General features: G+C 41.5%; 1 protein-coding gene across 1 annotated transcript; it reads right to left on the bottom strand.

Annotated features, from left to right (window-relative positions):
- Nucleotides 1-20,414: 20,414 nt before the first annotated feature.
- Nucleotides 20,415-128,900, bottom strand: GPC4 (glypican 4). The gene is made up of 9 exons (XM_004437266.3): nt 128,226-128,900; nt 55,144-55,302; nt 41,352-41,743; nt 29,919-30,084; nt 24,695-24,825; nt 24,456-24,602; nt 23,443-23,579; nt 22,583-22,758; nt 20,415-22,488 (listed from the first exon to the last, which is right to left on the bottom strand). Exons 1-9 carry the CDS (start codon nt 128,383-128,385, stop codon nt 22,286-22,288), a joined length of 1,671 nt encoding a protein of 556 aa, XP_004437323.1. The 5' UTR covers nt 128,386-128,900; the 3' UTR covers nt 20,415-22,285.
- Between the last annotated feature and the right edge of the window lie 1,967 nt (nt 128,901-130,867).

Raw genomic sequence — 130,867 nt, 5'->3', positions numbered from 1 at the left:
AAGGAGCAATAATTTGCCTATGTCACAGCAAGTTCGTGGCACAGGCAGGGTGAGAATCCAGCTCTCCCAGCTCAGCGCATACTTTAGAGCACTTACTATGTGCCTCATGCTGTTCCTAGGCATTGGGGAGACAACAGCAAATAAGGTAGACGTGGTCTCTGCTCTCTGGAAGCTTCCCATCTATCTTTTACAGCTTTGAAATGGAGCATATACTAATTCCATCAAGCCTGGCAGAATATTCGGAGCCCTAGTTCCACCAGCAGGTGGGAACTAAAATTAGTCCCGCTGCTCCTTGGTTTGGACCAGTCCCTGAGCACAGACACGCTTGTCAAGCTGCAGCCTTCCCCTTCCACTTCCCGCCACTCATTCATCAACAAATAGTTCTTTTTTAACATTTTAAAATAATTTGTTCAAACTAGGCTCAAACTCAAATTCATTCATTGTAACCAGTCAACCAATTTCTTAAGTCTTTTAAAATCTATAAGGTCCCTCTTTCCTCTCTCTCTTTCTTTTTTTCCTCTTGGCATTTGTCTCGTCCAGTTTCCCACAGTCTGGATTTTACTAATTGCAATATACTCCTTTGTTCCCTAGATTTCCTGTCAATTAGAAGTTAGAATTAGAGGCTTGATCAGGTTCAGGATCGATTATTCTGGCCGGACTCCTTCACAGGTGGGGCCGTGTAGGTCATCAGGAAGCACGAATTGCCTGCTTGTCACTCTTCTTATGATGCTAATGCGATTGATGATCAGCATCTAGACCCATTGATTTCTTAGTGGATGCAAAATGATGACGCCCCAATCCTGTCAGTTTCTCTTCATTTATTAGCTGGAATGCTTTCTAGAAAACAAATCTTCCCCTCAGAATATATTTGGTTCCCCTGGCATATGGGTTATGTAGGAAAGGAGGATAAATGATTGATTCTTTTTATTCACCACTTTTCAAATGAGGTAGTTACCTAACATCTTCAAAGGAGCCCAATGAGTTTATTAATTTTTTTGATCTTTAAGCAACATTATGATATTTATTGTCATACATTTAAACAAACAAACAATTCCTGATCTCCTACTCTGTGTCAGGCATTGTTCTAGGCACGGGGACTACAATCATGAACAAGACAGACACAGGCCACTCCCTCATGGAGTTTACAATCCAGTGCTCCCTCCACACTCGCCTACGCTGCCACTTAAAGAGGGGATGCTGCACCAGATCTAACATATGACTCTCCATACAGAGCTCAGTAAACAAGCTGAGAATTCTTTTGTCATGGGGCTGTCCTCAGGCCCTTCTCACCACACTCCCTTGCCCCTGAAGGCTCACCTTTTGTGACATCCCCTCTCCCTACTAATCTGCCCTGGATATTCATTTTCAGCAGATTTTATGGAGGAAATTATTGAATAAGTGGAATCTACAGTGTAATTTCCTCCCCCTTCTGGATCTCCCAGGAATAGCCCCTGTCACAAATCTCTGTCCCACTCAAGCTGCTAGAGGGTTGGGCTTTTCTAGAATGCTGTGGCCCAGGCATCTGTAACCAGTCCCCATCCTCCAGCCTGCACCCCTCCCCGAGTGGATGGGGCCCTCCTGTGCACCTGGAGGGGAGGAGTTCTGTTGAGGGGTATGATGGTGCTCAGGGCAAGCTGCCCCAGGAAGCACCACACCACTCTGGTTTGCGGATTATTTCGAGCTGAAGACAATAAGGACATTTGACCTCCCCCACTAACTGCCTAAAGAATCTGACATGGTGGCTCATTCCTGGAACAGATCTTCTATCATGATGGCTATAAAGATAACGTAAAATAGATGTTACAATGGGAGGGGCACCAAGCCCCTTTTATCAAAAAAACTCTCTCTCTCCCTGACCAAATTATCAATAGATGACCCTGAAAAGAATTGTCCTTCTGCCCTCTGAAGTCCCAGGCCACTACCCACCCCCAACACGTTCCTTCGCCTTTAGCTGCAATACTTAAGCAAGCAGCTTAGACAGAGGGACGAGTTGCTCATTTCTGAGTTTCTCCCATGTATACATGTTATTAAACTTGGTATTATTTTCTCCTGCTGACCTGTCTTGTTGATTATTTGGCCAGCCAGAAGAACCTTAAGGGAAAGGGCGGAGGGAGATTCTCCCTCTTCCCCCGACAGGTCAAAACCCAAGCTGCAGCATACCCAAAAGCCATTGGCTAACTTGCTGCCCATCAGATCTTCAGGAGAGGAGCTGTTCGTCTCTCTAGTGTGGGAGATTAAGATTTGGCCACCCTGAAATATATCTCTTTACCTTGATTGTTTTCTCTGTAGGACATTTGACCTCCCCCACTAACTGCCTAAAGAATTTGACGTAGTAACTCCTTCCTGGAACAGATCTTCTGTCTGATGGCTGTAATATAATGTAAAATAGATGTTACGATAGGAAAGGCACCAACAAGCCCATCTTATCGGAAGTTCTGTCTCTCTGGCCACATTCTCTGGATGGCCCTGCGAGGAGTTGCCAGACAAGCATTTACATTTATAAGGGAAATCTCCATTTGTAAAGGTATCTCCCTCTCTGTATTGGGAAGAGGGGGGGATGGCCTCATTTCTAGAGGCTTATCAATGTGGAAAGTGAGGCCTTAAATCTGCATAATAACTTTACTCTTGTTTACTGTACTTTAGTGGTAATCTCCTGTACCTGACTCCCCCCACCCCCAACATCCTCCTTTGTCTTTAGCTGAACATGGTATTTAAGACGAGAATTTCTGCTATTGTGTTGAGAAACGCAGTGTCCCTGCTTTCTCCCATGTATACGTGTTATTAAACTTGGTATTTTCTCCTGCTAACCTGTCTTGTTAATTATTTAGTCAGCCATAAGAACCTTAAGGGAAAGGGTGGAGGGGGATTCTCCCTCTTCCCCCACACTAGTATGCCTGGCTTGGGTCCCCACCATAGCTGAAATGAAATAGAATGAAAAGGTTGCTGACTGAGTGAACAGGTGATCTTTTAATTATTTATTTTGGGTCCCATGCATGCTTAGAACTTCCCTGCAAGGTCAAAGGAACAGCCCACACAAAAGTTGGCTAAACATGTAAGAGATGGAAAATGTTGATGGTGGCAACTAAATATAGACACACATGTGGGTGGATTCCGGAAACTGCAAAGCAGTAAACCTGACACTGAGCCCCAGCAATATTCTGGACCACATTATCAAACAGGTGGCTTTTGCATATCTAGAAAAGAATGTGAAGCCCACACACTATTGGGCTTGAAATGGTTAAAGAGGAAACCTCTGAACTGTTCCAGTCAAGGAGAGATGTTTGATGATGGGAAGCAGAAAGGGCCATAATGTTCTTGTTTCTATAACAACACCTGGAGGAGGTTTTCAATACAGGACATCATGAAGATAATGAAAAGCACTGAGAATGACTGAACCTACAGCATAGATTATATTTTGCAACAGTATACTTAAACAGAAATACAAATGACAACCTAGAATAGCTTATAGTGAGTTTCTGATAATGACCTCTAATTCCTTCCTCCCTTACCAAACAGTGAAGCCCCTTCTCCAGATTTTCTGGTCCAATAAGTACCTTTCTTTCCCCGCAGGTTCTAAGTTTTGCTGATCTTCTGTGTGTTCTAAACTGCGTTGCCTTCGATGATAGTCTCATCAATAAAATGAGAAATGTGGGCTGGGTGATAACGTTTTAAGGAGGTTTGCACCTAGCAGACTAACTCTACCCAGGGAATTGATTAATGGTGGCGTGAGGCTGGAGGGAAGGGCGGGGCATCCACAACTCCAGCCCTGTGCTGATGAACACTCTTTGTCAAGGAAAGATGCAAGCAAAGAGTCTCTTGATCAAATTTGTGCATGACCTCAAGCTGAGAGAGCTAGCTTGTCCAATTCTATACATGTAAATACACACAAATTCCTAACCCAAACCCTTAAGAGCTGGAAGAACTGACCTGCTCACATCCTGCTCTGAAGGGGAGTCCCTACTGGTTGAAGATCCCTCACTCTTATCTGCTTGATCTCTCCTCCAAAGAAAGAGAGGAGCACACACTTCTATAGCCCCTCTGTTCTCCTTCCAGGTAAGCCCTGGGAGGAAACAATAGCGGATAAGTATCCATTTCATTCAGAGATCCTGGGAAAATGAAATTCTTCTTAGAGATCATTTCATGTCAAAGCTATACATACCATACTCACTTTAGGTCTGAAGGAAGTCGGTGCAACAAAATACAATTTGAGCACAAATCTTAACATTCTTACTATAATTATTTGTTCAATAACAAGGCATAGCTCTCAGGAAATTCTTTAGGTCAATCCTGTCATTGACAAATCCATTACCGAGAAGGTAGGCAAAGGAGGACAAAGGAACGGTGACTGTAAAATGCTGGCTTCTCACTACAGCCTCACCTTCAGCTGCCTTCCAGCCCAAATGCACTAGGTTTATACAATTTAGATATTACATCCCTCCTTTGTTGTAGAAGCTACTTCAATGACTAATAAGTCTCCCTGAAGCTTTGGCCTACTCAACACTTTTCAAAGAACATTCAAGCAATTCATTCACTTTGCTTTTGCAAACTAGTCCATGAACAATGCCCATCCAAACCAAGGAGCACTGCCAGTGCTTGGTTGTGACCTCTTGCTAAGAAAGCAGCAAACTTGATGAATACATCGAATGGGACTCACCCACTTTTCTCTTAGTAACATAGGTCATTTGGACTAGGAATGTCCTTGAGTTGAGAACACAGGAACAAACACATTCTCCTCCCTTCTCTCTTCCCTCTGAAACTCCTTATTGAATAGGTGTTTATATTTTTATTCCTGTATCTTATCAGCACCTTATTTGCCATGGAATGAAGAAGGCATTTGTTCAAACAATTTTGTATATACTGATCAGTTACAAGGAAAGTTGTGTCTTAAAATACTCTGCCTGGAAAATACTGTCTAAGTTCAGGAAGATGAAGTTGGGCTCAATTTAAATTCTAGCTTACAGTTGGGAAGAAGAAACGCAGCTTATCCTGTTCTGAAATCAGAAAACCTAATAAACTTGGTAAATGCTAAACTTCATTTCTCTTTTCAAAGTCTCAGGGAAAAAAATTTGAAACACATGTACTGTGCCTGTACCTTATCTTTTTCTACCTTTTCCCTTTATTCTTTATTTCTCAAAATTTTCACCTACAAATATGACTAATGTCTCCTGGATTTAAAAATAAAGGCCTAATTATAGGGAGATTTCAACAAAGCATAAAGAAACCAGAAAAGGTCTCAAATGGTCTCTATTTTGTTCATTATTTAGGTTACTTTGGTGAGTTGATGCTAGGGAAGGCAAATGCACAATGTATATTTTTACACACACATATTTGCAGAAAGAAATCTTCCCAAAAGGTATATGAAGCACCTCCCACTCCATTTTTCCTCCCTCTGGTCACATACAACGTAGACTATCTATCTTCAGACTTTCAGTCCTCCCTTAACAAAGAGGTGTCCTCCAGGAACCAGTTTGAGTGGGCTTCATAGGAGAATCCACTGAAAGATTCATGACAGTGATCAAAATACCCTCCTCCACCAAGTCACTGATGAGGAGCAGGACTTAGTTGTTTACCAGATATCAGAGAACATGGCCAAAGAATGGTCCCCTAGGGGACACCGTGGATAGCACCTTTACAGGATTCAAGTGAGAAAATCAAGTACAGTCCTCAAGAAACATAAACAAGAGAATGAGTCTCCAGCCAGAAGCAATTACCCCACTAATTCAGCAACAAAATTAAAAAGACTCACTCAGTTTCATGAGGGTTTAAGACCCCAAAATGGTCATAAACTAAATGGCCTCCAATCTCAGATCCCCTTTGGCCACACAGCTATGCTGTCCAACTTCAGGCTCAGTCTCACATACTGTAGAGAGGCGGAAAGGCTGCAGGGCATTTTGATGGGAACCAGAAAGCCACACCAAGTTTGCCCCTATTTTTACATGAAACAAAGTGCTGGGGTTGAACTACCCAGTTTTGGAACTGAATACAGAGAATTGCTTCGCTCACTGCTGGACACCCAGAAAACACTCAGCTGCAAATTAGTCAGGATTTGTACATGTCAATGATTCTGTATTCATTGCATTCCAGTAAGCATTTGAGACCAATATGTGAAATATTGCAGGTAATTTTCCTTGTAATTCCATTCATCCCAACAGATAGCCAAATGTGGTCCACACACTGGAAAATCCCACAGTAAATTTATTTTCTTCATTTTATTCAAAGCCTTTTAATATAAGCCACAATCAGAAGTGATGCTAACAATAAGGGCTTCTCTTAAGCCCCTGGCTACCCTCCTTCAACTGTGTAGAACTAATGTGGTCCATTGAGTTGTCTTCAAATCACTGAAATTCAGAGCAGGTAAAAAGTTTAGAAATCATATTCAAACACCCAAGCATTACCTAAACATGATGGTCCTTTTGATCCAAATGAAGCTTCCAGAGTGGGCTAGTGGGGGTGGGAGTCCCACCACTACCTCTTTTCAACCTGTCTGAGCCCTACCTCCACATCCATGAAACCAGCACATCAACTGCACCAGCCCACAACAAGTCCAATTAAGCCCTCCACTGACCAGTTGTAACCAATATACAATGGTGAGTGTTGTTTCTTTAAAAAAAGCATAACATATTTAAAAATTAGGTCACTTAGGCTAGCAGAGGGTATTGTGGTTTATTGGGCATACAAATGGAATAAACTTTCTGTTTATAGGTAGGTAGCAACACTTGGACAGATCACTTTCTGACTTATTCCTGATTGCACTTGGAAAGAAACACTCTACAGGGTGAAGATGAGAGTATGGTTTGCAGGGGTGGGCCCGGTGGCGCAAGCGGTTGGGTGTGCACGCTCCACTGCGGCGGCCCAGGGTTCGCTGGTTCGGATCCCAGGCGTGCACTGACGCACCGCTTGTCAAGCCATGCTGTGGTGGCGTCCCATGTAAAGTGGAGGACGATGGGCATGGATGTTAGCCCGGGGCCAGTCTTCCTCAGCAAAAAAAAAAAAAAGAGGAGGATTGGCAGATGTTAGCTCAGGGCCGATCTTCCTCACAAGAGAGTATGGTTTGCAGAGAAAAAAGGAAGGAAATGCATTATTTAAATAATAACCAGCATTCACTTTTTTACAAAACCCCACATTCTTACCTGGTTGACCTCTCCTTCCATGGAAGAAGAGTTTATGGAATGAATGAATAAATGCATTAAGGAATGTACAAACGAATCAATTCTACTTATAAAACACCCCCATTGCACTACAGCAAGCTTCTCGAGAACAGTGTGGAAAATCCTACTTGGTACCATTTCGTTGGTAGTTGTGTTATCAATTTCTGTACATCTTAGTTCTTGCATTAACATGTAAGCCCCAGCTTTATCTCTCCCACATGCCTACACAGTGCCTGGCATATAGTTGGGGCTCAAAGTAATTTTTGCAGCTGCTTAGTAACTTGCCCCCAGCAAGCTCTGGGCACACGTGTTGACCAACAGGACAGAACTTGAGCCTCCTGCTGCTCATACAGGCAGCCCCCACTTCTTTTCCTGCCCTTCACCATTAGGCAAGTTCTGCAACTCAACAACAACCCCATATTCTTATGACCTTCAAGGAGCCCCTTTCAGAATGGAAGTTCAAGTAGTCCTTGTCCTTAGTGGAGATCCCAACTCACAGCAGGCTGAGACTTTGGGGCCAGAAAAGCATTTGAGGGCCTCAGACGATCCATTTTAGAGAGTAGGCAAAAGCCCAAACACCATCTGTTTTTGTTTTTTTTTTTTTTTAATTTTATTTATTCATTTTTTTTTTCCCCCCAAAGCCCCAGTAGATAGTTGTATGTCATAGCCGCACATCCCTCTAGCTGCTGTATGTGGGACGCGGCCTCAGCATGGCCGGACAAGCGGTGCGCCGGTGCGCGCCCGGGATCCGAACCCTGGCCGCCAGCAGCGGAGCGCACGCACTTCACCGCTGAGCCACGGGGCCGGCCCACCACCTGTTTTTAATATGAGCGTCTCCATACATTTTTACTTAGGCCTCAAATTAGGTCGAACGCTGAACCAGCCTCCAATTCCCCACCAGCCCAGCCCTCTCCAGAACAGGGATCCACCTGTATAATCAGCTCGCCTGGGCTGTGGTGGTCTGGCTGGAATCCACTCACGGTGCCCTCAACCCTGAGTGCTCACTCAGCTTATCTGCTATCCACATAGCCACCCGACAAGTCTGGCCACGTCACCAGACAGGCTCCTGCCTGTTATTAAAGCAGTGAATGGGACGAGCCATGCCTTCTCCCAGGGGAACAGCCAAAAGTATAGACTAAACGGACACCATCTTCCTTTTGGCCAATTATGACAAGGTTCTGGAGACCATCTTGGTGGCATGTTCTCTTGACGATGTGAGACATTCCAGCAGCTGATGTTTTTTGGAGGTAATGAGTGATTTGGGAAACTTGGAAGCAGCCTCCCATGCCCTGCCCTTCCTCCCCGCCCTTGCCTCAGATCCCTAAATGACATTGTCATTGCTTAGGCTGAAAACTTTGCTCCCTGTCAAAATGCAGATGCTCCAGGAGGGAAAGCAGACCATCAGAGCCTCTGGGGTTTGGGGGTGGGTGGTAGGAAGAGGCTGATATCTGGGAGGCTGAGGGGGCCTGGGACAAACCTGGCTTTCCTCACATTTTTTTTCCCAGAGTTGCAGAATCTGTCAGTGAGAGATTACACAGATGACGGCTCTGATTGGTCTGAGTATGCCAGCGGTGACTGCCAGAAAAGTATGTCATAGGTGACAAGATGATAGAGACCGACAAGGAATCTGGAAAAGAGCTAATAATGAGGCTTGCCACCAAGCTGATGGGACTTCTTGATGCAGCCCCGCATCAGCCACTATGTGTCCTATACAGTCACGAAACCAATGACTTTTTTAAAAAAAGCAGAACTCGCACTTCCAAGGAATGCTGGCTCCTTCCAAGTACAGAGGTTCCTGGGAGGCCATCGACTAGCCCGAGCCATGGTGTCACACTCATGTGACTTGAAGCACTGCTTTGAGACCTGCCTTCAGAACCCATTTCTCAGCCAAGTGAGAAAATCTTTCTCCTTTCATAGTCACTTCTCATTTCGGAGTAAAATGACTTACCTTGAGGCTGAGGGACCCCATGAGAACTTGGCTTCCTCGGCACCTAGGTTACACACAAAAGGATCTGGTTGGTGACAGAACCCTTCAGCCAGTGCTTCAAGACTTGGCCTTTACTAACTTCTGGCTATTTGAAAAAATTATATCCCTCATCAAAAGCAGGAAGATGCCCCAAAGCGGAGGTAACTCCAAGTGTCCCACAGGCTGGGAAGGCATTCCCTGCAGAGTTGCGGGAGCAGTGGGTAACCTCTTGAGGGAACAACCTAAACAGACACCACTGGAAAAATGAGGGCACATCTGTCAAAGGAGGAGAAAGGACAAGCATGACTATTAGGAAGTGGGAGCAATTTTCTGAAGGGTGATGCTCTTGGCCACTGTGAGAGAAGTATGAATCTGCATTAACCATATTTTGATGAAGCCAAAACCAAATCCAAAGCCCATGTCTGAACATGGGGTGGCCAGGCCCAAAGAAGGGGGGAGGGGGGGCGTGTAGGACTGCTGTAAGGACAGTGGCTTCAGAGTTGGTGGTGGAGGAAGGGAACACAAATCAGGAGGGCGGTGAAAAGAGGGGATGACATTATAGATGGAATCAACTTTGAAATAAAGAATAATATCATGTCTCTGACAATGCAGAAAATGCTCTGACGATGCAGGCATACTTAAGGGTACTCTTCCCAGCTAGAAACAGAAAAAATCTTTCCATAGCATCATACTGAGATTTGAAAGCAATTGACTCGAATCCACAACTCTGGTGAACCTGGGCAACTCCCTTTGGTCTGGTCAGGGAGTAGTGATCCATGTAGCCAGAGAAGAACAGAGTCACTGGGGCACAAATGGTCCCTTGATCTCTACCCTAGGCCCTTCCTGGGACACTGCTCCCGACCTCCACCCACTTCAGCACAGCAGTCAATGCTACGAAGCCCCTGAACTGTCTTGGCCAGGGCAGGAGCCATTGTTATTCCCCATCCTTCTGGATTCATGTGAACACACCAAATACACCATCCTACTCTCGTTGTGTGAGGTGACACCTCCTCCCACAGGGACAACCAGGAATTCAGCTAGGCTTCTCCAATCGGCCTGGGGAAGAAGCAATGTGGGGCCCACATATGGTGACTACTTTCAAAGCTAATACCACAAGGCATTTCCTTAAAACATTTTCCCCCAAAATGTTAGTTATTAGATTATGCTATGGTCTAATCTCTTGTTAAAATTTAAACCATTCAAAGCAAAAATGGGTTTGAATTGTGAAAAATATCTAAAGATCTCAATGCAGACAAGCCAAAATTTGCCCAAAATTATTTGGTTGTTTAGTTTTTTAAGTATCTCTTGGCAACACATATGAATCTGCAAGGAAATTTTAGTTAGAAACATCTGAAAACTTCCATTTCCAGTGGAAACACTGACAGCAACTTCAAAGGCTCTGCCACCTAATCACTGAGCAAACAGTACGTGTGTGTGTACACTTTGGAGTCAGCAGAAAGCCGTTTCTAATATTTGGAGCTTTCTGGAGATAGAACACCATCATAAGTAGTGAGATCCCTGTCACTGGAGGTGTTCAAGCAGTGGTTGTGCAATCACCTGCCAGGACTGTTGTAGAGGACAGTCAATCATCAAGGATTCAAGATTGACCTGGACAACATTTAAGGGACCATGGGAATTGAGTTGAGCTGGTATATGTCTAAAAGGTAATGAATTGATTTCTGTGTAGCTCTACATTTCGGTAGTACACAGGTGTAGCCAACCCACTTGTTTGCCTACCCAATAGCCATTCCTCCCTTCTTCCTTGTTAACCATCCCCTAATTTTTTCAGTGTCCATCCTCCTCTCTGAAGCTGCATCTTTCAGGTAGGACTAGCCTCAGCCCAGGGCATGAATCTTGGTTAGCCTTTATACTCAACAGCTTAGGGCATGTGAGCTGATTCTAGGCAATGAGAGGTGAGGAGATGTTTGCTGGAAGAGGGTACCTCCTAGGAAAGATTTCTTAGCTCTTCAAGAGACTTGAGGGGAAAAAAATAGTCACCTATTGTTACTAACAGAAAGTGGTGTGTGAAGATGTATTATTACTACAACTATTACAGCCATCTTTTTTTTCCAGCTTTATTGAGGTTTTACAGCCATCTTTCAACCATGAGGGAAGCTATCCAACATGCTGAAGTTGGCAGAGTTGAAAGATGGAAAGAATCTGGACTCTTGATAACCACATTGAGAAATAACCATCCCTGGAGCTTCCCTACATTGTGGCTTCTTGTTAGATGAGATAAGTCCCTTACTGTTTAAATCATTTTGAGTTGGATTTACCCTTACTTATAGCCAAGAGCGTCTTAACTAATACCACAGTCTTTGATGGGATCTTGTTCTCTCAACATGTTACAGAGATGTGATGAAACCACTCTTTTATTCCATGTGGTCTGGGCCAGAAGATTACAGGACAGACAGACCAGAGGAGTACTCAGAATCACCCTTTCCCTCCAACACTGGTCTATAAGCAGCCCCATACCAGCATCCTTCCTCGAGCTTCCCTTGTGGTGTGATCATGCTCAGGTAACTCCTTGATGCCTTATAAAATGAGACCTCTACTGGGTCCACCTCACTGACTCTCCACACTTGCCTGGCCTTTTCTGGAGTCTGGGGTATGGTGGACAGAGCTTGGGCTCCATACTACAGCCTAACCTGTCAGTGTGGCAAGATGATTGTAGTCTAAGGCAATTTACTTCATTCCTTTCTTTGCAGTATTTCTGTAGAGGTGCCTCTGACTGACTGCCCAGCAGGGCTGTGTGTCCTGCATCGAGGGCCAGGCTCAAAATCCCTTTGCTTAAGGCCAATGGTTCTCAAAGTGTGGTCTCCAGACCAGCAGCATCAGGATCACCTGGGGACTTGGTAGAAATGCAAATTCTCGGCCCACCTCAAATCTGCTGAATCAGAAACTCTGAGGGTGGAGCCCGGCCATCTGTGGCTTAATCAATCCCTCCAGGAGATTCTGACACACTCAAGTTGGAGAACCGCTGCCTTAGACTTGGCTACTGCCATGAGTGGTAACTGGGGGTGCTGGGGCTTCCCAGGGCTCTAACTTTATTTTACACTGTGAGGGCCCCATCTCACTCTGTAATTATACTTTCATTGCTGTGACTATTTGTCTATCTCCCTCATTAGTGGGGAGCTCCATTAGAAGGGACACTGAGTCTATTTTATTGTATCACCAGTGCCTAGAACAATGCCTGGCACATAGTATGTGCTCCATCTGTTTGTGGAAGGGGTGAAGAAGGGCCCTCATGGGCCACATCAAATGGCATATTTTGCTCCCTCCTAACTCAGCAAATTCCTAAGGTAATTATCTAGTTAAGATATTCAAATTGTACAATGTTTTCTCTCTAAGCTGGGTACAATTGATAAATTGACTCTCATGTTTTCTCAACTTGAAGTCAACAATGAAGACAACTTCAAATTACCCCAGAGTGTGACTTCCACTCAGCAATCTGTCATGCTAAAGAGCCTTGGGTATTGCCTACTTCCCATTACAGGATGTGTCTTGAAGTACACTTTCCTTTATTGTTTTCACCAAAGCTTTCACTCTGCAGAACACTAAAAACCCCAGGGCCAGTCTAAGAGGAAAGAGGCAAAGTGCCTAAAAGGCCCAAGAGGGCCGTTTTTTGGCACCAGACCACCCCTACTCACTCCCTGCCCTTCCAAGACCACTTTGAATTCTTTGGGGAAATACCAATGGGAATTTGACACTGGGAAACACTTCTGCATAGCTTTCTGCCTTCTCCCTGTCAACTCTGGAACCAGAGGAGCTGGTTCAGCTTCACTATGTGACCGGGAGAGAAGAGCTTTAATTTACAGAGGAGATGGCAACTCCCCAGGAATTCAGAGTCTGGTGGGAAACTGGGGAGAGAGATGTGGTAGGTGGGGTGGGGGGATGGGCAATCAAGAGGATGGAGAGGTGCTCACCTGAGTGGCCTGCCTGCCTCCTAGGAAAGAGTTTAGTGTGTGGAATTCTCCCCTAGCGGCAATGGCAGAGGAGTAGAAAGAGGTGTGTTTTAGGGATGGAGGATAGTGAAAGGGCAGGGTAAAGGGACCATTTGGAGCTTCTCCTGTTTTGAACCCTTAAATCAGAATATGTCATTACTAGAGACTTAGAATCTTTTCTTGCCATGAAGAACCAGGCTTTAACCCATAAGGCTTTGATCTAAATGCAGCCTTCCTGCTATCACTTGGCAATGCGGGTATACAGTGACATCCCCTTTGCAGACCAGCTCCATTCTAAATGGGTACAGTGCATAGCCCACAGAGAGGGCGCCAGAGTGAAGATGGGGCCAGGGTCCATCTCAGAGTCCCTGCAGCTGGAGCTCCTTCCTGCCCAGGCTCCAACCTGTGCCCACTGCCAGAGGTGGGGCTCAGCGGCCAGGCCTCAGAAATGCAGTCATCCCTCATCCAGGAGCCTAAGTGGCCATGGAACCTGGTGAGCAAGGCATTGTAAAATAGCCAGCCACTGCTCTGGGCAAAGCCCTGTGATGGAGCAGCTCCTGGCACCCTAGTACCCTAGAAAGGCACTCTCTACCTTGGAACACAATTGTGTTTTCCACCTCCCAAAGTCCCGGTGTGTGCATCTTCCCAGGATTTCCTCATAAACACCCTGTGTAGTAGACAGGGCAGGGCATCTCATTTAAGAGAAAAGCCCAGAAAGAAGTCAAGCAGCTGCTTTGTCGTTTTCAAACTGTGATCTAAGTCACCCAAGAGGTAACATGACATAAGCCACCTGGGATGACAGGTGGAAAGCAGGTAGGGCTCTGCCCCTCCCACCCCCCTCATCAGAGTGGATCCTCCTTAACCTGATATATATTTGGCCCACTCGTCCCACTAGCTAGCTGCCTAATGCTTGAAGAGGTTTTCCAACTCCCCTGCAGTCCCAGGTCCCTGTAGGATGGTGTCTAGGGAACCAGACTCCAGGGATCCTTGTCTGAGCTTTTCTACAGAGCCAGGAGGCCAGAGCAGAATGGAGTGGCATAAGATGCCCGAGAGCCTGGAATGCCTGTGGGGGCAGGGCTGTGCCGTTGAGCTGGAAGCAATGCTTGACAAAACGGAGAAGACATGTGCATATGGCTGGCCAGAACTCAAGGGTCTGATGGGGTGGGGGAGGCTGGAAGGGCCACTTTTAACGTGTCTCACTGCATTCTGAGCCTTACGGCCAAAAGGTACCCCTTGTGTGAAACTGAGTTGTCTTCACCAGAAAGCTCCAAATCAAGATAGTCTGGGGGAGGCTACAGCATATGGGGTGTGAAGGGAGCTGAAACCCTTTGGGTTGCACAGCACAGTGCTGAGCAAACGGTCCAGTCCAAGGACAACCCCATACAACCCATGCCACATACTTCTTAGTTCATCTTCTTTATACACCCTAGGCATCACGCCAAGTCCTATTCAAGAATTTGCATTAGATCATGCCCACTTGAATTTTAAATTGCCTGGCTTGCCTGGGTTTTGAGGGCTTCATACTCAGATCCCGCCCTTCCCTAGTCCTCTACTAGCAAACTCATTGCCTCTGTTTTTCAGACACATGTCCTTACTGCCCCCTCACTACCCACACTTATCTCACTATCATCCCCAGACCACATTTCATCCCAGCTCCTGGCCCTTACTCCTGGAATTTCAAACCAGCCAGTACTTTACTGAGTGTGTGAGGCAACCTATAGAACCCAAAGAGTACTAAGAACCAATGTTGGGCCCTGCCCACTAGGAGCTCACAAGAGATTTCCCTCTCCTCCCCTTCCGTTAAACCCAGCTAGAGCCCGGCATCCCCCAGGAAGTCACCCTACCATTGCAGTGTGCACTGCTCTCCCTTGACCTGCTAAACATCTAAGATCTTATCTATTCACTGGCATGTTTCCTGGGTGAGCCTTGTCTCCCCAGTGGAATTAGGAGCTTCCTGAGGATGAGGTCCTTATCTTACTTACATCCTTCCTCTTTTCCTCCCATGCAGAGCCCAAGGTCAGATCTGTCATAAATCATATTACTGCCTCAAATTTCATGTGGTTTTGAAGGCCCGCACATCTAGAGCCAGAGTGACTGCCATTAGAGATCTCTGCTAACCAAGGACTGGCCTCTCTAGGTACTTCATCTTTGGAGTCTGTTTCAATCCGGAAAGGACCTTCAAATTCTTTGGATGGACATAAATTATAGTCTCCAAAAGGGAACTTGTTTAAATTATGCAATGTGGGGCATACAAGGGTCCATCCTGCCCCGACTTGTGTGTGGACCAATGTCCAAGGGGCAGTTGAAGAGTAATACCAACCTCTGACAGCCACCTCAGATGCTGCCTCCCTCTCCCATATCACTCTGCTCCACCTCTTGAGTCCACAGATTTTGTTCATCATCAGCCGGTCACCATCAGCCTACAGCATCTTTGGTTTAACCAATTACCTGAGTCACTACTCACTGAGTAGGGCAGAACTCTTCTTTGTTCAAAACGCATCATTTGCTCATTCTAAGGGGGCAGTTTGCCTTTAGTTCTAGGAATTCACCCTTCCCACAGCCCCTGATTCCATAGGTTTGTTACATTGCCTCTCAGCTCCTCTCTTTGTGGACTAGTGAGGCATCACTTGGCTTTCATTTGGAGGCCAAGCCCTCAGTCCCTGCTGATCTTAGCTGTTTCTCTACGGACCTTATATCAAGGTTAAGGTCAAACACTAGAGTCTGAGTGCTCCTAGTTCAGGACTTTTCCATTTTTTTTTCCAGCATGTACTGTCTCATGGGCATGCTGCAACATATGTTGAGAAAACAACCAATGAAAGCTCCCAGGTTCCTTCACTGGCTAGGAAATGGCAAGTCAAAATCTCTTGTCCCTAAAGCACAGGTTGTCTTTAGATGTTGTCTTTTCTTATGTGCATCAAGACCAGTCCAGCAGGAAAAACCTATTGTTATACTCCCCATCTTGAGCGGTGCCTGTTATCTTGTTTCTGCGTGTCCAATCTCCGACCCTCGTATAATTTTTAAGGTAGAATGTTGTCGAGGACTCTTTAAGAAGCCCAGATCAGGAGCTGGCCCGGTGGCGCAAGCGGTTAAGCGCGCGTGCTCCGCTGCAGCAGCCCAGGGTTCACCAGTTCGGATCCCGGGCGCGCACTGACGTGCCGCTTGGCAAGCCATGCTGTGGCGGCATCCCATATAAAGTAGAGGAAGATGGGCATGGATGTTAGCCCAGGGCCAGTCTTCCTCAGCAAAAAAAAAAACAAACAAAAAAAAGGATTGGCAGATGTTAGCTCAGGGCCGATCTTCCTCACAGAAAAAAAAAAAGAAACCCAGATTATATTCACTGGGCCCCATTTATCCCAAGATGCATTTACTTCCTCATAAAGTTCTAGCTGATTAAGCAAGTATGAATTCTCCCTAGGTAAACCATGGTACTTTTCTCAACAGATTGTGTTTGCTTAAGTGTTCAGCTAGTTGACCCTTCCCAACAACGCAGCTGCCAGGGCAACCCCAGAGCCCTTTCACACAAGATCATATAAGGCTGTCCTGGAGAGGATGGACAGGACCACGTGACTTAATGTCGGTTCTTCCAGAACTAGAACATAGAGGCCACATGAACCCTACGCATTATCATCCAAGCTCTTTCTGCTTTAAAGTTCACTGAGAAAGGAGCCACTGTTGTGAGGTTAGAAAATCTTTCATCATCAAGATTTTGTCTCCGGGTGGTCTTTGACTCCTTCACCTGTACTTCAGTCAGCCAAGCCACTGGTGTCTGTCATGACTTTTAAAAAACCTGGTCCTTCTGCAGGGCCAGGACAGCTCTATTTGTAGCAAGCCTGACAAGGCCCATCCCTTCCTGATGATTCAGACGACGTTTGGGAAAAAGGATAATCAAAGGACAAGTAGCACTTGAAATAGACAGGCTCTGGTGGCAGACCAACTTCGGTTCCAAATCTGTTTCTTGCATTTCTTCCCTGTCACCCCTATGGACAAGTTACCTAACCTCTCTGAGTCCTTTCACACATCTGCAAAATGGAGCAACTTCGACCCTGCAGGATTGTGTGACATAACCAACATGGCCTAGCCTTAGTGCCAGGCACACAGGTTGGTCCCGCCTCACTGCTCAGTTGGGATATTACAGGTGAATAAACAGCAAATAACGACTTTCTTTTCACAGTAAATATGTCCAAATAACTGTTCACTGCTGCCACCAGAGCTTGTTGCAAAGTATTCAGAACTGAAATAGCAGAGTAACAATTTTTTATGACATTTTAAAAAAGAAGTGAGAGCAGGGGCACTAAAGACCTTTAAAGGCAAAAGCAGTGAAAGAGGGTTGAGATCCTAATGCGTGTTCAGGGAATCACCCACTGACCAGATTCTTTCTTTGTGGCCAACCTGGCACCAACTGCCCCATGCAGTGAGTGCATTACCAAGAACAGCGGGCTACAGTCAGCTTCAGGTTAGCAATGGTGATGCAGAAAGGCAAATCCCAGGCAGCGGGTAAATCTCAGAAATGCTATCTGGAATGCATTTTATATGTGCGTGTATTTTTTTTTCTTGGCAGGAGACTTACCTTCCTAATTATGTCTCCCTTAGGCTATTGTTAAATTAAGTCTGCATTTCCCAAGCCCACACCACTGACAGCAGGGGGAAGGCAGTCCATAGCGGCAGAGTAAGGTCTACTTGGGATTAAGCGTTTGAAAATACACAAATCTGTGTGTAGGTATGATCGTGTGTATACACACACACACACTCACACACACACGTCTTCAAACTCTATCATCTAAGAAACACAATAACACGGAGCAGCAAGACAGGTGTTGCAAAACTTCCCCAAAGCCCAGAGAACAAGACCATAAAACCCTTTTGAAAAGCATCTTGGGTCATCACACATGTGCTTTATCTTTAGTCTTTAACCCTGTCACCTTTCATTAGCTTTTACCTGGTAGGACTGATGCATGAAAATCTTTTTTTTCTTTCCAACAATCCTGTGCTTTTTTCCAGAATTCCTAACATTTCTTTAAGAAATGTCAAAAGTAGAGTAAAACGTGCATTTAATTCCACATGTGGACACTTGTGCAGAGAAATGGATTTCTGTAGATTTTGCTGATTAATGCTGAATTTAGAAGTCTCTTCAAACATTGATGACTAAAAATTCAACCTTACATGAACACTGAACTTGGACAACTATTTACATATTCTAATGACTTCTTGACCAATGGGCAGATAATTCATACAGTAACCAAGATCTAGTTATATATTTTCCTAATACTCTCATCTCTATCCTGTGTGGTGGTTGATGCTGCTTCAAGGCATTTGGGCTTCAGAAAATATTAAGAGTTCTTTATTCTAATAGAATATGAGCAAATTCCAGGGCACATTTCCTTTGAACCATTCCCAAGCATTAACAGTGGTACTCATGTGCTGTGTTCTAAGACGATCTTCCCAGCTGCTTTGGCCAATGTCTTCTTCACTAGCGATGATATGGAAACAAACTACCAAAAATGAACCTCAACACGAACAGAGAGCATCTTAATTGTGCATTCAGGATTACAGCACCATAATGCCAAACTGTTCCTCGTTCAATTCAATGTTTGGTTTTTAAAAAATTACCTAGATTAATCTTGGCCAAAATGCAGTAAAAATCCAAAATGAGATACCACTAGAAGCCATGCCTTTAGAATAGGAATCTGTATCTTTAGGGACACCTCCTCTCAATACTTTTTAAATTAACCTAAAAAAATAGGACACTATAGGGCATAATATGTAAATATGCAAACAAAGGTAAATATGTATTTACCTTTCATGTAAAAAAAGGGAAAAAGAAAAATCTCTATTCCTATTTGCTTGTATATGTATAAAGAAACTTTGGAGGAAGATATATATACATATAACTGATAAGTATACCTAGTGTGTGGGGGTAACTAGGCAGATGGCTACAGGAATGGGAGAGAAACTCACTCTATATATGTTTTGCTTTTTAAACCTTGTCAATATATTACCTAATTAAAAACTAAATTAGGCAAGTAAATATTACATGGTATTTGACTTACTGATGGACTTGAATTCTTATATTACCATGTCATCTTTCAGATATTTTTCACATATATAAAAGAGATTTTTAGCTGAAAATAATTGGTAGTTTAAAAGTAAAAATTGAATTTGTGAAGTGTATCACAGAATGCCGAGTTATATTTTTCCCACTAAGTTCTAAGTTGAAAGAATTTTCTCAGTGCTTCTTTTCTTATTTCAAAAAAGACAGTCGTATTTGGCAGTTTGGCATTTTCTTGAGTGAGAAGACACACCCAGGCCTCCTGTAGTAGATGTAGTTATTAACTTACTAACCTTTAGCTGCGCAAATAGACAGATTCTGCCAACACAGAAGTAGAAGTAGAATTTTGTGTAGCACCATCTACATCTATTTTTATTTTGGTTCTGTAATCACAAAGGATAAATTTTATTTCATGTAAACCGTTAGGTTTCTAACACTCAGAAACTCAAGTTTAAAAATTCAAGTTACTTCTTTGTACTTTTTCTTTTATCAAAATAATAGGTGCTAATTACTGGCTATTTTTGAAATAAAATATAAATCTAAGAGTCGTAAAATGTTTTTTCTTAAGGTACAAAGTGGGTGAAGTGTTTGAAAGAAAAATAGTTTATAAATGACTTTGTAAAACACGAACCCTTCACATGCTATTAACTGAATCTTTGGAAAAGTTAGGTTTCCCAAAAAAGCTTTTATTCTACCTCATACTCTGAACTCTTAAGGTTTTAAAATATTCAACTTGCCTTTATTTTCTTTTTAGGGAGGTGGGGGGGGGGTGTGTGTGAGTCTGCCAGCTGATTAGAAGCCAAGAGTTATCCAGTCAGATTTGAAAGGAAAAATCTATGATTTGTTTATTTCGTAGTTCAAGTTCAAAAGCAAGAGACAATTTAAATAATAAAAGGGTAACAGGAAAAAATTCAAAGAAAGAAAACAAATCAGTAAGAGTCCAGAAGAACCTTCGAGAATATTTAATTCGGAAAATGTTATTGGTTTAGAGAACTTGACTGAAAGAAAACAGCTGGGCAGAGTTCAAGGTTCTAAATTAAAAACAATCTAACAAGGTCTATGGGGATAACTCTTTGAGCCACATTTTGGAGACCAGATTCATTTCTACCAAGTCAAAGTAATAGCAGTCTAAGCTAAAAAGGAAATTCCTCACAACTGAGGTAGTTACTAAGTATCAGCACATTTTCCAAATTCTCACAAGGCAGCTTAGCTATTTACAATCCATTTTTCCTCATACATAAATGGAGCGCCTTTTCAATTTTATGTCCCCTGATTTGTTTTTTTAAAAAAAAAACCACTTATACACATCAGCCAGAATATGCCTATTTTATTAACATCATGCTTTAATAAATAACTGGCTACTTCTAATAAAATTAAGCCTCTGTTTACAACAGCCCCCGATATTCCATTTTGACCATACTGCAGAATTTGGTGTAAAAAGTTGAATGAAATGTAGACCCTGAGCTATCAAGTACTTATGTTTCAATATAAAAATAGAGAATTACTCTTACAACTGAAGATTGAACAATAACACAAACAACCTCTCTGTGGGTTTTAGCTTCTGTAGAATTGGGATCTTAATGGCTGTCTAAAGCAGGAAGAGACTTGCAGAATTATTCTTTCTGAAGACTGTTGAGAACTCCTTTGAAAGTGACCTGTTACATTCTCATAGTTTTATGAGCTGTCATTTGGTAAGGACACAAGGAAGGGGTTCCTAAGGGGCCAAGGCAGTTGTTAGTCTTTGGCCTGGGACAACAGATATGGCTTTTGCCAGTTCACCCATGTGGCTAAGGGTCACTGCTAAAATGTAGCCTTCTCAGCTCTACCTACCTCCCCCCAAAACAACAACAACAACACACGAAAAAACTCTGGACACCCAGATCTCCCCAAGTGGGCTTCTTGGCTGATAGGGTAGCTAGCACACAGCTGCACCACTGCAAGTCCTTTGCCTTTCTGATCAGAGGGGGCTGGGCAAGAAAAAGACTCAAATAAGACACTTCAGAATTGCTTTAAAACAACTGGGATCCCAAAACAAACGTAAATACACATGCACAGACAAAAACTTTGCTTGAGTGTTGACAGCTACTCCCTGAGCCCAGGCTCTACCCCAGTTCTGGCTAGCCTCCAGATAGCTCCCTCTCTATGGCTGGGTTTGAAATCTGGAACATTGTAACAAGGGGGACCAAATGACATTGTTGGTCACTTATTTCTGACATTGGGATACCAATTGAAAGAGGGTCAGCGTGGACACGAAGACCAGCACACATTGGCTTGCTAACTTGCCGGGATAAAAACAAAAAAAAAAACCCGCCCCCAAAACTAAGTATGAACATGTGATAACTGGGACATTCTGAATGCCTTATATCTTTCTAGGGAGAATGTATCAAGAATCTTCTTCTAAATGGGTTACATTTTAAGTATAAGCAGGCTCAAGGAATGGACCCATATATGATCTTAGTTTATGCAATTCAACTCGACCAAAATGGGTAGTCTGCAGTCTCTTCCAGTCAGCAGCTCTAAAGGAAGCATAACTTGCTTCTTGTATTGATGCTTCCGTACAACCTGACAAGTGGCTCAGAAGCCCCCCGTGCCTTCACATTCTGCCCTAACTTAATAATAATAATAATAAAAAAAAAAATTACCTCCACTTCTCTCCAGATAAGGCAACTAAAACAACAGGTATAAATGGAAATTTTACTGCTTGTCGGGCTTTTTCTTTTAATAAGATAACATGATAAATAAAACCTGCTTCTGTACAGCTATTTAATATTTCAGAAATACGTACACGTTACATGCCAAGAAAAGACCCTGGTTTTCTTGTAAGAAACAAGGTGAGCTCATAATTGAAGGAAAAAACCCCCACAAAGAAACAAACAAACAAACAAACAAGAGAGTGATAAAATCACAAATGCACAACTAACTACAGTTCTGTACCTACACTGTTAGCCACGTGTAACACGAGTCTGGGGGAGCAGGAACTGACTTTACGTACAAGCCCCTTTTTCCCGCAAAACTGAATGAAAACACAAAGTCAGTATTTTTTAAACCAGTGGCCACATAGTAAAAACTGTACATCGTTGTCCATTCATTTAAAAAGCAAAGTCACTAGGATGGTATAAAAGTGATAACCGGTGCCTTTTTAACTTTTTGATGATGAACACTTTTTCTCTAAGATTGAGAATTATCTCCACTCTCTCTGCATAACCAGGAACAAGATGCAGAAGACAGTGAGGAGGTAGGGCTGTGCCCCAGTATGGGCACCAGCGCTGCCGGCTTTATCATTGGCATTCTTCCCAGAGTGGTCAGTGGCGTTATACTCAAACTCCGAAGGGCACTGCTGATACTCACATCCGCTTCCACTTCCTTCTCCACTGCTTTCATCACCTATTTTCAAAGAAATGGAATAGAGATTTCATTCTGCTTGTTCTTGTCACAAGGCACACAGAACAATTTGTCCTTCAGAACCACAAATGCTTACTGATATCAAAGAAGTCCACATCATTCCCATTGTATGCATTCTTCATTTTACTGGTCATAACTCTTAGAGCCATGATTTGACGAAGGATCAGTATGTCTGGTTTGCTGGTGTCAACCTGGACCTCCGGATTATTGCCCTGGTTGGCTAATCCATTTCCTGTCACTGCAAACAGGTATCTGAAATGAGAAATGACCCCCACTAAGATTATCAGTAAAAGAAAAAGCTACAGAGGATCATCAAACATTTCTGCCTAGATTCTAGTATTTGCACTGAGTGCAATTAACTGGAAGTTCTTCCATTTCTAGTGAACCCTAATTTCTCCTTTTCCTGGGTATACATCTTGTTTCTTCAATTTGACTGTGACCTTTTGGAAAGCTACCCCTTTTGCAGAGGGTCAGAGTAAAGTGCCGATAGAGTGGGTACTTATCTAAGTTACTGAGTGTGAGTGGGGGGGGTGGGGGGAGGGAGGGGAGGGGACAGGGCATCATCAAATAAGAGAACGAGACCTTTTGAGAAATGGCGCTTTATGAGGCCAGGCCATTAGGCAAAGAACCAGAGGTATTAAATTATTTTAAAAATGACACTATTGGAACAGCTTGATCCCTGGTTGCAGCTTTAATTCCAGAACATAACTATTATCACAAACTTTTGCCCCAGTACTCTTTACAAGTAGCTAGCTGCCTTCTTAATACTTCTACAGCAAACCCCATTCCTAAGAATGTCTAGAAGCCTCCCATGTTGTTGCTACCTACCGGGAATTGCTTCATGATGCCTCAATTGACACCTCAGCAAACCCTCCCTGAAAGGTCCTCAGGCATGTGGGAAGGGCGGGATTGCACGTCCACTCAGGGGAGGCTAACCTGCTTTTGCCTTTTCCATTCCAGCAGTCATCCTCGTTGCCATTTCCTGCAGCCATCCTCTCATCATTGCAAACGTTGCTAGGAAGAGAGGACCAGAACTTCTTGGCCTGCTTCAGTTTCTCCTTGACGTCAGTAACCTAATTAAAAGAAAAAAAAAAGGAGACCTCTGTAAAACAACACAAAACTACCTTATAGATGCGCCTTTTGCTCATTTCTGAAGTATCTCCAGAGTGATATGCAATTCATTTTCCACTTTAGTCACAAGAGAAAAATGCAGATCAAATTTATACTTAGAAATAGAAAACCACTCAAATGAATTACTAGTTGAAATGCTCTGAAGGAGCTGGCTAGATCCATTGTCCACTCTACCCTTCATTATAACTACCATCTCAGGCCCACCAGGGTCCGTGCCCTAGAGATACAATGATGTGAGACACAGTCTCTTCTTGCAAGGCTTTTATACTGATGAGGATCAAGCTTATATATCATCCACTCTGAAACCTGCCTGTCATTGCGCTCCCTCCCCACCCACCCCTGCCACCTCAGGCTCCCTCTTCTATGTTGCTCCTCCCACTGTATTTGGCACGTTGCTGTGTATAAAGCAGTTCGCTTCTATTTTCTTCTCCTCCTCCCATCCTACCATTTACTAGACACCACCTTAGTCAGTAGGCCGGGACGTCTGCTTCTCTCTCTTTGTTGGGGCTTTTTGACAACAAGGACCTGTCTTATTCCTCTGAGCCTTCCTGTAACTAGCAGTGACGCTTAGTAAATACATGGTGAAACAAAAGGGAGGTTTTGAGATCACACTGACTGCATCACATTTCCTAGACTACATACGAACTTTCTGAGCTAGAAGATGAGAAAGGCAGATTTACTGACTTCCACATGCAATTTGCTCGAAAAGTTTCACCTGAAAGACCCATACTTGTAAGCGCTCCAACTAGAAATGCATTTTGAGCAAATGTTTTCAGTTCTTTGTCATTAAACTTGGCCATTCCTGCCAAAGTGCTCACCAGTCGGTCCAAACTAGTGCCAGCCGCTGTGGTCGGGCGTTCCTCGGGGTGATATGGTCTGAAGCGAGCACTGAAGGCACTTTCGGAGATGGAACGGGAAATTCGTCCAGCTGGGAGGGGCTTGGGGGGTCCACATCCTTGGAAAACCTGCATTGGAGCAAGCGTGGTCATGTTAGGGAAGTCACATCACAAGCTGAAGGGGGTTCCAGCTCTCCTTTCCAGTATCCTGCCTTCATTACCTTCTGAGACACTTGCACACTATTTTCCTGCATGTTCATAATAGCGTCAGAAATCTTCACATCGATGGGATCCATGACTGATTCAATGTTGAAAGGACCCTCTAGCCTCTCCGCCACCATCAGCATAGCATCTAACATGAGGTTTGGGGAAGAACAATACAGCACAAAAAGTAAACCATTAGTTCAGCCTTAGGTAATCAGTCTGATTATTTTACTGTCTTCGTTTCCTGTGGGGGGTAGGGGGGATGGCACGCATCATAATTAATTCATGTTTTTGTGTCTATTTCTATTACACCAAACTGCATTTAGTCACTAAGTATTGTGAGCTCTCTAAAGTGTGAAGTGACCAGGTGAATGCTTTATTCCACAGCAAGGAAACCCAATCAGGAATCTTCTATTACACTGATTCTTCCTTCGTATGTCAGTGGCTGTAACTGTAAGGCTCTGAGCCAGCTCCCAGCTGACAAACTTAAGGCTGGAGGCAGAATAACATGCCAGTTCTCCCAGACTTCCTGGGATCTTTTCATTTCAGGTTCCATTTACAAGAGTCAAAAACATAAATCAATTAAAATCCTGGCATACCAATTCTCTTCTTTCATTTTTTAATGAAACCCTTTCAGATCCTTGAGTGCACAGTTGGAAAATACAAATGAAAGTGTGTTCCTAGGAATTCTAATGACTTTTCAAATAATGAAATTTTGAAAAGTGCAATTTTTGCATTAAGATAAACTTCCTACTTCAAATATAAGGGCCTTGATTTATTTTAAAAGCAAAGCATGGACCTCTTTATCCTAGTGAAAAGACAACACAAGACACAGTACATAGAAACCATGTGCTCACAGTGTGTGTATCGTCATTGATTACTCTGCAAGTCACTTTTACATTGTGGAGGAGTCTAGAGTTTTTTAGTACACATTGAATCTCTTAAAATATGCTTTACTTGTTTTCTTACCATACATATTTGTTGGGATTATGAGATTCAGCATTTTTGCCTGATACTTATTGTGCAAAATTAGAAGAAACTGGAAATGTAATCTCCAAATGAGAAAAAGGATGCTTCATTCATGACAAGCAGGGAGCTTTTCAACTTGTCCTCTCCCCTTTACACTACAGTGCTTAAAGCATGGCAGGAAAATGACAGTTAGGCCCACATTATCCACAGCCCTCAGGAAGTTCAAGGACAGCTGCTAGAACAAAGGGCTAGTTTCCAGAAGATGGTGTGTCCTTCTCAAAGAAGGCTGCAGGCCACAGCAGAACTTCTACCTAAGCTTTCTAGTGGAAAGGAATCGCAGCATCAGCATATCAATGAAATCAAATGTGGTCATCAACCTTTCACCTTCCACCTAGAACAAATGCAACACAATATTTTCAAGCATGAGGTCATTTCTCTAAACTACAATTCCGATGTCACAAACCACAAATAGATTTCCATGAAATGCAATTTTTTAAAAAAGTAATAGCAAATGAAGTTTCAGATTGCATTGTGGTAAGCGCCAATAAAGTGACGCTTCCAACCTCTAAGTAAAGGCTGCCAGCATGAATATACCATTGTACTGGAGGAGAGGAAAAATGCTTTTGATGTGTTAGCAAAAGGAGACTTTTGTAAACAAGCGGAGCAAAACTTAAATGTGTTCATCGTTGTCAAAGCATCAGGGCTGCCACGTACAGAAAGCACATTCCTTCACAGCTGAGAAGTCATAGCATGCTCCAAATAAAAATATTATGAATAGACAGATAATAAACATCCAAAACGCAGAGGTTTAAACAAACAAACAAACAAAAAACCCCAGCACATTTTGTAACTACTTATTCCCCTAGTGGCGAGGAAAGGCCAGATCACTAATGTGTTTGTGAAAGACTGAAAGGAAACATAAACCCCAATTCTTCTAGCTTTTGGGCGTCTTTGTAAACTCTGAGCCAGCGGCTGGCATACACAAGGGCCTGGGAATGGAGAAGGAAGCCGGGCCTTTGTTGGGGCCGGTGCCATGGCGTTGTGTGTTGCACGGCTGAAGAATGCGAATGAGGCCGCATTCCGCCTGTAGCCTGCAGCCTAGGAGCCCAAGCTGCCTCTGACCCCTGGAGGAAGGCATGATTGACTATCAGTTGAGTTCTTGCGTAAAAGCAGCCAGCCCTGATTAGAAGCCCCAAGAGAAATCCAAAGATGGTTGGTTTGGTGTTTGGTTTTCTTCTGGTTGATCTAGGCCACAGGTCTCTTGTTCACTGGATATCTGACCGGCTCCTGCCTCCTGTCAGGAACTGGCTGGTGTCCCTGCAAGCAATCCCAATACTCCAATACTAAATTCCTGCTGTCAGCAACATGTGACATTAATAAGGTTGGCTATGAGTCAAATGAATGTTTAACACAATTACAGTCTGGGATGGAGAATAAGTTGCACCTAAGCATAATTTATGATTCTTCAGAAACTGACTTTCGGGGGGTGGTGGTGTTTGGTTTATTTTTCAAACTGAAGGTTTCATGTAACTAACCTCTTACAAAACCAAGTCCAAGGTGTTCCAACTATTTGGATCTACCTTGATGATAAAGGTTGATAACACTTTAATAGATGCAGTTAAAGAGAGGAAAGGGAGGGCATGGCAGCAAGAAGGCAGATTTGGAAAACTCATCCTTAGTCTCTCTGTTTATTTTCTTTTTTAATTATTCTTTCTTTTTGCTGAGGAAGACTGACCCTGGGCTAAGATCCATCCCCATCTTCCTCCACTTTATATGGGACGCCACCACAGCATGGCTTGCCAAGCGGCACATCAGTGCACGCCCGGGATCCGAACCGGCGAACCCTGGGCCGCTGCAGCGGAGCGCGCGCACTTAACCACTTGCGCCACCAGGCCGGCCCCATCCTTAGTTTCTTAAAGGGTCTAGTCCAACTGCAGGATTTCAGTGCTCAAGATATTAGCATTGAGCCCCTACCCCCACCCCAGGAACAAAGGATCTCCTTCTCACTAGGGAAAGTGATTCCTTTTGTACTGTGCCGCCAATAATCAGAAACCCACATCGTCAGACTCACAATCTGACTGGAAGAACAAAAGGCAGTTTCCCGACTTAACCTCAAGATCTGATTTAAAGAAGTGTGGGACGGGGGGAGCCCATGACCGTTCATTAACTGCAGTCATTTAAAGGAGAAAGAAAAATTCCTTGCTAAGAAAAAAAAAAAAAACTTATAGCAGAGGCATGTAAATTAGGACTGAATTCTACAACCACAGAGCAAATTAATTAAACCCTTGTGAAAATTCATGAAAAAGCACGGGAGATTAACAATGTCTATTACTCTTGGCCTCTTATATCAGATTGTTAGAAATAAAAATATAACACCCATTAAAAATGAAGTTTAGATACAATTATATGCCTCATCCCTCCAAAAAGCATCACTTAAAATAACAGGAAAACTGATTCAGAAATCCTATCAATTTCCACTTCGGTTTAATTTTGTTTCTTGAAAGATAACAAATGTAATTTTTAAAACACATAATATGAATAATAACAGCAACTTAAGTTTTCCTTGTTTTAGAGTACCTGGTTGAAAACATTAATTAAGCAAGCCAGAGTATGGTTTTAATTTAATATGGACTTGCAAACTCTTGGAAAAATATGTAGAAGAATTTGTATTTTAGTACAAGGATATGAGCTACAGTTTCTGCCAGACACGTTAGAATAACAGAATAGTGCAAGGGACATGCCCCTCGGTACTTGATTCCTGATGCGTCTGCAGAAAAGTTAGCAAAGCTAGATCACTGTCATCACACATTTTTTGTGCTGTGTGGCCTTTGTCCAGAGAACTAGTGCGTTAGATGTTAGAGGGTAAAGTGAAAAGGCTAAGCAGCTTTATTTTTAAATGAATTTAGCAAAAGTGAATTACAAACTTGACATTTGGGTGTCGGGTTGAGAGTGGGATTAAAAAAAGAGAGAAAGAAAAAACATCAACTTTAGATCTCAAAATGCCATGAGCTTTTATTTCCATGGGAAATATTTTAAAGCAACAATTTCTCCCATGGCTTCATTCTGGGCATGATGTGCCATTTGCGCGTGTGTGTCTTTGCTCTTCTTACGCCTTCCCTTCCATGGGATTCTGCTTTTCTGTGTTTAGAAGATTTTTTCAGGTCTTCTAGCTTTGAGCCATTTAGGCTACAATTGTGCTGAGGTGCTTAATATTCACATCTTTTTTTCTTCCTGTGTCAGTGTTCTCAAGAATCTGTTGGAGCCAATTTATTGATGCACTTTCAAACAGAGTTAATACGGTAATTAGCTCTCATGCAGACTAAAAAGCATTCCCCAACTCCAATCCCCCAATCAAAAAAAAAGCCAGCAAATTGCATACATGTTCCCATGATGCAAACGAATAACTGAAAAACAGGTGCTTATATTATAAAGACACTCAAATTCTGCAATTATGCAAATGTGAGTGGGGGATAGTAAAAAAATCTGAGTTTGTTTTTGTGAGCTGTTGTTATGTGTGCGTGGCCCCGCTAGCACTCAGCATCAGGAGATCTAACACTGTCACTGATGTTTCAGGACTAACATATGCATTAAGGAGACATCAAAGGAGTTGATCATTGGACATTTAAATTATCCATAATTTGTCTTGTCCCACAAAATCATAATTAACCCTCTCAGAAACTGGTCACTTCACTCACGTTGCTGTCTGGGTTCCAGTAATGGTTTTCTACATTGAAGGTATACGCGAGAACACTTATCTCTAAAATTATCAGGACAAAAGTCCTTCTATTCTTACTAGAGTAGTCTGTTATTGTTCAATCCTCCACAGAAACAGAATCCCTAATTTTCCACAATCAGATTTCACCTGATCCAGATATCCAGCGAGTATTCAGCCAGTTTGCAGAAGATCAGGTTGCAGTGTAACACATGTAACATTTTAAAAGCCACTTTCACAACTCAGTGAGGGCTGTACTCCAGCATTGACACAGATACAAGCCTATGATGCATAACTAAAGCTGACCTTTAGGGGAGAAATATCAAAAAGTCACTTTCTTCTTACTAAAACTTGGTATTCACTGTGTCTAATGTCTTCAGAAATGCTGCCATTAGTTCAAGGGAACATTTACTTATAAAATGGCCTGAACTCTGAGTACAGTTAGAACTCTGGCAAACACTAAACAACGAACAGAAATCTCATAGCTGACAATTACACCATTCCTTGTGGCTGGAAGCGGAGCTAGCTCCAGTGACACAAATACATAATTGCTTACTCACCTATGAAATTGTTCCACTCAAAATCGAGATCCCCTTGGTTGGCCAAACAGCCTCTCATGATGTTCGAGCAGTAGTTGTAACATGGCTTCACAGTCACGAGCCCCTGGCAGTGGGAGCAGTAGATCATCTTCAACAGGGCGTGGGTACACTGCGCTGTGGGATTTACCTGATTGGGAGAAGAAAAAGATAATGGTACGGTGAAGATAGACCCAGAAACAAGTCTATCAAGTTGACGTTGAAGGCTTGGCCATGAATTTAACTTAAGAATGAGTTGTGACGAGATCACATTTAGCAGGCCTGGCCGACTTCCTGAAGAGGTGAATTCGATAAGATTAGATAAAGGAAGGGTGTGTGCTGAGAAGAAGGGGTGGGGGACAGGGATGAACACTGCATGACCTTAAATAACCAAGTTGCACGTATCTCCCACCCTATAAACTCCCATTCTTCCTCCATCCCCCACCCCGTCTCTCAATCTCTGTCTCACACACTTTCACTCTCACTCATTTTAAACGGCTCAATTATTTCAAAGTCCTTTCACAAATAAATTTCCTGGATTAGCCATGAGACACAGTAGCAGAGGCTACCTTGACTTGCCCATCACACATGGCCTGCTATGGCTTCTACCATCACTGTGTTTGTCTTTGCCAGACTGGAACACTAGTACATCTTCTTTTCAAACACATTGACTACAAGACTGCCCTTTGAAACTTCACCCTCCATTCACAGTTTAGAAGGGTACCTGGGCGGGGGCCCGCCCGGTGGCGTAGCCGTTAAGTGCGTGCACTCCGCCGCTGGTGGCCCGGGTTTGGATCCCTGGCGCGCACCGATGCACCGCTTGTCAGGCCATGCTGTGGCGGTGTCCCATATGAAGTGGAGGACGATGGGCACAGATGTTAGCCCAGGGCCAGTCTTCCTCAGCAAAAAGAGGAGGATTGGCACGGATGTTAGCTCAGGGCTGATCTTCCTCACAAAAAAAAAAAAGAAAAGAAAAGTACCTAGTGTGTACTCCATTCTGTGCCAATAGCAGTGCAGAAGGGAAAATTGGTGCAATCTACAGGAAAGAATATGAATAAATTTAAATTTAGGGTTATGTGAAGACCTTCCAAGGCTTAGGAGCAGTAAAGCATGGAATGGTCAGGGAACACTTGATGGAAGAGGGGAGACTTCGGTTAAATTTTGAAGAAGAGATTGGATTTAAGTGGTTAAATGAAGGCAGAACATCCCAGTTAGGGAGAATGAAATGAACAAAAACTGTAAGAGAATGCACTGAGCATATCATGGCATCTTAGAATGGGGTCGAGGAATTGTGGGAAATAAGGTTGGATGCATAGGAGTGTGTGTGTGGCCAGAATTTAAAGGGGCTTAGACACCAGGCAGAAACCAAGACACCATGTGGCGGGACACAGGGGGCTACTAAAAGTTCATGAGGAAGAGAAGTGACAAGGATGAGAGCAGTATTGAATTCAGACTGCGCTGGCTGTCCTCGGCAGAGAAATGAGGCTTGGTTTCATCTTTCAACTTCTATGAGGTGAAACTCTTTGCGGCACAGAAGAGCTGATTCCATCCTGCCACTCATTTCCATCAATGCTTAGAAAGGATCATGGCTAGGTGTCACATGCTGGTAGCTAATCAACAGTTCCTGTCTTCCCAATCTCTCTGCCCCACCCTCCTCTTTTGGAGTCAATATCAGAGGATTAGTGCATTCCTCTCTATCACTACCAACCAGTTCTGCAAACAGAGACTTTTGAAAGCAGATACCACGGCAGGGAACAGATGCTGAGGTGCAGGGCAGTCCAGCAGGGCACCTGCTCTGGAGTGTGACTTTGAATACCACTTACCAACAGTACCCTTTGGAACAGGAACAGGGGATTAGTTTTGTCAGGAGAAAAACTTAACAGTATTAGGCTCCGATCTGATGTACACACCACACACACACACACACACACACACACACACCCTCTTATCTCAAACAGAACCCTAGCCTAAAAGGGGGGGGAGGGGGAACATCCAACAACAAGATGGTAATTGTATACACTAAAGTCAACATTCCCTATGAAGAATTAGGACTTTTCCACACCTTTAACCAGTCCCAAATGTTTTCCTAGGCACCAAATTCGTCCTTTTAACTATGTATAAATGTACAGTGATATCTTGGCTAACCAATACCCTGGAGGAATGACCATTTTGGATAGCTAGATTTTCTGGATAGCTCAAAGTGCATTCCTTTGAACTCACAGATGGTTAGGACTTTGATACTTGTCCACCCTCTCATTTTACAGATGAGCAAACAGGACTAGAGAGAGGAGGTGGCCAGAGAATTATAGGATCATGGAAGTCTTTGAGTTGGGAGGGGCCTTAGAGATCACTGAGTACAGCCTTCACATTTAAGAGATAAGACAACCAAAGCGAAAGAGATTAATCGACTTGCTGACAGTCACCCTGTTACATTTGATTCTAGTACTGTACCTTATCAAACATTGTGATGAAAAGATTTCCCAGATATATCGTGTTTCCCTGCCTTCTTAAACAGAATACATGAAACTCTAATCGTAGGCATTGGTCGTTTTCTTTTTCATTTTTAGTTAGGTTCCACATTGGTGAGACTGCTAAATGGCTGGATTTTAGGGAGGTAAAGAGTTATTATGCAAATGCCTATGAAAAATCATGGAATAGAAGTGGCATTTGTTGAATATTATGCTTAAGAAGAAACAATGCCCTAGTAAGAAGCAATGTAGAATGCTAAAATATCAATAGTTACTGAGCACCTACTATGTGCCAGGGATTATTCTAGAATGTATGTGATTAGGTAGCAAGGAAAGGAGAAATTTCCATGTTAGAATATGGAACCTGTTCTAGAAAACACAAAGAAATTCCAAAACGGTATAGAGGCCTTTAGTAAGAAAGCAAAAATTTTAAACTCAGTAGTTATATTTGAGAAACATTTTTTTTTAAAGTCCTTTCCTATTCCTTTTCTTTTTTAACTCTAGGAAGTGGTCCACTGTAGTCTTAATTCAATTTTAAGTCAAATCATTTATGCAGTAGACATGGTAGTACCGTCTTAAAATAAGTTGATGGAGGCTCAAATTTTAAAAACAGAGACCAAACTAAATGACACAGTAGTTTATTAAAGGAAGATTATGAAGCTGGGTTTGGCGGAGTTTTTTCCATTTCATTCTTTGGCTAAGTACTGGCTCAGGCTCTGCATATGATTTGTTGTTTAACTACTAAAAATGATCACAAGGAACTCGGTTATAACATGCTAGGGAAACACTAAATAGTACCAGAACTGAGAAGAGACATGGGGAAATTATAAGAAAACTGGGATGAGAAAGGACGTATGAAACACTAAAGTTAGAGAAAATCTGTCTTTCGTCTCACAACCACTAATCAGACCACCACACATGAAGGGAATTCAGAACCTGAAACAAACCCCTTGTGTGGGATGAGGCCCTAGTATAAAGAGGGGTTTTAAAACAGTCATGCAACCTAAAGAAACAATGCTCATTCCCCCAGAGGAAGTGCCAATAATGTGACCACTCCCCAGGTTTTGGGTCTCCGACCTGACCACGCTCAGGATGGTGAATCCAGAGTGCCAAGGACCAGCTCTAGCTTCTCACTTTGGACTACCCCAGTGGATAAACAAAATGGCTGCCTCTCTTTTGGAATCTTCAAGGGGTTCTTGGTAAGAAGCCATGTAAGTCAGTAAAAGAGCCAATGGGGTACCATTGCCACTGGGAAGAAAAAGCCAAACAGCATGTAGTACTTCAATTTGAACTCTCTTGTGGAGTTTCTGGTGAAAGCCTAGCATCTGCTTGATCTAGTCGTGGCTCTTGCTGTCATGTTGTCGTGATATATCTGGCCCTGGTGAGTGATCCTTCACAAGCTTTCAATGGCCTCGCCACCATACCAGGGGCAAACCTTTCACCCCTAAGCAAATGTAATAGTGGACTAAGTCATACTTTGTTCTGCGGATTTACTAATTTTGAAAAGAAATTCAAGTTCATTCACATTCTACTCTCTTGTAACACTCAAAATCAATTACTTCTCTTGAGTCCCCCAAAAGTTTATTTACTGAAGTAGATTTACTCCAGAAGACCCAAGACCAAGTGGTAGATGCCGCCACATGGGGATTAACATAAGGGGTAACCATACTCCAAGGTATTCCTCTAATCCTCAGGCATGTATTGATTCTCTATGGTATGGCATGCCACTTATAATGATCAATCTGATTGTTTCTTTGGGTCACAGCTCTTGACTAACATTGATGTGTTTTCCTTCTGGTTAGAAGGATCATTGAGCCCAGATATCAGTGACTTCCGGAATCCCTGGGGCTGAGGTAGTAGTTGCAATGAGGGTTATGATTGCTTTTATACAAGTCACATTTTTCAGACATCTCTTAGAGATTAAATAGTTAATTCTCAAAATGATTCTGAGAGAGAAGAGGAAAAGGAAAACTGTACACTCCTCCCTTTCCCCTTTGAACCACTAACACAAAGAATGGATTAATGGTCTCAAAGAAAATGCTTATTTAGTTTCTATGGTTTCATGATCATGAAGGTCTTGATGTCGAGATTCAAGAGAAAAATATTTTGTTCTATGTCAGAATTACTTTTCTACTGATAGCTTTTATTGGATTCTATTGATTTCTATGATATAGAGTACTATGTGCCAGGCTCTGTTCTAAGTACATGTATTAACTCATTTAAGCCTCAAAATAATCATATGAGATGAGTATTATCATTTCATTTCACAGATGAGAAGCAAAGGGCCAATGAGATTAAAGGATTCACACAAGATGTTCCAGTAAATGGCCAAGATTTGAATCACGCAGTTTGCTTCTAGAGAAGGTACACTTGACTTCCTTGATGTGTTAATAGACTGTAGGAACCTTGAGGGCAGCACATGAGGATGGTCCTTCTCCAGAGCTCCCAGACCTAGTCCAAGGTATCCATACACAGTGAACACTCAGCGATGGGGCTGGATGTTCTCTAGTGAGAATTAGCAGTTTTCAAATTTACTTACCAAATTAACCAGTTTTTATGTTGGAGGGCAAGATAGGATGCAACTGTTCTACATGGAACCATATTTGACTAGACACTTGGATGAGACGACATATTGTTTAATAAACAATGACTATTCAGCCAACGCTATATCCTTAGAACAGTTCAAGATGCTATAGGGGTGAGAAATACATATATCACTCACCAGCCTCTGCTCACAAAGAATTCAAAGGTTCAATTAAACACTGCTGGACATGGAGAGAAAAGAGTTCACTTGAACAAAACAGAAAACAATAAGTATTTTACCAAAATTTTAACATTTTGAAAGAACTACAGCTAAAGGCAGCAGAGATTATCAATTTCTACTGGAACACCTTGTGTTCACATTATTTATATAAGAAAAAGGTTTTTTTTTTTAAATTTTTTTTAATTTATTTATTTTTCCCCTAAAGCCCCAAGCGATAGTTGTAAGTCATAGTTGCACATTCTTCTAGTTGTTGTATGTGGGACGCGGCCTCAGCATGGCTGGAGAAGCAGTGCGTCTGTGTGCGCCTGGGATCCGAACCCGGGCAGCCTGCATCGCAGCGCACGCACTTAACCGCTAAGCCACGGGGCCGGCCCAAGAAAAAGGTTTTGACATTATTTATGTAATAATGAAGTGGTTTGTTTACTTTTGGGGGCCAGTATGATAGAAAGGGAACATCATCTAGACTCAATACCTCTCTATTAACTCAAATCAAAATCAACCTGAGTTATTGATCCATAACGACAGTACATTAATAGCCAATTTCCAAGTCTTATAAAATCCTTCAAGACTGACCAAGGTCTTTGTAAATGTTAAGGTAACTCTAGGGAGCGCCTTAGAATTTAGATTTTAGGAGCTAGTCTATGTTTCATGGTAAAAGTCAGTGGTTGGAAGAATCCTCATTTCCTCTTTAATTTATAAAGACTCTTTTAAAAATACTCATTCCTGCCTTCCTCATGATATACATTACATCTGCATGCCATTTCTGCTATAAAAAGCCTTTGCAGAAAAGTCTCCTTCTCTGCAAAGACTCTTAATATAGATTGAGATTTTCTACCAAATAACCTGCTTTTTCCAAACACCACATTAAAAACTACTGCAAGCACCCTAAAAAAAGAAAAATGCTGGAGCAGAACTCTTCATGCAGCCTGGATTTGATTTCAGTAATTCAGAATGAGCCTTAAGCCACATTACACAGAGATGGCAGTCAACATGCTGCACTGAAGTTAGAAACACATTTCCTTTTAGTTTATTCCAGTTCCTAACGTACATTCGCAGCAACATTTTTTTTCTGCACAGCCAATAGTACCAAACAAACAGAAAAGGTCTCGATTTTATCTGTTGTTTGGTAACATAAGCACCCAATAAAAATAACAGGAAATATTTCCCAAAATTATGGTAAAAGAAAGAGATAGGGAAGCTAAACATGCCGTGAGATGTGATGAGTTTATTAAACAGCTTCCTTGAACTCGTCTTGAATTCAATGCACACATACAGAAGAAAGGAGGATGAGACGTTCCTAACTATTTCCCTGATGATAGACTTTTAAAGTCATAACGAAATATATGGAATAAACTAGGATTCATTGAGGAATAGTTGTAGATACATTGTAGATAAAATTGAAGCTGCATAAATACTTGAAAGTATGTTTTGTTTTGTTTTAAATTATTAGACTCAGTTATGACCTGTAAGTCAAAGAATCATTGTATTAACCCCCTTGTAGAGGGCTCTATTTTTGTTTTGAGAGTATGTGATCTCAATTTATTCAGTCCTTGACACTTCCCACACTCCTACCATCCCCATCTCTGCCTCCACTATACCTAGAGTCCCATCATCTTCTTTGCAATTCTAGTCTTTAAGGTTGTGAGTGAAAAACAATATTAAGGGTTGAATAAATGTCTACATTTTGCTTCTTAAAAGCTTTCCATATTGACCATTTTTAAGTTTACATTTATACTGATTGAGGGAAATGGCAAAATAATTTGTGTAGTACTCTTGTAGGTGTTGGGGCATTGTGAATAGACAGAAATGAAGGGTAGCAATGGAAACTGTTTTCAAGGCAGGACAGTCATTTAGACATCGCAATGGTAAGGCACCGATTTCTAATTATAGTTTCTGTAGTTTGGAGTCGGGGTATAGACATAGTTCCATAATGTCAGTGTTAATTGAAACCATGAGAATGCAACTCTCTTTGGCATAGGAGCTATTAATTTTCATGGTGCATGTAACCACTTGTGCATTTCTGAAAGACCACAACTTCACCCTTCCAGGCAAAACTGCTGCTACAAGCAGGTAAATAAGAAATGTATCATGAACCGTGACAAGTAAAGATGGAATAAGTAATACAAAGATGTATAGCACCAGGGTATTCTTGAGCCATCTGTTACTAATTAAAGGACTTTTCTGAAGTTTGAATTGTAAAGCTCAATGGAATAAGCTGAAATCACTGGATGCTTGGGGCCAGAAAAACTGAAGCAAGGCAAGTATACTTCAACTAAGAAGTGACTTTCTCTTGAAGTAAGTTAAGCTTGCTGGTGTTAATGGCCTTTAAAAGGCTTAGTGAAAATCAAACCATTGCTCAACGTACAACCACATCCCTTTAGTTGCAAAAGTAAACTGGAAAAGCAAGGCATCCGCCCATGAAGAGAAAGTGGGAACATCTCTGAGTTAAGTATGCAAGAACTAGCTCCAAGACCATGATGCTTTTCATATCTGACTTTAAAGACCTCTTTGTAGATGAAGTGAGTCAGGTGGCTCTCTTTAATTAGGAAATATATTCTCCACTCTGAAAGGTCTCGTTCAGGCCCAAGGTAATTAATTCTACTGGACATCAAAAGAAGGAATTTTTATTTCGTGGGTTGCTCTAGTCCCACGTGTAAACTGCACTTGGACAGCGGTTGGCAGGGTGGGAATCCATATGAAGGAACATTGCTTGGGTACCCAAACTGGTAGAGAAGCTTCCTTATTCTATTAATCAAATGTAGATTTTTTAACATGTTCAATCTGAAATATGTTTTTAATAGACAGATCATTTATTGTCTTCCCCAGACACTGTACCTTAAATTTAAAATCTGTTTAACTGGTAGTTTTACTCCCAAAATTAAGGTAACGAATATTTCCTCAAATGTGCAAGTATTCCTTGCGTGCTTCTAAAGAGAAACATTACATAGATGATAGATTTTTACATAATCTGTGTTTTAGCACTTTTAGAAACTGATTTGATGCCTGAGTATCTTCCTATGTAATTTAGATAATATAATCCGACTTCGTTTTTCTTTTAGAAACTGATTTGATGCCTGAGTATCTGCCTATGTAATTTAGATAATATAATCCAACTTCGTTTTTCTTTTAGAAACTGATTTGATGCCTGAGTATCTTCCTATGTAATTTAGATAATATAATCCGACTTCATTGAAGGGTTTGATTTCAAGTCAATCCTTAAGTCTGGAAGAAGCTCAGCAGTGAAGTAAAACATTATTTTAAAAACTTGCCAATTATAAACACAACATTTTTAAAAGTAGTTATAAAACAATATTTTCAACTAAACAATTGGCACTCAAAGTAAATGAAACCCTATAGCTTGTATTCATTGTGTTCTCATAACTATGCAAATATCTCTTAGGTAGATATGAGAATACAATGAATAAAGAACAGAGATCGATTCTAAAAAAATTTTAGGGTTATATTTAGAAAGTACTCAAACAACTTAACAATACTAAGGTACACAGGAAATCTCTTTCTTGCTTTGAAAAAAAATTCATACCAAAAGCAACATCAGAAATTGATTGTGACTATTTCATTTTGGGTCACATACTCTTTATTGCATAGGTCAGGGTGTGTGAATCTTAAACATAAAAGTCAATCTTATTGATTTCCTATAGTTAATTCTGAGAACCATGTCAAGAAGAATGCAACATAGGGAAGCCACACTTGCTTACTTCTCCCTACCCTGGGAGGGAGGGTGATGTGGATCATGGTAAGCCTTCTAGCCCTCAATCTTCTAACCTCCAATGAATTGTCTCTAAACCACTTCCTTGTTTCATCCACTGCCCTCCACTCTAAGCTGGGGGTTCTGGAATCTCAGTTCTCTAAGGGCTCCAATCTGGCAAAGTGAGGCTAATACCAAGGAAGGCTTTTGTCAGCCTGGTCCTTCCTCCCAAGAATCCATTCAAAAGAAGGGGGGATGATTAATGGAAAGAAACCACTTTTCAAACACTTGCAAAAGGTTTTCTACTCCTTGCCTTCCTCTTCAGCACATACATGCACACACACAGATACATTCAAACCACACAGCAGTGCCTTTCTGCCTATTCAGATTAGGATAAACACAAGGACTTGTGGAAGGAGGGCAAATGTGTTGGGCGAACTACAATGTAAATAACTTTGATCTGGATTAACTGTGCATTGTTTAGGGACTCTGACATGAGCGTCTCCAAGATTAATAATAGTTGCTGAGGTTGGCAGAAGTTCAGGAATCAGATTATTCCTTTAATTATAAGCATCATCGCCCCACTTGCTCCTACCCACCCTCATATGCCCCAACAAATTTTTGCAATTTGCAATGAAAATATCAGGAGGAAAAGAAGTGAACAAAAACATGCCGGGAAGAATTCTCTCCTGACAGTTTATGGCCTGGAGATGAGAGAGAGAACAAACAAAACTGTAATAATGAATGCAACCAATCAACTAATCCTTATATCACCCAATTCTAATATGAAATATTCTACAAGCACCTAATTTTTATAATACACAATTCTTTAGAATCTTTATCTTCACTCTGGTGAATGTAAGTTTTCTCTCTAACTATGGTGACCATGAACCCCAGTCTGTCCAGCACAGTCCTAGTTGCTTATTAAAAATTAATGACACATGTTGTTTGGGTATGATTGTTAATAAGCACCTCCTGGTTTGGACAATAAGCATCTAAGTTTGGACAATAAATTATATGGTCACCCTAACTCTAAATGAACTCTCTGATAGGCAATCTGATTGATATTTTAGTGTTTGTATCACTGTCCAGTTTTTACTTTGACCACTCTTTCAGTCCTCAAACCAACCAAATGGCCGAAGTAGAATCTGCTGTCCTTATGTCTCCAGAATTTCTAGCAATGGACTAAAATTTGGCTTTTCCTTTGAAGGCTTCAAGGTAACAACTCTAAGATCAGTCTTTGTCCCAAACTATTCTATTTCTTCACTGGTATCAAGTCATGGAAGGATAGAGGTGGAAAGGTCTTCAAATTTCATTTTTTTTTTTTTGTGAGGAAGACCAGTCCTGAGCTAACAACCGATGCCAATGCTCCTCTTTTTTGCTGAGGAAGACTGGCCCTGGGCTAACATCCGTACCCATCTTCCTCTACTTTATATGGGATGCAGCCACAGCATGGCTTAACAAGTGGTGCCTCGGTGCACGCCCGGGATCCGAACCAGCGAACCCCGGGCTGCCGCAGCGGGGTGTGCGCACTTAACCACTTGCGCCACCGGGTCGGCCCCAAATTTCATTTTTTAAGGGGGGTTGGTGGTGAAGGAGCCATAGAAGCTTTTCCCCCTTGAAATCTTGCTCAAGACCCCACTACACAAAACTGAGGAAAGCACTGCTTCTCTGGCACAGCCAGGAGGTAAAGGCACAGATGCTGAGTCTCACCCACTAGAAGACCCCTGCGTCTCCCTTGCGTCTCCCGAAGAAGGCCCTAAAGTACCTCCTCAGCTGGCTCTAAAGAACATAGTCTGCAAAAATACTGGTCTAGTCCAATTCCTTTAATTTACAAATGAGGACAGTGTTGCTCATTTCATCTGCTTTTGCCCGTACACTACAGTTTCACTCTCTCTACTGGTAATTCTATAAACAAAGGCCTAAGTCAAGAGCAGGTGGTCCACATTAATCATCATAGAAAGCTGTCTTCTAAAGAGCTCTGAGTACAACTTATAACGAGGAAAGATACTGTAATGGATGTTAAATACTTTTCCAGTCTATAACTAGTAGGCTCAAACATAGTCACTCAAAACAACCAAATGTGGAGTCTGTGTGTGTATGTTTCTTTCTCTGGAGGGGAAGTAAAATAGGAGCTGAAAAAGAGTATGGAGGTATTAAACCCATTTTTAAAATTAAGATTCCAAAGTGAACATATATCCCACTTTTAAGAATAGCTATCAAGGAAACCACTGAAAAGAAGAATGATATATGAAGATGTTCATCATAGTATTGTTTATAACCACATACTGTACATGTATCAGGACAAAGTGTGAGCAAGAAGATGCAAGAGAAAGAGGAGAACAGAACAGAAGAGAAAGAAGAGACGATTGTTATTGAGCCAATAGAATTCTACTGATTTATTTTTTTTTACCTCTCCCAAATTTTCTTTTAAAACGAAGAAAAACAAAACAAAAACACAGAATGCAAACAGCACTTACCACGGAGACTTTGCTCACTACATCTCTCGCAACTGCTAAGCCTTGAGCAAAAGTACGGGCTGCTACAAATGCCCGAGTGACCTGCAGCTTCAATTTTCGAGGGACATCTCCAAAGGGCTTCAGCTGCTCGGTATACTTGCTCACGCATTCCAGATACTCATCTGTAAAGTGGTACTGGGAGTTCACCAGGCGGAACATCCGCTCCAGAAGGCGAGCCCAGAAGTCATTGAGCATTTCTTCCAGGTTCACATTTCCCATCACATAGTAGCGCTTCAACTCTACGAAGAGATCTTTAAATAGCTCAGAATTTTGCATGTATAAGCGGCCATATGTCTTCACAAACATGTCATTCAGAGATTTCTCTGCATTTTCAAGTAGTTCTTTGAAGAATTCTAAAAACAAAATAAAAAAAGAAAGAAAAAGTTTTCAGTAATTAAATAACAGTGCTTTTCAGGTAAATTTGAAAACAAACAAAAAAAATCATGAAATTAAATTGGAAAACATGCTTGTATATAGGGTAGATTTCTTTTGGGGAATCTGGCATCACCAATCATTTGTCAATGAAAAGAAACCTATGTCACAAAGTCACTTACACATGTGTCTACGCCTAAGAGGGGGGAAAAAAAGAGATTTTAAATCAACAGCTTCTCAGGAGTCAATATAAAACACACAGTCTCGCTCTCTCTCGCTCAGTCACAAGGTAAATACAGAAGAAATGGATAAAAACGGGTACAAGACGTCTAAAACATGAGGTTTCCCAGAACTTTTTACTGCAAGAATCTAAACCCAAGTTAATAATGTCTCCTAATTGTAACTTGACACCAGGACAGGTATTTTCAAAAGGTGTTGTTTTACTTGGACACATTTTTTTTTTCTTTTCTCCTCATTACATCTACATGACATGCAAGAAAACTGCCTGGGAAATGCTTGAGGCCAAGAAACATAATGAAACACCCAAGAAGCAAGCACATAAGTTTTCTGAAAATAAGTTCTCAGGTGTTCCCCACGACACTAGTACAAACTGGGGTATCCAAGTTGACCTCAGGTTCCTAAAGGATTCATACAGTAACATGAGATTCTTTCCAGTGTTACTTGAGAGAGAGAGAGAGAAATGAAATACATAACAGACTCAACCATAGATTTGGTATATTTATAAGACAACATAGAAAAACAACTGAAAACAATATATAAGAATACCCGGTTATTTCAGATTTACTTTTTGGACATATACCCATATACCCACATATACCCACAGCCTAAGTGTTAAAGATTTTACTCTCTTAAGTACAAATGGCAAATTAGTTTCTCCTGAAGGTTTTCTCAGGCAGTTTAATGAGCTAACAATATATCTGTAAAATTAATCATTCTTAAAGAATCTATGTGTGGTATAAAAATAAACACTTCATGACATCAAATTTATAAGCAGGAAATATAATAAATACCAAAGCAAAACATAAGACCACATCAAATAAGAAACTGCCTCCAAGGGAACATGGAGCAGAAAAGAAAATATGATACCTCCTTCAAAGCCAGAAGAACATGAGCAAGCTCATCAATACGCAATAGCCCTACAAAACCATTCTCTTCTCATGTCGGGTGGACAAATCAGAGGCTGAAAACTCATTTCAAATAGCTTTTCAAAACCTGGACTGAAAACACTAAAGCCTTTTGGAGGGAATATGTGCGACTTTCCAAAGATTCCATACCTGTGCCCTAACTCATCACCACACGGTTTCTTGAGGCTTGGGGCTAAAGTCCACAGTCTTCTGGGTTCCAGCTTTTCAAATTGTGTGTGTGTGTGTGTGTGTGTGTGTGAGTGTGCGCGCGCGCGCGCACGCATCCTGGGGGTGGGGGCTCTCTCCTTTCGCTTTTATCTAGATTTTCTTTCTACTACCACTTGCCTTTTATATTTCCTGGGCTTTCGTAAGACAGAGAAAGGGAAATGGATTCCCTCTGAAGAGTCAATAAACATGCAAGTCAAGTCCTTGTGCAGAGCCCAGAATTTTTACCCAAGTTCTCTCCCTGAGAGAAGGCCAGCAAGTACACAAGGAGCTAGAGGAACCATATGAAAAGTGTTACTGCAATCAGGTACCTGTAAAGGCCTCTGATTCTCTCCAAAATTCCAAGTGGTTCTCAAGTGTGGCCCCAGGACAGGCATGCATCAGCATCACCAGGTCACTTGTGAGAAATCAAGTTCTTGGGTCCCACCCTAAACCTACTGGATCAGAAACCCTAGGGTTGGCGCCAAGCCATCTGAGACTCTGCTGAACACTCAAGTTTGAGAACCACTGCCCTAGCCAATGAAACTTCTCGAACCATTTTACCTCTCACTATCAATCACTACCACTCAGGGACTGTGTTGAATGTGAAGCATTCAGGGTAAGCATTAATGTTTTAATTAGGGGAAAAAGTCTTTCCAATGAATTGGGTTTTTAAAAATTTTTGTTGCATTCTTGGGTGTGATTTCTTTATGATGTTTTGGGGACAAATATTCTTGTGTGGAAGTGTCTCTCAACTAAGTGTCAAGATGCAGGCAGCACTTTTCTAGAATTCAAAGTTGAGGAGTTTTAGGGTGAGAAGAGACCTCAAACATCATCTGGTCCACTTCCCGAACCTTGCCTGAATCACTAGCATCCTTGCCAAGTAGTGCTGGCTCATCGGGGACATAAAAGAAGGCACACTGAGTTGTGTTATTACATATCCAGTGTGTTTTACACTTAGCTCTCACATATTGGAAAAATAAAGCCTGGTCATTGAGATCAATATGCAAGCCTTGTGTCAATCCAGTGCTATTAATATTTCACAATCCAAAAGACCAGATTCCAAAGGCAACCATAGGTCCTTCCCAACATTGCATTTTTATTATATCGGTCATAAAATTGGCACACATCATTTAGTTTAGAAACGGGATGTTGAGAATTATTTGACTTGTGCTTTCATGATTCATTTAATAGGTAACTCTGAAGACTCACTTGCATTTCTAATGAATGGCACCTACAGTTGTGCTGTCTCTAAGGGTGGGGGCAGAGTGGCATCGCAAGCTCAGTTTTAATTTAAAACTTTGATAAAATATCAGAGTTCATCCTTTTAGGCTTTGAAGTGCTCCAGGTCAAAGAAATGATAGGACACTGGAGATTTTATGGAAAAAATAAAACATTCTTAGAGTTCCTCATTCATGTCAAGAGCCTACGGGTTGATGTAGCTTGTCTATAATGTAGCTACTTTGGAGTACAAGTGAAATGATCTAATGAAGAGGAAGACTGATTTCTAACCAACATGCCCTCTGTCTAACACCACTATGAACCTTACTTTGTTTCTCATGATCAAATTCTGTCTAGGGAGACTGTGTGTGTGTGTGTGTGTGTGTGTGTGTGTGTGTGTGTGTGTGTGTGTGTGTTTCACATTAGTTTATACTTTAAGAGCATGGTGCTATATACGTACTAAATTCTAATTCATTTAATCATTCAGAAAATTGTTTTCTTGTCCTTCACATTTTTAAAGACTCTTTAGTATGGCCATATAAGTTGCAAATATAAAGATGGTTTGAGTGGGCTATATACAGAAATTCTATAAATATATAGAATTTCTATATATATAGATATAACATCTATATATATATAATATATATATAACATATATATATATATAAATATATAACATCTGATATATATTTCTATATATCAGATATAACAAGGTAAAATCTGATAATTTAATCTCTCCAAATTGCTTTGCAATTTGACAAGTATGCACTGAGTGGCTATTATGGACTCAAATCAAAGCACAGAGTTTTACCATGTATCTTAACCTTCCTGCCCAATCAGACTGTAACGAAAATTTCTAGAAAGACAAATTTCCTCCCTCTAATTCACCTTTACTGTACTTCCACTCTCCACACATGGTTTTATGAGTGCACCAGAGATTTTTAAAGCATCTATAAAATCCCTAATCCTTCATTTTATACAGAAAGTTTTTAAATATTCATCTATGGAAGTCAACAGAACAAATGTCAAGGGATCCAAAGGATCCAAACTCATTTCTCCTTATACTTAGTCTTATTGGCCCTGTTAAATGGGATTATTCTACCTAAGCTTTCTGCCTCAAAGAGACCCTCTAAGGATGGCAGACATAATTTAAATTCTAAACTCCATACCAATTGAGTACAATATCAACCAAAGCATAATAATTTGCTGTAAGGAAAAAAGGAAAAAAAAACCTCTTGCATCTGTTCCTCCTATCAAACTAGCCACTCTCATATGTTCTTGTATAATTCTTTCACATCCCCACTCCCCCTTTTCTTCCTATGACATTTCCTTCTACAATGAGGAATAGAACACAAGTTAGACATTCAGGTCCTGGTCCACAGCCATCAACAGCAACTTCATTAATCACTCAACACTCATCTCCACTTTTTTTCCTCATTATTCAGAATTAAGGATCAAGGTCAGATCTTAACTGCTGAAGAAGAACTGTGTAGGTTGAGACACCTAGCAATCATCCCTTCATAATCATTATGCCTGAAGCCAATTATGATACACTTGGTGGCCAAGAGAGAACCAGCCAGGAGCAATGTAAACCAGAGTTCCACAATGATCAGAAGCTGAGCTAATTGGAAATTAGATCTTCCTTGCAGCAACTGCTTGTGTTCATGAAAAATGCTGCTCAGGGAGTCTGTTTTAAGTGACGCCACTGGTGTCTGAAAGAGAGTCAGAAAGGAGATAGCTTACAAGCATTTGAAATATGGTGTCTGTGATCAGGGTTTATTTCTCCTTCAATTTTCACTTTGGAGGCTTAAGTATTTATGTTCTAAGGATCAAGCAACTGCTACTCCTAGGGGTCATGAATGACCACTTAACATAGGAATGGAAATAAACACTGTGACATGCTACTTATCTAAAGCAGCATGACACAGTGGGAAAAGCATAGGCTATCTCATTTATGAGCTATATGACCTTGATTGGACAAAAGATCTAACCCCGCTGAGCCTCTGTTGTCTCATCCATAAAATGGGGCTATTACTACTCACCTCATATGGATAATGCCTGGCACATAATAGATGCTCAATAAATGAAAACTAGTCGTAATATGTGAGGTGATGTTATTGTCACCTTTAGAGTTTCTTCATAAGGTTTCTTTACATCTACAATCATTTAAAAACTCTTTTAATCTGGTTTTTATTTTTCCTGGCAGAGTCAAATATTATCCATCTGGGGGAACATTAAGCCAAAGCTGCTGGAGCTTGGTTAAGAAGACCCAAGGCCTTATAAAACTGGGAACAATTTAGCCAAAGGAAATGCTTAATGGCTCTAGCTTCCAAGGCTGTGAAATGTGCCAGACATCTACGAGGGTGGGAGTGACTACTGAGTGAAAAACATGAGTGAGGAAACTTCAACCTAGGGAAGAGATTTCACATTATGTTAAAAGAGAGAAGAGCATACACATCACACATGTATATAGGATCAGGGTGAAGGATTAGGCAAAGGAAAATTAAGAATTAAGCAGCAGATCAATCCCCAACTCTCCCCACGTACTTCATTTGCATACTACCTTCTTTGCCAGAAGTCAGCTCAGTACAAGGGTTGAGCTAGAGAATTTTAAGTATTTTCCAGCTCTAAAATGTGATTATTCTTAATGTCAATAGCATCAGTTTAACATGGGAAAAACCATAGTGAAAAGGCAAAACTTTTCCATATAAAAGTTTTCTATGTAAATATCCTGTCTTTTAAAAAAAGAAGAAGAACACCATGTACTTTTGGGACTTCTACCCCCGGCCACTTGTCTTGCATCAAATAAACATTCAAAATTCTTGAAACAGCTCAAAAAGCCCCCAGTTCTGCTATTAAATGCCATTAGTTACTCCTTTATAAACAATCGACTGCCTATTGATTAATGAGCTAGAATGCATTCTAGAATTAACCCATGACCTTCCGAGACTGGAAGCCCCTTCTATTCAATCCATTTGCTTAGCGCTATAAATTACTACCTTGTATTTATCTTATTAGGAAGCTGCCTTTTACATATAAGGATTCATTTCCTCTTTACTGTAAAGGCTGTATTTCACAGCCCTGGTGTGGCATGCAAACATGAAGTTACCACATCAACAAAATTCCTGAGGAAAAGAAGCTTCCTCGTAAACACTACAAATCATACTTTTCACACTGTTAAAAAAAACCTCAAGGAATTATACCATCCATTCTTTCGCCCAAGATCAAGTATTTAATTAAGAACAGCTAACATAAGCATCTATAAATGTAAGAAAAAAAGGAAATTAAGCAAGCATTTTACTTGACTGAAACTCTGGTTTATAACTATCTCCCCCTCTGTCTTACTTTTTTGGTAAAGTCTGTACAAGTTTTTAACAGGCACTTTCCTCTATCTTGGCATAATCTCACTCCTTAAGAGTGCCTGCTAGGGCATGATGTACTAAAAGGACGTGTACTTGATGAACGTTCATCAACTGACAGCACATCAATAGACCTCTCCTGGGATGACAAAATCGCCAGCTGCAGCCGTTACTGGGGGCTGTGAACATTCAAAGGGAGTTAGGGGATCCTGCCCAAGTAGGAACAGTCCTTTTTTCCCAAGGTAAACTTTATTAGTTAATGCATTTTGAATGCTAAAGCTCCTAGTAAGTAAATACAATGTTTATTTCTCATGGCCCCTGTCTCTTGCTAATGTGGCCAGGGACACAGGCTCAGTACTGTAAGGTCCCTTCCACTGGACCCCATTCCATTTCTATTAAAAGTACTCCCAGCACCAGCTAGCCAATTCACTTTAGCAGACCTATATTCCTTCTCAATCAGAAGTGCCCAGAGAAGGCTGAGCCATGTTTAAGTAAGCTAGGGGGCTGGAGAAGCCATTCCAAGTGTTCCATATACTAACCTCTATGTGGATCTATGATATGGCCTCATAGACAAATCTCATGATACAGTCTATCTGCTCATGATCTAATATCAAGAGAAAAATCAGGACATAAAATAGCATAATCAGTTATGATTACAATTTGCATGTATGTATATGCATTATAGACCTGCACCAAAAAAAAGATGAGGTACATACAACGGTGATGGTTGGGTGTTGGGTGACTTTCTCAATATGTTTCTCGGGCCGGCCCTGTGGCTTGGTGGTTAAGTGCGCGCGCTGCGATGCTGGCAGCCCGGGTTCGGATCCCGGGTGCGCATCGAGGCACCACTTCTCTGTCCATCCTGAGGCCGAGTCCCACATACAGCAACTAGAAGGGTGTACAGCTATGACATACAACTATCTACTGGGGCTTTGGGGGCAAAAAATAAAATAAATAAAATCTTTAAAAAAAAAAAAAAAAATATGTTTCTCAACTTTGTTCACCCAAATTTTTCAGTGACATTTTATTATAATCAAAAAAATAATATACTTTCATGTTTTCAAAAATAACTTTATTTCTCTTTATTCTATTCATTCAACTTAATTGTTGGAGACTTTGATACATTTTTCTACTTTTTCCAAATTGTCTACATACAGTGAGCATTGTGATACTTAAGGAAAAAATCCAAACATTTTTTAAAACACCACCAAAGCAGTTCTTACATTTTTCATAAAAAATACATTTTTTCCTATAAAGTATTCCTTTCAAAATTGTAGCAATTTGAAAAATATGGAAAGGTATGAAGAATATATAAATCACCCATAATCTTGCCATTAAAAGAGCAACAATGGTTTATCGAATTTCCTTCCTGTCTTTTTCTTATGAAGATATGTATGCCACATGTTTGAGATCATACTGTATTTATACCCTGTCCTCACATAACACTGTATGGCTAGCATTTCCTATGCGATTAAAAATTCTTCAGAAACATCATTTTTAACAACTGTATACTATGACACCATATGGACAGATAATAATATAATCATTATGGGACATTTAGGCTGATTTCCTCTTTTTCATTATTATAAATAATGCTGTGATGAACATCCTTGTACATAAATCTATATGCAGATCTTTCTTTCCTTGAGATAAATACCTAGAAGTAGAATTACTGAATCAAAGGGTATGAATGTATTCAAAACTTCTGACACACTGCCAAATTAACCTCCAGAAAAGGTGTGCCCATGTAGCACCCTCCCTGTTTGAATCATATTTATTACAAGAGTTTCAATTGCTCTGCTAATTCTTTCAAGAGAGAGGGTGATGGAAATGGGCAGGGACAATACACAAGAAAGGCCTGACTGGCCTGGGAATTATCTCAGTCAATCCACTGGAGTCAGTGCTAGATCAAATAAGCCCTTTTCTTTGCCTGGACGGACAGACACATGGAAAGAGGGTGGGCAGAGATGAACAACAACATTCTCAACTCCCAGGCTCAAAGTGCAATGAACCAACGAAGTAGATAAAAGCAGCCCAGCTGAAGCTCTTCCATTTATGTACTTGCTTCCAAACAGATGAGCTGCTTCTTGCTGATGCCATGCCTTCTTAACAAGTCAAAGCCAATAGCAGAGGCCCAAAGTGAAAGTGCTCAGGGCTCCCTGGAAGCTACACAAGCACTTTCAATCCAATGAGCTAGCCTCGGCTAGAGCCACAATTGGTCACACTTCAGATAACAACTCCAAAGGCAGAAAACCTTTGTCAATACAGAAATGTGTGCGTTTGGTCTGAGCTCTTGATTTGATTGCAGTAAGCCTAGCAGTGGCTCATTCTCATCAAGTTTCACAGAGAGATTATAAAAGAATTAGCAAAAATACCTGGCATTTTAGTCTCCTTCACACGGAAGGAAAAGAAAATAGAATTGTAAAGGAAAGAGTAGCAGTACTTTCCAACTAAATCAAAGACCATTAGCATGATCTGGAAAGAATACCGCATTTGCAGAAAGGCCAGAAGGCCTCATACGTCTTTCTCTGTAGTTTTGAAGCTACTCATCCTATGCAATGCTGCCTGCTGTACGGTAGAAGAGGTTTAAAAAAGAAACCAATTTTTAAAAAATGCCTTAATGAATAAAATCTGAGGTGAGGATTAAAAGGCAATCCTATGTTGTACGTATGTCATACATTTCTACGACACATTTATTTTAAGGATGTTTAAGACTTTTTTTTTTTTTTTTAACATAAAAACCTCCCAGGAGGTCTTTCATAAGTCAGTATGGCCATGCAAAGAACAGTAATAAAACCATGTAGTTAAAAAATAGCTAAGATCAGGGGTCAGGAAAATTTCAAAAATTTCAGCTTAGCTAATGTCCATGAAGCTTAGCTGGATCTATTTGTCTTTGAAGGTGAGTGGCCAGCTCACTCCCAACTGAGGTCATTACTTTCATGGGCATGTAAATTCTAATGCCTTCAACTCACTGAGCCTCCACACTGGTTTTCCTATGGGCCTAATGAAGTAATGGGCAGCATAAACGATGGAAAATTTTCAGTCAGTGATTAAAATACAGATTTGGCTAAATCTGAAGAGTGCTTCATGTTCTGCCTTTGTGAAATGATAGAAAACAAGGGCGCTTGAGGGCTTAGGGGCAGGGTGCCCACTCTGATTTACACTTGGCCCATGCAGATAGATGGGACAGACAATTATTTCTTTTATGTGCTTTTTAAGCTAATTCAGAAAATTTCTACTATTATTCGAGTTAACAAGCTTCAGGCTCATGGGAGGGTTTTCAAAGACCTGGTGAAAGTAGCGGACAGTTCAGAAATGATAGGAGAAAAACAGAGGGTACCATACAGATGGCTAATTAACATCTTGTAAGACCTTTCACTAAAGCAGCTGGGCTAGTCACATGTTTAGAAGATTCACAAAATTTTTAGAATTGAAAGGGTCTTTAGAGAGCATCTAAGCTCAACCCCTTCATTTTATGGACGGGAAAACTGAGACCCAGTTAATTGCCCCAGGTCACAGTGGGTTCACAGCAGAACCAGGCTGACAATTCAGTGTGCTCTGTCTGCCACCCGTCCAGAGTTGCTACATTCGCTCTAAATGACAAATGAAAGGAATTTTCCCAATGGACTAGCATCAGACAACGTCTCTATTTCCTTAAGATTTCTTCTAACATGCAAAATATCTAGCAAACAATTTGATTTGGAGAGTTGTTAAGCAATAGCCTATGTTCATAATTGTTACTTCATTTTTACTGTGTAATTCAGAAATATATTAAACATGGCAGCTCTAATCTTCTTAATCTATTTGGGTTGTTTGATTTAACTATGCTTCTTTTACAAACAACTAGTCTCTCACAAAATACGATATTTTGGGGTGGGTCTTTATGTTGTGGTCCCAAAACACGGATTATGCCCTACTTCTATTATTTCTATTCCCTTTGCCAAGCAATTCTTTCAAAAGCCCCCTGAACTGAGTATCTGATTAGCATATTCATGAGAGAACTGATTCAGTTATGTTAATTAGCAGTTCTACTTCCAAAAAAAAAAAATTCCCAGAAGTGGCCAAGAGGGGGAGCAGCTAGCTCTGTCACTACCATTTTCTGGCTCTGTATCTGGAGCCTAGGCGGGTAGATTTCTGGTATCGAACATTCTAAGTTAAAGAGTGGATAAAGAAAATTACAGTGTAGGAAAACAGAGAGGGGAGTCCTTAAACTCAGAGGGACAGGTTTAAAATAAAGGAAACTTGAGAATTTTGTGGGGGGAGGGGAGGGGTGCTGCCTAAGGAAGCGGTCTTCTGTACTTCACCCAGGTCTGAAAACACACACACACACACACACACACACACACACACACACAAGCGCGCGCGCGCGCGCACAGTTTACAACTTAAAAACCGATTTATAGACTGTATAGTCTCTTTAGATGTGCAAACCATAGAAAATTAAATGCGTAGAATAAAAAAGGACCTTCAAGATGAGGGAACTGCTCCAAACCGCCAGAGCTGCCATGCAACTCTCACTGGAGCTCATGGAGGCAGACTGATGGAAAACCAGGACAATGGGATGATTTCTGGTTAAAGAAGGCTAATCCCCTAAAAACCTTCAAACCTCATTTCTATTGAAAAATTTATAAAAAGTAATTGTTTCTGCCTTAGAAAGGCATCTTAGAAGGTATCTCATACACATGACTAAAGTTTTGATGACAGAAGAAGTTCCCTGGGCTCAGGATCACCACTTTGAATTTATACTGTAAGCTTGGAGATGGCAAAAGATGTTCCTTTGAAGTTGTTTGATGACATGTTTCCATGTGTCCCTTTGCTGTCTCCTCAGTACTTGTCCCCGGCCTTCTTTGTGGCACCTCACTGCCTCATCTTGGTTCTCCAGCTGCCATCTTGTTACTCTGCCCAACTTCCTCTCTTCCATTCACATCAATCAAAAGCCAACCTAGTGTTTGGCTTTTATAATGGCTTGGATAATTCTTTGACCAAAGCACCCCACCCTTGGATTTCTGAGAGTCAAGATAGCCCCTATATAATTTCACTCAACATCCTCTTTAGGCCTTCAGATGTGTTGGCAGGTCCTAACTGCCATCCTTAAAAGTCAGTCAATCAATAAATGTAGCACCCACTTGAGGACTATAGTTTGTTGGATAACAGTCAACTGAGGTTTTATCAGATAAAAGCATTGAATTTCTCAGAAAACCTAACTTGGAGGAAATATGCAAAGGATCCCAGTTCTGTTCTGATCTCCAAACCAAACACATTTCAGCTACCACTCCTTCAAAAAAAAATTTCATCTATGCTCACGACGTTTATGGTCTATGCCATTTTAATTTGAAGTCAGAAGAAACAAACTGGAGTTTCATAATCATTTTTCATGACCAGTCTTGAAACTGATAAAGAAACAGTGTTAACACATTTATTGAATGTGAAGCCTGGTAGGGAAGGGCAAGAGAAACTGTTTTTCTGTCCTTTTTTAAAAAACATATGTTAACACTTACTGATAAAGTTTCTCTGTATGGCTTTTTAAAAACTACACATTGGAATCACATGAGTAACGCTATAAAACCATGGGGAGCAAGAGGGGGAAAGAATAGCTAAACCAGCAGGCCCACAGGCAAGAGAGGTCACTAATGTTTGTGGGCTCCACACCAGAAGGAAGCATGTCTAACAAGAAATGGGGCCACTTGGAGGAGGTGGCCTTGGAACTTGGAAACAGCTTTACCTCCACTCCATCTTGGTACCAGCAGGCAGCCATTTCAAAAAAGCAGGATTTTTCCTTGTAAATTCCATTATTAAACCCTCAAGTGGTAATTTTTAAATAGCATCTCAAGTTTTCAAAGATGACCATCTGATTATCTTTCTAAGTTTTCTCCTCAAAGTAAAAGAAAATGCTTTGGTTACTGTCTTGAGTGAGAAATGCCATAGTCAAGAGAATACCATTCTTTTCAATAATCCTACTAATAATTTAGTGACCGAGAGAGACAGAGATGGTCTAATGATGTCTTTTGCCAATAACACCTATCTTCAGGTGGTGTTAACATACTGTTAAATACTTTTCACAGTTATAGCATGTGTGTTGGGGGTATGGGATAATAACATAAACAGGACATATAGATATATAAATTATTTCTATCAATTCAAGGAAAGGAAGAGATAAAATTAAGACTAAACACAATTAAGCACACAAAGTGTTGGAAAAAATGGGTATGATAAATAGTACGTTACATAGAAAAAATTTTAGTCCAACTACATTAAAAATTAAATATGCTTTCGTGGTATAGCCTGGGAACCTAACTAACTTATTAAGTCAGTTATGCATTTCAAATAACAAATCTCAAAGCCAACATTTGAAATACAACCTGATCTTTAGCTGGGGACTGCCTTATCAGCTATATCAAATCTAATTTAGCCCAAGGTCTCACCATGGTAACGAGCCCTTCACAGAAATACTCAAAGACATTTCACATCTCGAAAATTTGCCTTGTACTTCTTCACCACACATAATGTCAAGAAAAGCATGCTTCAAAGGTACTATGTAATTAGAATGGCCTTTATAACAGGCACAAAGGAAATCATTCCTGTTAAAATTAAATCTTCTTCATAACAATCTTCAGACTGAGTGAACAGCACCAGAGAAAATAATCCTGAGGTGTTTTGGACCCCATACTCTAGTTTTTAGTCTGTTATCTGTAACATTGCTTCAGATATGACTGAAGTGCCTCTTGTTTGGCTCATATTGCTATTTCTTCACTATTTAAAGAAAGTGTGCATGTGAGAACCCATGTTTGGCACAGGGGATTGAAATGGGTTTGGTCATGGCTTTACATGGATAGACTAAGCCAGAGCCCCAGCTCAAATCAGGCCAGGGATGGAGCCCAGCTTAACGAAGACTATCGCATAGTAGCTACTTCCGGGTCACTGCTGCATGGAAAGTGGAGAGCTGAGCTTTAATCCTGTCTGTCTTCTACAGAGCTTTAGGGTTCTAGTTGTCTTTGGGGTATCCATTTTGAAATTTAATCTGAGGGCCAGCATCTGCAGAATCTCGATGGTTATTTTGACTAAGTTTTCAGATGCCTGCTTTTTATTAGGAAGATTTTTTTTTAGTGACTTACGTCAACAACACTATTCCGTGTTTACCCAAGAAAATAAATGAAAGCATTTAAACTACTTTAATCTATTTTTTGCTCCTTTGACCACATTTCCATAATGCCTACCATACAGATTCTAGTGCATCCGGAAGGATTCTAGCAATAAAGCTGTGGGGTTAACTTGCCCCTGAGATCCGACAAGGAAAATATCTTGGGAGAAAACTGAGAGAACAGAGGAGTTCTGAAAAAGCAACCGTACAAACTTAACTGTCAGCTCTTAAATGTGACTTGAATAAAAGGTATAAAACAAATTCAAGGACAAAGCAAATATTGATGCTTACTTGGACCAAAGTTCTAATACATACCATCAAACTTCTTGTAACGAGAAGCAAAGATGGCTTGCAAATGATTGCACTGTTCGCTGACCACACTTGTGAAATCATCTTTACTTTGCAGGCTGTACCTCTCCTCCATCTCTTGAGAGCAGCAGGTATGACCCTGGGCACAGATCTTCAAATGATCGCCTGGAAGATAAAACGTAGGACAATCAATCGCCATCATCATTCATCAAGTCCAAGAAGGAAGAGTTTGGTTTAGGTGTACACACTCTGCTTCATTTCCATCCGTGAGGTTCCTGCAAAGGTTTAGGCATCGTGTGTACCTGAAAAGTTTCATTAAACTAAAAACGTTTATGGGCCGGCCCTGTGGCTTGGTGGTTAAGTGCGCGCTCTGCAATGCTGGTGGCCCGGGTTCGGATCCTGGGTGCGCATTAAGGCACCACTTCTCCCTCCATCCTGAGGCCGAGTCCCACATGCAGCAACTAGAAGGATGTGCAGCTATGACATACAACTATCTACTGGGGCTTTGGGGGGAAAAAATAAAATAAATAAAATCTTTTAAAAAAAAAAAGTTTATTCCCTTCTTGGAAAAATAAAATAATAAAGCCACCTCCAAAAGATAAAAGAACTTTCCAATCAGGAAGACTGCTACACAATAGGAAAATCAGTGTAGCCAGTAAACAGAGCATCATTCAATATCAACCCAAGTCTCTTTTATATTTCTTTGAGATTCTATGCAAAACACCGTACAAGTCACACAAATGAGACATAGTTTTTCTAGCTTTGAGAGTTTACATTCCAAGAGAGTGTACCCTTAACAAAGAATGATTTACAAAATATGTGACAACAACCAAACACTGAACAAATGTATGAGTGATAGTTACACTGTGGGGAAGCAAAGGGATAAGTGCATTTCAGAATTGTCATCCAAGAGGAAACAACGGGAGCTCATGCTGGATCATTTGAGTTTGTGACAAGTCACAAAGGCTGTTATTAAACGATCCTCAATTTTAAGATGTTCTTGTCCAGTGCCTTCTGTGCAGATGTCAGACAATGTATAGACCTCATGATTCTGTGCAATGTAGCCACTCATCCCAACATAGACTAATGGCTTCCAATCAATGTGATCTTTATGTAGTGAGGCAGCCCTACGAGTCAAGAGAAATCAAAGACATGTCACCCCACAGCAGCTCAGCCCACGAAGTATCTCCCTCCCCTACACCAACTGCTTGTGGTTTGGACGTGAAGGTTTAGAGGGCTTCCTTTTTTTTTTTTTAATACATCCCAAAGTTCACCCACACCTTGTTCCTGCTGTCACAGAACAAATATTGTGCTTTGAAGAGACCATACCTCTCCCTCATAATGATGCGGTGCCACTCAAAAATAAACCCCACTAGGTGCTATCACTTTAGTCACTCCAATATTAACTGGTGTGGTATAGGTATCCTAGTATAACCGGGTACACGTTTAAAAGGATTCACTTCCACTGTTCCTTCCGCTATTGTTGTCCGTGTTCCATGTAAGATGAAAGGGGTCTCAAAAGAATCAAGATCTCAGGAACTCAGGACTGAGTATATTGAAGACATAGGAACCTATCAACGGTAAGCATGTAAAATAAATAAAGGGGAGGAGAATGCAGAGCAAATCTTTCTAACAACACTAAGCCTGAGAAATACACTGGGCCATGAGCTGGCCATTGCTGCTTCTTGGTTGTGTGTGCTTAGAGAAAATAAGTCTTCACTTGAGATAGATACCAAAGTGGCTTTGAGGAGGGGTGGGTATTTCAGATAAAATTGAGTTGGCAACTTATTTGACTAACACTAGGATCGTCAATGGGACATATGCAAATAATTACATAATTATATATACATATTCCTGATCATTCTTGCTTTCTGGCAATTGAAAAGTAGGGAGAGTGTTACTGCCAGACAAAAAGGGGCATGCAACATCCAAGGACTATCTACGGAAGGGGGGAAAGGGAAACAATCTTCAAATACCTTCCTCTTCCAGAAACTGCTAAAAGTTTCTTTTGGCATTTTTGAAACCCTTGGTCAACAGATAATTCTAACACAAAAAGGGGGAAAAGGTTGTGTAAAAGAGTTTAGGAGCTGTGAAGTTGCAGAATCTTAGCTCTCATTAGTGAAAGAAGACGGGCTGCTAAGGCTCAGTTTTCTGGAAACACCTTCATTACAACCAAAAACAAAACTCCCTCTTCACTGGCTTAACAAGTTTACAGCAGGCCTTCAGTAACTGGGACATATAATTAACAGAGACCTATCCAGTTGTTTCCTGGATTCAGGGTTGAGGATTTCTCCCAACACAGGTTTAACATATCAAATAATACGAAGGACCCCAACTAGTACAGTGCTCGTTGTAGCTGTATTAAATAATCCATATCAGCCACATGCAAAAAAATGAAAGTAGACCCTTACCTTACACCATACACAAAAATTAACTCCAAATGGATTAAAGACTTGAATGTAAGACATGAAACTATGAAACTTCTAGAAGAAAACATAGGCAGTACGCTCTTCGACATTGGTCTTAGCAACATATTTTCAAGCACCATGTCTGACCGGGCAAGAGAAACAATAGAAAAAATAAACAAATGGGACTACATCAAACTAAAAAGCTTCTGCACAGCAAAGGAAACCATCAACAAAACGAAAAGACAACCTAACAATTGGGAGAAGATATTTGCAAACCATACATCTGATAAGGGCTTAATCTCCAAAATATACAAAGAACTCATGCATCTCAACAACAAAAAAACTAACAACCCAATTAAAAAATGGGCAAAAGACCTGAACAGACATTTCTCCAAAGAAGATATACAGATGGCCAACAGACACATGAAAAGATGTTCAACATCATTAACTATCAGGGAAATGCAAATCAAAACTACAATGAGATATCACCTCACGCCCGTCAGAATGGCTATAATTAACAAGACAGGAAACAACATGTGTTGGAGAGGATGTGGAGAGAAGGGAACTCTCATACACTGCTGGTGGGAGTGCAAACTGGTGCAGCCACTATGGAAAACAGTATGGAGATTCCTCAAAAAATCAAGGATAGAACTACCATATGATCCACCTATTCCACTGCTGGGTATTTATCCAAAGAACGTGAAAACACCAACGCGTAAAGATACATGCACCCCTGTGTTCATTGCAGTGTTATTCACAATAGCCAAGACTTAGAAGCAACCTAAGTGCCCATCAAGGGACGAATGGATAAAGATGTGGTATATACACAATGGAATACTACTCAGCCATAAGAAACGATGAAATCCAGCCATTTGTGACAACATGGATGGACATCGAGGGTATAATGCGAAGTGAAATAAGTCAGAGGGAGAAGGTCAAATACCGTATGATTTCCTTCATTAATTAGTAGATAATAACAACAATAAACAAACACATAGAGACAGAGATTGGATTGGTGGTTACCAGAGGGGAAGGGGGGAGGGAGGAGGGCGAAAGGGATAATTCGGCACATGTGTGTGGTGATGGGTTGTAATTAGTATTTGGGTGGTGAACATGATGTAATCTATGCAGAAATAGAAGTATAATGATGTACACCTGAAATTTATACAATGTTATAAACCAATGTTACTGCAATAAACAAAAAATTAAAAAAAAAAAGACTAAACAATAAATAAATAAATAAATAATCAATCCATATCACACTCACACCCCACACAGAAAATTAACTGGAATGCTCAGAATGAGAATTTAAGACACGCAGGGCTATTTAAATGAAGTATACTAAGGGAGCAGCTACTTTTTAAGGTTGTCACAAGCTAAAATTCATCACAGGCTGGTTTTCAAGCCCCTGCAAAGATTCCATTGTGGTATGCATTGAATTTCCAAGGCAAAACAACTCACGAGTTTGGAAAATAATCTACGTTCACCTAATCTTAACTGACTTCACACATAATAAATTAAAGGGCCACTTATTGCATCCTGTCAAAATAGGCTTCTAAGTCTAAGGAAAAGCACCCCCAATGCACATGTGCACAGACATACAGACAACAGAAGCCAGAAAATTTGAAGAGACAGCAAGAAAAAATAATTTTCTACATTTAAGAAGGTGCTAGACGTTGAGGGGTTTAAACTTACCCACAGGAATTTTACATTGAGGAGACATCCATCAAAAATGGGTAATAGCAATAAAAGTTTTACTGGTAACCTGCAGAAAGTAGAAAGCAGCGTTTACACTGGCATGTATAAAAGGCCCAGCATGGCCCATGTACTCCGCCCACTTCATATCCACCAGGGGCCCTGAGCAGGACCTCACAGAGACCTGCTTATACCTGAACACTGGAGTACATCTTTGTTTTGGCAATACATAATAAAAAAGAAAAGAGTCAACTTTCATTTCAGAGAGATCTTTCCGGGAAGACTTTGTCCAATGGTAAAAGGCTTGCCTTGTGTAAAGGATGACAACAGGGTAGATACTTGGCTAATGTTTCTGCTGGCAGAGTCCTCTTCCCCGCAGTACAAACAAGCCCATTCCAACATGCCACTCTAGCCCATATAGCCTTGAACGCACCACTTACTCTGTCTGCATTTCTAAAAAGCATTACTTAAAAACGTAATTTGACATTCTTGCCAAAAGCCCTGCCTGAGACACACGCGGTCCAAGACACACTTGAGAATTAAATCCCCAGACATACTCAGGCTACTGGGGATTCAGTGCCATAACCAGTTTCTGCTGATGAGAAGCACAAGGAGGAAAGGGGGACAGTCTTGGCACATCTGAAAATGGAATTAGAGCTCCACGTTCTGGTTAAAACTCGAGCAACTCATTTGATTTTTAAAACTTGACTATTTCTACTTTAAGTACCAAAAATGGTTTATATCATTAAAAGCTAGGGCATATAGATTATTTGAAAAACATTCTATTTTGGCTGTTTGAAACTGCTTCTAAAATGCTGCTTCCAAATGAGAAACATCTTCTTTTCTGGACATCTCCTTTCCAAACTTGGTGATCCCATATACTTCTAAGAAAGATGTCACAATTTTTTCTTTAGACTGTGAGTTGAGCACAGGGATAACAGAATCCAATATGGGACAGGTAGACAGCCACTGCAGGGGTAGCACTGGGCAGGTAAATTTTTTTAAAGGGGCCCTAGATGATTCTGATACATATCCTTCCTTAAAAATGATTACTTGATGTGACCTCAATAAAAAAAAAATTAAGAATTATTACTTGAAAGGCTCAAGCATTAGAGCTGCAGAAGAGCTTGGAATAGTAGTTAACCAGTTAATCCAACAGCTCAAGTGAACAGTGAGTTATGATTCACAACTGTGATTTGTCTCCTCTATTTCCCTAACTCAACCTCCTGCTTCCCAAAGCCCTGTTATGTATAGGTTCTTCTCCATGTCTCTCTCCTGGGCCCTTAAAACTCTCCTGTCTGCTTTCCACTCTTTTACTTTGCCCATATTGTTCGTTCTTACCCCACTGCACCTCTTTTAACTGCACATAACACGGAACCAAAGAAAATTTTTATTTGTTGTACTTGTTGAGAGCTCCCTGTTCTTAATTTAAAAAGCAGGTGAATTGAATGCTTTATGGTTTTCTAAGGAAGCACCTAAATTAAGTTGCTTTTTGTATATGGCTTGATTAGTTTCTTTCTTTGTGGGTCAGTGGCCCTCAAAAGAAAAAAGGTCCCCTAGCCCTGTCCTAGGAGGCTCGGATGAGATTCAACGAAGCATGCTTTTAAAGCTTAACTCTATGGCATTAAAAACAAAAAAATCACTCAAAAGTGCCAAACATTTTTCAATCACGCCAGCTCTATGTAATTTCTCTTTAGTCTTAATATCAATGCTTTAGTTTTCAAAGCTAAACAAAGACAATCACAATAAATTACTACTCAATCCTGCCGAGTGTGTATTGGTTCTTTTTTTCAAATCAATGGTGAAAGAAGCAGGCACTGAATATGAGAAATCTATTCCGTCCTTTAGCAGGGCTCCATGGCCAACCATCTTTGGAACTGGGCTCTCTCATTTTATCTCATTTACTCCTCTCACCAAAGGCGGGCTCTGATGCACAAATGGGGTGCAGCTAATGTCCATTTATTTCCAGTTGCTCATAACCCACCTTCCCATAGAAAATGTTATAAATGGTGGCTAGGTTCTCAGGCCAGCCTTCAGCTTATTTACTATCAACTTGACTGTTGTTAACTATATCTTACAACCTTTTTCCACATCTCTCTTGGAAAGTTCATTTTGAAGTCTAACTAGATGCCAAGAAAATGTCTCTCAGATTCTCACACATTTTTAGGGGGATGGTGATAGAGGAAGACTTATAGTTACCACCAAGGTGTTAGCTCTCTGTACTTGTAGGAAGTAAAGTAAATCTCTAGTGATTACTCCCTCAGAGTCCTAAATGGAGGACACAACAGCCAAAAACCTTTAGGGGACACAGAGGCAGACAACACAGGCTTGCCTGCACCAGCATGCTTTGTAAGGCAGACAGTCTCTGTACCCCACCTGATTTTACCAATAAAGCAACCAAATGCCTTTGTTAAATAAAAGAGACAGAAGCTGCATCCTAAGGGTAAGGGCTGCAGTGACGAACATTTGAGAAGAACAGTCTGGAAAGCACTTTGTAAATTGCAAATGTAAGAGACTACAATTTTGCATTGGCCTTTCTTGCAGAAACTGAGTACCACACTTGGGGTTTGAAGAAAACTTGGCTCTTTACGAGGGGGTTTTAAGTGAATTTAAAAGGTTCCAAATGCTTAGCTCTACTTGGATCTTTCATTCTGCAGGGCTAATGGTAGTCTAGGGATAAGAAGACTGACCTGGAGAGTCAGGAATATGGGTTGGAGTCACAGCACTACGTGATTCACTGTAGGCTCTTGGGGAAGTCACTTACGCACTGGAGCCTAAAAAAGCCCTTTGTAAACAAGGAAGCATTATGCAAATGTAAAACAGTGCAACTACAAAACAAAGACAGAAATGAAGAACCTCTACTATACTCCAGTAAGCTACTGAAGTTCTCCATGAAGAGACTTTTCTGACACTTGTACTAGGTTAAGGACAGGAGCCAAGAGAGCAGCACCTTCTCTCTTCCAGCTACTTCAGAAAAATTTCTTATTGGAGGTGGAATTTAGGGGAGTCAAGATAGTCAGAAAATAGAGTATTATCACTTAGGAGTTGAGTGGCATGCTTAAGTGATGGTAAACTGATGACAATTAAGCACAGACAATTATCTAACAGGCCATCAAAAGCAAAGCCTTGAGAGCCTAAGGAGATATGATGATGAAATATAATGTGGTATCCTGGATGGGATCCTGAAACAGAAAAAGACACTGGGGAAAACTAAGGAAATCACACAAAAACTTACATGCAAATGTTCATAGCAGCATTATTCGTAATAGCCAGATGTCCATCAACAGATCGATAAACAAAATGTGGTATATAACCATACAATGGAATATTATTCAGCCATAGAAGGAATGAAGTTCTGATATGTGTTACAACATGGCTGAAATCTCAAAAACACTATGTTAAGTGAAAGAGCCAGTCACAAAAGTCCTCATATTGTATGATTCCATTTTTACAAAATATCTAGCATATGTCAATCTATAGAGACAGAAATTGAATTAGTGGTTGACTGGGGATGAGGGGGGAAGATGTGGGGTGGGGAAATGGAAAGTTAAGAAGGGTTACAGCTAAAAGCTAGGGGATTTCTTTCTGGAATGACGAAAATGTTCTAAAATTGATTTTGGTGATGGATGCACAATTCTGTAAGTATATTAAAAGCCAATGTATACTTTACATGGGTGACTAGTTTGGGAAATTAATTATATCTCAATAAAACTGTTAGCAAAAAAAAAAACTAAGGAAATCAGCATAAGGTATGGACTTTAGTGAATAACAATGCATCAATATTGCTTTATTAATTGTGACAATGTACTACACTAATGTAAGATGTTAATAACAGAGAAAACTGGGTGTGGGGTATAGGAAAACTGTGCTATCCTCCCAACTTCTGTAACTCTAACTCTTCTAGGATAAAGTTTTATTTTTTTTTTAAAAAAAGCAAGCTTTGGGGCTGGCCCCATGGCTTAGCGGTTAAGTGCGTGCCCTCCGCTACTGGCGACACAGGTTCGGATCCCAGGTGCGCACCGACGCACTGCTTCCCCGGCCATGCTGAGGTGGCGTCCCACATACAGCAGCTAGAAGGATGTGCAACTATGACATGCAACTATCTACTGGGGCTTTGGGGAGAAAAAGGGAAAAAAAAAAGGAGGGGATTGGCAATAGATGTCAGCTCAGGGACAGTCTTCCTCTACAAAAAGAGGAGGATTGGCATGGATGTTAGCTCAGGGCTGATCTTCCTCACACACACAAAAAAAGCAAGCTTCAGTTTTCAAAGTAAAAAGGATAAATACGTGTGCAAGAGGGGGAGGAGACTTTCATCAGGCTTTTAAAAAATATAAATACTTGTAATCCTAATATTGGGGAGCTACATTCAGCTATTATTTGCCCTGTAATTTTCCTAATCCCTCAATTGCTACTTCAGTCTTTTCCTAATTTTTATTTGTTCTGAAAGTAAAACAATTTCTTGCCATTGATTGGTCTAAAGAGTTATCAAAATAGTCTCTGTTCACTTTCTAGATCTAAATTCACGTAGCCACAAAGTGAGCTGAAATGCAGCTTGCTGTATAACGCCAGCCCTTCTGAGATACCTAAGAACCCCAGGAGGAATATACAACGCTCTACTTCATGAGAACAAAGAAAGAAAATCTCTAAAGGTTTTTAATAATCCCAGGGGGGGTGGGGGAATGTATACATTAATCCATCCTCCCCCCTTACAAAAAGGAGTGAAATTACTGCATATAATGTGCTATGCACATCGAAAGCCTCAAGTCATTTGACCTAAACCTTAATAATAAAGGACACAAATTACAGTCATTATGCAGATTTGAGATCACCTACCAATCAGGAAGAGAAATGCAGGTAGTTAGCATTTTGTAAAACCTTGCCAAAATATAGCTCTGGAGGGCTTAAGACTGCCAATTATTTTCAGGTCCACTAATCCTGCAAGGTAGGATAGAGAAGGCCAATCAGAAACACATACAATTCAAAAATCAGTTTTATATTTTTCTAAGAATACCTTCGTGTAAGTGTAGTTAGAAGAGTTATGGTTGCTACTTTAAAACTCCACACTTCATTTCAGTAAGCTTGCAACAGCTTTAAAATCCACTCCAGATAGAAGTTAAACAGGGCTTTTTATTGCTTTTTAAATGATAAGTAAATTATGAACCAAAGTTTATATCTGACAATCTTAGAACCCCATTTAACTGCACCAAAGGTTTACTAAAGCAAAGCACATTAATCAAACTGAGGGAATGGCCTTAAATGCACACTTTGACCTTATGTTACCATCACTTGAGAGCAGCTAGAGCAACTGCGCCTATTGTGCACATTTACAACCACTTTGTCTAGGTCCAGGACTCAACAGGAATAATAATACTGGTGATTAACCCCAAACTCTTCAACAATTCTGAAGATCCAATAAAAATAGTAGTCCCCCCCATCCATGGGCGATACTATACTATACTATGTTTTTTCCTATACATACATACCTATGATAACATTTAATTTATAAATTAAGCACAGTAAGAGATTAACAACAATAACTAATAATAAAATAGAACAATTATAACAATATATTGTAATAACAGTTACCATAGATCTTAGCAACTTCAGCATACAATTTTTTTTCTTTCTTGTTAAGTCGAGAGCTTTCACCTTTTCACTGAACCGAAGCACCTTACGGCTTGTCTTTGGCATATCTGAATTGCCGGCATCACTGCTCTTGTGCTTTGGGGTCTTTATTAAGTAAAATAAGGATGACTTGAACACAAGCACTGCGATACCACAAAAGTTGATCTGATAACCGAGAGGGCTACTAGGTGACCAACGGGCAGGTAGTGTATACAATGTGGATTCGTTGGACAAAGCGATGATTCACATTCCAGGCAAGACAGAGCAGCAGGACGGTGTGAGATTTCATCACTACTCAGAATGGTGCACAATTTAAAACTTACGAATTGTTTATTTCTAGAATTTTCCATTTAATATTTTCAGACTGTGGCTGACCATGGGTAAGTGAAACCAAGGATAAGGGGGGACTACTATACACCTAAGCAGTCAGTGCTAATAAAAGGCTCAGGGAAATGTGCTGGAGGTCCTTGGGAGGTAGCTAGAGGCAGGTGGGAAAAGATGGGGAGCTCTCTTGTTTTACAACTAACAAAAGAGAAGTTCCTTTCTGTCAATGATTCAAGCGTACGTAGTACGTAGTATTTGAGAGTTTCTCTCAAATACTAATTTATGATTTTCATTGGAATCATAATTTAACGGAATGCCTGGGGATAAATAAATGATTCCAAATGCCTCAGTTACATATTTACTACAAATAAAAAGTAGCCTAGGGGCCGGCCCGGTGGCACAAGCGGTTAACCGTGCACCCTCTGCTGTGGCGGCCCGGGGTTCGCCAGTTCGGATCCCAAGCGCGCATCGACGCACTGCTTGTCAAGCCATGCTGTGGCGGCGCCCCATATAAAGTGGAGGAAGATGGGCACGGATGCTAGCCCAGGGCCAGTCTTCCTCAGCAAAAAAGAGGAGGATTGGCAGATGTTAGCACAGGGCTGATCTCCTCACCAAAAAAAAAAAAAAAAGTATCCTAGACAGGAAACACCATCAGCTAGGACATTTTTTTCTTTGGTGACCAATAAGTACTTCTGGAACCTATGTACCCAAGCCAGGCGTAGACCAAGGCTTTGGAAGGGCCATCTAACACAGCTAATAGACCAGGCTCAGAGGGTCATAGGGATTCCCAGGGTGGGGGAATGCTGGCCACCAGCGTCTTGCCCTGTCTCTGCACCCTTAAGTGTGCTGGTCTCATGACTGCCCCTGTGAGCAGTCTCCTGTGGGAGATCACATAAGACCTCAGAGAAAGCAACAGGAGGAAGCTATCCTCAGAAAAATACTGAAGACACTCCTTTCCTCCTCCCCCCAGACTGAACCCCAGACATCCAACAGGCAGCGGTTTTCCTTATTATTTCTAAATAATCCCTAAAGAACCCCCCCCCCCCGGAAGCCCATTCTCAGATAACCTGCCACAGCCATTTAGGCTTCACAGCAAGATCAGAAAGGGTGAGCAGCTGAGCACCGAGTTTACCACAAGCGTAGAAGAAAATGCAGTCGGTGGGTGGGGAGGCTTACAGATATCAGACACTTGCTCTAATATAAATATTAATATCCTTCATTTTATACACATTTCATGGGTTGTGTGGGTCATGAACATTTTTAACATTATTTTCTCTTTTTTTTCATAGTACTTCTCTTTACTCTTCCTTTCACGACATACCTAAAACTCTTCCCTCCAAAATATAGTGTGAGAATGAATAGGTTTTCAGTAAATCTACTTTCTAGGAAAAATATACCTAAAAGAACAACATATTCATTCATCATGTATTCTCCCAAAGATATTTCTGCAAATGGTTATCTAGAAAGCTTTTACACTGATAGCAAAGTCTACTGCTTCACATAAAGAAAAATGATTCTCTAACACATTAGTGGTTACTAGAGGGGAAGGGGTGTGGGGGCATGGGCCAAAGGGATAAAGGGGCACATACGTACGGTGACAGATAAAAACTAGACTATTGGTGGTGAGCATGATGCAGTCTATACAGAAACTGATATATAATAACGTACACCTGAAATTACACACTGTTATAAACCAATATGATCTCAATAAAATAATTGAAGAAAAAAAAGAAAAATGATTCTCTAATATCAGATTTCAAGCCATTACACACCATTCATTAAACCTAGCCAGGCATCAATGAAATGATGAAGGGGAAAGAAACGTTCATTTTCAATATTTGTACTTAATTACATCCCTTACAATCTCCTTCCACAAAGTTCTTGTTAAAGGTCACAGTGAGTTATAGCTTACTCTAATATTAATCTGCACTGAATGACTCTTAATTAGTCTCAGTTCCCATGGACATGGACATGAGCCACAGTTGAACCGGGGTTAATTTTTATAACATGAGAGAAAAATTCTTCTGAACCTTAGCACAGGCAGATGGAGGAGGGGCAGAGTCCTCATTTTGCAAGGCTGAGTGTCCCCAACCTTGAAAAAGTCCCTCCTCACCACTATCTAGTACCCTACCACCTGGGCCCGCCACCCTTGGGGCATACACCCTAAAATTTATTCCCATCCAATCAGCTCTTTGCTATTTAGAAAACTTTGTTGACAAAAGCAAGGTTTTCAATGTATACTTCCTCTCTAAGGTCATTTACTGGAGCTTTAAGTAAAATTTGTCTCAATCCTGATTTTGGAGAGAACGCCACTGTTAATGTTGCTAGCCAGAGAATTATCTATTTAACCCTACCCTTTGCTTCCTGCCTCAAAGTCAATCTTAATATTTGATGGAACAGCCCCACATTTCTGTGGCGATGCCAATTATTTTAAGTTTCCTTGGCCTGGCGTGCAATCCCACGAAGAGCTTTCTGAACGCCTAAATAGATCATATTCACTGGTTTCCCTTTATCCACATATGCTTTAGTCCCTTGAAAAGCACAAGGCCATGAGCCAAGAACAGAGTCCCCTAATAGAAATGATATTGCCTTTCCCTGAAGATTGAGTTTGCTTAAGTTTTCAGTGTTCCCACTCTTTATTATAGATTCTACCAGCTTGCCTTTATGAACGAGGCATCTCAGATCTGACTGAGATTTATCCTAATGGCAATCTACTAGCTCCTTGGCACCATTCGATTCCCCAATCTCACCTTTCAGAATCTTTTCTTTAGGATCAGATCTGTTGATTAATTACATTTGATTTGTCCATTAGGATTAGAAAAGCCAGTATATTTACCACTTCTTGACCTAGTTACTTCAACCAGTCCACCTCAAGGGATGATCTGGGAATGGAACTCGACCCTAAAATTTTTCCCAAGTCTAAATCAAAGAATTCATTCACTTCTCCCAAACTAACCTTTGACTCAATTTGGCAACACAAAAACATTGTTGGTGCTTAATGGAGTATTTATCAAGTGCCTCTCACATGCCAGATGCCATCTATCAGTGCAGAAAATACAAAAGGCTTGAACTCTGCTCTCTTGAAAAAGTTACAAGATGAACAGACATGGATTTTATTGTTGCTCTATAGGCTTTCACTCTCTCCTTCTTAGGCTATAACCTGAATTCCTCACCCCTACAAAGATCTCTGAGGTCCTCTGATCTTATCTGGGAACTACTCAAGTTCAAAAGACAGGAGGAGAGGTGATACTATGCCAGGCAAATCCACTCAACTCATGCTTCTCAAGTTGGCGCTTCAATAGATGTGCCTTAGGAGGTGCCTTTGGTCAAACTGGGAGATTCACACACTGAAATGTAATCTATACATTGCCAGAGATGCCGTGTCCATTTTTTGAGTCATCCCAAACTATAGAAGGTATTAGCTTGGACTCAAAGCACAATCCTGCAATGAGGCGAATAAGCAAACTCGCTGGGGACCCAGTTCTGCTGCCTTTCTGAGTCAACAAAGCAAAATCTACAAAGCAAAAACTTCTCACACAAATGCTATTTAGTTATTTGGCTTGACAAATCAGGTCACTAAACATTCAAATTAATTTTTAAAAGAACTACCTTTCAGATGATGTTAATGCTTTGATTTTTTTAAAGTCTAAATCTGGTCACTTGATGACGAGCTTCCTTAAACTTATATTCACCGGCATGGCTCCATTCAATTTTTGCAGCTGAGGTCTCAGGAGAAAAGCTTCTATGCCCTCAAGTGACCGACACAAAAAACAGTGAAGGAATTGAGATACCACATAGCTCCTCTCTACCACATTAGGAATAATCCTATTTGTTCTGGGCTCTGAAACTCCAATAAAAAGCTGCTTGAAGTCAAATGTAAGGTATCAATTAGGAAATTCTTCAGCTGGGCTGTCATGCCAGCCACCTACCATTTTCCTCTGGTTTCTTAAGTATCACAGAGGGAATAATAAAGGCAGATCTTGGGTACTAAATTAAAATATTAATGTGATTACATATTTATGACACAAAAAAATCTTACTTCCTCACAGAAGAAGATGGAAAAGTGATTGCTTCTTTGCCAGCAAGTGACAAGGCAAAAAGAGAAACCAGTCATTTGCTCTTCATTCAAGTCCCTACAGGCCTATTCAATTTCTCATCATCCTCAGATACAGGCCTGCCAGATCAGAGGCCTCTTAGTCACCCCAAGGCCACAGAGATAGACCAGAATGTTCCAAAAAGCAACTAGTGCATTGGAGGTGCCCTGGCACTCTTCATCGCAGAACTGTCAGATAACCAAGAACGAAGGGGCTGCCTGTTTCCGTTTTTGCTTTGGGCAGGAATGAAAGGAGAGAGGCCATTCTAACTTGAACTTTTTTTTTTTTTTTTTCATTTATTTTTCCCCCAAAGCCCCAGTAGATAGCTGTATGTCACAGTTGCACATCCTTCTAGTTGCTGTATGTGGGATGCGGCCTCAGCATGGCCAGAGAAGCAGTGCGTCGGTGCGCGCCCGAGATCCGAACCCGGGCCGCCAGCAGCGGAGCACGCGCACTTAACCGCTAAGCCACGGGGCGGCCCTAACTTGAACTTCTAAGAAGAAATGAAGGTTGCTTCCATAGAGCTGATATTGGAGTCACTGTAGAATGGTGTTGTCTGTCACAGAACCTGAGAGAGGCACCAGAGCTTCAGAAATCTGGCCAACAGACAAGCTTGAGACCTGATGTTCACAAATTCAAAGCATCACACAGCTTTCTATGGCCTGGAACAACTGGGTGAGTGGGTGCTTGTTCCATTATTTCAATATCCAACTTGCCTTTCATAAATCTCTTGGGTCATGGACCAACTGCTCACTCATAAAGCAATTAATTTGGTCAAATATCTGATCTCCAAGAAATTCCAATTACTCCTCTAGTCCCAGAACGTGACCCATCATCAAGACCCATCAAGCTACCCTAGGATGTGAAACAACCATGGGGAGCGGGGTTCAGGACTGCAGCTATTAAGGGGCAGGAATGAGAAAGAACTGAAGAAACAAGGGCCAAGAGAGAGAGAAAGAAAAGCAAGATAGTATATGACCCAAGGCTGAGTAGTGAGAGGGCCATCTAAAACTGATGTGGGTGGCAATCTGGCAGCAGGGTCTCAGGTTCCATGGTAACTCCCATCAAGCAGAGGGACATGTTTTTTTCTCTAGTTTCCATTACACAGAGCCTGCAGATGGCATACAGCATTACTACTGCAATTATTGACTATAATTATCATGAAAAGTCTTTGATGTGATAGCAAAAATTATTAAAATGGCCCTTCTTAGAAAAGAAGAGCAATAAATTCAGCCTCCTTTGGAAAATTCAAGGACCCAATTTCATACCAGAACCTTCTGCCAGAAAAGAATAAGTCACTTTAATATACTTGTTTTCGGCTCCTCTTCTTGAAGATGTTTTATCCTATGTGGAAAATGAATAATGGTATGTGGTTCAGGATATATTTTAAGAGGATACTTAAAGGTACTTCAAAGGAAAATAAAAAATAAAGTAACCTCTTTGCAGACATACATACATTTGCACAAGCTCCTAGTTTTTCCTGATCCCATAGTAACCAACGAGAGGCAATTTTTTAAATTGTCTTCAAGAATGAGAACAAATGACAAGTGACATTAAATGTCGGTCTTGTTTTAAAGATAACACTTGGCAGTGTTGTGCTTATCTGTTTGAAACAGTAAACATTTTAGTGTACTGTTCAATGAATATTGGTAACTAGAAATATGAAAGAACAGAAAATAGCTCACTTTGTTCTCTTTGTCTTTCACAGGATCATAAACCATGCAAGGTCACATTTTATTTTATTTTTATTTATTTATTTATTTTTGCTGAGGAAGATTTGCCCTGAGCTAACATCTGTTGCCAATCTTCCTCTTTTTTTGCTTGAGGAAGATTCCTCCTGAGCTAACACCTGTGCCAATCTTCTTCTATTTTGTATGTGGGATGCCGCCACAGCATGGCCCCCAATGAGTGGTCTAGGTCCACGCCCGGGACCCGAACCTGTGAACCCAGGCTGCTGAAGTGGAACCCGCCAAACTTAACCACTACACCACCAGGCTGGCCCCTATTTTCTTTTCTTTCTTTTTTTTTTTTTTTTGTGTGTGGAAGATCAGCCCTGAGCTAACATCCATGCCAATCCTCCTCTTTTTGCTAAGGAAGATTAGCCCTGAGCTAACATCCCTGCCCATCTTCCTCCACTTTATGTGGGACGCCGCCACAGCATTGCCTGACAAGCGGTGCGTTGGTGTGCGCCTGGGATCCGAACCCGGGCCGCCAGCAGCTGAGCGCACGCACATAACCGCTACGCCACGGGGCCGGCCCCTATTTTATTTTCTTAATCTACCTAATCTTATGTTTTAACTCTGAGTCAAGGCAGCACAGTCCCATATTATATCCAACATTACAGGAGCACATACATTACCACAGTGCAAGATTTTAAATCATATTCTGGAATCAGTTTCAATGTGGGGAAAAAAGTCCATTTCAAAAGCTCATGCAAAACTAAATGTCCAGCATTATAAGTCCTGATTTTTGCAAATGAACTTCCTAAGTCAGAATGAGTCCAACCAGGCTATCAGGAAAAAATATTTACGTTTTTGCTCATGGGTGTTTCTATTTTTAATGTATGACAATGAACACAGTCCTATACAAAAAGACCAACTAACGTAACCCCAGCTTAACTCTACTATAATAAGTTCAATCATATGGAATGACAGTACTACAATTAAATAAGCTCAGACAAAAACCATAGTTCAATCTCAAGTTTCATAAACATACACTCCGGGTGATGCTCAGTGGCACAAGTCTGAGCTTCCATTTGGCCTAATGACCGGGTGGGTATGGGTAAGTGCGGAGCATACTCTTATAAAAAGACATTATTTCATTATTGTGAGATGAACCTTCATGAATCCATGATTTGTGGCTGCAAACATAAACAGAAATTATGTCAGGGAGTATCACAAAATGTTAAGAAAAAAATCATGATGCATTTTGCTTATTTATTAAAACTCTTATCATAGCACTGACAAATTCGGTAGCCTTGGGATAACAGGTCAGAACCCAAGCTTCCTTTTATCCCACCAGTGAATACTCAGAAAAGGAAAGGTCAGGCTCTTCAAGAATCAAGACCCTCAGCTTATTCAGCATCACTAAGGTTCCTCAGTCAGACCAGTTCAGTACAAAACAAATGAATAAAGTTACAACAAGCAGGTAACTCAATGAATAAAGAGAACAGAAAAGCCTACTACACACAGTCCTTGTTCTGAGTCTTTGAGGCAGGGAGGCACCATGTTATATGGAAAGCATAAGGACTTTGGAGTTAAACAGGCCTGAGTTTGAACCGAACTCTGTTGCTTACTGGCTGTGCAACACCGGGTCAGTCTCTTCACTTCTGAGACTACTCTGTCTTCTGTAAAATGGGCACAAAAACAGAATCTACCTCATAGAGTCGTTGGAAGCATTGAATGTATATACTGCCCCACTCAATAGTAGCTATTATGATAAAGAGTGACATCAGAAGATACTATATATTCCTCAGAAGGGGGATCCTTTCTACGCTTCGGGGTTCAGCTATATTTAATCAAAGGAGAAGTATTTTGTTTTCTTGTTGTTGTTATTATTACTACTACTAGTACTATTTTTATTATTAGTCTTGGGAAGGATTTATTTCTAAAAATTACAAACCAAATGGCAATTTAGCTTTATTTAGTCAAAAGACAAACTATCCTTTGGTAAAAATGCAGGCTATAGCAATATCACTCGGGAATTACAGGCTAGAGAATCTTTTCTTTAGTTTTGAAACAGCTCTGTGACCTTGGACATTAATGGAAAACAAAATAGCAAAGGTTGACGCATATGAAATTGCCATTATTTTAGGGCAAAAAGGTCAAATACTAGCAATTTCACATAGTCTGGCCTAATATTTTGAGGGGTCAACTTTGCATCAACATCCAAATATTTCTACATATAAACTATGAATCCTTTGCCTTCTAGAATTCCTGAACTCATGAATACAATTCAAAAGACTGAAATGAAACACTGCTATTTGTACATATGCATCTTACTTTTTAAAAAATTTGCGTGCCTAGAGTACGCACTATGTCAATTGCACCATCCTGACAAATGATTAGCTCCTTCCTAATAGCCAATCATTTTGTTGAAAGAACACTCTGCTCTATAAAATGCAAGTGGATGGTTGGGAAATTTAGAAGATCTAAGGATAAATGCATGTCAAATAAAAAAAAAAAAACTCACCCTGAGATGAAGGGAATTTGTTCCCTATCACATCAAAGGAAGGGAGAACAAAGATGGAAATGACAGCTCTGTGCACAATTGTGATGCATTTAAGTGCTGATTTTTTGATGTTGCTGAGGAGAGTGTATCGACCTCAGAGCGTCTGAGCATCTCTCAGTTTATCACCGGGATCACTTCCTTATACTCTCTTTATTTCTTAAATATTTCTGTCAAATAGGTCTTCTTTTACTATGTTTCCAACTGGTACCTTAGATTTCTCTCCATTAGCCCCTTAAAATTGTGCATGAGATTCACATACACGAATGAGAAAAAGAAAATTCATCAGCATAATACTTATCTGCCAAGATGTGTAGGCAAGATTTGGAAAGATGAAAAATGACTGCTTCCTGAATAAGGGCTTCTATGGGGGGCGGGGTGCAGGGAGGGAGGGAGGAAGAGGTGCTTGGGAGATACCCTGGCCTTGGTCCTGATTAGTATATAGGACTTAGGGCACCAAGTAACTGCATAAACAAGTATTTAATGGAGATCACAGCACTATTAAATTCAACAACATGATGCTCGAGGAAAAGAAAAGTTCAAAACCCATTAACATGTGTTTTTCCTATTTTAAAGTAAGAAGCTATTAGAAAACCAGGCATTATTGAGGGAGAAAGAAAAAGTTCAAAAAGTAAACAACACGCAAGATGCCTGGAGACTGGTTTAAAAATAGACAGAGAAAAAGAAAAACCTTACCTATTGTTACCTCAGAGTAAGTGCTCCCAAGTACTTAGATTTTGAGGAGAGGACTGGAAAGAGAGAAGAGAACCTTCAGTGTAGCTAAAAGGCAGAGTGAAAAGAAGTGAAGGCATCTTTGATGAAATGAAAAGCTAGTCCAGACTGGGAAGAGAGAAAAGCCCATAAGGCATAGCAGGCTAGACACAAAAGAAAAACTAGGCAGGAGCAACTTGCAAGAGATTGCAAAGCCAATAGAGTAAGAGGCTCTTTCGCTCTATCAAAGGAAGGAAGCCATTTAGGGCATCCAAGGACCCACTTAATCACAGTCACAGGGCTAAAAAGGAGATGGTCGATAGACTGAATGAATTCTTTGTCTTGTAAGGAGATTCGCATTCCCAAACCAGAACACTGATCTCGGCAGGTCAGAGGTACTAGATCAAATAGTGGTAAACACGATGCTCTGCATCTAATCAACAAACCAGGAGTAGATAAATCACTGGGACCAGATGGCATCCACCAGTTAGTTTTGAAGCAACTCAAGGGTGAAATTGTTTTGGCCAACATGTGTAGGCCGTCTTTACAAACAGCCACTGTGGCCGAGAGACTGGTGCTTGTCAATGCGATTCCTATTCATAACAAGGGTTCTAGAAGGGACCCTGGGAAGCAGAAACCAGTAAGACTCATTTCCATACCAAGTAGGCTGGCCAACTTTACAACAAAGGTGAAATCACTGCACATTTACAAACATAAAGCCTACAGGGGAGAGAGAAACCAAATATTTTGGCAAAGGAGAAAAATCATGTTCATCTAATAAACCAGAGCTAATGGGGCGGGTGGTACAAGGAGAATATGCATTTGAATACAGGGGACCCTGAAGATACAATTTATGGAGGGTGGTAAAAGCACAACAGAAAGTATCATCATGTATCTGTGCTTCTGTGTATTGGCATTGAATCTTAAAAGATACAAAGGAGATAAGCAAACTTCTGAAGTTAAATAAAAAGACTGGAACAATTATCTGGGAGGTGGGGGAAATGAAAGAAAATAAATTAAGGTTCAGTGAGGAAAGGTTCAGTGTGGAAAGATGGGACTATTTCTTTTAATTAAACATATGGAGAAGCTTTAAAAGTATTCTTTTTACAGCCTCTTAATATACTAAACTTATTCAATAAACAACCCTAGAAGTATAGCAACGGCTCACTTATACACCGTTTCAACTTTTGGGACAATCCAATAAGCAAGGGAAGCCGTGGTCTAATAACAAAAAAAAAAAAAGGAAGAAGAAAAAAAAAAGAAACATTTTAAGTCTGTGAATTTACTATAGAATATGGGAGACTCCCTCTGGAACATAGCCTTTATTTTGCACACAAATACTCCAGTTGCATATTTAACCAACTCTGCTGTCTGATTTCTAGACATTCAGTTCTGCCCTGGGTTAAAAAGAACAAAGAGTGAACCCAAATCAATGACAGCAGAAGTGACAGCTGAAAAGGGAGGCAGAAGCAACAGAGGCAGAACAGTCTGGGGCCATTTAGCTTAGGGGCAAATAGTTCCTCATACTTCAAAGAGCCCTAAGGGCATTACTGCATTAGAGCACTATTTATTAAATGATTTTCACAATGACGACCCTGGGCGTTCTTTAAACCGATTAATTGTGGTTTTTATCCTTCTGTTTAATAAGGCGGGGGAATAAATATTTTGGAAATATTTTCATTGAAATGTTTAGAACATTTTAAAAAGTTTGTTTGATACATAAAAGGACAATTATCTGGAAAAATCTCTTACTCCAAATATTTCCTTTTCAGATGGAGCAAGATAACTAAGATGTTATTTTAAAGCCACAAGTGTAAGGTCAACAGTTGTTACAGATTGCAACTCAAGAGCTTCACAAAAGTTCTAGATGTATTCAGAGAGAGCCGATCAATGGTGTGATTAATTAAGGAAAACTGCCTTGTTTTGTGTACATTTAGATCTTTTGAATTTGTGTTCCGAAAAAGAACATTCATTTTCCTTCCACCTAAGTGTAGTGTCCTTGCCAGAGACACAACTGACCCAAGCAGCAAGGGCTATTTCCCTTTCAAAGGACATCAAACAGCTGATTCATATTACCAAAAATATTAATCCCAGGAGATTTAGAAGAAAGGATTTAAGTAAACATGAAAATAAGGTTTCTTTCTTAGAATGGGCTTATTTATTTTTTCAAACACATATTTTCCCATTTGGGAAGAGAGACTCGGCTAACTGCATTTCACACAACTTGGGCTTGGTGAAGGAAATAGATCTGAAACATCCAAAAGAAAGCAAAAATAAGACGCTTAAGTAGAGCTAACTCTCAAACCACATGCCTTAGAACAAGCCACTGCGCACACCAGAAAAGCACCATTGCTGGTCTTAAGTGCTCCAGGGAAATGAAACGGAACAAAACCTGGGTAATATTGAGGGCCAAAATAACAAAATTTTCAGGAAAACAATTAAAATTGCATAAATTCTATCATGCATTCTCCTGTATATTAGAGCACCCAAGTACAAAAGTTGCTCATGTCTCACAAAAGAGAAAAAGTAACAAGGCAGGACTCTGAGTAAGGAAAAGACCCCAAGACAAATTAAATACAATAATGGAAACAAAGACCTTGGAGAAAACAGACAGAGAAGGGTAGAGAAGAGGCAGGAAAAAACAGCAGCTCACTCTTTTTCATTCTAAAAATGCCAGCGTACCAAATGTCACATGCCATATCTGTACCCTACATGTAACACAAACACAATACAAATGTTCTACATTTAAAAGAACAAATTAACAGTGGTTTTACAATTTTAAATGGCCTTGATTTGGAGATCGAACTTTGATATAAGCCCATCACTGCACCCAGTCTCGTGGGGCATTTTATAAATAGACACGTGTGTGGTCATCGATGGCACTTAGCACTGATATTCAGAGATTATTTCTTTAGAATAATGCCCTCTTAACATTTCCTACTTCTTAGCAGGATCAGACACTAAAAGCACCAGAGTAATGCCTTGCTAAAGAAGGGATGAAAAGCTTACAATATTGCCAGCATTTCTGAGAGGAACAAACATCCTCTGTGAGGGCTGTCCTGAAAACAGCCCTCTGTGATGGTTCACACAATCTTTACTTCATGAAAACCTACACAACGATGACTTTTCAGTGAAAGCTTGTAAACTCCTTGTTTCCTCTCAGAGTGACGAAGGAATACTGCTGTGGTTCGGGACCCCCTCAAGCTCCCATCCATTGCACAGCTGTCTCCCACTACAAAGAACAGGTAAGTCAAGTCAGGACAGCCAGACTAAGGACAGAAAGGAGGGGGGGATGATGTTCCTTTTGGTAAAACAAATGGTGGTGATGGTTTGCTTTCTGTCAGAAAGCTAGGGCACGACCAAGAGCTGGAATATGCCATGGCAGAGAGGTCAAGGGCGGCCGCCTGGGTAAGTCACTGTCAATACCCAGCCTGGTTCAGTAATAGGAATTAACCACACATGCATGCCTTCGCCCAATGATCTGAGAAATAATATTTGTTTTCAAACATATAGCTCTGCTACAGACTGAATGTTTGTGCTGTACTCACCAAATTCACGTTGAAACTTAATCCCCAATGTGACGGTATTAGGAGGTAGGACCTTTGGAAGTGATTAGGTGATGAGGGATTAGTGCCCTTATAAAAGAGGCGCCCAGAGAGCTCTCACCAGACACTGAATCTGCCTGCACCTTGATCTTGGACTTCCCAGCCTTTAGAAAAATGTGAGAAATAAATTTCTGTTGTTTAAGCAACCCAGTCTATGATGTTTTTCTTATAGCAGCCCAAATTGACTAAGACAAGCTCCTTTTTCTCTCACCCTTTCCCAAATAGCCTCAATCCTTTTTTCTAATCTCTCTTCTCTTTTTTTTTTTTGAAGAAGATTGGCCCTGAGCTAGCATCTGTTGCCAATCTTCCTCCTTTTTTCCTTTTTTTTCTTCCCAAAGCCCCAGTAGATAGTTGTATGTCATAGTTGTACATCCTAATTGCTCTACGTGGGATGCCACCTTAGCATGGCTTGGTGAGCAGTGCACAGGTGCACACCCAAGATCCAAACTGGTGAAGCGAAGTGCATGAACCCAACTGCTAAACCACCGGGCCGACCCCTCCTCAATCCTTGTGTGACGAAAAGGATGTGCCATTTTTCCCACTCCTCACCTCCCAACATCACCCTTCATTCTCTGGGGATGGAAAACAGTGAAATAAGGTTGCCGGTAAGTAAATGATAAAAGTTGCATGTAAGTAAATGCTATCAAAGTTTCCAACCACTAAGAACTGGAAGGAACTTAACGATCTTGAGATCAATAATTTCAGACTAGAGAAGGGGAGATGAAGATCCCTGCAAACGTAGGTGAACTCGTCCAAGGTGGCACAGTAGTAACTTATTTGGTCAGGACTAGAACCCTGGTCTCCTGTGGTCCAGCTTGTGATTTTTCTCTCCCTTATCAGTCAGGTAAACACTGACATTAGCCATTGGAGAACTGGAAATCGGAAATGAGACTTACACGCTGCTAGACGTTCTGCTTCCTACCCCCATCCCGCATAGACATTTTTCCCCAACTGTTTTTAATCAGAATGCACTTCACATAACAAACAATTCACCCATTTAAAGTGTACAATTCATTGGGTTTTAGTATATTCACAGAGTTGTGCAACCATCACCACTATCTAATTCTAGAACACTTCCATCAGCCCAAAAAGAAATTTCTTATCTATTAGCAGTCACCATCACTCCCTCGCCTCCACCTGCCCACACACGTCAGCCCTAGGCAACGAGTAATCTATTTTCTGTCCCTACGGATTTGCCTATTCTGGACATTTCATATAAAAGGAATCATACGATATGTACTCTTTCTGTACTAATGTTTTTTTCGTGAAGCATAAAGTTTTCCTGGTTCATCCACACTGTAGCATGTTATCAGTGTTTCATTCCTCTTTATGGCTGTATAATCTTCCACTATATGGATATGCCATGTTTTATTTATCCATTTATCAGTTGATGGACATTTAGGTTGTTTCTACCTTTTGGCAACTGTGAATCGTGCTGCTACCAACACACTTAAATATTATTATTTATTTTACTATTTGATTTTTATTTTGATGCTGGATAAAAAACACTGATAGGAAACCCTCTTTACAATATTAAAATTTTATTAATCTCCAAATTTACAGTTTTGTTTTTCTTTTTTTTTGCTCAAAGGGTTTCAATTCTCTTAGGTATACACCTAGCAGTGGAATTGCAGGGTCATATAGGCCAAAATGTCTATGTTGAACTTTTTGAGAATCTGCCACCCATAGACATTTTGGAGTAAAGGATTCCATGTGGAGTGGCCTCAGATATAAGCTCAACACAAGTTATTGGTCACCACAAACTGCTCTGGCCATGAGAAACAACAGAGACATTTAAATTGGGAGTGATGACCAAAACAAAACAAACTCCAAACATGGGTTTTAATCCCTCAAATAAAAAAACACTTAAATTTAGTCACTACTTCCTGTTTTCATTCTAAAATTTAGACAAGGCATTCTGAACTTCAATACACACATAATTATAAAAGTGGAATGAAAAAGTAAATAAGTATCAGATACCCCCTTTTCTTTAATAACTCTCCTGTGAATTACATCTTTTAGAAATGGTAAAAGGAATACATAATCAACTTTCTGGATCAGAACACAACAAATTATCCCAAAGATATCTAGGTATGAATGCTCCTGAAAAATCTAAGAATATCCACTGTGCCTAACATAACCAAAAAATCTGCTTCCTAGAGTGAGTAAGAAATTTAAGACAGACAGGCCGGCCCCGTGGCTTAGCGGTTAAGTGCATGCGCTCCACTGCTGGCGGCCCGGGGTTCGATCCCGGGCGTGCAACGACACACCGCTTCTCCGGCCATGCTGAGGCCGCGTCCCACATACAGCAACCAGAAGGATGTGCAGCTATGACCTACAACTATCTGATGGGGCTTTGGGGGAAAAAATAAATAAATAAAATTAAAAAAAAAAAAGAAATTTAAGACAGTCTCATTCTCTATCAAGATACCCTACTAATGCAAACATTATCACCTCATTTTAGGAAAATGGCTTGGGTGGGTAAAATGTCATTCTTGTCAAAGATGGTGGGAGGCAGCAACTGGCCTTTCTGTAGAGAGTCACAGAGCTTGTTTATTCCTTTTCATTCTGAAAATTCTTTTTATTCATTACTCAGGCTACTGGGCAGAGTATTTTCCCTGATCGCAGCTACAAAACTTTAGCCCCAAAGCCAAATAAATAGGGGCCGGTCCCGTGGCTTAGTGGTTAAGTGCGCGTGCTCCGCTGCTGGTGGCCCAGGTTCGGATCCCGGGCGCGCACCGACACACCACTTCTCTGGCCACGCTAAGGCTGCGTCCCACATACAGCAACTAGAAGGATGTGCAGCTATGACATACAACTATCTACTGGGACTTTGAGGGGGGGGAATAAATAAAATTATTAAAAAAAAAACCAAATAAGTAATTTTTTTTTTTACAACTTCCCCAATTTCATTTTTATTAATGTTTTATTCTATTTCAACTATAGTTTTGGTGGCTGACTATAAATACATCCTGTGGTTTCCAACCAATTTTTAAAACTTCATCTTTTTATCCCAATTTCATTAACCTTTCACCACCACCACAATTGCTCTCCCTTTATCCCTACCAACTATCTTTTCTTTCTCTAGTCACTCAATGACCATTTATTGGGTACCAAGTCTATGTCAGGCATGGTGCCAAATGCTGAGGATAAAAAATGAGCACACTCTCTGCCCTCAAGGAGCTTGGAGTCTAGTATGAATTATTCCACCAACCCACTCCTTCCAATTTCCATTTTCATCCCAGTTATGACAATACCTTACCAAGCTTCCATGTCAAAACTATCTTTCTGAGGTCCTGTGTTGAGTTTTAGATCTGGTTATCTTGACCTTCCCTGTTCCTTGGAGACCCTATGACTAACAGCCTCTGTCATACTGAAATTACTCAATTTTTATTCTGAAGCTGGATACAAGTATTGATAGGGACATCTATTCAGAACATGAAAATCTTAAAAATCTCCACTCTCATTTAATAAACCAAAGTTAGAGTGATTTTATCTTCAAAGGTCTTCCAAACCTATAGACTATGATTTTTTCTTTATTTTTTGGTAGAAAAGGAAATAAGCCTTTTAAAACCTGCAAATATGAACTATTTTCTGCATTACTCATCTTTCCTAAATACTTGCAGCTGTTTCACATGCTTTATTCTGTAAAAAGATGGAGCAATATCCTAGATGGTACTGGATGTTAGGTTAGAGGGCATACTTTTTCGACACTAAGATCAGAAATGGCAAATGACTGAATAATGAAATGTTAATAAGCAATCCCTCAAGAACTGGACAGAGGGCCGGCCCTGTGGCTTGGTGGTTAAGTGCGCGCGCTGTGATGCTGGTGGCCCGGGTTCGGATCCCGGGTGCGCATCCAGGCACCACTTCTCCGTTCATCCTGAGGCCGAGTCCCGCATACAGCAACTAGAAGGATGTGCAGCTACGACATACAACTTTCCACTGGGGCTTTGGGGGGAAAAAAATAAAATAAATAAAATCTTTAAAAAAAAAAAAAAAAAGAACTGGACAGAAAGGACATGATACTATATAGCAGGACATTCATCAGCGCTACAAGTGCTTACATGCTATCAGAGCCGCCTTCTCAAGTCCTTATCGGCTTCAGGGATTTCAGGCCAAAAGTATGTAATGAGGCACGAATCAGGTATGCACTGAGATGATTCAAGTTTAAAAGCATTTCAGATCATAGTATCAAGTTTCAAGACCAAAGCTCCAAATGTTATCATTACACAAAAGCAAGCACATATGTTTTCAATGGTTCAGTTCAGTGATTCCCAACCTGAGTCTTAGAGATATTTCCAAAAGTCTATGGATTTGTAGGTCTGCCAAGTGCTTTCTGCACAGTGAATACTCCCTCACTTAGAGAACACAGGCCAGTTTTCTCAGACTACAAAAGGTTGGGATGCAGTGCAGCCAACACTATGCATTACCGTGCATGGAATCACCAGGGAATAGAACATAGGCCAGTTCACGAAACTGTCTGGGCAGGAAAAGTGGCAGGTAAACCTCAGTGAGCTGGTGCACTTAAGACAAATTATCACAATGGTTCATAAAAGGATGGTGAACCCTTCTCGCTTACGCACTCAGCAAATGGTCACCATAGATGACATCAAACCAATATTCTCTTGGGGCCAAAAAGAAAGAGTACAACGCCGCACAATGTCATTTAAAGAGCAATGCTGAAGATTAGAAACCTTGGTTCTCAATGTGACTCTGCCACAAAGCAGCTGGGTGATTTGGGGCAAGCATCCTCCTCTCTGGGTCTCAATGATCTCATCTGTAAAATGACTTCTGAGCTCTCCTCTGGCTCCAACATTCACAGGAGCTCTAAGATCCTATGTTCCCATGATTCTGTTTCTCAGGTGCACCCAGGGACCTCCTGTGGGAGGGCAGAGCTGACAAACGTCAGCCCCCGAGTGAGTTCCTAGACTGGGTGCTCCTCCAGTAGCCATGTTTATTTTATTCACCTGAGCATCCTCAGAGCCATAGTGCTTGGCTGAAGTTCCTCTCAATAAATACTTGTCAGATGAATGTGTTGTCGGAGGAATGTGAAGGCTGGAAAGGGCCTTCAGAGCAACAGATGTAGACCCAACTCATTTCTTAGTCAACTGAGGTCCTTAGAGGTTCTTAGGAAGATCTTCTGATCATTTGTGATTCCTTCTGCAGTGCACTTTTCTCTTGCCTAACCCTGGGCCTCTCCAAATTCAATGGTGATGCCTACATTCTGCAGTTAGTAGCAGGCCAAATAGGGTAGCTGTATTTTTATAAATTCTGAGACTAACGCTATGTCTACCTCTGCAGGGTGGTTCAGTTTGTGCATTCCAATCTATGAATGCCAAAAGCTGGGAACCAGCAGAGTTTTCAGTCCATTACATCTGCAGGGCTGGAGGCCTGCCAAGGCTAATGGAGGGACATTTCTAGAGATAATAAACGGGGCCCCTCTGCAGTCTTTGGCTTTGGAAGCCAATTTAAACTTACACCACTGACAGAATAGGATTCTCATTCTATCAGAGGGTGAAGGCCTGAAAAGCAGTAACGAATTAAAGCAAAATATCCTTCCCAGGGCCAGGGCCAGGGCCAGACTAACCTACCCTCAGCACAAGCCTAGAAGGATAGAGGTAAGTCCATAGGAGCAACTTCATAAATTATATCCAAGCAAAGCACTTACCTTTTGGGGTCTCAGTTTCCCCTATCAAACTGGATGTCTCATAGGCTACTTCCAGCTCTAATGTACTACGGTCTTTCTCTATTTAATTTTTCATTTAAAAAAATCTGGGGAAAATCACTTGCAATTGATTAAGGTAATAAAATAGTAAGCAATAACCATTCTAATAGGCACTGAAACTTAAAGTCACCAAGACTAGCATAACCTGTTCACATTACCATAAACGTCCACACTTGAAGCCCTCTGACCATGGACTACAAGAGCACAGGGTTCCACGGAAAGCATGCTGAGATGGTCCAGAAACTTCTAGGTACCGAATCGAGACTTTATAAGCTTAGGTACTTTCAAAACATGAGGATCTGTGGTTCCAGCCTTGCTACTTGCCCTATTCTCCTCTCTACCATGGTCTCTCTGAACCAGCTTGGTTAAGAAGCACGTAACAACTGCTACAAGGTAATCCAGTTATCTCAACTCAGATATTCTACTGGTAAGTAACTTTTAACTGTCCTACCCACTAGTACCCAAATAACTAGGTTTTACTATAATCAGCTAGGGTTGGACTGGGACCCCATCCTGGCCTGACTTAAAGCTTCACCAGAGGGGCCTGCCACTCGAGGTTCCAGTTTAAAACACGGCTGTCAAAAGGGAGCTGACCCACCATAGTGCCCTCGGAACTAAAAATAATCCTGCAGGCCTGCAGGGTGGCCAGCTCCAGCCCGGAAGAGCAAGCGTTCAGGCCTTCTTACCTCCCACCACACTTAGGCTGCACATTCTTGTCAGAAACTCGCCTCCACATTCTAAACCTCATTATGCTTGGGGCAAGGGCTGGAGCTGAAGGCAATTATAAAGTCCCATGACCTCTCCTACTTTAGCAAGTGAGACACAAGGCTGAGTGAGTGAATACATCTCCTGGAAGCAAGCAATCCACTTCTTTAACCCCAGAAGAGGATTTCCGTAGCTTGTTAAGCCTCAGAAAGTAGAAAAGGGACCTAAGGCACAGAGGGATTAAGTGACTTATCCAAGGTCATCCAATATAGCCCAGGAATCAGTCTCCTAGCTCCAAGTCCACTAAACCACATGCCATAATAATAAACACATAAATCTGATTCCAAAACACCTATTCTACTCTATTTGGACAGCTCTGTACAACTTGGGTATTACGGTGTTCCCTAGGCTGATGATATCTGATCACTGCACACAAAACCATAATTCATACTTTAGCCTACAGCACTGCAACCAGTTTAAAAAAACAAAATGCACAAAATAAAACAGAAAAGAGCGCTGCGTTGCTGCTCTTTGTTGCTCCCTGGGAAGAGGTTCACAAAGAATAAAAGATTCGCTTTATCTGTCATTTCAAATACAAAAATAGTGACAGGCCCACGAGGAATGCAGTTTCATACTCTGCGTTCAACTTTCACGCAAAGCTATGTGGAGGAAAGCAGATATTTGAGAGTCCACAAAACTCCTGCGCATCTGCACATGTAGCCAGGGTAATGAGGAGTGATATTCACAAACGATGGCCCTGAGGTGCCATCAGAATCAGACGCACTTCTACTCTGCATGATTCTTTTTAGACAAAGGTATATATGGCTCTTGCCTCTTTTTTTTTTTTTTTTGTGAGGAAAATTAGCCCTGAGCTAACATCCGTTGCCAATCCTCCTCTTTTTGCTGAGGAAGATTGGCCCTGGGCTAACATCTGTGCCTACTTTCCTCTACATTGTATGTGGGACGCCTGTCACAGCATGGCTTGATAAGCGGTGCATAGGTCCGTGCCTGGGATCCAAACCCGCGAGCCCCAGGCCACCGAAGTGGAGCGTGCCAACTTAACCACTACACCACCAGGCCAGCCCCCTTTCTTGACTCTTTGAAAAGTGCTCTTCCCATGTATGCATAACCCTGCTTAGCCAGAAGATCAACCTGATGGTGCCTCATTCCTCAACCTTAGGCTAAGTAATATCTAGCAAAGAATTTAAAGTCTGCTTAACCTTTTTTTGAAGCAAAACTATTTTAAATCATTTTTAATTATCATGTTCTTTTTGCGAGCATACTGTTTCCTGTCCTTAGGGTGACCATAAATTACAGTCCACACCAGGACACATTTGAGAGTGAAAGGAGGCACTATTAACAATGATGCTGGGACAACAGGTGTGAACCAGGACTGTGCTGGGCAAACTGGAGCAAGGAGCCCCATCTTTACCTAAAATCTTTCAAGTCAAGTATCTATTTGCTGAGATTCTTTCAAATAAAAGGGTAAAAAAGATGTATAATTGTTAAATTCCATGCCATTTATCTTCCAACTGTGAATCATCTTGAAACAGTACCGGAGATGAATTAGATGTGCTATTTTTTTTTTCCTGGCAGCATATAAAGTCCTACTTTATTTTCAATTATCTGGATGGCCAATCTAGGCCCTTCAACAAGGATGCAGGCCTCCCTGAACCAGACACCCTGGAGGTGGCAATGCAGCATATTTTACAGTACTCCGAACATCCACATTGACTGGAGACCTCAGTCTTCCCATACTCCACACCAAAGTCTAACAGGAGGCTTTCAATCCATAAAAGCACTGTTAATAAAATGAACCATCTTTCCATATGTTTTTTACTCTCATGACATATCATCTAAAAGATCTTACTGATTCATTTAGAGCTTCACTCTCTCAAGATTTTAAGAGCATAGTAATTTTTCCATCTAAGAAAATATTGAGAAAATTAGTTCAATATAAAGTAACATAAGATTGGGTGACACATTTTTATACTTTGACATGGCTTCTTGATTTTGTTCATACGTCCAAGTGTAGATCCTACCTTATACATAGATGGAAACATGAAAGATGTCATAAATTATGATATGCAAAACCAGGAAATTAATTTTATCCTACTTACAACTAAATAATTTTATATAAAACCACATCCTTTAATTCCCCCCCAAAGCAGGACGCACAATTAATTTAATCCTTATTAGTGCTATATGTTTGCTTTCAATCCTGTTACTGCATTCTTTCATGCAATCAAGTGCTCTTTAAAAACTAGTATATCAGTTAAGTTAGCCTCCTCTGAAAGGTTATGACCCTTTTACACCCCTCGGGGCTTTTAACCTTAGTTCCTGTTTTTCTTATATTTCTGTTAAGTTAGAGTTCTCAGAGAACCACTGTCACTTACATGAGAGAACTAGAGTATATCTTAAACGATGTTAAACCTGTACCCATTAGACAATGTGAACCAAGCAAAGAAACCTAATATACTATTTCGATGCACTTGATAAAGAATGACATGAAAACTTAGTCAAGAATGTCAAAATATTTTTCAAATGTTTTGCATGCACAGTGAATTATAATGCAGTCACTCAATCCATGGTACTATTCTCTTCAAAATGAATTTAAATTGAACTAAACACTTCAGTCTTTACAAAGGTTTCTTTCCAGGATAAATTAATTCTTTCTGCATACGATATGAACACTTAAATGAGGATTCTTGAACTGCAAGTAACTAGTTAGAGGTACAGTACTGGGCATTTAATTATCCTAAGGGACTGACGGAACACAGAGGTTGAGAATTAAGGTTCAAATAAATCATTTTCATTAGAAAATTGTTTAGTGACCTACGAAACATTCAACCAAGGAATCTGGAGTTGGGCACTCACTGCCCAGCTGTGACCAATATTACTATTAGCAACCCACCATTCAAGAGGCAGATCAAAATAATTAACACTCAACTTGATAAAAAAAAAAGGCCAAATTACTCCCATATGATTGCTTTTAAAACAAGCAAGTTATATCAACTAGTTGATTACTTAGTTAAAAATGAAAGTTGACAAGGTAGATTGAGTGGAGGTGGGAGGTCAGATCTCTCAAGCCAGTATATATGAAAATAAAATTTCAAAGTCAAGTGTCTTCTTACCAAATGCTTTAAAACAAAAACAGCCGACTTCCTCAAAACCCACCCACATCGCTCCAAAAATAAGTTTTTGCCCTGAGAATAGGGGATACGCAATCTGAGGTTTTTGTTCACCTCAGCAGTCATGGCAGCAAAATCTGTCCCCAAAATTTTCTGGTCAAGTTAACTATCTGTTTTGTCTTTTACTGTTAACCAAAAACAAAACATGGTTGGAAGAGAGGTGGGGGGAGCTATTTCGCAAGAGTTGGTTAAGAGTTCTGGGATTATTTTCTTTGGTGGAAAAAAGCAATTTTCTAAAGAACCACTTGAAATAAAGAAGCCAACAACTAGCCATGGAGCATTGGGAAAGCTCATCATTTTGGGTAACCTGCATCAATTGACTGTTCCTATACCTATAAAGTTCTTCAATTTTTTTGTCGACTGGAAATTATTTTTTCATACCTTCACTGTTCCAGGGGGACAGTTCCATCATCTCTACTTTTCAATGTGGATTACATTTCCAGGCTTACCCAAGAGATGCTTTAAACGCTCCAGTTGTAATAGGCCTTTTTTCTCCTTGGATGTTCTTCAGCCTCCAGAAGCCACTTACAGATTTAGCTAATTTCCCTTCCAAGGACTGAATGACCCACTAGCTCAATAACTATTTGAGGATCTAGTTCTACATTCAGAAAAACTCCATAGTATTGCTAACCAAAAGAGATGTTCTTTTAAGACTGTAGCTCTTGGGAGGGGGAAAAGAAAAGCTCGAAGCAAAAAGGAAGTTTCAATTACTTTGTGAAGTGAAGCAGAAAAATTAAGTGAGATCCAAGCAAACTTTATTAGCTATGACAAGCAATCCTTAATGCTTGTTTCGTGAGCACTCTGAAACCTTTGCGAAAATATTTGAAAAATTCATCAAATTACAGCATCCCAATTTAGTTGCAGTGTCTGGATGTGTGTATGTGTGTGCATACACACATATGAAATTAGTCTTTAAGCCAATTCTCATTCAGTGTGTTTTATGAGCACTGTTAGGAAATTAAGAAAAGTCATAAGCCTTCTTTTTGGTCAAATATAAATGTAATTGGAAACTATGGCAAATTTAAAAACTGTTAATTAAAAGCCTACTTTAATTCTTGACTTTTAGACCTAGCCTAGACTCAATCTCTCTTCTCTCAAAGTCTGTCAGTAACCAGTGGAACAAACAAGACAGAGTATAACTGCAAATTGCTAAGAAGCAACTCATACTCAGTTATATTCCTAAGGCAAATATACAGTCCTTTGAATCATGGTGTTCATTATTTTAAATTACTTTCAGTTTCAGGACTAAAAACTCACACACATATGTTACTATAAACTCGTTTGTTTTACTCAAATCACTGTTGTCTTTAGGAGGAAGTCAGCAGCCTCCCTGCCCCAATGCTGAAATATGCTCAGGTTTTGTAATCTAAACAAACTCATCAAATAAAAGCCTGCGGCCATCATTTCTAAATATAAATAAAGCAATCTTTATACATGAAGCTTGTCCTTAATGGGTATACCATTTCTTTGACAGAAAAAAATATGCTTGAGTTGATTTCTCTTTTTCCAAATTGGTTAATATAAATATAAGAAACCTTAGGCCATTATACCAGTCATGATGTTTCTCACAGGGAGAGGCAATTAACTTACCCAACAGAAACTGGGGCCCCAAGATAAGCAATTTACTTTCCAGGACATTCTAAAAATCATTCTAAAATTGCACCAAGGCTGGCTGCAGGTGATTTCATAGAAATGACTGCTGCTCCTACCCTAAATGAGCACGTTCACTCTTTCATCACCTAGCCCAAACACCAAGCCACTCCACACAGACCCTGGCTCAACAGCTTGCAAGAGCTTACTCGAAACCCAAATTTTGCTTTTAAATTTCAGAAAGTCTTTTTGTTTTAGGAAGAAGCCCCAAGGGCATAAATTAAGGGTAATCATAACATGCTGGTATTCATTTTCTAGAAGAAAATCTCCTGACTGATTCTAAAGCTTAACACTTAGAGCCCTCTCTCCAGAGTCATCTACACCTCCTTGTGACCAAGGACCCCCTCAGCCAATCAGCTTCAGGGTTAGTCCTGACAACCACAACTCTGAGATGTTCAGAGAAAATACCAGAAAATGTAGTTTCTGGTTCAATAAGAACATCTACTTACTGGATCCTTCAGAATTTTCCAGTTTCTTACATTTTCTGGAAATGATTAAAAATCAAGACACATAACATAAAGGGGAATATGTTCTCTCTCTCTCCCTCTCTCTCTCTCACACACACACACAGCCTCCACCCAAAAGTAAATTATAACAGTTTTCCTAAATGCCAAAATATAGTAAAAGATTTTTACTCCATTGCCACATGTTAGAGAAAAACAGCTGTGATAAAGAAACCACTATCCTTCATCTTTCCTGAGGAAGATGGCATTATTTAAAAATTCTGGTTGCTGACAGTTATATTTATAAAGTTAGATACTTTGCATCTCCTAAAATATTCCCTTGACTTGCTTTTTTACAATCTACTTAAAAACTTCTCCTCAAGAAACACAGATCCTAATTCTAGGAAAAGGAGTTATTACTTATAGATCACAGACACCCAGATATGTGTCACTTATTTTCCTAACACGGAATTTGTCTTCTGGACCGTTAAAAAGTCTTTGATAAAATTAACAATGAAAGCAATTTTTAAAAAAGGCTTGATTCCTAGTTGTATCATAGCTAAATGGGGCCTGAGGGTGGGAGCAGCAAAAGTCCAAAGCTTAACATGAAGCCAGTTTTCACCAATGGGATTAACATTTTGATTACAAGCTCTCCTGTCTACAGGGGACAGTGCTCTTGAAGAGAAATTCGTGCCAGCTCAGAAAAGAGGATCCTCGCAAATCCCCTCCATTTTCCTATCAGTTCCTTTTCCACTAGTCCCACCGTCTGCCCTTAGAAAGCTCCACCTGCCTTGATAGCTGAAAGTAGAATGAAATAATAATTCCCTGCTCCCCACCCTATGACTCAGAGGTTAAGCTCAACTAATGCTCATAATTGCCGAACTAGAAGTTTTGCAAAGCCCTTTGATAAGGTGTCTGGTACAAATTAGGAGCATTTTAGGCATTTGCTTAAGAGCAAGCACATGTCTTACAAACTGTTGCACTTCCTGCTTATCACTTAATTGAAAGTTGCCAGGATATTTTAGACAGGAAGCTTTGAATGCTCAATATGGAAGGTTTCAATACTCTGATCCTTAGTGTGTCGCTTTTAATGTCCTATTGCTGGACAACATTAAGACCAAACGACGCTACAGGCTTCACTTTTGAATTTTTGCCGATACTAGAGGGATGTGAACATGTGCTGTTCCTCAAAACGCCCTGCACTCCTTGAGTATCCCCATTACCATTTTATTGACACTTTCTCAACTTCTACACCAGGCCCTCTGTTATGGCAATCAGAGGAATCTGAGATAGAATCTCTTCACTCCCACTTACTTTCTGACTGTACAACAAGCGTGTACTCAATTGCAAGTAAAAGCATTCCTTACCAGATGCTCATCCTCAGATGAAGAAAGAGCTAAAAAGAATCAAAGCAGCTACCTGGAGTACTGATTTCTACAGCATTAGTAGGAAAGAAGAAACATAACTATGTCCTCTAAACCTTTTATTTTTTTCCATTAAAACAAACAGAGCATCATCATGTTGTTTCCTGGATAGGAACCAGACTCACAAGACATGAAACGAAACGTAAAGAGAAAAGCATAGGGGCCAGCTTGGTGGTGTAGCGGTTAAGTTAGCGTGTTCCACTTCGGCGGCCTAGGGTTCGTTCGCCTGTTCGGATCCTGGGCATGGACTTACACATCACTCATCAAGCCACGCTGTGGTTGCGTCCCATATAGAGCAACTAGAAGGATGTACAACTATGACATACAACTATCTACTGGGGCTTTGGGGAGAAAAAAAGGAAAAAAGGAGGAAGATTGGCAAAAGATGTTAGCTCAGGGCCAATCTTCCTCAAAAAACAAAACAATACAAAAAAAGAGAAAAGCATACATTTCTGATTAGTATACAAAATGAGATACACCCAGAATTTATTCTGACATCAGCTTGATGTGCTGTTTTTAAAATGATTCTATGGTTGGGTTATTAAAAAAACAAAGAAAGAAAGAAAAATACAACAGCATAAATGAGCTCTATTAATTAGCAGTGACAGGTATGTGTCAAAAAGCCTGGGTAATTTAACCTCCATTAATGTCAGTGTGTAAATTCACTTCTTCAACGAACACCAAATGTCCACTATGTGGCAGGTAGGCACTGGGTTCAGAGGTGGGGTTACAAAATCTCTGCCCTGAGGAAGCTTCCAGTCTTGGGATTTCCCATCACCAGGACTCAGGGGCAAAGGAGGCAATCATCTGACAAAAATGAAGTTGCAGGAGGTCAGATATCAGAAAGGGAGCTCACCTAGAAGTTCTTCAAGGTCCCACTCTGGAGTCTATAGAACAGGAATGCGAGTGTAGAGTACACTCATCTCTAAGTTGACTTGACTCTACAGCAGTTAGTGACATGTCAAGCTAATGAGGGAAAACGTGCAAAAATCAGGAAGGCCACTGTCAAGGTGGGTAAGTGAGCAGGCACATGACTCCTCTTATCACAGGGAAGTGACTGTAGACTGGGCCCTCAAGACATCAATCTGTACAAGAAAGCAGATTAGTGGTTGCCTAGGGCTGGGGGTGGGGCATGGTGAGGGGAGACTTTTAACAGTTCACAATACTGCTAAAAGGTACAGGGTTTCTCTTAGGGGTGACAAAAGTGTCTAAAACAGACGGTGGTGATGGTGGCACAACTCTGAATATAAATATACTAAAAACAGCTGAATTATATACTTTAACAGGGTCAGTTTCGTAGTATACTACTTATATCTCAATAAAGCTGGGGAAAAAAGACTCCAATCCATGATACTGCTGTGGCTGCAAGTGTTTGGCATCATGGGGAAGGGTTTGAGAAACCAAAACACTCCCCCCATAGCCACCAAAGGAAAAACAAGCCCTACTCTTTACACAAAAGGGTAATTCACTTGTGCCTAGAATATCATTTTCTATTCTAAATCTCATGAACACTATGAAGAGACCTTCTGGAGAAGGGCAGCAAAAAAGAAAAAATAAAAAAAAAGAAAAGGAGCAGGAAGGGAGAAGCCCAGTGGGAGAAAGAGACTAAAGGTGGAAGGTAGGTGGGAGAAAGAAAAGGGAAATGTGCAAAGTCACAAAGAGTATGGCCAGGGCAAACCAAGAACTTCTTTGATTATGGAAACCTCTAAAAGCTGAAAGGTATCCAATTGGGAGGGCGGAGGGCAAAAGCAGCCTGCAGTCTGTTACACATGTTGAGAGGAAACAAGGCTAGTGAGTCAATCTGCCTCTATGACCTTGAGCAAATCAGTGACCCTTCCTGGGCTTCCACTTGCAGTCTTCAAACGCAATGTGATTCCTAATTATGCTCAAATCCTCTCTCATTAATCAAGTGGAGCCCTTCAAGAACCACCAGCGCCTCAGAGCAGGGCTATCACATTCCGCTCTGAGTTCACAATACAGAAATTTACTAAGAAAAGTCATTCAACAGGTATGTGGATGACATATAAATGGACTAGCATTTCACATGAGATATGAAAACCCTCCGAGTACCCATAGGGTTTTAAGACCTTGGCAAAACCTTTGAGAAAACCTTGTTGGTTTAGGCTGTAAAAACTCCCCAGGAACCTTCAGGTTTGTTATGAAATTGTTGCAGCCTATTATGAGACTGTATATTTTTTGCTGCCTGGTTGGCCAATATAGTCTAAAACAAGTAATATAAACACTTCCACTTCCACATACTGCATAATAAAGCATCTTCAAAGCTTCTGGCCATTTCAGACCTCAATTTGTAAATATTATCTATCATGCATGACAAAGTATCTCACAGGATTAATACAATCACTGAAATTCTGCCAAGATTTCTGTATTGTGGGATTACAGAAACTGAACTATGCACCTCTGGTATGTGTATATGTAGTAGTCTACAGTTTTTTGATTTGTTAATGTGTCCTCAAGGAAATAATTCTAATGGAAGCAGTTCACAGTAAAGTTCTCCCCAAGTACCAAAAAAAAAAAAAAAAAAAACATGGTAACAAGATGGATAGAGGCATTTTTGTAGATTTACACCAAAGGGCGGTTTAAAGAAAATGTAAAAATCTGTTCATCTATTGTAATAATCAGATTCTCAAAAATAATTTATTCATAATAATGGAATCAATAGTTTTTAAAGGTAAAAGCCATTGACACTAAAAAAAAAGCTTAATGGGAAACCACTTTACCACTGAGGCAATTTCCATTTCTTAAGAATATTAAACTGGAGAAACAACAAGTAGTTACACATTCTTGAAATGGCTCACTTGCTCACTTGTACTTGGGAATACCACAGCCCTTGGCCGTTTTAGCAATCCAGTTCTCAAGCTCTGTTCAGGAGAGCAAAGACTCCCTTCTTTCTTTTTCTTTCCAACCACTGAAAAGCAGACTTTTTTTTCAAAGCATGAGAAATGCTAACCAGGAAAGCAAATAGTGGCTCTAACTGGAACAACTATTAAAAACAAGCACCTAGATTTGAACTTTCCTTCATATTGTCCATTTCAACGGTCCTTAAAATATTTTATTGGTCCAGATAGTGGTCTAATCCCCTCTATAGCTGCAGAATCAATCACAAAAGTACACTAGGGGATTATGCCGTAGGGTTTGCAACAGTAAAAACTCGTTTAGGAAGGGAGAGAAGAATGTAACTTGCAATAAGACAGAGAGAAATGGCCCCTCTTCAAATTTCCCAGCACAGCTTTGAGAGCTGTCCCATAGCCAAGTCTCCCCGGGGTTCTCATAATCCTCGGCAGCCACTGCAGAGAGCCAGGATGAAACTTTTTTCTCAACAAAGAGAACTGAAAAGGGCCAAGTCTCAAAGTCACAGGCTCCCAGCTCGCCACTGGCTCAAAGCCAAGGAGCAGCCCGTGTACTCAGGCCAACAGCCCTGCAGCTGATGGACAGACAGCAGAGGCTGGGGAGGGACAGGGAGAAGCCACACATCTGACCCCAGGCTCTCTCCTGCTGCCCAGAAAAACCTCTGCAGGGCAACAGGGCTGCCCACTCCGGCCCCCAGTCCTTGCCAATGGCATTTCACACTCGCCGGACTTCTGGCAATGAAATCCCCGTATCTGACACGATTGCCCAGGCATGAGCTCGGGCACGGTGTGCGCGTGTGCGGCTTCGGCTAACAGAAGCATTCCTACCTCCATGATGGAATCCAACACAAACATCCTTGCAGAAGCAGACATCAATGCTAAACGTTCTCTCAGTGACAAATTACTTAACATGTTGGTAGCTCAGGGTTTTCCCAGCTGTAAAACAGAATCAGTCCACACACTACGCTAGGTTTTGAAAGAAAGCGCAGAGACAGCAGAAAAGCACTCTGTGAAAATAAACCATGAACCATATTGCCTCGGCACTTTACACACTTGGCTTACAGCCTGTCCACTTGCACTTGCAAGCTTGTTCTCTGCAAGTGTTCTGCAGTCCCTTCATATGTTTGTTTTGGGTCTGTCTCCTGAAGTAACTGAGGGGAGGGAGGCTGACCATCTTTGCTTCTGTCTGCTCCTCACAGAGGACATTGACTGGGAGGCGCTGGGCACTGGCAGATGCTCAACGCCTGGAACCTACAACTATGAACACAGACAACAGCAGGGACGCTTTTTCTGGAGGGCCTTCAACCTGAGAGCAACTGGGCAAGCAGAGCAGCTCAGTGTTTTGTTCTACTTTCCTTTAATTCATAGATCCGTGTCTTTAAGACTCCTGCCCTCCATCCCATCCCAGATTTTTCCTCCTTTTCCCTTGAAAAGCTGCTGGTTACTTTACTAGTATGAGCACCTACCTCCAGGTTCCTGGAGACCATGGGGATGGGAGGCATTAAGGAAAGAAAGAGGAAAACATATCCAAGGAAGCTAATCTACACCAGGACTCTTCCACTGTGGGATCATGACCTCCAAAGGAACCGGAGAGAATTTCAAGGGAGTCAGAAGCCCTGAAGCCCAGAGCTGAAGACCTCCCAACATCTGTTGTCACTGAGCGCAGAGCAGCGTTTTTAATACAATTTCCTCTCCCACATCAGCACCAATATTCTTTTTCTAGCCCCTAGGTCTACCCAACACCCCCTGACACATGGCCTCATCTCCCATTACAATCCAAATTATTGCCTCATTACATTGGCCTGTATTGCTCATTTCCCTCGCTGAACTAAGAATTTAAATTTTAAGAGGAATTCTACCTATTTCCTGTCTTCATTGCCCTATCATGATTACCATCTATCAGTTGCATCTTCAAAAACTATTTTATGATGCTAATATTAATACTTAGAAACACGCATTGAGTATTTGCTACGTGTCAGGCACCATGCCAAGCACTATATTATCTCTATTGGCTCCTTTGATCTTCAGAACTCTATGAGGTAGGTACAGAACTATTACTTTACCCCCTTTTACATATATGAACACTGGAGCAGTCACTAAGGAACTTGTCCAAGGTCAGAGCTAATAAGTTGCAGTAAGGCTCCAGAGCCTACACTGTTTTTAATGTCTTAGTGAGATATAATTCACATACCATACAATTTGCCCACACAAAGTGTACCACACAATGGTTTTTAGTATATTCAAAGTTGTGCAATCACAACCAATATTAGAACATTTTCATTACCCCCAAAGAGACCCCATACCTTAGTCAGCACTCCTTATGTCCTAGGCGGCCACTGATCTTTCTCTCTATGAATTTGCCCATTCTGGACATTTCATAGAATTTGAATCATATACTATGTGCTTGCAGAGCCTATACTCTTAACTACTACCTGACATTGAGGAAGAGGAGGATGTCCATTGACAAATCTCAAACACCTGTTCTTTCCCCAAGCCAAAGTCATTATTACCAACAACTTCCCCTTGCAACATGAGACACCCTGCAACGTGCTTCTGCTGTTGGCTGGAGGGTTGCTGGAGCCTTTGGGGATTTATTAGGAGACAGCATGGCCTAAGAAAATGAGCACAGCTTCTGGAGTCAGAAAGACCTGTGTCCACCTCACACAATGCTGATGGTAATTGTAAAATGGTGCAGCCACCATGGGAAACTGTTTAGCAGTTCCTCAAAAAGCTAAACATAGAATTATCATATGACCCAGCAACTCCACTCCTAGATATACATCTCAAGAAAATTGAAATTCAAGAAAATTGAAAACAGGTGTTCAGACAAAAACTTGCACACGAACGTTCATAGCAGCACTATTCACAATAGCCAAAAGGTGGAAACAACCCAAATGTCCACCAAATGACAAATGGATTAAAAATATGTGGTATGTCCATACAATGGAATATTATTCAGCCATAAAAAATAAAGTGCCAATAGACACAACAATGAGGATAAACGTTGCAAACATCATGCTAAGTGAAAAAAGCCAGACACAAAAAATCAGATACTGTATGAGTCCATGTATATGAAATATACAAAATAGGCAAAATCCAGAGAGAGAAAGTATATTAATGATTGCCAAGGCCTAGGGGGCAGCAGAAGATGAGGAGTGGTGACTTAATAAGCAGAGGATTCTATTTTTGAGATGATGAAAATGTTTTAGAATTAGAGTGTTGATGGTTGCACAATATTGTGACTGTACTAAATGCCACTGAATTGTACACTTTTTTTTTCAGGGGTACCTTATTATATTTTGACTTCTGTATAGACTACATCTTGTTCACCACCCCAAGTCTAGTTTCCATCTGTCACCATACATATGTGCCCCTTTAACCCTTTTGACCTCTCCCCACCCCCATTGCCCTCTGGTAACCACCAATCTGTTCTCTGTATCTATGTGTGTATTTCTTTATCATCCACATATAAGTGAAATCATATGGTAATTGTCTTTCTCCGTCTGACTTATTTCACTTAGAATAACACCCCCAAGGTCCATCCATTTTGTGGCAAGATTTCATCTTTTGTACAGCTGAGTAGTATTCCATTGTGTGTGTGTGTGTGTGTGTACACCACATCTTCTTTATCCATTCATCCATTGATGGGCACTTAGGTTGTTTCCAAGTCTTGGGTATTGTGAATAATGCTGCAATGAACATAGGTGTGCAGATATCTTTTTGAATTAGTGTTTTCGTGTTCTTTGGATTAACACCCAGAAGTAGAATAGCTGGATCATATGGTAGTTCTGATTTGTTGAGGAATCTCCATACTGTTTCCCATGGTGGCCGCACCAATTTACATTCCTACTAGTAGTAATTGCATATTTTTAAAATGGTTAAAATGGTGAATTTTCTGTTACATGAAATTTACCTCAATAAAATAAGAGTTATTAAAAAAAGATCTAGGTTCACATTGCATGCTGCTTGATCCTGTGCAAGTGACTTAGAGAAGTCTCAGTTCCCTTAAGTGGGCGAGGGGCAAGTAATGTGACAAAGTTTTGAAAGGATTAAAGGAGATACATGAAAATCAGTGATGGCACATAGGAAGTTCTCAAGTAAGAGACTCAATCAGTGAGCCAAGGATCGAAACCACTGCCCTCACTCTCTAAGCAAGGGTACCAACTCCCATCCTCTACCTGAGACAGTGACGTTTCTGTAGCCAAGAGAGTGGTCCTAAATAGCAAATAACAACCGAGAAATCTGGGGTTCCATGAAAACTGGACTCCTTTGAACTGGATATTGGAGAGTCCTGAATTTTCGTTACAAAACCTCTTTAAAATGTCAGATCCCAATTCCAATGACCCATTCCCAATCAAGCATGGCAGCCCCATAAATGTGATGCAGCTCTTGGATGGCAAGAAGTTTTAGGCTAAAGATCCATCTCAGCCAATCTACAGAAAAACCCAAAGCTTTCCAAGAATAATAGAGCCACTCTGAGTCCAAAGATCTTTAGTGAGGGGGATTATAGGCAATGATATACATAGAGCAGAGCATTTGTATTTTGTGAAGAATCCCTCCCTCCCAACTGAAAATAAGGTATTTACTTCCTAGAACAGAAGGGCAGCATTTTGTTGTTGTTGGAGCACTTGCCTATATATTTATATGCAATGTGAATGTCTATTTTTGAAAATGAATTCCTCTCTAAAGTGTTGTTTTCCCTTTGAAAACAAGTCTTTAACATGATCGAAAGTTTCCCCAGCAAGAGACGGTTTCTGTAATCCATAAGGGGAAAAGTGCAGAAAAGAGATGCGGACACAACTGAATCCAGGCCTAAGATCCCTGCCAGAGACTGGAAAGAAGACCTGCGTCCAATATGCTTTTAATTACTCTATGAAGACAGTCCATTTCAGGGCTCAAATATGCAGCCAGCCCCAGTTAGACTGGCTCCAGGGAAGCCTTCTTGCCACTCAGCACTGGCCAATGCTTCATCCATACCAGCTGTTTTGAGTACGCAATAAGTCTGAAACAACCTAACACTCCCCCCTCAATATAAAACCACAAGTCAACTCTTTGCATGCTAACTGGCCCTCCCAAGCAGCACAAGAGGCCCCTGGCTAGAGGGACGGACTAGTGGTTAAGAGCCCTGGTCAGTGGGCCCTCAACAGCAGCACTTCTGGGCAGCACATACAAAGGAGGTCCCATTGTGAGGATGAAAAGAACCTACGCTCAAGAACGCAACTAAGGATATTAATTACAGTCTGCTAGGCTATAACACTTATTTTGAAAATGTGAATTTGTTCCAATGTGACTGATATATCAGGAAGCAATATGACACTAAGGTGAATTTCACATTCACTTGTGATTTCTTCTTCAAGAAACACTGCAGAAAGCAGAAAACTGCAACCGGCTGAAAAGAACCATGTGGGAATACACAAAACATACACAGACACACACACACCAAACATCTACCAGCTCCCTCCCCATTCATATTTAGTACTAACAATTTTCCATTTGATTTCAGATAACCTTCCTTCCACCGCTTCACAATAACTCACAAGCTGCAACCCTTCTGACCCCCATGTCTGCAAACTTCAGGTGTTTTTTAAGGTAAAGTGCCATATTTATTGCACTATTTATATATTTCTTAACCATTTAGTACAGTGCTATTGTTTTTCTTAGGTTCCTTACTTTTTTAATGCGGCACTGGCTAAGGTTTTTAGTGTTGTGCCCTAATCCCAATGTTCCCATAAGGCATGTGGTTTTACTACACGATTTTGCACAACACAGTGATTTTGTTTTTAGGAATAAGTATCCTGTGCTGTAGGAGAACTGACTACTTTCCTGCAAGGTTTGAACATTCAACAGGTTAATTGGCAGCTAGGCATTTAGCTGATCACTAACTTTTTACTTGCTCTTTCACCAGAATCGTGTTAATAGAAGTGAATCCTTCAGCAATCCCAGGGGAACACATATACCAGGCAGGATCTGCCTTAAAATCTACATACCTGAGCGGAATATGTAACCCAAATCGAAATGTCTAGTTGCTAGTTACAAGAGACCAAATTAACATCTGCCATAGGATTAAAAAATATTAATAATAAGAAAGCAAACAACTCGATTAAAAAATGGGCAAAGACTTGAGTAGACATCTCACCAAAGAAAATACACAGATGGCAAATAAGCACATGAAAAAATGCTCCAGGGGCCGGCCCAGTGGCGTAGTGGTTAAGTTCATGTGCTCCACTTAGGCAACCAAGGGTTCACAGGTTCAGATCCCAGGTGCGGACCTATGCACCACTTATCAAGCCATGCTGTGGCAGGCAGCCCGCGTATCAAGTAGAGGAAGATGGGCATGGATGTTAGCCCAGGGCCAATCTTCCTCAGCAAAAAGAGGAGGATTGGCAGCAGATGTTAGCTCAGGGCTAATCTTCCTCAACAACAACAACAACAAAAAACCTCCACATCATATGTGACTGGGGAATTGCAAATTAAAAACAATGAGCTAGGGCCGGCCCCGTGGCTTGGTGGTTAAGTGAGCGCGCTCCAGAGCTGGCGACCCGGGTTCGGATCCCGGGCTCGCACCGACGTGCTGCTTCTCCGGCCATGCTGAGACCGCGTCCCACATACAGCAACTAGAAGGATGTGCAGCTATGACATACAACTATCTACTGGGGCTTTGGGGGAAAAAATAAATAAATAAAATCTTTAAAAAAAAATAAAATAAAATAAAAACAATGAGCTATAACCACACACCTATTAGAATGGCCAAAATACAAAACACTGACAACATTCATTGCTGGTGGGATGCAACATGGCATTGCCACTTTGGAGGACAGTTTGGAAGTTTGTTACAAAACTAAACAAACTCATGCTCCTTGGTATTTATCCAAGTGACCTGAAAATTTATGTCGACAAAAAACCTGCACACGGATGTTTACAGAAGTTTTACTCATAATTACCAAAACCTGGAAGCAGCCAAGGTGTCCTTCAGTAGGGGAATGGATACATAAACTGTAGCACATGCAGACAATGAAATACTATTCAGTGCTAAAAAGAAATGAGCTACCAAGCCATGAAAAGACACGGAGGAAGCTTAGATGCATATTACTAAGTGAAAGAAGCCAATCTGAAAAGGCTACACACTCTATGATTCCAACCATATAACATTCTGGAAATGACAAAACTATGGAGACAAAAAGATCAGTGGTTGCCAGGGGCTAGGGGAGAGGGAGGGATGAATAGGCAGAGAGCATAGAGGATTTTTAGAGCAGTGAAAATACTCTGTATGATACTATAATGGTAGATACATGTCACTATACATTTGTCAAAACCCACAGAATGTACAACACCAAGAGTGAACCCTAATGTAAACAATGGTCTTTGGGTGATAATGATATGTCAATGTAGGTTCATCAACTGTAACAAATGTACCACTCTGGGGTGGGATGTTGATAATGCGGGAGGCTGTGTGTATGGGGGCAGGAGGTATACGGAAACTCTGTACTTTCTGCTCAAATTTGCTGTGAATCTGAAATTGCTCTAAAAAATAAAGTCTATTAAAAAATATTAAGGGGCAAGCCCCGTGGCATAGTGGTTAAGTTAGGCACGATCTGCTTCGGCAGCCCAGATTCACGGATTTGGATCCCGGGCGCAGACCTACACCACTTGTCAGCCATGCTGTGGCGGTGTCCCATATACAAAATAGAGGAGGATGGGCACAGGTGTTAGCTCAGGATGAATCTTCCTCAAGCAAAAAGAGGAGGATTGGCAACGGATGTTAGTTCAGGGTTAATCTTCCTCAACGACAATATCAACAAAAAATATTACGAGTAGTTTCTTAAATCAAAATTTAAAGGCCCTTTAAAAACATTTATGCTTGTTACTATGACAATGCAACATGGGAATTTTCTTCAGAAAACTAAAAATGCACAAAGAATTGCACTTTAATGTGTCCAAATGAACCCACTACCCAGAGCAAACGGCCATGGACAAGATAAAAATGTAAAAGGCCTAACTAATTGTGACAATTTTGACTCCTTTATAAAAAGGAGACATACAATCTTTCTTCTTTTTTCCTGGAAGGACTAGTGCTATCAACTTTTTAAAAGTTAATGTCTCAAGGATTTCTGTCAAACAAAGCTATGTCCTTCAGCTGAAGACGGGAACGGGCCATACCCTCTTGTTAAATCTGCAGTGAATTAAAGTCATTTCTTTAAAAAAAAAAAAAAGTTTTTTTCCTGAGGATCTCAAAGTTCAAACTTTGAAAGGGGAAAGAAAGAGGAGATGAGAGGAACTTTAGGGTTGCTATAAATGTCTCAGCCTTCAGTTTGAAAGGTTACGTACGGATGCACAATTACCTGAGTAGGAGTGAGGGCCAAAAGCAGGCTCTGGGCATTGTCTTTGGCACATGTAAAGTGTTTCCGGAAGGCTTCAGACCTTGGGTTACAGAACTACCCGTACAAGCAGGGACCTTGAAAGGTCCAGGTCAGGCATCACTCCCCAAGGGTATCAAAGACCTTAAGAGTAAACAGGAGCCCTAAAGAGCTATCAGCACAGATGTCAGATCTCAGGCACACCCATCCCCACTACCCCTGCAAATCTCTTACTAGCCAGTATTACCCTTTCTGACCTGCCACCAGCTCCCAACAAAACAGAAGGAATATCTGGACTCAGCTTGAAAATGAAGGCCCTCTCTACACAGTCTTTAATCCTGCTGGGAAGCACTGCTGTTCAGGATCCCCCCAGAAGCTCTTTTGAAATCAGAGGCCTCAGACCACGGCCAGACAACCCCAAGCCAGGACTCAAAATAAATGCACACCTGTTTGCATAGAAATATTAAAATGCATCTTATTACAGGTAATTGATGCCTCCAAGAGCCTACTACTACCTCCTTACCACTTCCCTGCACCTTTCCAACTTGTGGGTGGATCAAGTAAATGTATTTATGGGCAACACAGCCTCTGCCTACAGGAACATGTCCTTTTTGACTTTGTAGTAGACCATTTAGTTCAAGGACTCAGTACTTACAAACAGGATGACCTGCAGTGATGTTTGCAAATCAATTTTTTGGGGTGGTAGGTCATGGGAAAAGGAGCAAAAAAAGGTTTATAATCGAGATAGTCTCAGGAGAAATGTCAGAAACACTAAAGAATTCAGTTATTAAACATCAGGAACGGTCATAAGATTGGGCTCATTTGGTTTTTTTCGTGTGTGTGTGTGAGGAAGATCAGCCCTGAGCTAACATCCATGACAATCCTCCTCTTTTTGCTGAGGAAGACCCGGTCTCTGAGCTCACATCTATTACCAATCCTCCTCCTTTTTTTTCCCCAAAGCCCCAGTAGATAGTTGTATGTCATAGTTGCACATCCTTCTAGTTGCTGTATGTGGGACGTGGCCTCAGCATGGCCGGAGAAGCGGTGCGTCGGTGCGCGCCCGGGATCCGAACCTGGGCCACCAGTAGCGGAGCACGCACTTAACCGCTAAGCCACGGGGCTGGCCCGTGGGCTCATTTGGTTTTGATTTTTACTTGAAAGCATTTATAATCAGAACAGAAGTAATTGTGTTAGTAATGACAACGCCTTACATACTATATGGTGCTTAAAGCACCCTCACGTGTATTATTTTATTTTGTCCTCACCATAAGCCCTGAAGGTATCATCCTATTTAATGCTTATAGAAACTGAGGCTCAGTTTCTGATCAGAAAAATGAAGATAAAAATCCTCTTCCAAGATGCTTGTGAATTTGATAAAAGATTCACTGAGAGAAATACTTGAAGTGCCTGGCCCCAAGCTTACCCCAGCACAGGCCCTCCGGTACTAGTTAAAATGCAGGTCCTCTAACTGCTGAGCTCCTTCTGCTGTCCCACATCTACATCCAGAAAAGGGAGGCAGCCAAAACTGACGTTTGATTTGTGGATGGATTATAAATGTGTATGTATTATTAAGCTAATGCTAAAATTAAAGAACACCCCTAAAATAACAGCAGTTTGGCAAAGGGACAGGACTGGGATTTCGGCTTTGTTGAGGGCTGGTACTTGTTTTTTGTGCGGCAGCTTTCCTATGTGGGGGCCTTGCAGGGGGAAGGGGAGGCTGTTAAATAGCAGTAAGGGCACTAGAGTCTATTTTACTTGTTTTTTTTTGTTTTTTGTGCTTTTTTTCAAATCGAAGCAGCTCTTTCAGAGGATTCTACCAGGGACACAAATGGAACTGGAAAATGTTCAAACAAAGAATACATATTTGCTTGTTCAAATTAAAATTACTTCTAGGCACATTATCAAGAAACTTTATCTGGAAAGTAATTGGGCAACACACAAGGGCTCTTAATTTTAACACCTAATGTTTCAGAGAGAATGAAAGGGACATGATTTTATTCTCTTTCAAAGAACAGCAATAAAGACCCTGATGATCCGGTATTACACACGATATGCAGCTCTTAACGACATTAATGGAAATGGGAGGCAGGTGCATATACTCAGAGACTAAAGGACAACCTGAGAAGTGGCTATTAAGTCAGAGATCTGTCTATTCAGAGCCCCCCTCGCCTCCCTTGTTTTAAGGACCAGCTCAATAACTAGCAGAGTTGTTAAAGCATTAATAGTCCTAATTGGCTCTGACACTTGAAGTAAAAGTACCTATTCTCTGAGTACAAAGGACGCCCCCCTCCAGTTTCTAGTCCGTTTAGTTTATGTTTTTGAGACTAGAGCTAATTTTATGCAGAATTAATTTCAGAAATAATAACTCACAAGTTAATCCACCCGTGCTTCTGAACCCCAAGCCAATTCTCATGGCCATTAGAGACCAGATTCTGTCTTAATACTTGAGGGTGGCAGCAGCCAGAAGACCCCAGTCCCTACCTCTGAGAGTTCAATCGGGGATTTCATGCAACCCAGCACGTTGGTGGTAGCAGAAGTAGGACTCTGCAGTACATAAATACCTGAACGGGCTATTTAAATCTGCGCTATGACTTACGATCAGCTGTATCCTGACAGGATCCTGTTTTCACATATGTCCACTAAATCTTACCTGGCCATACCACTTAGCCTCAGTTCACAAGAGTAAAGTGGCTTTACGGACGAAGGCCTACAGTTATCCTTGGGGTGAGCCGAAAGTCTCTCCTTTGGTCTCCAAGTATTTCCTGTTATTGTAGTAATGCTGCATGAAAGACAGCAGTGGGTTTCAATTATATGCTGCAAATAATTGTCCTGAAGCATTCTGTAGTGATATTAATTCCTTGTTATTTATAGTTGTCTGCCAGAGTGGAAACAGCAGAGAATTGGAAGCAATCCTGGTGAGTAAAGGTTAATTTTTGAACATCAAATAAATAAATAAAAGTGCACAGAAGACTAAATGAGATTTCCACCTTGTTAGTGAATTATAGCTTATGGGTTTAAAAATATTCTCAAATTCTTTCCTCAAAAGTTTAGGCACAATTATATAGCACTTAAAAGACAGGCATTGCCAGATAAACCTAATAAGTCTATAATTTGTACTAGAGGCAGGGTTTCCTGTAAATGAGAGCTGGATTTAATTTTATCATTGAACTTCGAAATGTTTGTTGATTATTAATCACATGGTCTGTCGGACCTGTGAGGTTGCAGCCCTTTATTTTCCTAACTCGAGTGCAGCACTGATACATAAGGGCTCAAATGCTTGAACTGAGTGCCGCCAGTAAGTTTCGGTTTCTAACTTTGAACATCCATTTACACTCAGTGTAAATTATCCCTAGCTATATTATTTTCATGTTAGACTGAAGCTCAAGAACTAGAAGATCAAAAGCTGTTTTCCCCAACACCTCTGTGTGGTCTAAGAGCCTTCTTCTTCCTGGAACAATTCTTCTGGGCTCCCCTAGAGCTAGTAGATGGCATCAAATCTTTTCAGTCGAGACACAGGTTTGTAGCTAAAGGCACTTTAGCAACTCTAGGCATAACAAGATAGGTGGCAGGCTGGAATGTGCACTTATCCAGGAGCACAAATGGGCAGAAGTTCTTACTTTTGAGGCTTCACAGTGAAAAGAAGACCCTTCCTGTACCAGGCAGTGACCAGTCTTAACCCTCTGTGTTTTTACTCCACTTGATGTCGAGGGAAGAATGTGCTTCAAAGTCTAACATCCTCACTGGTGTTAGATCAAAGCGCTACACCAAAGACGATGCTTTGGAAAGGCTTCTGGGAATGTAAGCCCTTTTTTCCATGGGAAAGAAGTTGGTTGTTTTTCAAATCAAGCTAATAAACATTTATTGAGCCCCTGTACTGTGTGCAAGGCATGATGGGGGATTATAAAACTGAGCTAGACGTGATGCCTAACATCAGGGAGCTTACAACATTGTAGGGGTAATAAAACCAATAGCCAATTTTAATATAAGCTATTATTTCTTTGAGGACTAAACTGTCTGTCTTATTCATTTTTCTATCCCTAGAAACTGACACTTAGCTGGGCACATAGAAGATGTTTACTAAATGGTTACAGAATACATGAATGAACAATTCACTATTCTAATGTCCATTCATTCATCCATTTATTCATTCATAGAAAAATGCTACAGGGAAGAAGAAGCGGAGATGTCCAACTATGGGTATCAGAGAAAATGGATGCAAAGGTCTATGAGAGATGAGCAGAATTTTTAATTGGCAGAAGTATGGACGGACAATTTTGGGCAGAAGGAAGAACACACGTGCAAAGGTCAGGGGGGACATGACAGTCCTGGCTGTTCTTGGGGAATGAGTAGTCTGATTTTGCTGTGTACATAGAGCACAGGGTGTGGAAAGAGGAGGACACAAAATCAGCAAGGCAGAAAGATGGCGGGGTGCATAAAGGGCCTCCACCCCAGATGACAGTGTTGTGACCACAAGATACAGATGTGGTCAGGGCCATGGACTGTGGGTATGTACTGCTATTGGTCTGATGGCCAGAGAGACTATTCTGAACATAATGATTGATCATTTGAGTTATATTTTGTGCAGGAGTAATTTAAGGAAAATATGGAATAAGGAAGCATATCTGGATGTTAATGCCTTGCCATTTAACTTTCTGAAGGAAGAAGAGCTTGGTTCCAATTCCCACTCTGGGTCTCTGCACTGAGACAAGGGGAGCAGGGTCTCCGTGGCCTTTCAGAAGTTCGTGTGTGACATTCCAGGCACCAGCCAGACAAGCAAACCACAAACATACACATGCTGGCTGAGTGTGGCCGCTTGTACTTCCCAGCACCCTACTTCAAGCAGAGAGGCACACCCCAGCCAGGTTTCTCTTGAGAATCCAAGCTACAAGTGTGACTCCAGCTTTCTCAAACAGCTCCTTAGCCTAGCTCTTCCCCTCAAACTGCTTTTTTTGATCTTTTATGAAATGAGGTTTCTTCTGACACATGTCTAGCTGTTCAGCTAGACCCTGGGATGTATACTGCCTCCCCAGCCCCCTCCACAGTCTAAGTGTGTCCTGCCCTCCTCTCATCCACCTACTCTTCTTTGCTAATTAATTAGCATAGAGAAAAAAATGTATTTATTAACCACACTAATGTTCAGCCTAAGACAAATGGGGATACAGTGACACATCACCTATCTGGGACCTAAAAATAAGCCCCCAAAGGCTCTGATAAGCCAAAGTTCATGGGCTGGAGTCATAGGAGAGGCGCTCCCCTCACAACTTATGTACATTCACTTGGCAGAGAGTTCTGATGAGCTTAATGCCACGGTTTCAAAGACCACAAGGGAAGCAGCCAAGAAGGAAGGACAGGAGTTGCTAAAAGCGGGCATGCTGACAGCAGTACAGAATGACAGCTGACAGCAAGGAAGGAGACAAAAACCATTCAGAAAGTTCAGTTACCCAGAACTGCTCATTTCAAGGTTTTATTGTATTCAAGAATACATATGCAATGAGGAGAGGGCTTTGCTCATATTTCCCTTATCTTTCCAGATCATCTCATCAGCTCTCAATACATTTGCAGTGAAACACAGAATTTCAGTGCTAGAAAGGATCTTAGTGATAATCTAGTTCAACGCTCTCATTTTATGAACACTAGAAACAATGCATTGATACGATGACTTACTGAATGCCCATCACCCAACTGGTCAGTGGCAGAGCAGTGAGCAGCCTCCAGGTTTCCTGACTCACAGTCCAAGGCTCTTTCTCCTGCCTGGCAGTGATATGTTTACATGCTTATGTTATAGTTGTGTCCACTTAAAGAACAGACGAACAAAACAAAACAAATCGGCTTAGAGTCTAATGTAAATATTGAAATCTAATAATATCAAACTGGAAAGTAACTTAGAACTTCTGAAAAGGTCAGTAAAAACAATTAAAAATTATGTATACTATCAAGTTTCTAGAAACCCCTCCCTAATCAAATTTTTATTGTTATTATTGCCATCATGTGCCTTCACTTATGAGCCTGAGACATCTTTAATACTGCGGCTCTATAAGTTCGAGTGAATTCCTCAAACACCATGCAACAAGCACCCCTTCATGACAAAAAGCTTTCTCTGCCTCAGCAGATGGCCCTCTTTCCAAGCCGTCTTTGTTACAACAGAGTTCTAGTACAAAAAGGCAATGTGGACTACTTTCTGCTCCCTGCTTTCCCCCTTACTGACTACTCCGCTTCCTCCCAAGAGGCCACCTGTAAGCCAGGGCTGGGACAGAGCAAGAAAAGAGGCTCTGGAAAGGAACTGCCTAGATCCCAAAGCCTTTTAGTTCTGTACTATCGGAGCTTTGGTTCTTTCTACTGGTTGATTCTTTAAATCGGTTTGAACCTCACATCTTGTTCTTAATTATTAACAGGCTTTACTCTGTTAAATGTACTGTAGTTGGCAATACCAAAAAAAATTGTTCATGTACAGAGGGAGGGCAAGGGAGTCAGAAAACATTCTCCCACCTTTCTTCCAACCACCTGGAATATTGTTGTCTAATTCTGGATTGCGCACATAAAGCAAGACAGAAATTGAACTGAAGGCTCAGGAGAGGGCAGCTGAAATTATGGAGAGTCAGGAGGTAGGTGGGATGAGGAGTGAAGGGAGTCTGGTACAGGAGAGAAGATTTAAAGGGATACATACTTAGTTCTAACTCTTATGACATCATAAAGGCCCATTAACCCTAGAAGTGATAATCTCAGGAAGCTACTAACAACCAAAGGTTAAAAGAGGTGGGGAATTATTTGAGTTATAACAAAGAAGCACTAGCTTATCCAATAGGCAGTCAACAGTCAATTTGCTATCCCAAGTAGCAGTATAAGGTACAGAAAGCAAATCAAGGCTATTGGGAGATATCCCTGAACACCAGGGTCCCTGGGACCATCTGAGATACCATACTGGCCTGGACTCTGTGGCTGATTCAAAGGGACAGCTCCTCCTGATAAAAACACCTAGGTTTTGAATGATTTATCACTCCTGTTCCTTACAGGAAATTAATCTACACAATTGCATCTTCTATATCCTAATTCTCTTCCCACAGACGGTGCCCCAGTAAAAGGCAAAGACCCAGAAATGGTCCTAAAAAGGGTACAGCTGTCTTCCAACTGCAGGCCTTGTTGGAAAACTCCTCTTTCAAGGCCCCATTGAGGAAAAAGAGCATAATAATCACTCACCATTTGTCAAGCCCAAAAGAAGCAGCTAACCTCACTCCTCTCCCTGCACTTATATGCCCCTCCTCCTTTACCCCACACCCTTTAAGCACCTCTTTCACCAGCCACCTGTCAAAATAAAGCAAGCCACGGATCTTTCAAAAACTGACAGTGGAAAGAAGCCGTTGGACGATTTCTTTCCAGGACCTGTTGAAAGATAAAAGATGAAGCAGACAATTTAAAAGGCGAGACTGTACCCTCTGGATCACAAAGCTGAAAGCAGACAAACCGTGGAAGCCAATGACACAGGAAACGCCCTTTGACCAGAGACAGACATTAGGCATAGCAGAGTTATTTTCCATAAAGAATAAGAAGCTGAATTAAGCCATTTCACAACTAATAGTCATAAAATCATTTCATTGTAAAAAAGTGGGAGAGGAGGGAGAATGGAGGGTTATTACGAGCTTCTCCTTTTAGAAACAATGACACTGCTTTCTAGGAAGTTCTGTTCAGGTGACAAACGTTTTAGGGCGGGTTTTGTTTGGGTTTTTTTCTCTTTGTTTTTTAAAGTGAGACACGGGGACATGTGGGAAACTCTCCTCCAATCAAAGGGCAGAAGAACCACAGAAAAAGGCAATGCCCTAACTAATTTGTACTGCCCTCGGATTTAATCCCCCCTCCTACTAGCCAACATTTTAGCCGTTTCTGGGAATATTGCTGAACTAGGTTTTTAGGAACCAAAGTAGATGCAGGTTCTTGGCAAGAGCTCAGAGAGGGTGTATCTGGGAAATGCTGGGGGGAAAAACGAGACTTTTAAAGCTGACCAGCGGGCCGGCCCCGTGGCTTAGCAGTTAAGTGCCCGCGCTCTGCTGCTGGTGGCCCGGGTTCGGATCCCGGGCGCGCACCAACACACCGCTTCTCTGGCCATGCTGAGGCAGCGTCCCACATACAGCCAACTAGAAGGATGTGCAACTATGATGTACAACTATCTACTGGGGCTTTGGGGGGAAAGTAAATAAATAAATAAAATAAAAAACTTATTAAAATGACGTTTAAAAAAATAAAATAAAAAATAAAGCTGACCAGCTCCCTGGGTTAATTTCCTCAGATTTCCTCCCCTTTCCCTTCCCAGCATACCTGCAAGAGAAGAGCCTGGCATGTGCTGCAGTTAGACCAGGCTTTAGGCCCAAGGGGAATGTTTCCTTCTTTTAAAACTTCTAAAGGTTAAAAAAACCCCAAACCAAGAAACTTATCAAATTTAACTTAAGGAAGTTATTCAACAAAAGCCAACCACATAGAAATGAAGATGATCATTGTTGTGCTCAATATAAAACCAAACACAGGAACTGTCGTGCACTGTTGGTGGGAATATAAATTGGTGCAGCCACTATGGAAAAGAGCACAGAGGTTCCTCAAAAAATTAAAAACAGAACTACCATACAATCCAGGAATCCACTTATGGGTATATATTCAAGAAAACAAAAACACTAATTTGAAAAGATATCTGCGCCCTTATGTTTATTGCAGCATTATTTACAATAGCCAAGATATGGAAACAACCTAAGTGCCCGCTGACAGATGAATGGATAAAGAAGATATATATATATATATATTTATATATATATAAAATGGAATGTTAGCCATAAAAAGAATGAAATCTTGCCACTTGTGACAACACAGATGGACCTAGAGGGTATTATACTAAGTGAAATAAGTCAGATGGAGAAAGATAAATACCACATGATTTCACTTCTATGTGGAATCTAAAAAAACAAACAAAATAGAAACAGACTCACAGATACAGAGAACAAACTAGTGGTCACCAGAGGGGAGGAGGGTGGAGGGACAGGTGAAATAGGTAAAGGGGATTAAGAGATACAAACTTCCAGTCATAAAATAAAAAAGTCACGAGGATGTAATATATGGCATAGGGAATATAGTCAACAATAATGTAATGACTTTCTATGGTGACAGATGGTAATTAGACATATCGAGGTAATCATTTCATAATGTATAAAAATATCAAATCATGTCGTACTGAAACTAATATAATATTGTATGTTAATTATACTTCAATAGAAAAAAATAAAGCAAAAAAACAAACATGCACACAAACACGCACATCTACAAATCAACAAAAATAACCTAAACATCCACATGGGGTACATATAATAGACTACAGTGCATCAACTTTAGGGAATATTATGCAGCCATTTGAAAACTTTAACTGTATAGAACTACAGAAGCATTTTTATAATTTCATGTTATATTAAAAATAGTGGATATACCAGTTAGTATGTACTAAAATTTAAACCACATAAAAATGTATACATGTGAATAGGGATTGGACTGTGATATGCAAATGAATAGAGGTTACTCTTCATTATTGTTGTTATATCATCTTTTCAATTGGAAAAAATTTAACCTACCATAAACCATAATCTCTGGAGGCTGAATGACACTGTGCCAATTCTGAGTGCCAGGTACAAAGTCCTGAGAGCAGAGTTAGTCAGGGCAGGCAGAAGAAAAATGGCTCAAGAAGCAGAGAAGATGCTGTCCAGATCCCCAAAGCAGTTTCAATTCCTAGATCTAAAGTGGCTTCAGCCCACAGGCCCTCATCTCCCCTGGTGTATAACTCTCTGGTTTCCTGGCTACTGCAGATAGCTATATTTGCTGTCAGCACGGTGGTGTCAGCTACAGATCAGGAGAGCTCTGACTCAGAGACCGAGAGAGATGAATTCATACACAAAAAGGAAGCAGTTACCGATAAAGATAGGAGAGTTTGATTCTTCAGTCTGAAAACAATACCATGGACCTGAAAGCCTGACTGAATTTCACGAATGTTGTTTCTTTGGGCTTTATGGGAGATCAGTACAAGAAATGAAATCAGGTTAACGACAATGATTATTACACTGTTTAATGTCTTACATAAGAGCCTATATATGCTTTCTAGATTTAGCAACAACAAGAAAACATCTTGCCCGAAGAATTGTTCTGTTACTTTTTATCAGATAAACGAAAAATGTATAACCAGTTTGGTATCCTGTTTTACTTCAGCCATCTGGAAGCCTACTGGTCAAGTGATGATGGCTCATTCACTGTAATAGCCTTGCTTTTAAAATTCTTTATTCCATCCTCCTTCCACGTACCTTTTTATTTTCTGTTTATGTAAAATCAGATAATCTACATGATGCATTAAAAAAAGACCCATAGTGAGTGCTCAGTAAACGCTATTGTTATTAAAATAATAATTAATAACAATTATCACTATGACTGTAGGAATCTTACTGAATATGGATTAAATGATTTTAAGTAGGTAGGGTTTATACTAAAATTAAATTTTAAAAACCTTGGAAGAAAATGACGTGACTTCTTAAAGTTTGAGGCCCTGCCAGATTTAAAAAAATTAAAGACATATGGTTGAAGAATCGGTCACTAGTTCCTTTTAAAACTGCGCCCTTGATGTTTAAGGGCCCAACAGATTTCCATTAGGAAAGCAATTAGAGGGCTGATGAAATCATGTTAGTCTCTTAGTTGTTATTTTTTAATGGAAAAAAACATTATCAACATTGACTGATTAAACAAAACAAATATTAGGAAAGGAAGAGAAGAAGAGATGAGAAAGGCCCGGTCAAGGTTACAATCGTTTAAAAAGGAACATGAGCACCAAGTCAAGTGCTGTGGATAAAATTCAATACAACTAAGAAACATACTTAAGTTGTGCGGTATTTGAAGAAATCTCCAACATTTTACATTTACCTGGAGTAAAATGCCCTGCTATTCTTCCTCATTGAAATTAATGATCAAAATTTTCCTTCATCTCAAAGGATGACTATCACAATTGAAGTACTTGCAGTCTATTTTAATGGTCCCTTGGGAACTGCCTGCAGTTGGGGTTATACTTTCTTCGACAAGAGCATACACTACTAAATATACAATATTATAAAAATTTAAGGTTTGACATAACTCTCTGATCACACATCAAGTAACTGTTGAAAATGGTGAAAACTTCCTTTATGACCAATTTTTGTTAAGAAAAATACTTAACACTTGAGGCAATTTATATTTGGCAAATTGTAGGATCTAAATCTACATTTCTTAAATGTCACCCCAGGAAGCCACAAAGCATTGGCATAACACTTAAGCATACAGCACAGATTCCAAGACATCTCTGAAATTAATAACTGTGCCAAATGCAATCATTTCCCTTTATTCTTAGCGTTCAGCTTGTATTCCCCTCACATTAAAAACACATCTCAATTTTTTTGGTTGTTTTTCCTTTCTGCAAAATATGACGATACAACAGCTGCTGCGACTTCAAGAAGGAAAACAAATATTCTGTCCTAACAGCAGAGTTGCCATGAGTCTCTCATGTTAATATGGTCAATTACAGAAATGCCTTCTATAAATTTGACTAATAAGAGGGAATACGTGCTGAATTATACAATATTTTTAAAGAAATGCAGACTTACCATTTTCAAACACAAAGTGACCCCCCCCCAGGAAGTATTGGAAACTAAAGCCACTTAGAGATCTACTTTAATAGAGATATATTTACAGTTAACACAATGGTTTCAATTAAAATGGCTGTTCCTGAGGTGTTTAGAAATACTCTCCTCCCCTATGTAGGTGTTGAACATCTCCTAGTACCGTAATGACACCATTCATTTGCTTAGCAAACCATTTTATTACAGACTCAGCAGAGATAAACTAGCTCAGCCTAAGCCTCCATTATCCCAGAATCTCATTGTATTTTACTTCATTCTTGAGCTTAAAAGCAACCAAGAAAATCTCAGGGCTCCAAGAGAAACACTAAGAGATTATTGGTAAAAACGGTACATGCTGTGTCTGTTTCAAAAATAAAAGCAGATAGCGGTTAAGTGCGCGCGCTCTGCTGCTGGCGGCCCGGGTTCGGATCCCAGGCGTGCACTGACGCACCACTTCTCCGGCCATGCTGAGGCTGCGTCCCATATAGAGCAACTAGAAGGATGTGCAACTGCGACATACAACTATCTACTGGGGCTTTGGGGGGAAAATAAATAAATAAAATCTTTAAAAAAAAAAAAAAGCAGAGACAATTAATCACTTCTCCCTAAACACAAAGATATGTTTAAATAGCTATGGACTGGTTTGCCCTATCATGAACTCACAAATCTTAGCCCACACCTGAGTACTTCAGAGCATATGGACCATTTGATCTATTAGACAGCAAAAAACAAAATGCTTATTTCTATTCTTTTCTTTTTATTTTATTTATTTTATTGAGGTCACTGATTTATAACATTATATAAATTTCAGGTGTACATCATTCTCTTTCGGCTTCTGTATAGACGCATCGTGTTCACCACCAAAAGTCTAGCTTCCATGCGTCACCGTACATATGTGCCCCTTTACCCCTTTTGCCCCCGGGCAACTTTTCCTTATAATAATAGCAAGCCTATAGTATTTAAAATAGGGCGGGGGCCAGCCCGGTGGCGCAAGCGGTTAAGGTTAAGTGCGCGCACTCCGCTGTGGCGGCCCGGGGTTCGCCGGTTTGGATGCCGGGCGCGCACCAACGCACTGCTTGTCGAACCATGCTGTGGCGGCGTCCCATATAAAGTAGAGGAAGATAGGCATGGATGTTAGCCCAGGGCCAGTCTTCCTCAGCAAAAAAAAAGAAAAAAGAGAGAGGATTGGCAGATGTTAGCACAGGGCTGATCTCCTCAGAAAAATAAATAAATAAAATAAAATAGGGCATATGCCATAATCTCCATATTTAAATTCATATTTAAAATAGGGCACACCTTAATCTGCATATCCAAGCAAGACTTGGCCCTTGCATATAAACATATGTATCCAATTTACTACAATGCAGTCAGTTCACTGCATTAAATGGGGAGCTTGGGGCTTCAGCCTTGGTCATTAAAAGGTAGTCTGCCCTTCGTAACAGGAGGGGTCTGCATTAGAAGATGGCTAAAAATGCCAGATGTAACCAGGAAACTGGGATCTCAGGCATGAGGCTACCAGGCACGCGAGGTCATGCCTGTATATAGTCCAAGCCTCCGAGTTCCTCAATAAGGCTTTGAATTTCTGAACAAACTAACAAAAATAGGGTACTATTTTATCCACGGTATTTATCTAAAATTCTGAAAAATATCAATTATATCTCAATTTTAAAAAATAAAACAATCTGAAAACAATCTTTCTTGAAACGGAGAAAACCCTGTTCTCAGAGCCACAGTGTATGGCGGGGGTGCTCCTTCCTATCCTGTTATGATAACTGCTGGAACACTTATCACGCAGGGTGCATTTGCTTACAATCCCATCTCCCTGGCCAGCCTCTGCACTGGCTCCCCACAGGCAGGGTCCTCCTCTCTTCTTGGCAACCACCACACTTGGTCGCCATTAATAAAGGCTTGGGGAGGGAAGGAATCCTGCTACCAACTGATAGGTGCATCTGGTCCATATTTTGCTGAACCAGAGTTCTACTGTAACAATCATTTCTGGGCCAGCAGGCTTCGCTTTCACCCACTCACCATTCAAAAAAACTAGTATTTCTGTGGTCTCTATGGGAATAAAGTTAGACACCAACCTTTCACAGAAACCTGAAGGCCTTAGTACTCATAGTACTGGGATGGGTTCCCTGCAGACCACTCCGAGAAGAGAAAACAACAGTGCGAAGTGACACAAGAGTTCACTTTGCATTTTCTAGTGCCCATGTAAATCCAATCCCTAAAATGATGGCCAAGGTATATAACCAGAGAAGACTGCTCCATGTAAGCCTTGCTAACTTAGGCCCATCTCCCCTGCACTGCTCTCTCTACCAAGTACTCCAGAATTTGCCTCAGAACCCACTGAGAGAAACAGAACCTGGCCATTCAAGTATCTAGACGGGCAGGCCCCTCTACTCCTGGGAAATAAGAAGAACCCCATGGGCCTAAATGTGTAATCTAAATGTTGAAGAAAATCATGCTTCACCCTGATCATCCTTCACCCAAGACCAAGGGCTTCTCCCTGGAAGTAGTTATCACACCTATAACTCAACAATGATTTGTAGAATTTCCAAGTCAGTATCTGTCTCATCATTTAGACTGTGAGCTCCATGAGTGCAAGGCCTAGCCTACGTCCTTTTTGTTCACTGCATTATCCCTAGTGCCGAGCACAATGCCTGTCAATCACTAGGCACTCAGTAAATAGTTGCTGAATGAATGAATGAATGAATCTTCAACCTAGGCACCCCTTTCTACATATGGGAGTTCAGATGTGCAGCCTCACACTCACAAGTCCTGAAGAGTCAACTATGTCCTCTGAAAGCTTTTTCCTAACTAAAAACATCCTATTTGCAAGGAGTACTCATTCATGCATTCATTCAACAAACATTTTTGAGAGCCAGGCAATGCAGTGAATAAAAGAGGCAAAGTCCTTGCCCTTAGGTTGGATGGTGAGAACTGCGAAGAAGAATAAAGCAGAGAGGAGGAGAGACAAACTGTACATGTGGGGTGTTCAACTTTATATCGAAGTCAGGAAAGACTTCTCCATTAAGGTGATAGGTAAGCAAAGCCCTGAAACATGTGAGAGAGTGAGCCGTGCTGCAATCTGGGAGCAGAGTGTTCTAGGTGCTGAGAATAAGTACAAAGGCCCCTCTGAGTGTGCCTGGTGTGCTTGAGGCACAACAGAGAGACCAACATGTGGCGTGGACCAGGACAAGAAAGACAGAAGAGAAGACGGTGTGGACTGGCACGGGAGGAGACAATGGGCAGATCCTGTAAGGTCTCATAAGCTCTGCCTTTCACTCTGGATGGCAAGGGGAGCCACTGGAGCGTTTTGGGCCGAGAAGTGACGTGATGTGAGTTAGGTTTAACAGAATAGGATCGCACTGGCTGATGTGCTGAGAATAGACTGGTAGGGAGGTGAAGAAGCTAGAGCAGAGAGAGAGGCTAGTTAGGAGCAACTGCGGTAATCCAGGTAAGAGGGGATGGGGGATGGGGGATGAGACCAGGGTGGTAGTTGTCAAGGTGGTAAGAGGAAGACAGATTGCGGATAGATCTTGAAAGCAGAGCCCAAAGGTAGAGATTATGAAAGAACATCGAAACAGAAACATCTCCCATCCAGTCACCTAAATCTTTGTTCAAATCAAAATGATCTTATTTTGGAAAAATAAGTCCCTTATTTTGGAAGGTTGTCATTTTTTCATTTGCCCTACAACTTGAAAGGTACAAGACCATCTTCTAAGACTGCCAGACTGCTTAATGATCAATCAACCTTCCACCAGTAGAGCCTTCTTCCCAGTGTGTCCAGGTCCATTGGACCTGAAGGGGCAGGAAAAAAAAAAGTTAGTTCCAAACTGGGGATAAACAAGGTATAATATTAACCAATCAGTCAGCTGGGGGCATTTAGTTCAAATTCCGTTTAAAGTGAACCCACTGCACTCCTCCCCTTAAAAAAATTCTCCCCCATAAACACAAAAAACTATTCCTCATCACAGCCTGTAACATCATAGTCAGGGAGTGATTTTTAAGGACTATTTCTAAAGTACAATAGTGAAAAATTGTCTTGTTTTGCTTTTTAAAATCTTAGCATGGGGAAATAGTCTATAATCAAGGCAATTTTAACAATAGTAGATAATAATTTGACTATAAATTGTAAGGAATGTAATGACTGCTTATTCTGGCACGAAAGAAACAGGCCTTTCTGTGAAGTGACTGCCAAGAAAAATGATACTCCCACTTAGACTGGACCATTGCAAGTAGTAACTGTTAACCACATGCTTTACACTGCAGTTTGCAAGGACACAGAGCTTTGTTTTCATCTCTAACCAAACACCAGACTGAAAACTCAATGGAGACAAACCCTGTGGTGAAATAGCAACAATAACTGAAGGGAAAAACATTCTGTGGCTTAATGCTTGCTGGGATGCTGACGTTCAAGGGTTTGGAGAGCTAAGGAAACCTCTGCAGTCCAAAAGAAACCACTTCCAGTCTGCTCAAGTAGACAGAAGCCCAACATATAAGAAAGAAGCCAGGCTTGAAGAGGCTGGTGAATGCCAACTGACAAAGTAGCTGTGAGAAGAAAGGACTGGCATGAAAAGAATGGCTGGGATGAAGTGGAGAGCAGGTGACCTTGAGCTAGACTAGACAAAGACAGCAATCCTGCCAGGGGCCCAACCTGAGCTTCCAGAGGAAGAAGAGGGAAGGGAGCACCTGGTAGAAAGCCCGCAGCAAGAAACAGGAACAAAGGTAGCCTCTCTTTTCTAAAAGCACCTCTGCAGGTACAGCTGAGTTCCTCTTAATAGCTGGAATAGACAACATAAGAAGCAACCATTTGCCTATCAGGATTAAAACAAACCACATGAAATACTCAGGTCCCACCTCCAAGCAAGTCACGAAATAACACTACATTCTAGGTTAAAAATATCTAATATATATATTTCTTCTTACTTTTTCCCTTTCTTACTTAGGCATCTAGGACTGAATATGTTAGAAATTTTAAAATAAATTAAGTAGCTTAAAATGAATTAATTGAATTAAAAAGGGATGAATAAAATATTCATTCCTAGAAAGAATACAAAAGTCAAAAATCATGCTTGAACTTATTTTTGAATGACAAACATTTCTTGCACACCTATCATGTGCCATGCAGTGTGACAGAAACCGGAGATACATGGTCTCTCAGATCAGGCATGATCGGACAAGAAGGGCTTCTTTTTTAAGGTTCAAATAGTCACATGGTCAGAGATAAGGAACATCAAATGTGTCCTCATTCTTAATACAGCACTCCCATCCTTAACTTCTAGTGTTTCTTTAATTATGATTATACATTTACTTAGTTTGGTAAATGTTTAAAAGGAAAACCAGTATTCAAATATTTGAACCTGTCACCTCTAACTAAAAACCAACTCTTGCCTTTTGTGGCTTCAGGTCAGAATGTCAGTTTCCCAAGCTGAGCACAGCAGGCACTAACAGTATTAGGAACCAAATCTAACTTGGATGTTCTAGAGGGCTTAGAAGAGGAGGTGCAGAGGCACAAAATCACTAACCCAAAGCTCTGAAGTCAATAAACCACTGAATTAATAATATATAGTCTTTAACCTATTTTTTTAAGAAAAAGACAAAGTGACACACAGAATTGACTCCTTACTGAAGCAGCACTGTTGGGAAGCTAGGTGCTCTAAAAACGTGAATGTGTAAGTTAACTGAAATTTTCTCTTTCTTTTTTAATTGAAGAATAGCTGACATACAATGTCCTATTAGTTTTAGGTGTACGTCATAGTGATTCGATATTTACATACATTACAAAATGATCACAAGTCTAGTTACCATCTGTCACCAAAGTTATTACAATATTATTGACTATATTCCTAAGCTATACATTACATTCCCATGACTTATTTATTTTATAACTGGAAGTTTGTACCCCTTAACCCCTTCATCTATTTCGCCTGCCCCCAACCCCAAATTTTCCTCTTTTTCAAGTGCAATTTCTGTATTTGTGTGTGTGTGTGTGTGAGGAGATCAGCCCTGTGCTAATATCTGCCAATCCTCCTCTTTTTTTGCTGAGGAAGACTGGCCCTGGGCTAACATCCGTGCCCATCTTCCTCCACTTTATATGGGACGCTGCTACAGCATGGCTTGCCAAGCAGTGCGTTGGTGCGCGCCCGGGATCCGAACCGGCGAACCCCGGGCCGCCGCAGCGGAGCGTGCACACTTAACCGCTTGCGCCACTGGGCCGGCCCCCAATTTCTGTATTTTTAATACACTCTTTCTAAAATATACTTTCTGAACTTTTAAATCAGAATATTCCAAATTACTGCCCTGAAATATACTAGTGCCCTCAAGGGTTACAGAGATGCCTCTGGGCATTCACCCCATCCTAAAAGGCTTCCAACTGCCAAGATCAGCAAGTGCTGGGTCTACTGTTCAGCTTCTGGCCTCCTCACCCTGTTTCACACTGTCATCTCTCACTTCTCCCGGATGTCAAGTCTTGCCTGCCTCTAAAGCCATCCCTTCCTCTGACCTCTCTACTCCCCAACCAGCACCACTTGCTACTTCTAATCAGCCCTGGACTGGGAAGCCAGATAACCAAAGCATTTCACGTTTAAATCCTATCTACTCATAATTGGAGTGTAAGCGCCTCAAAAGCTTGATTTCTGTTTTAAAGCTCTTTGAATTCCCAACACCTAGCATTCTGCTCTTCATAGGAAAGCTATTCAATCAATGATTGCCGATGATAACTTTCAGAAGGCCTTTTCTCTAGGTAGAATGCATGGGCTTTATGACAGCTGTTTCTATCATTTAGCTTTTCTGCTTACTTCCACATTCCCAGCTGTGTTCTGGATAGTTGTGCAGGCCAGAAGCCTAGGGATTTACTGTACTTCTATTTCTTGATAAGATACTTGAAGAGAATCAACAATGACAAAAAGAACATTAAAGTAAGGGATAAAGATTTTTTTTTAATTTTACCAATAGAGAGAGGGAAGAAATATCACCTAGCACACTGACACTTAATCAATAAATGACAACAAGGCTGGATTCCTTTCTAACTCTCTCCAAAGTACTCTCAATGTCCTCATCTTACCTCTCTACTCTCAGCAAAGCATCACTGGTTATGGCATATACTTGCATCTTGATTAAAAAATATTTTTCCAAGTTTAACAGACCTTCCTCTTAAATTCAAGTTAGCCAAAATTAAAACAAGCATGCACTGAGTCTAACTTAAAGCTCTCTTCTGAGACAACACTTTGTGATGAACTTCACTAGACAATTTAGAATCATAGGATCTAGAGATGCAAAGGACCTCAGAGATCATCTAGGGCAGTGGTTCTCAAACATGGCTGCTCATTAGAACCACTGGGAGCTTTTAAAAAATTACCATGACCTAGCCCCACTGCCAGAAAGTATGATTTAATTGGTCTGGGGTGGTGCCAAGGCATTAGATTTTAAAAGCTCTCCAGGCGGTTCTAATGTGTAGCCAGGGTTGAGAATCCCTGACCTAACCCAGCATTCTAACACCCCCACTCCCATTTTTCAGACAAAAGAAAAAGAACCTCACCAAAGGTATCAGACAACTAATTTGTCACAGACCTAGGCTAGAACTGCTCTTTCCAAAAAAACCCATCCAGGACAGTGGACTTTCTCCCCTCTATTATTTTCTCCCCTCAATAAACCAACATGCCCACTTATCCCAAAGTAAATGCATTTTCTGAATATTCTTTGCCTTGGAATCCCATTGCATAATTCTTGAAAACCTCAAGGATGTCTGTTTCCCTGTATCCACTTGCTTCTTTTCTCTCAAAGAACTCTGGGAGGTTACTCAGGCATGGTTTCCCTTAAAGCAGCCATATTGCTTTTCCTCTGATAGGCTGGACTCAGCCCACCCTTTTCACCATTATCATCACATGGGCCGCCTTTCAAATCCCTTGCAAGGTTCACCTCCAATTCTCTTTCAGCTCATTTAATTTCTAGTTTGTACCTGCCCTGCCATACCTCATGGACTTCCCTCTTCTCCTGGCTTAAACTCTCCATTTTGTGAAAGATGCCTTTTTCCCTGAAGCAGCCTCTTTTACTCTGCCAGTTAGTCATGCCGGGTTCTTTTTTTCTTCCCCCAAGCAGCTGGTCTTTTTGATGTCTGGCACACATTTATCTGGGCTTCCAATAAGATGTTTTTACATAGTTTCCAGCCTTCCTGGAGGTTATTGACTTTTTTAACTCTTCCATTCAATTTTTTTCCTAATTTCTAACATTTGTTAGAGTTTCTTTTTCAAAAGTTGAATACCTGGCTGATGGATCTCTTTGATTTTTCTCTCCTACCAGATTGCTGAATTAAATGCATCAGAACTTAAATATATTTCAAATTACCTCCAGGATGGAATCGCTTCATGAATTTTCTGCACTTGCACGTTCTCTATAGTAAGCAACAGGTGTTTAACCAAGTGGAATTAAAAACTCTAGTTCTTCCTGTTCCTATGTTAGTGTGTCTGCTTATATAAAATATTCTGATATCCTTAAGCTTGTGTTCTTTTGCTTCGTAAAGACAATAAACTTAAGATTTTATTTTTTTAAGAGGTAACTGATGTGCATCGAACAACTCTATATGCTGAATCTAACGTGTTAAATTACTCTTCTAAATTTGCTCTAAATTGCCTAATCACGAAAGTCTCAATTGTTCCTTAAAGTATATCTCGAAGCGGGAAGAAAAAGCGAATTCTGAATCTTTCTGAAAAATTCCTATAGCACTCAGTTATTAATGAAGCAGTAAAGACAAGTACTCCCCCAAAAGAATAAAAACATTCTCCAAGTTGTACTGACATATCATGGAGATTTACTCAAAATTTATTTCACTTGAGAATGCTTAGATCCAAAAGATCCCCAGGAGAGCAAGAGACCATGGGATGACAATCTATCATCAAGGCAGTATAATTCCATTATAGCACTGGTGTCCTGGCAGAGAATGCGACAGAATTGTCTATGTCATCCCCCTACTTGGTTAACACATTGCATTGAACTATCACACTTGGTACTGTTGGGCACACAAAACACCAGGAGCTGTCATCTCTGTCCTCAGGTTGCTTACGGTTGAAGGGAGAAGACGCACCTGTGCCTGCACACACACCAACTATAATACAAGACAGGGCCGGCCCTGTGGCTTGGTGGTTAAGTGCGCGCGCTGCGATGCTGGCGGCCCGGGTTCGGATCCCGGGTGCGCATCGAGGCACCACTTCTCTGTCCATCCTGGGGCCGAGTCCCACGTACAGCAACTAGAAGGGTGTGCGGCTATGACATACAACTATCTGCTGGGGCTTTGGGGGCAAAAAATAAAATAAATAAAATCTTTATAATACAAGACAGCTATGTGCAAAGACCAGGGATCTGATTCAAGCAAGGAATTAGGAGGAAGAGGGCACATAACCTTGGGGAGTTCAGAAGTCACTAAATGAAAGTATCATTTGAGATACTTGGAGCCACTAAAGCTCAAAGTAGACGAACTCCATTCAAAGCACTGCTGTAAGGGAATGAAGCCGGCAATGTTCAGGATGGAATGGGAGGGTAACAAAAGAGAGTCAGGTCGACCAGTCAAGAACTATTTAAAACGGCCCTTAACAGCTCTCCCTGCCTTTGTTCCCCTTGCCTTGCCAACCTTTCACTCCAAGTGCCACTAGTTATCTTCCTTAAACAGCTTGACTAATGACATTCCTCTTCTCAGAAACCATCACCGGCTTCCCATGGCCCAGGAAATACAATTTATATTCCTTCCACTGTTAACACTAGATTGTCTATGTCCAGGTGTAACACTTTACCTGCAAAGGACATGATTGAATCCTCTCAACTACAGCATCAGAATAGTGCTGTGATGATGGTCTTTTACTAGTTAGTTGATGGTCCTCTCATAGCTTATATTTCTAAAACCAGCCCTCCCTGGGAGTTGGGAAGGTACTTTCTTGTCTTACTATCTGTACAACACAGCAGAGACTATGCTCTGGGTCAGATAAGACCTGGGTTCAAATCCCACCTCTACCATTCCCTAGTTGTGAGACTGTGAATATATTTCTAAATCCCTTTGAATCTCAGTTTCCTTGTCTATAAAACGGGGATGATGAAGATAATAATTCTGACTTCATATGTTTGTTGTGGACTTTAAATGAGACAATCACGTAAAGCCCTCAGTTTAGGACCAGGCCCAGAGAAAGCATTCAGTAGCTTTTTTCATGAAGACAAAATGCATTTTTTGTGAACATATATGGGAACCACCTCAGTGCCAAAACAGTTAATGTTACTGAGGAGCCAGAGACTCACTTCCAATTGATTTAGATTAACACTGATGCTGTATCCCTTGTAGAGGCAACAAAAATCTTCCTTTTTCATTCCTCAGTCTAGTCTCCAGCTAATCCCGAAATTGCCCGCAACCCACTGTGAGTCAAATAAAAAAGGAAAATAGTAATTATGCTGAATCAAACATTTTATATTTGTATGTTCTAACTAGAGATTGAGCTGCAGTAGCCAGAACTTTTACTAAGTTCTTTTCTGAGCATGTCCAGGAGATAGTTCCTACACTACTTGGGACAATTTCTGTACCAACTGGCCCTGTGGCTTAATTAGACCCTCTTCTCAACTGAAACACAGGGAGCCAAACTAATGATTCCAACAGAATAGAAGATCACCAGTTCTCTGCAAAATCCAACCCATCTACTTTAAGTGGGGAAGAGGGAATACAAATCTTATATGCTGTGTCTCTTACATACAATAATCAACTCAATATCAGAAAGTATTCCTACCTCTCCAACACACACATATACTTTCTTCCATGTAATCCTAACATAGCTTATGTAATTCCCAGAATCCTTTGAGGTACACATATGTGCACGTGTGTGTGCACGCACCTGCATGCATGCTCGCAAATGCATTGCTCCTGAACATAAATGGGAACAGGAAACAAAAACTCCAAAATCACAACTATGACACCAAGTTCTCCTTGGTATCATTCAATGTCACTATCGAAGGGACCTTTGGCAAGCTTAAGAAGGTTTCTAAGCAACTGCCTCACTCTTAATTTCAGAAAAGATTAGATTAGTAATAAAATGCCAATTGTTGCATATCCTTTGTCCTGTCTTTATGCAGGGAGGCCCAATGAAAACGGTTAGATTTTTAAATTTATTATCATTAATACTGTTTTTTTACTAGTGAACTAGCATTACCTAGTTCACACTCTAGTCTCCAAGCCCTTCTCCCTTGGAACTCCTTAGGCTCTCCTCTCTCCTCAGTTGTATCACTCATACGGTACTTATCACACACCATGTTGTATTACAATTATGTGTGCACACAGCTTATCTACTACCTGGAAAGGCCTGGTGGCAGAGGCCCCTCCTGCCCTTCTTGCTGCCTCCACAATGCTGAGCACAGAATATTGCACATAGTAGGCACTCCAAAATGATATGCCCATTGAAAGCTGAACAAAAACCTATCCTTTGTGTTAAAGATCCCTTTTGATCAGGGCATCTGGGCTACCCATTATTTCATAAGTATAGGGGTCAAGCGGATAGGCAATGCAGGACCTCAGTTGGAAGCCCTGTCAGCATGATGTACTCCCAGACACCCTTGAGAGCACATCAAATTATCTTCATTATGATCTAAAAAGACTGAGACTCCTCAAGAACGAAGAGTATTCTTAAAGCCTGTTCAAACTTCTAGAAGGCAAGTGCAAGGCCATCAGGAATAAAACCTTCAACTTGGGCTAAGCCTGTGACCCTTTGCCTGGAAAACAATCCTGGACTTTTTGCATTTAAAAAAGTATATCCCTCCCACCAGGGAAAGGGCCTGGCAATTAATTCATTCAGACACAGGCTGAATACAAGTCACTATATATTGACTATGCTTCCCAAAATGACCAAAATTATCTGAGCGTAGCCCAAGGAAGACAAGGCTAATGTATGCATCTGGAGAGGCCAGGGTGATGGTAAAGATTACCCCTGTTTCTATACTGGCCGTCTAAAGGTATTTACTTGGGTCTGTCTGTGTTGTGACAGTGTCCTAGACTCAAATGAATGCCTCTAACACTCCACATTTTTGAGCCATTCAGTCATGCATTTTTGTTATTGTTGAAAGTGGTGCGAAATTGCACTGCATGAGCTAAAGTCCTTGGTGGTCCTCCAAGGATTCCAGCTAAAAAGGCACTTCCTTTGTTCCTCAGGAGAATGCAGTCCAGTAGGTCATTCAAAAGGGGAAATAAAAGCAGCAGCCCTGGGAGGGAGATGAAGGACAAGACAAAAAGAATAAAATGTTTTGGGTGTGAGCACATTAGCTTCCATTTCCTGCTGCTGGTCACTAATAACTCTCCTATCTTTGGGGGGGAAATGTCCAGATAGACATTTATGCAAAAATATTCCTCAGGTGTTTTCTGGGAACCATGGCAATCCAAGGGAACACCTAGCACAGTCCTTGAGCACTCTTCAAACTTCCTTTCTCCTGAGATGCTGGCTGGGGAAGATGTCCCGCCATTGTGAGCCTGGCCACAGTAAAGTTGGAGAAAGTGGGGAGGGCAATTTCACAACCTACTCCCTGAATGCCTCTAGTTCATCTCAAAGGCACATATTGTTTGCGTGAGCAGAAGATGAAAACTTGTCACATCCCCATTAAGGGCATCGCTGCAGCTATCCCTTCAAAATGTGGGAATGACAACTGTAACCTTCACGCCAATCATCTCTGCTGGGCCCAGGCCCAAACCGTGCAGGGCACAAAGACCGCAGGTCTGACCCGCGGAGCCCCCAAGCTTCAGTGGCTGCTGGTTCACTTCACTTTTTCTGGCGGGGCGGGAGGGAGAGGGAAAGAAAGAGGGCTTTTCAGGGCTCTACAACCAATAAAATCGTACTGCTGTGAGGACATACTTGAGCTCCCAAAAAGACAGGCAGCTCAAGGGCAAACAGTCTCTAATCAGTAGTGTGCGAGTTATTTGGTAACTGCCAAGGTGCAGTGGGCTGCTAGGCTGCTCCAACAATTTCTTCGGCTCTATTTCTAGACAGATGCCGGTTACAGTCAGAAAGTGCCCAGCAACTTCCCTCAATTTACTTTTGTAATTTACATGTAATGACTGCACTTAATCTCCAAGGTTATTAATAGCCCTTCCAAAAAATGACCCCCAAGTCTTCCTAAGCCTTTGGAAGCGCCTGGTTGAAATTACAGTATTTCCTTTGCTGGCTGCCGGGCCCCCGCCCGCCCCACCCGTGTGACCAACACCGCGAGGCAAAGGGCGCTCCGCTCACTTCCATGAAAGGTTCGGAATGGAGGCTTGGCCCCCGGGGCTCGAATCGCTCACATCGCTGTTAGGTTTTGCTGGCCACCAGCCAGCTCCATCCGTGGTTCTTTTTGAACGCTCGGGGCGAACGGGCTACCTGCGCTGCCGCTGGCCCCAGCACGGCCCGCGGGGCTGCGCGCAACAGTTGGCCTCTGCGAACGGGAGAGTGCGACCTGGAGGGGACCGGCCCGGCCACCGCCGCCGGCCTCGAGGGGAGGAGCGAAGAGCGCCTGCCGGAAAGCTGCCTCCCCAACGATGCAATAAGGGCTCTCACAAATACCCCACGCACCCGCCAGCACCAAAATCCGGTGAACTCTTTCACAGGTTAAGCCGTCTGCATTTGCATAACCATCTCCAAACCGAGATTCAGGTTTCCTGTAATCGGTCCTTTCAAAGGTTTGTAATTGAATGTGCAATTAACCCTTAAAATGAGGTGAGAAAAAAGGGGGGAAAAATACCCTTCTCATCCAATACCTTCCGGAAAGCAGGAGAGTTCCCAAAAGTCAGGGTTTGGAGGAGTGGAAAGTCGTTTTGCTTTTTAAAGGCGACTTCTAAAGCCGCTGTAGCTACTAAAATTCCTAATCCGTGTCAGCGGTTGGAAGAGAGGCAGAGAGGGTTTTTAAAGAACATCAATGAAACATCAATTCATGTTCCACGTTTTGCGCCCCCCGGAATCTGGCAAGCTCTAGAAGGTTCCCCCACCCCACTGGCAACCCCCCACCCCCACCCGGCCTCTCGTCACCCACACAACAAAGCGGGGAGCCCAGTAAGGAGTTCAACCCGGAAAAGGCGAGGGAGCCAGTGACACGCACTTTGCGGGCCAGAGTCCTCTGGGGCTTCCTGGGACCGGGCAGACCGCGCGGGGGAAGGGGGGCGGTGGTAGCAGAGCGCGGGAGTGGCACCGGGCAACTCGCAGCGCGCCAGGGGCCGCCGCGTCCGCGGGGAACGTTCTGCGCGGGGGCTCACTCTCGCGCTCCCTCTCTCGCCTGCCCATTTCTCTCTTGGGTACCTGCGTGCGGCGCGGGGGGCGGCGGGGCGAGAGGGGTTCCGCGGCCCCTTCTCCGGGGTGCCAGTCTCTGCGCTCGCCTCCCGGGGGCTCCCACCTACCGTTGATCTCGTGCGTAGGGGCATCGTTCTTGTCGAAGCCTTTGGACACGTAGAGACGTCGCACTTCCGAACAACTTTTCGACTTGAGCTCGGCAGCCAGCAGCGCGGCGCTGAGCGCGGCCAGGGTGCAGAGAAGCGCGGGCAAGCCGAACCGTGCCATGGTGCGGGCCGGGGCGGACGCGCTCCCACCTTTGCGACCGACGGAAAGTCGCGGGCGTGGGCCGAGGGGCGCGGAGTCGAGGGCTCGAGAGTGGAGCGAGAGGGCGAGGGAGCTGGAGTTGGAGGAGGAGAGCAGCAGGATGAGACGCGGGGCGAAAAGTGGAGCTGGGCCTCGAGCGTCAGCCAACGGTCCCCGGTGCCAGGCGCCCGGCCGGGAGAGGACGAGGAGGAGGGCGTGGAGGCGGTGCGCGGCCCCAGGGAGCGGAGGCCGGGCCGGTGACCTCGGGGCTCCACGGGGGCAGCGAACGAGGCAAGCTGGCCGGCCGGCGGGACAGGGGCGCGAGGAAGGAGGGGAAGGTGGCAGGCGCCGCGGGGGCCGCGGAGGGTGTGGGCGGCGGCGGGCGCTCGCTGCGCGCTGCTCGGGCTGCCCGGCGCTGGTCCGCTCCCCCGGCTCGACTAGACTCCGCTCACTCTGCCCTCGGCCGCGCGGCTGTACCCTCCTCAGCTCTGCGGCTGATTGACTGGCCGGCGTGCGCGGCGACGCTCGACAAACTTGGCCCAGCGGGCGGCACTCAGGGGGAGGGGGCGGGCGGCGGGGGGGCAGGAGACAGGCGGGAGCACGCAGAGCCGGGACGGGAGAAAACCTGGAAGCGGGGTTGGATCCGGAGCGGCCAAATCCACTTCCTAGGGGGCCGCACCGGGCGCGCGGGCACTCCCTCGCGCGACACGCCCCGCTGGGCTCCTCCCTTCTCCCCTCCTCCTGGGAGGCGGGGAGCCTGCCCGCCGCCCCCCCCATCGGGGGAGGAAAGGCTAACTTCTCTGGGGCGAAGGGCCCAAGTCTTGGGGGACCGAGCGCCTTGGAACTTGTCCTGAAGCCCACGTCCGAGTTATAGGCCTTCTGCGCGCGGCCACCTGACCCGCTGCCCGCCGGCCTAAGCCGGGCAGAGCCCTCCCGCCTCAGTACCTGCTCCCCCACTGCCGTCCCGCAGCCCGGAGGACGCTCCTAACCGCCCAGCTCCTGGGCTCGGAGGGGAAGGCGCTGGCATTACTCGCATTGTTTCGCTGCAGGCACCATGGGGACTTGGGATTCCCAGCTGGCCCTCTAGGGCCTCACCTGGCCTCCTCAGACCTGCTTCCCAGCAAACGGTGCTCATGGAGCGCCGACTTATTCGGATCCCTAGCAGGCTTTCTCCTCCCCCGCTTTCCCCCTCCAACACCCCCTCCCCCGCCTGGTTCTGCTTCCATTCTAACCAAACCCTGAAGCAGGAGAAACCCCTCAACCACGAGGCGATGGGACCAAGTCAGGGTTGCCCTTGGAGACCTTCTGGCCCAAACCCTCCTGCATGTAGGGAAACTGAGGCCCAGAGAAGGGAAGTGACTTGCTAATAGCACGCAGCTAGGGGGGTCGGTCCAGAACCCGGAACTTTACTCCCCCATCACATGGAATAATGGTAGCCCAGGACCCCCAATTCCCCTCCACCCTCAAGCCTCTTGAGAGAGACACCTCCCTGGGACCCAGACTCTACTTAGCCACCAGAAAACTGGAAATGGGCGAGTCTTCCCACCTTCCAAGCTTTGTCAGATTCCATTAATGAGTGTTTTTGAAGCTCCCCGGGCTCCTTTAATGAAGGGAACTGTGCAGATTGGAAACTTGTCATTACCGTTGTTATTGTTACAATCTGCTTTAAGAGGTTAGGGTGAGAAGTGCCTCAGACACCTCGGGAGTGTGCTGGGAACTGGGCAGATAAAAGGGGCTGGAACTTATTATTTGGCAAGACTCTCAATTCCCATAAAATTACATAGGGTGAAGATATGAACCATCATTACAATTATCGCCCTCATAGGGTTTGTTGAGACATCCTTTACTGTTGTTTGTAAACCACATTGACATGGTTAGCTATGAGGAGCCATAGAAACTAGCGTAGCTGTTGTTTTGAATGCCCGCTGCAGACTCTTCTACATTTTATTAACTCTTGGAGATCATCAGGATAAACAGACAAATTGTGACCCATCTATAAGTGGGACTTGGAACTTCTGTGGGTTGGCAGAACATTTAACTCTAACTAGGAGAGGAGTTTTTCTAAATATGCAAATTCAACTACAAATGAATTTTCTGCCATTTTTGAGGGACTTTTAAATAGTCCAGGTATTCTCGAAACCGATAATCATCATGTCCTCAAAGCATTGCTAGGGCTTAGTCCAGCACCTTTAACTTTCATTGATTGATGCATTTACTTAAAGATGTTCTTTACCAAAGAGAATATGATCTGAGATGCAACCAGCATTAATAATAAAATGAAATCCAGTGACCATAGCAAGAAAAAGATACTCCCAAAATGTGAGGCCCAAATCAGAAAGCTTCTTTTCACACCACGTCCGGGGGGAACTCATTCCTTGCCCCCCAATTTACTCCGGCTCTTCCTGTTCATGTATTATTAACCAAAACTTGAGGCTTTTCCACAAGAAACAGTAACCTCTGGCTA

This window comes from Ceratotherium simum, chromosome X (assembly GCF_057802395.1).
Source record: "Ceratotherium simum simum isolate JZ-2026a chromosome X, ASM5780239v1, whole genome shotgun sequence".
Lineage (NCBI taxonomy): Eukaryota > Metazoa > Chordata > Mammalia > Perissodactyla > Rhinocerotidae > Ceratotherium > Ceratotherium simum.
Note: the sequence above shows the minus strand (reverse complement) of the source record. Positions and strands in the feature narration are given on the sequence as shown.

Bases quoted from the DNA above. Each gene is read 5' to 3' on its own strand.
- GPC4 (XM_004437266.3), bottom strand. From the start codon at position 128,385: ATGGCACGGTTCGGCTTGCCCGCGCTTCTCTGCACCCTGGCCGCGCTC. The intron at 41,744-55,143 runs GTATGTATTAGA...TTTTGTTTTTAG, and splicing joins TCGTTACAAGAAGTTTGATG to AATTCTTCAAAGAACTACTT. The intron at 24,603-24,694 runs GTAATGAAGGCA...GCTCCAATGCAG, and splicing joins GTGTGCAAGTGTCTCAGAAG to GTTTTCCAAGGATGTGGACC.